This window comes from Gouania willdenowi, chromosome 14 (genome assembly GCF_900634775.1).
Source record: "Gouania willdenowi chromosome 14, fGouWil2.1, whole genome shotgun sequence".
Taxonomy (NCBI): Eukaryota; Metazoa; Chordata; class Actinopteri; order Blenniiformes; family Gobiesocidae; genus Gouania; species Gouania willdenowi.
In genome coordinates, this window is record NC_041057.1 from 8181969 (window position 1) to 8326147 (window position 144179).

At 37.6% G+C, this 144179-nt stretch overlaps 1 protein-coding gene across 1 annotated transcript; it reads left to right on the plus strand.

Moving 5' to 3' along the window:
• Positions 1 to 14310: 14310 nt before the first annotated feature.
• On the plus strand, positions 14311 to 116662 carry rtn4rl1a (reticulon 4 receptor-like 1a). Its single transcript, XM_028467602.1, has 3 exons — positions 14311 to 14718; positions 112326 to 112780; positions 113762 to 116662. Exons 1-3 carry the CDS (start codon positions 14706 to 14708, stop codon positions 114659 to 114661), a joined length of 1368 nt encoding a protein of 455 aa, XP_028323403.1. The 5' UTR covers positions 14311 to 14705; the 3' UTR covers positions 114662 to 116662.
• The last annotated feature ends 27517 nt before the right edge of the window (positions 116663 to 144179 follow it).

Consider the following 144179-nt stretch of genomic DNA (forward strand, 5'->3'; position numbering starts at 1 on the left):
TTTTAGGAATGAATTAATTCTTGTTATTAACACAGTCGGCCTGAAAGTGTGACATTTAACCCAGCTCTGAAACCACTTTCTATTCACACGAGAATGACACAACAACATCTTCATATGTTCATAAGAAAACGAGAGCAGGAATTGGAGGAAAGAACAAAGGCGTCTGTATTCTAAAGGCGTCTATAAGAAGCAAAGGGTAAGTGAACCTGGATTTAGTGAAATGCAGGAGAACGCTCGTACAAATTTGCTGTGGTTAACAACATGGTGGTCGATAAGCCTCATCATGTTACCCTTCAGAAGCAAAAACGGGAGATGGGAGATGGGCTGCGTGAGGTAACGAATTGGATTTCGTGTGTGTGTGTGTGTGTACTGCTGCAAATGAAAGCAGCCAAAAGAACCTGCAATGGGATGAAAAGGGAAAACAGAGCAGAGAACAGACCTTTTCTATGTGAAAAGGTCATCCAAATACTTCCAATTTTTGAACTAATCAGAGAGAGACCGGCGGACGCTAATCAGCTGGTCGGAAGGTTGGGAAAGGTCGCCAAAAGGTCATAAAGGAAGCAAAGCGGTGTAGATTAGCTGTCCGTCAGCTCATTGAGTGATCTATCGGGCACTGCTTCTAAACTTACAAGGGCAAGTTTGGAAAGAGAACAACAAGATGCAGAGGAGTCCCTAAAGTCTATATATTGAGTTTATTTTGCTCAAGTAAGTGTTTCAGTAAATGCTGCGCTACACTTATATTTTACTAGTAGGAATGAGGCGATTTAGAAGCAGCATATGCAATAAAAAGCACTTTAAACACAAGCTTGAGGAGGTCAATATGTTTGATAAACTGTGATCCAGTGATTACTGAAGGAAGCGCGACATTCACAAAACTCCAACTGGTTTGATGAGGTTTTTAGAAAGTAGGATTCCTTAACAGACAAGTTGATCCCAAAGACCAGTAGTAGGTATAACCACTCACTCCTTCCCTCTATTCATGGACACCACCATAATACCTCAGCTGGGTGCTAAGTCACCCGCTTCAATTTCTCCACACTTGTCACCAGACTGGCTGAACTGATTACACAACACAATAAGCACAGTTATAGCACCACATTGCACACCCACCTTATAACAGTCAACTCTTCCCCACTCCTTCCATTTTCCTACCCTGACTCCCTCTTCCCTGTTCCCTTCCCCCTCACCTAAGTATATCACTGTCCTTTATTTTTATATCCTCCCTATAATAAAGTGTTTCTTAGCCTTCCTTAGGGAGGGCTGGTGATGGTCACAATTGTGCAATAAAATAAATTCATTTATTTAATTACAATAACAAAACATGCATTGCCGTCTTTAAATTGCACTTAATGTAGTGTTGACCTTCAACAACATGTGCATAATGCCTTAATTCTGTAAAGCGCTTTGAGTGTCTATGATAAAGCACTATATAAAATCCAATGCATTATTATTATTATTATTATTACAAAGAGTAATCATGACGTGACAAGAACATGATGTGCAAACTCTGATTGGCTGAAATCTACAAAAACACAAGGGATATTACATGTTTTTGAGGCTAAAAGTTGATATCGATGACTCCAAAGTTTTATATTTATCATCTAAATAGTATCCATGTGAAGGGTTGCATGTGTGGATAGAAAGCTGCATTCAGTAAAAGGACAGATACTTGTTCTAAAAGCAGCTATTAGCTAATATAGTAGCTAAGCTAATATACAGCAGGACTAAAATGTGGTCAATGATGACACTATTCACCTCTAAAGGAACATTATCAAAACTCACAGCTGTTGTAACACGCGCACACACGCACAGATATTTACATGTAATTACAAAGGATTTTCTCATTCTCACCCAGCACTCCATTTTAATCATTGAATCCAATCCTCAAACAATGGCTGGTTACCTGCCAGTCTTATCGCTGTGTGGAAAAACCAGATGACTGACTCAACACACAGATGGAGAGTGACCGACACTGACACCAAAATCAGAAAACAGACCTGAGATCAGTGTAACTCATTCTGTTTGTATAGCTGTACAGGTTGAAATAACAGAAACGATTAAATCAACAAGAGGCATGATAGTCAGGGATGAATGGACAACTTCAAAATAAAAGAAAAAAAGTTTTGGTGTGACATGTTTTCATTGATCTTTTAAATAATTTCTTTGATGCATAAAATGTAATTTAGTAGAAGGCTTTTATTACATTTTGGGAGTGCGAGTGTGTTGAAATGTGGGGAGGAGGAACACTTGTTAAATGGCAACCCTGTTAAATTTTACGCTTGTAATTTGTGTGAATGTGATGCCAGGGAGGGACTAAAGCACCGAGCAATGACCAACATGTATGAGTGTATGTGCAGTGAGGAAAGAAGCTTCTAACACCAAACCAAACCAAACTCTAACTTCCCCTGTGATGGTAATGTGGGAATCTCAGCTGCATTTCTCAAAGTGGAGGTTACTGGAAAAGGTGGAGGCAACATTAATGTTTCCAGTAAGTATGAGAACTTTTTTTTTTCACACAATTTACTCATGCACTGAGGAGTTCCTGCTCATATTGTATAAAACAAAGAGTTTAGTCTCTCCGTGCAGTTTTGTTGCCATTTGTGGGTGCAAATGTAAGTGAATGAATGAATGTAAAGCATAAAAAGAGAGTAATATGTTGCTATGGCCTTGGCTGGATGGCCATCTTTTCCAGGATGTAATCTGAGTTGGGATACGCTCCCGCCTTAGCAACCCTGAAAAATGAACGTGGTTATGGAAAGTGAATAAAATGATTGAAGTTCAGTGGTGAAAAATGTGTATTATTTATCTCATAATCATTATACTGTAAAAAAAACTAACTTTGTTTGTTGAGTCTTTGCTTAGCAATACTATAGTCAAACATATTCCATGGTGTAATATTCATCTGATGATGATATTAAACTGGCGAAACACCAGTAAAGATTTAGTCCAACATCTGTTTTAATCAACTTTAATCTAATCGGTTTAATGAAAAGATGTTTTCCCATTTCATTTTAAACATTTCCACGTCAGTTTACACATTTTCATTTTGTTTCTGATTCCTCGGCTTTCCCTAATCATAAATAGATATATTACACTTTATTTTATCCCCCAGTGGGGGAATTAACATGTTACAGCAGCCAAAGACACCAAGAAAAAGCAAGCAAAAAAAATTAAAGGAAAATTAAGGGAAAAAATAAAACAAGTAATAATAAAACAGTCGAGAAACGACAAATTGCATAGAAATACGTAATATTTCGCAAAACATACAGGTAAGAGTATATTTAAAGATGTGTGTATACTCCGTTGGTGTTTTTATTCTATTTTATTCACATTTTATTCTTGTAATGCTAATTAAAAAGAGCTAAACTGTTTTTTGTTGCTAATAATGACAATAAAGATCTATGATATATTCAGAGTCATATTGCAATTGACGCATGATTTTGTTTAAAAACTATATAAATAATTAATTTCAAAAATAATAATGCCATTTCTGTTTCAGGAATCAAATAATGTATTATCAGAGAGCAAAAACACGAAACTGACTAACAGACAATTTGGTTAAGAAAAGAAGCCCTTGTTTTGATTATGTGATGATAATATCTCTATCCTGCTTAATCCTGAGATACCTCTGCCACAGATTTATAACAAATGTCAAACTGTGGCTCAGTAAAGTATTAGATAGGCCAGGCCACAACATTTTCCGTCAATATCCTCTGGATATAATGCACAAACTAATCTCTCTGAGAGAAAATTCTATTTCCAAAGTCGTTTTTTTTCCCCCAGTTTATCAACAGCACAGAACGTAAAGAGCACGCAGTCACTGCTATCTATGACTCAACAAAATCATGTTTATGTTGAATTTTTCCCTGTTTTCTTTGTTATTGCACTTTTTTATTCCATCTACTTTTTGATGAGTTTGAGCTGCCTTTCTTATGATGTTATAAAACTGCTGAGTCACTAATAAACGTGGTAGTTCATAGTGTTATAATGTAACTTATAACTTATAACTAACTTATAATGTAACTTATAATGTAGTGATGTTCCTTTTTACTTCCAACCAACCCAATGGCGTCATTCTGATGCAGACTATAAAATAATCAATCTATAATCTAATTAAACATGGTTTTGTCCATTCCAACATAGTAATGACTGATTATCGCATTATCTCAAAATGAGGATTCATTACTTATTTGATTTTACTCTAATATTACAAGAAGGCAGCATCTCATAATTACTAGCCAACGCTTCCAATCGCTTTGATTTAAATATCTATGGATGACCTCTAACTTCCAGTTATAGCAAGCACTCAACAATTATCCCATGTATTCATTACACTTTTAATGTTCACAAATGAATTTCTACTGAAGATGTTGCCGTATGCTTCCCTTAGTGCAGACATGGGCAACTGGCAGCCCTCGGTCTAATTTTATGCGGCCCCCAAAGTAAATGTACGAAATTACAGAAACATACACAAACATACACCAAATCAAGACTGCAAAGAATTACAACATTGCAGAAAAATACAGTGAAAAACAACATAAACACAGAAATTACTCCAAAAACACACAGAACTACTACAAAAATGAACAAACTGAGGACAGTAATACACAAAATGACTCCAAATAACACAAAACGACATCAAATATTAGTGTTGTGTTCAAGACCACACTATCCGAGAACAGAATGCACCAAGACCAAGACTTCCGGGAGCCGAGACCGAGTCAAGACCAAGACCGAGACAAGCCGAGACTAAGATCATAAACTTTTTTTTTTTTACTTAAAAAAATATATAAATAAATACAATTATGATAAGGTTCAACAGTTAAATAACATTCTCTCTTTAGTTTTAGTTTCTTTTTAATACATTGGACGGACAACAAAGGTGCCTGCAAAAAATTAACTAAAATATTAAACTACTGCTACTGATAAATTCACAATTATTGTAAATATTTGAAAACAAGATTTTTATGTCAGCTGAATGTACAGCAAGTGTTTAAATGTATTTCTGCCAAGAAATAACACGGCTGGTCACCTACACACCGTAGAGTGTTTCCTCTTTGCTGTGCTTTTACAAATATATTCTTTGTGGTTCGTGAAACCAAATTTCATAACCAACAAGTTAGCGGACATGTTTAGCTCCCACCTCTCTCTCCTGCTTGTGTGTATGAGTGTGTGTCACACACATTACTCAGTCACATTAAGGAAGGTTGTGGTCATTATACGGGGTAGATTCAAGAATGAATAAAGGATTGTTTTATCCAGTTCTTCTCCTTGTTATTATCACATTATATATATTTTTTAAAATAGCAGCAATTAGTGCTGGTCTCGAACGATCTTGACGGAAAATTCCGAGTCCGGGCAGCCCGAGTCCGAGACAAGACCGAGTCAAAATGCTTCCAAGTCCGAGACGAGACCGAGACCTTTAGAATTTGGTCTCGAGACCAAGACCGGTCTCGACTACTACAACACTATCAAATATATACAAAACACAGAAAATAACAACAAAAATACTCAAAAAACACAGAAAAGGACTTTGCAAACCCAAACAATTAAAAAGACGACAGAAATACGCAAAAATGACTCCAAAAAAAGCAAAATTACAACTTAAATACACATTGTGACTCCAAAAAACTTACATTTTACAGGAAAAATAGACAAAAGGACAACAGAAATGCACAAAATGCCTCATAATAAGCAAGACATCAAGAAACATACACAGAATGACAGAAAAACACACAAAATTACTATAAAAACTGTTCTTTCCTGTGTTGTCGCTCAGATTGTTGATAATGTGGCCCTTTGATTTGAACAAACACATTTTTGAGGCCCCCGCTGTGATAGAAGTTTCCCATCTGTGCCTTAGTGTTCCTTTGGATGTCTCATCATCCTAAATTTAAAAAAATGTAGATTCATCGTAAAAAGGCCCAGAAGCACAGAACTTTGAAGTATAAAACTGATGTATTAATATGAGCGTCCTGTAGCATACAGATGATTTTCCTCCATTTGATCGTTAGGAGCTTCTGCACATGTCTAACATTATAAGATGGACAGGTAAAAACACAGTTTCACTTTGTCTTTTTAGGACTTACAAAACCTAAAACGATCCCAGGGAGAAATTCTGACCATATCATGTTGTTGTACCACATTTATGATGAATGTATGGTATATATTTGTCTCAGTGTAGCATAATCAAAATTAATGAGCGTTGCAAACCTTTGCCTCATACTGGAACATATTTTATATAGTCGTACTTCCCTGCACACATTAATCAGCAGCTCTGGTCTGAGGTTTATGATAGTTTAAATTAAAAATGTTCAAAGGGACAGAAAATCATCAGCGTTAAAATAAACACAGCCCGGAGCTTAATGAGATTTGAGAATTGACTGCGGCATCAGAGAATTAAACAACACCGGACTAAAAGTGGATGTATTTTCTACTTGTTTTCTAATAAATATCTTTGATTCTGTGATATTTTCAAACACAAACAATAGAAGAAAAAAAAACCCCACAAAGCTCGGCTGACCTGAACTTTAGATTCATGTTCTTCTGAGTTTAATGTTTGTTTTTTCAAATGAGACTATTTGTATTAGATTAGTTGTGCTCATTTTATCAGTATTGTTAGCTTTAATTAACCCTTTTCCTTCATGGTGTATATTTAACTCCTTAGAGTCACACACTCATTGATCTTTCTGTGTAGAGTTTGCATGTTCTCCCTTAGGGTAAACTCATGTGGTCACGACGGTTTTTGAAGAACTATGATTTACAGAAGCCGGGAGGATGATGCTGAAATTTGAAAGGTTTGCTACATTTGTAGACCAGGGGTTCTCAACCTTGGGGTCACCAGATGCCTTCAAGAAACAATTTGAGCCCATTTTGACTTATTTTGATCCTTTTTCTACAACTACACCAAACGTGCCATATCTTAACCTATTTTCATCACTTTCCATTGCCCTATTTTTGCTCCTTTTAATGCATTTTTGCTAAAATTTCTGCCACTTCTCCATCACATTTCAATGCCTTTTCTGCACATTTTTTCCATTTTCGAGATATTTTTTGGTACTTATATGATATTGCCACCAATATTTTTGGCTCCAATATTGATACTTTAAACCTTATTTACCACTTTTTCTGTCTGTTTTTGGCCACTCTAATTTGCAACTTTTAAAATCCCATTTCATCACCATTTTTGACCACTTTAAACCCATTTTATTTCTCAAATCTTTAGCCCTCAATAAGTAGCGCCAAGCAAAACCAAAATCTAAAAAATAAAATAAAATAAATAAAATGAATCCACCTTAAGCATAAAAAAAACTCACTGATAGCAAACTATCTACTTACTACAACTCTAGTCTAGATATATCTAACCACCACTACCACCCCCTTCCCCACCCTAAAATGAATATCGACCAATCACATTTGAGTAACAGTAACCCAAGCCGGCGGCAATTGCTAATATTTCTGAGCCGAACGTGAACGTCACTAAAGAAAAAACGTGGATTTTATTGAAGCTAGCAAACAACTAAACAGGGCCATTGAAGAAAAAACAGAAGGCGTACCATTTCCATCAAGAGTGGGAGACTGAGTATTTCTTCACAAGAGTAAAAGACAAGTGTGTGTGTGCTTGATTTGTGGGACAAACGGTGCAGTCGGGGAGAAAGGCAATGTGGAGCGGCACGTCACCACACTTCATAAGAAGTTTGACCGGGATTTTCTTTCAGCGGTCAGCTAAGGTGAGCGAGCTAAAAGTGGGATTGCAACGGCAGCAGTCGTTCACGAAACCAGTGAAGGGAGCTGAGGCTGCAACTGAAGCGTCATTCAAAGTGGCCCATCATTTCGCAAAGAAAAAAAGCCTTTTACAGATGGGGTTTTTGTCAAGGATGCAATGACTCTCGTGGCCAATTCTTTGTTCAAAGATCACAAAAATGGCCCAGAAATCATGTTTGCTATATCAGAGGTGCAGTTACCAATGGCAAGGAGAGTTTCTGCGCTCTCAGAGGACGCAAAGGGGCAGTTGGAACATGACATAGGTACGTGAAAATGGTTTTCAATTCAATGTGATGAATCAGTGGACTCAAGCGACAATGGTGTTTGATGACTTCTCCGTTAAAGAGGAATTTCTCACATTTCGAGGTCTGGACATTTACAACGTAGTGAAGAACTACTTGAACGAAAACAATGTGCCATTAGAAAAATTGTTGTCAATAACAACTGATGGATTCTGGGCCATGACAGGGAGACATAATGGCTTCACTGCAAACTGCAAAGCAGACCCATATTTCCCTCGTTTTCTGAACTATCATTGCATCATCCACCGACAGCTCATTTGTGCCAAAGTCATGGGGTTTGAACATGTTATGTCACCTGTTATAAAGATAATAAAATTATATCTGCATGAGCAAAGGCCAATTAAACACCAAAGTTTCAAGTTTTTTTTGGAAGAACGTCATCAGAATGTGGCAATCTTTCGCTGCAGACAGAAATCAGATGGCTTAACGTTTTTTAGCACTACTGACAGAGATCAAAGCTTTCATGGAAGCAATAAATGAAAATACAACTCTGCTGTCTGACACTGAAGGGCTCCTGGACCTGGCATTTCTAGCAGATGTGACAGAGAAACTAAACAACCTGAACTGTGAATTGCAAGGCAGGGGGAAGACAATCAATGACATGATTAGTGCTGTCGAGGCTTTTAAGGCAAAACTGGGCCTGTTTCTCCAACTAGTGAAGAATAGGAAGATGCAGCACTTTCCATCTGTGCTCAAAATGCTGGAAGAAAATCATGCTGCATCTGGGGCCATGGACATCCAGAAATACATAGACCTCTTAACCAGGCTGGGTGAGGAGTTTGAGAGCAGATTCACAGACTTTGTGAGGCTGAAGCCCTGTGTCACATTTATTTCAAACCCCTTAATGGATGTGGACATATCTGACAGATAGGTGAGGTGTTCAGTCTCAGTGCTGTTGATTTGGAGATGGAAATTCTCAGTCTGCAAAATGACATCCATGGTGAAGAGTCACATAAATCTGCTGTTGATTTCTGGAAGCTTGTGGATGCAAAGGTAAGCATATAATGTGATTAAAATGTGCTAATATACGCTGCAAAAATAAAACAAAAATAAGGGGATTAGAAGACGCGACTTGTTTTATTTTTTGAAAGCAGCTCACATCCTAAAACAGTTTGGAGACCCCTGCTATATACTATGGTGCAAATAATAATAAACTTCCTGGATAACAGTGGATATTAATCAGATAAATAAATAAATGTGGTTATCACAGATTTATATAACAATAGACCATCATTTCGCTGACTTTTATGGATGGGCCTCAAAATAGCTCCACCATGATATTTCCATTTCATTTTGCATAAAATCCTGCACAGCTGTAATTACGTAAGGCGAGATTTTGATTGAGATTATGGGCAAACTTTGACATATTTGTTCATTGGCTACACTTGATAGACACAGTCACCTGTTTTCTGGGGTAAAATCTGTGTAAATGCAAGATATTGTCCCAAAAACAAAATGCACATGAGGTAATTCTGTGTCGTTTTGGAGCCTGATTTCAAATAAAGAGGAATAAACACGCTGTTCAGATGCTGTTTCAACATTTTATTTACAAAAGCTTCATCTTCAGCTAAGAATTGTACATTAGTGTAGAGGTTACTGCTGTCTCTCAGTTACAAGGTCATAGGTTTGATCTCTATTCTGATGATCTTTATGCTTTCAAACTTGTCCGTAATCCAAGTGCCGCTAGCTTGCCAACAAGGGCTCAGAGACAAAACGATGCTGGTGGTGAGTATCCTCCAATGTTGCCATGTAAACAGGGGCAGACTGGCAGAGAAACAAAAGTGTTTAGTTTAACCACAACAAACAGCTTTATCCGTTCTGTGGGAGGGTTGAAACCAAAAAGCTCAATTTAACAGTGCAGGAAATTAACTTAGAGAATCATCTACCTATTGTGGGAGTTCTTCTAATGCGAAATAATCAAAAATGACTGATAAAAGCTGTTTGATCGAGCAGAATTTTAATGTTGTTAATGCCATTTTAGGTGAAAAACAGTATTTGTAGATTGTTCTACAATAAGTTACATCCGTTTAACTAGTTTTCCAGTTTAATCAGACACGTCAGTGCTATAATGAGATGAGGGATTTGGACAAAATGTAGTCAAACTAATATTTTTACTGGTAAAACTGAGTTTTTCCATGTTACAGTGATTTAGATTTCTCCCCATTTTCTCAGGCAAGTCAGTTTGATATACTGTAGACGACACAGTCGAGAGTTTTGACTCAAGAGCTAAAGTTAACTGATAAACAAAGGACAATTTTACTATATTTACCACAACGCACACCAAAATAAAGTATTAAAAAAAATAAGGAATGTGCTTTTGTTTGTCAAAAAATATATCCATCTCTTTAACGGCCAACACAGTAATGAGCACATGTCCATTCATCTGCTCAGAGTAGATGCACTAAATGACTCATACAAACAAAATGATAGAAAAATACACGAAAAACTGTAGAAATACACGAAAAAACTGCAAAAATATCAAATACACACAATATTCGAAACACCAACAAGAAATGACTCCAAAAACACACACAATGACAGAAAAATACACAAAGAATAATGGAAATAAAAAACAAAAACAGCAAACAACACAAAATGACTCCAAATAATATTCCACGCTACAAAATAAGTAATAAAAGTATGAATGATTCGTGCTGATATTGTATCAGATCAATATCAGTATCAAACTTTACGCAAGGCTGCAATATTGGTAACATATCGGAAGTGAAAAAGTTGTATCAGGACATCCCCTACAGCTGGAGATAGGCACCGGCAGACCTCCGCGATCCTAAAAAGGAGCAAGCGGGTTGGAAAATTGATAAATGGATTGATGGAAGATGACTACAAATGTATAATTGAAACATGCTTAAAAACAACAACATAAATTAAAGATCGACACCAAAACCCCACAAAAAACCCAAGCAAAAACACAAAAATTACTCAAAATACACACAAAAATGACTCATAACACACAAAAATACACAATATGACTCAAAAGAAAACATACAAAATGACAAAAAAAATACACAAAACAGCAAAATTACAGTAAAATACTCAAAGACAACCAAGATACACAAACTTACCCCAGCAACACACAAAATGACCAATAACACACAAAACATACAGAAAAAAACTAAAACATACACATTCCTTTGTTGGTTCCTGTATTAACGCTCAGATCATTATTCTAAATGCTGACATGAATCACATTTCTGTGGCCCTCGCTGTGATAAAAGTCATCCATCTCTGTTGTAGCTTATTTCAGCAAATAATTCCATATAGTGCAGCACCGCATTGTTTCAGCTTCTATAACAGTAACAAATACTGCAGTTTATATAAAACGACCACGTTCAAATGTCCTCTGGTCACATCAAATACCCATAGAGACGGAAAAATGCTCCGTATCGTGGCTGGCCAGAAACAAACAAAAGCCATTTTGAAGAATGCAATTATATATTATCAACAATTACAAGATTTATTCATCAACATTTACTGGTTTGTTGATTTTAATGGCTGTTGTACATGTTGTACACACACACACACACACACATTCAAACATTCAGTCACACGTCAGCATTATTCACATTGGTATTTGCTGTGGGTAATGGATTTTTCTTTACATGTGATCATTAAACTTTCACCGTGGTTTCTACACATCCACAAGCGTGTTTATTATTCTTTATTACACAGAAGGTTACCCACCACAAGTCCTATATTAGGGGTCTGGTAGGGTCGTTTTTAGATAGAGTCAGTCAGCACGGCGATACAATACTGGCAATGTTGGAGTTTGTTCTGTAATTAAAGCGCTGAGCTGGTAAATTACTGCTTCTGCTTTCATATATGTTTGTTGTCTTTTAATTGGATTGGTTTCATCGCAACCAGTTCCATTTTCTGAGTCTTCCCACTTATGATGTAAACCTTTGACCAAAAAAAAAAAAAAAGGCTAGGTTGCACTTCAATTAATCATTCTTTTGATTGAGGATGATCTTTAGGTGGTGATAATAATGGAGGTTTCTGTAAAATGTTAACTGGATGAACATGACTCCAGGAGATAAAGAGTTTCATTGTAGAAAAAAAGTGTACAAGAATAATTTGTAATTTGTGTAAAATGGTCATTTTACGACCATTATTCGTAAAATGTTATATCTCTCCTGTTACTTTAGACCAACAGTCATAAACACTTTAGTTTATTTCTTTACATAGTGTAAATTGCTTTATATTAATCCAGCACCTGAAGTATAATTGGATATTTTTTATTTTTATTTAACCTTTCTATAAGCAACAGAACACATAGCTATGGTAAAAAAAAAAAAAAAGACGTGACAGTTTATTTAACATTTTAACAATAATAATTAGTATTTGTAATGATTTGTTAGTTTAATACAAATGAGGCCAATGTGACCTAATTGAATGGTATTACATCTCCTATTTTAATCTCATCCATTGCAGTGGTTCCTAAACGTTTTGTCCTCCGTGTACCCATCATTTCATATGCAACTTTAATATGATTACTTCAATTGTAAGTGAATACCTACTTGGCAAAATACAGTCGACTAATTGTCTCCTTTTGTCAGAAGTGTAATTAAAAGGTCTCTACAACAGTGGTTCCCAAACTTTTTTGGGCTCAAGTACCCCCCTTTTCTCTTATTTCTGAAGCCAAGTACCCCTTTTGTCCAACTACAACATTTTGCTCAAAAATGATGGAATGAATGAGTGATAACACACATTTTAAAGAATCTCATTATGTGAATAAGACGTGGAATAACACAGTATTTAGTGTCTCCTGAATAGAATTATTTCTATAGTTTTTTTTAATTTTTTCCAGTCATCTTGAATTATCAGTCAAGATCATTTCTATCATCATTATTATGATTATCATTTTTAAATAAAAAAAAATAAACCCTTATTTTTAATGCTTTCAGTTGTTAGTTTCTCTCTCTAGTACCCCCTGTAGTGCCATCGCGTACCCCCATTTGTGAAACACTGCTTTACTACAGCATAAATCAGTGTTTCTCAAATGGGGGTACAGGTACCCCTTGGGGTACGCAATGGCACGATAGGGGGTACTTGAGGGAAAGAGAGAGAGAGAGAGAGAGAGAGTGGAAAATTAAGAAATAAAGAGTCAGACTTGGTCCCATCCCAGGCGTGTTAAGAACTAAATCTATTCAGGAGCCATGAAATCAGTGCTTTTCAACCTTGGGGTTGGGACCCCATATGGGGTCACCTGTAATTTCGAAAAAAATTAATAGCTTTTTGAAATTTTCATTTTTTTTTTTTTTTTTTTTTAAATAAACAACACAATCTTAAACAACTGTATTTTCTGTTTCAATAAATTGCAGGAAAAACAAGTATTTTATTGAACAATAGAACTGTTAGTTTGTGAAAAGTTTATCCAGAAAAAAATAGCCAAAGGTTTTTCTCATGATTTTGAGCCCGACCCCCTGTTTTGTGCTTCTGTACCGCCTGGGGTTCGTGTACCCCTGGTTGGGAATCACTGATTGGAACAGGCAAAGATGAGATTGGCCCTCGAACCAGTGATAGCGATGGTGTTGTGTCTCCCCAGTGTGATGATGTTGATGATGGAAAAGGATCATCGATGAAACTAGCTCGCATAATAATACAAAGTTTATTAAAACAAGCAGAATCAAAAACCAGGGCTGAGACAGAATCCCTGGGAGAACAAAGGAGGTCAAATCATGTTCTCAGGCCAAAAACAGGAGAAAGGCAGAACTCTGGTGAGAGCACTGGTGGCCACATTGTACTCTGAAGAAATCCAGCATGGTGGTCACATATATTGGCTGACGAGAAATTTAAAACCAACAAGTGAAGTCTAAGGCTTTGGCCTCAAGATAAAGAAAGAAAGCCACACATGAAGAACTCCCCTGTTTTTGATATACAGCTGTCAACGGAGGAGAGAAAAGCCTGGGGAGTGGCAACTTTCAAGGTTCACAAGTCAATCTACAATCCAGCAGCAGGGCTGAAAGCACGTGTCCAAACACCATGACAAGGCAATACTGGCGCAGACAATACACCTCAATGGCAATGAAAAGCACCTGGGTCCTGAACTAAACCCTCTAGATGTGTGTGTGTGTGTGTGTGTGTGTGTATGAGAGAGAGAGAGAGAGAGAGAGAGAGAGAGAGAGAGAGAGAGAGAGAGAGAGAGAGAGAGAGAGAGAGAGAGAGAGAGAGAGAGCTCCTCTAACAGAGCTCAGTCTCAGACTCTCAAACACATTTTACTTCCAGCCTTCGGCAGCAACACCGGAGGACGTGACAACTTTTCTTTTCTTACATTTTTTCTAGCGGACCTGCTGTTCTCGAGTCATTATGTCTGGGACGAGCACGAGCTGATGTTTGTGACACGCGGAACGGGTTCATATCCGTCCTATTAAAATAAAGGACAACTTGTTTTTTTTTTTTTTGTTTTTTTTATTGGGATCGTCTGTTTTACACTTCGCTTGCTTCCTTACATCACCACCACCACCACCATCATCATCATCCAACAACCACTTGATCCAACAACAACATCCATCATAGGGAGACACGACAGTCCACCTGAGAGCGGGAATCAAACACAGTATCTGTTAAAGGATGATACTCCAGCACCAGGACTGATATAAGCTCCAAAAAGCCGCTGCCATCATGTTCAGGCGAGGTAAGAATAATTAATTCATATTATCTGCAGCTGGTTTGACTCTGTGACTGTATGTGAGACTTAATTAGTGCGAACTATTCAGGTGTGTGTGTGTGTGTGTGTGTGTGTGGTAACAGTTTACCAGCCTTCATTTGTAATCCTTATCCGCATAGACAGGAGAAAAGAGTAGATTAAATATGTATTACATAGGCCTTATATGTAAAAATTATCTCTAAAAACATCAAACCGCTGCCGCACTGCAGTTTGTACCGAGTCGAAGCGGCGCGTGTGTGTAGAGCGCGTGAGGATGAAATACGGAAGGAAAAGTTAATGTTTTTTTTTTCTTCTTGTAAGCGCGTTTAAGGCGTGTGTTTGTGTTTGTGTTTGTGTTTGTGTTTGGTAGAATTAGAGAGTTATACCTGCAGAGACGGACAGGCACGAGCCCTTCCCGCTGCCCGCGTGCCTTGAGGTTAGTTATCATATAAGTAAATTTCAAACCGGAAACCATTACTAGTCTAAAGTTTTTACCATTCTGACCTTGTCGGGTCACGTGGTGATGAGGTCAAAGGCTCACAACATTTCCCCGTCTTTGATCCATCCACGAGCGCGTAATGAGAGCGTCTGAATGTTAAGGTGTGATTTTTTTTCCCCTCGTTGGCTTTTATTTTGAAAAGAAACAAATGCTTACTTCCTAAACTGGATTAAAAAAAAAACCCAACATCTTCTGTTTGAATCCATCCATGTCCTTATTGCTCCCCCCAAAGCTTCGTCTGCCCCCTGAAAACTGTACTGTTATAACTTATAACTGCTCCATATTCACTTTATTACATGCTACAATGAACAATAGTGACTCAATAAAAGCATTAGGTTTTACATGTTTATAATGGAAGATACCAGTGTGCCAGCAATGTGGGTAAAAGAGAAATATACAAGTACCATTTAGCTACTCATTTGGGGAGAAAAACCAACCAATAAGCAACGCACAATAATTGTGATTATATTCAATTTTTGCTGCCATTGTGCCTTAACTGATGCTTTATCCTGCTTCACTACTACATAGTGAATCTGTGCTGTGTGGACTGTTTATTTATTTATTTATTTTAACATTTTATTGCACACATGTGTGCTTGGAACATGAGTTTGACTTGTTTTGTTGTAAAATTCTGTTGAAGGATAATTCTATATTTCTCTTTACAATCTTTGGTTAAATAACAGTTGAAAAGTTGTCTGTGAGTCTTTTTTTTTTAATCTTTTTTGCTCCATCTCCCTGAGTCTATATGATCCTATGGCCAACATTGACCACATGTGTCACTATCACGTATATGTTATGGTCCCTCAACCTGCAATATTCCACATACTTCCTTCTCAGACCAGTTTTCTCCTTCAGAAAGGATTTGAGAACATATTTTTGAACACGTTTTTACTTCAAACTAATTTTTTCTCTTTTGGTGCAGACCAGATCATCAGGCTAGATCATTTTTTCTTCACACTGACTGATTTTTATCCCCTAATGCAATTGATGAATGTCATTTTTCAACTCTGTCACTCCGCCTAATTTGATGTGGCTTCCGCCTCTCATGTCAAAGATTTTCTGATGATTGCTGCTCTAGGTGTACATGATTTGTTTCTACAATTGCAGTTTTCCACCACTGTAGGCGCTGTACCAACAGTCCGCCTTAACATGCTCCCAAAACAAAGAAAAATAATAGCGTGTGAGTTTTTAGACCCATTAACATGGAAAAAGTGTCAGCTGCAGATTGTAATAATACAAACACTGAATTTTTTTTCTTGTATCCATTCATTCATTCATTCAGGGTCATGCAGATCTGTTGTTTGTGCCCATCGCCAACATTCAAAATACACTAGGAGGGGGGTTCACCCTGAACAGGGCACCAGTCCATCACAGGGCAAACAAGAACTTCTACGAGCAACCTGGAAACTTTACTTACCCTATACATTTCATTCATTTTTTTGGTTGGATGGTAGAAGGAGACCAGAGTACGGAGAAAAACACACATAAACATGGGGAGTACATGCAAACTCCACACAGAAAGGACCAAGAGTCCACCTAGGTCCATCTTGGTGGGAGGCAAATGTGCTTGCTCACCAACACACCACATATACATCTATTACATAGGACATATGTCCATGCAATGCATATTATATATATATATATATATATATATATATATATATATATATATATATATATATATGATTTGCCCCTTGAAATAGAATGTATTTATATTTAATTATAACAGTCTGGAGTCATTAACATGCTAGTTATACAGTAATATATTGAAAACCCGCACGCATATCAATGTCTTGGAGGCATTGATTACCAGCTGTATGTTATTGAGTGGGATAAAATCAATTAAAAAAAGAAAAGAAAACATGCTTAAAATTTTAATTTAATAAAATTTTGTTACATTTTCTCATGAATTAGAATACAGTGAATATTGTGACCGTTTTACGACAGCTGCAATCATGGGAGATAACTTCTGAAATACATTTTGAGCGGTTTTTGACCTCCACATTTGTCTATTTCACATGAGCAAAACATTACATAAATTGACATGCTTGTTTCAGTTCATAACATTCAGTTAAGTTTTATTAACATTTGATTTAGTGGGAAATAAATATGTTGTTAAATACAAAATGACTTGCCTTTAGTGGTTTAAATGTCTACTTCATTTGAAAAATTCATTTAAATTAAAAGGCATTCCCATATTTTCACCGCTAATCAGTTTAATGCGCATGGTGCAACATTTATTATAAACGATGATTAGCTGCATCTTTTATTTTGATTCTCCTTAAATGCTGCCAATTAATTATAATTACACAAACCCTGAAAACCTTGTTTTCTAAATTAGTGTCTGAGGTAGACAACAATCAAGCTTGTGCTCGGAGAGCGAGCGAGAGATTTTAATAGGGAAGTATTTTTGGAGCGCGCTGGTGACTCATCTGTCAGTCCTCCGGAAAAAAAAAAAACAAAACTTTGAGGATCTCCAGTAAAACGCTGCTTGTCAGAGAGATGTTTGGTGATGAGTGCAGTGCACGGCTGACTGAACCCTGTGAACATGGCGGGAAAACATTTTTTAATAGAGACACTCGATGTCTGTCATTTGTTATCACAATGCAGCCCATCACAGAGGACGGAAACGAGACGCGCACGCACGCACACACACGCACACACACGCACACACACACAGTGATCTATTAGCTCACTGTGCTGGCCTGAGTCAGGGCACAAGCTGGCCCATATCCTCAATAAGGGTCAGACCTAATTGTCTTGACAGGGCGCTGATTAGTACTGCCATTGTGCATGTGTGTATGTGTCAGAGATACAGGGAGAGCGCTGTGGCTTCAGAGAGACAAGCTTTAATTTTAATCTTCCTGTAAATTTCAAATGGATAGCACCCACCCACCTGCACATCCACCCGCGTTCACACAAAGCAGAAACACACAGTGGTGACAGCTGATGCTTTTGCTTTGTATCTCCTCCTACAAATATGTAGCTGTCGCAAAAAGTAAAAACCATAGTAATTGTGCAGTCTGCCTGAGATACACTTATCTGCGTCTGTCACCTTTACCCAGTATCTCTGTGAGGCGGGGATGAAACGGGAGAGTGAGGGAGCGAGCAGAGGAGGATAAGTGTTTTTGTGTAATGAAAACTCTCTCCGTCTCTCTGCTTGTGTGTCGCTCCGGTTCTCGTCCTTGCTCTGCCTCTTTGCCTGGGCCAGTTCCTGCTGCCAGCCTCAGTTTGTGGGAAGACAGGCCTGGCAGCCTCACTAGCTGCTCACCGCCTGCTTTGGAAAGCTGCCGAAGCTTTGTTTTCCAGTTCGTTTGAAGCCAGGGTTTGTTTCTCTGTCTTGACTTTGCTGCTTCCCCTTCCTAATTTATCATTTTCATCTTTATTTATCTGTATCCCAATTAAATATAGAACATGCTCAAACAGTGCAAAAACATGCCAAACCTTTCAATTAGGTGCTAAAAGAGAAGTTTGTACAAAAAGATAATGGCTTTGTTATATCTGGGCACTGTTTAGCATTTGGAGTAGCTACTTATCGGACATTTCCTCTGTTAGGAGGATAGAAAAATACTGATGTAGATACCAGTCCAACCTCATTAATCTGTGTATCATTCGTTTTTCATTATGTAACAAAAACATGAAAAATGACCCGGTAGTGTACTCTCATTCGATGCTAACGGCTATGCTAACGGCAGTTCGGCATGACAAGATCGCTGCTTCCAACTGTGCATCAGAAACGTGTCCTTTTCGCTTTAGCTGGTGTTGGGTGCAGAACCTCCTCACGGACATTTCAGAGGATTTAGAGACTCCTAAGTGTTGCAAAGCTAAAGATATCGCAGAATGTGTAACGCTTCACTTCCGGGTCACGTACTTTGGCAAATCGGAAATGGAGAAAATGAATAAAGGTGTTCGTTTTCCATTTTTTGTTTTCTGTACCGAAGCAAAAGAGCTTGAATTTGAAAAACAAGGCGTTTTCCATTTTTTCATTTTGGTTTTGGAAACAAATATCAAATAATGTGAGTGTTTTTTTCATTTTTCATGTTTTTGTTACATAATGAAAAACGAATGAACGAATGATACACGGATTCTCATTCCTTGTGCCTCTGTTCCCCCTTTCTCTCCTATATGCAGTAATTACATTAAAACTAAACTTTAAATTTTAAATTGTTTTGATACAGATATTATTCCAAAACTATACTGCATGTCCTCACAGATCTTATAAACTTTTATCACTTTTTTTTTCTGGTGTGGAATGTTAGGAAATGCTTGACCTATTGATTTTACTCAAACAGAAAACAAAAGTCAGTAACAGTATGAGAAAAACTGCCCCCTTTATTATTAACCAATGGGTTACAGCCTTTTTTTTTAACCTTAAACATGAGAATATTCTCCAATTGAATAAAATTTAAAAAAAAAATAACTTGAAGACCATGAAAAATAACCTCAATAAATACAGTTTATTGAATTTGTTTATTTGATGTGGACATCATTGGTTATGACCAATCTAATCTATAATCTAATACTCTTTTTTTTTTGCTGATATTGGACTGATATCCAATATCAATATTGTAACAGGATAGCCTTTATTAAAACAATTTGACAAACTTAAAATATAATATAATAGAGGAAATATATTTGATGGAGAAACTAGCTCATCATGTGAGATCAATGTCAAGACATTTTGGAAAACACTTTATTACAAAATGAAGGATGAACTTTCACTACGAAGCTACAGGTAAATGGATGCAATTCGGCTGAGTGAGAATGAAATTCTATCATTACATGTTTTTGAAAATTCACCAGAATATTAATGAAAAACACAAAAAAACGGTTGCAGTCCTAACGGTGCATGTGGTTGCGCGAGCTCATTCGACTCAAATATTTTAAAACTTAGCGATGTGAACTTTTTCTCTGAAGGACAGATTCCAGTTTCCACGTCTATTCTTATCACTTCCTAATAGGGTTTTCTGTGCTCTCTCTCTCTCTCTCTCTCTCTCTGTCTCTCTCGTTCGCATTCATTCTGTGAATATCTAGTAATCCTCAAACGTTTTGCAATACATGAATCCCTGAAATGTTCATGATATAACCATCTTCCATGATAATGTATAATGAACTGCAGTCTAGGATTGAGATTTTCTGATCAGTATCAATAGATTATGATGAAATGGCAAGTCTCTGTTAGTTTAGGCTACAGCCCTGATTTTTGCTTGGAGCTAAATCTATTTCCCGGGTCTGTCTGATTATAAAGGTCCTTAACAGTGATAGTGCTGCTCTAAATTCAGCACTTTATTGGGAACTCGACAGAAAAATCAGAAGCTAAGCTATTACACTTAATGATTACAATTTTTTTTTAAATTTAATTAAATTTTTTATTTTGTTTATTTGTTTATTTATTTTTAACTATGCATATATTTCATTTGCTAAATAAAACAAACTTCCACGATTTAGGATATCTACAAAGAAAAAAGCTTGGCACACACAAGAAAAGACTATATCAATACCAATACTAACTTTGAGTTGTTTAATGAGCGCATGAAGCTCCTCTGCCCCGCCCCTTTTTTTATTTGCATTCAAATAGTATATATTTTTTGTTTTTTGCAAAAGTGAACATACTTGATTTTAGTGTTTGAAGAATTGTTTTGTACAAAAATAAATAACTTTTAGATTGGAAAATAATCGTTTGAATAATTGTGATTTCAGTTATGACTAAAATAATTGCGGTTATTTTTTTTTTCTATAACCGAGCAGCCCTACTTCGAGATATGTATTTTGAAGCCTGTTATTAGAATTATATTCTGTGTCTTATAATCATACACGTTCACATTGATTAGAACTGTGTTTTATGATCTTCCAGAATCTACTCCAGGATCCAAAGCTAAGGTAGAAAAACACCTCATGTAACATCATTTATCACATGTAATATCTTTTATTACTCGGACCCGATTGGAGAACTAGTGTTAGCTTTTCTCACGTATACTCAGCTGAGATACCTCCTTAATTTACACTGAATAAATCAAGTCATTATTGCAACTAAGAAAGCATATCTCTCATTTCTCCTTTGTGTGACTTTTTAAGGTACAGCCCTTTAAAAATTCCTGTAACAAAGCCATTTTAGCAAAACTGACAGTTATCCTAAACGTTGCAGTGGACATTTGAATAGAGACACACAGCATGTCACAAATGTCCAAATGGCTGACTGCATTTGTAGACTGTTAGGATTCAATTCATGATTTAGTGGATACTGTACATGTAGTGTGAGACACCTGAGGATCAATAGGAAGCTTACATTAGTAGAACTCACTGCTTGATTGATAAAGATGGATGACAGGTTGTCCTTAATGTCAATCTGTCCTGCTTAGGCCCCAAAACCTGTCACAGATTTGATTATCAGACGTTCAAATGACGTTAAACAAATTTCACATCTAGTTGTCTCTTTGACAGGACACATTTCTTCTACTCCAAGATAAAAACTCACACTGTCTGTGTCATAAGGTGTAACCGATAGCAGAGATACCAAGATAAATGTCATATCTGTACGTTCTCGCTTTGAAATGACACTTCTTATCGTGTGAACACATTTTGCCGGCAAGCCGTCAAGTCAATCAGTGTCAAGCCTATATTCAAAAAATTATGGGCTACTGCTGCTTTTCTGATACGTGTATAAAACTGAGAGAACGCACATGTTCAAGTGCATCTTTAATATCCCTAGAGCCTTATAACATAAGTATTAGTAACAAAATGTTAAATATGTACCAACAACAGATTTCAAACATCAGAAAACAACAACACAGCATTTTGTGCAAAGTCTGTAGATGACTTGTGCTACAGAACTAACTCATAAAGTCATCTCGAGATTTTGGGCACTGGAGTAGAACATACGCGACAATCAATTGGACGTGCGAGTCAAAGTGGAGAACAGGATCAAACGCTTTGCCACACACTCGGCGAACGTCCATTCAGCCGCCGTGCATACCAATGACTGCTGCAACTTCTCACCCTCCCTCATATCAAGGTTAGCCACAGAGTGATCCTTTATGTGGCTGTAACCTGTGTTCACTATGGCCTGCTGAATCCTGCCCATGCCTTGTAGACAGATGAAACAACGGCAATGAGTAAATCTGATTAATCCCTTAAAGCGTGGAATTCTGAAAGTGTTGAACTTTCACAAACACTCACAGAAATACACCAAATCAGCAGGGAATATTTTGATGCTTCAACAGCAAATAGAGTGATACAAATCATGAGTCTGAATAGCCCCTCCTATCTCCTTTTCTATCTACTTTTCCTTAACCCCCCTTGAGCGTTCAAATTCTCTAAAAGCTAAGGAAAGGAGGCTCATTGCTTCCTCTATAACCTCCTTTAGCCTAGGAAACACTGATGCATCCTTTACCAAAGGAGACCAGATAATGCTGCCCCACACTTCGTTGCGGAGACAACATTTAAACGGACACGCTCATTCACGGAAACTCACGAAGACTGAAAAGGGACGCATATCATGTAAGTTACCAATGCAATAACATGCCTTGAACAACAAAACCCATATCTTATGATATGCAAGCCATATTATCAGATAATGACTGACATTAACCAGAGCACTCCATCGTTCAAGAAAAAAGGATCAAAGAAATTTTTGCCACATTGTGTTTTATTCAACATATTTCATTCACTTAGGAGTGCTTTGTTGTATATTTATATGTCTACAACGTTATGTAGGCCTATATCTTACATAAATATAACTATTTCATAAAATTATACTTATTTTGAATTAGTGTTGATTTCTGAGTGGAAGGTGAGTGTGAGCAACCATTCTCAATGACGTTCTTTTAGTTTCACTTTTGTTCCTCGTAGCCTGGTAGCCACTTTTCTTTTGATTTACATTCAAACCTTGTGATATTCAAGATTATATCAGCAGTTAGAGGCACAGGGGAAAGTGTTATAATTGTGCTTTTTGCAGCCCATTTTCAGAATTTTTTTGTTTTTTTAGCACGGCTGACGTCAATAACCTTCGCCGCAGTCAGATTATTATGTCACCTAGTGAAAGTGCTTTGGATTGTCAAAACAACGTCATGGAGTAATTCGACCTTTTAGTGGCATATCTTAACCATTTTGTTCAAGTACAACTTGTTAATTAATTTTGTGTGAATAAAAACCTTCAAAATAGGAACAGCAATGTTTCCTCAACTCTCAAATTAGAGTCTTGCAAACTGTGTTTGTCAGCTGCACTGCAGTGCTGGCAGAGTTGTTGAGAAATACGAAACGCCCGTTTGTTTGTGAATCTCCATGGTTTACCTTGAGAGCGAGCTGCACACACTGCAGGAAAGTCCTTTGTGTATTAAGTGGCCAATCAGATGAGACGCTATTCCCTACAAGGAGTCCCATGAAGGCCTTTGATTGTGAGTTTGCTTGGTAACAGCTGTGACCTGTTCTGCATTTACTGCATTTACATGTGAGAGGGAAAACTGTCATGTGAAACAATGTGTAGCAGTATCTTCATACTGCGTTTCAGTGTGTGGAAATTTGTGCGTTGGAGAGATGCAAATGCTGGTCAAGGAATACACATGGCGTGTGTTATTGTTAATGTCAGTAAAGATGAGCTTCACTGTGGAGCAAGCCAATGTTGATACAGTGGTGGAGATAATGATATACTGGGGAAAATAGAAGAATGAGAGAGAGAAAAAAAGATGTAAATCATGGTTTTCACTTCCCGAAATAAATAGCTATATGACACCATATATACCTATATATCAAGCATTTTTAACACATTCTCCCCAGTAAAACGGTTATTTGAATGTGTAGCAAGTGTTTAGATGAGATAAATTTGTGTATCTGCCATAACGCAAAATTCTGTCCTTTTTTGGCCTATATGGGGTGATTTTAGGATGTTTAGTACACTAGAAATGACATTAAAGTATAACTAAACCCCAGAACCACTTTTTTCTGCTGAATACAAATGTATTTGGGTATGAAATAGTGCTGTCGATTGATCCTCGTCCAACTCTCAACATTTTAAAAAAAATATTTCAATTTGACATATTTTGTTGTAAAATGTCAGTGACTGCCCTTTATCATGGGTTAAAACCTGGCTATCACCATTGATTTTTGCTATTCGCTGAGAACAAGATCATGTGACTCAACAACCGCATTTGATATGCGATACTCGGCAAAGCGTTTATATTGTATTCGGCCGCAAATTTTCATTTCGGTGCATCCCTAAGCTATACTATGAATATGAATGTGCTTGTGTTAGATTTATTATGAATATTAATGTGCACTGATACAAATAAATATATTACCAAAAACAACTACAAGCAAACCACAGAAAAATGATGTTAATCATGCAGATATGTTACAGTGCCAGACAGCATTCTACAGAGGACCACTAAGAGACCAAGCACCCATACTACTGGTATACTACAAGTTGGTACATTTTCAACTGGAAAGAGGTAAACTGATAATGATGCTCAATTTTTTGTCATCACTATCACGAATACCAGATTTTAACCTGTAAATGCATCATGTTTACAAAAACCATGTGAGAAAATACATCATGCTAAGAAAAGTGCTATAAAATAGAAGAAAAGCCACAATTACACTAATATAATGCATCAAAAGCCACCACATAGCTTCCTCCTTCTCGCTGCAATTTTAGCTTTCTACTTTTTTGTTTTTTTAAGCCTTCGGGACATCGCTGTAATTTTATGTGCAGTACTTAGCAATTTTTTTCATCTTTCAAATTTGGCTCAGTGGTCAAGGACACACGTTTCTGTGGTGTGCCAATTCATAACACACATTTATTTCTGCTTTACACGAACTTTAACAGAAGGACGTTTGGTGAATACATTTTCAGCCTCACAGGAAGTAAGAATACTCTATCCTTTCTGTCTATCAACTGTTCTGAACTTGTCTCATCTATCTTACCGCATCCTTTCTGTCTCCCATCCTCCTTTGGAGCTGGTTCATACTGTACCTGTTGAATAATTGATATCTGATTTGGTTTCCGATAAGGCGTATGGGGTCCACAGCTCCCAGCAGAATGAGGTTGCTGCTTTCCTTACAGCATATCACGCTGTTCAGTCCATCTTTTTCACTGCCCCTCCCTCGGCCCCCGCTCGCATGTTTTTCTTATCTCGTCGGCTTCCAGTCTCCACACTGTTTTTCCTGATATGCCGTAGTTGGTTTGCTGGCACGCTGTGTTGTTTTGAAGTTAAAGCTGGGATTTCTTGGTTTTATTCTTGATAAGCTCTTCACATCCATTTTGTGTTAACATTAAAAAAATGTCATGTGTGCTGGATTTCGCCATGGAAACACAAGCTTTATAAAAGTGAATAAAATGGTTCTGATTGGAAGCAGCCTGACCTGCTCAAACTCACTGCGGCACCGCTTCTTAGCTGACCCTGATGTTCATGAGGGGCAACGAAAACAAGAGAAATGCCTTTAATCAAAGACTCTCACTCTGAATAAGAAATGCCTGCATGGAATCGCATGTAATATTACAATAAATTTGGAGTTGCTCTTTTCATTCTGAGAGTTTGAACCTCACACCAAAAAGATGCTGGTCTTAGGCAATGTTCTCAAATCATTTCAATAGGACTCTATGGTTATGCAGTGTTTGTATTGTTACTTCAGGCTCCAGTGAGATAACATTCAGCTGTATACCAATAACGACAGGAGGCGTCATTTTTCTTTACTTTGTTTTTAAAGTGAAAACACTTTCCAAGTAAGAAAATCAAAGGCACAACACAGAAAAGTGAACTGCTATTGATAAATAAAGCAAGCTCAAGAAATAGTTTTAGAAGAAGAAAAGGAGAAGATTACTTTTGTTCTGTATTTATCTCATCCCTGAGGAGCAGTAGGGGATTAAGAGCCTTGCTCATGGGCCCAGAGTAGTTTTAAATCTTCAACCCTTCAGTTACAAATCGGCTTCTTTAACCATTTGGCCATTACTGCCCCAGTAAGAGCCGTTCATTTGTTCTACATGGGCTAAATTAAAAAAGCTAAATATTTTGCACTTGTTGCGTCACCCTAGCTGTGTTTCCAATACCTTGGGAAATGCGCAAAATCTACGTCACATGTACGTCACAGAACGTGACGTACATGGTCACATGACCACTTCTCTCTGAGAAAACATGATGCGGTTTGTGTAGACAGAAGAGGAGACCGGGACATTTCTTAGCGTTATACTTATTACTGCCACATTAGACGTGAAACAACAAAGGAGTACCGAGTGTTATTAGGAGGTTTGGAGCAAAGTCAAAGGAGTTACGAGGCTCCTGCCCAAAACAGCTTGCAATGGAAACATTTTCACACGGCAATTATACTTTGTTTACATTTAGAAATATTGCTTTTATTTTGCAAAAATCTGTAATGGAAACACAGCTCCCGTTTAATCTCTCCACATCTGCCAATGTATTGGTTAAATAGAAGAAACCCCACAACACAATATGCACTACAGTAGCATTACAAAATAGTTGACTATTCCTTCCACTGTCCCACCCTAACTCCCTCTTCCCTGTTTCTTTCCCCCTCACCAAGGTGTAACACTGTCCTTTCTTTTTATATCTTCCCTCTAATAAAGTTTTTCTTACCCTTCCTTTGGGAGGGCTGTTGATGGACACAACTATGCAGTGAAATAAATGTATTTATTTCACTGCAACAATAAAACATGCATAGCTGTCGTAAAAACTTTGCACGACATGCAATTCTGCTCTATGACTTTCCATCTTGTATAAAGCTAATCTAAACTTCCTGAGGATCAGGAGGCTCTACGAGGATTAGGAAATAAAGCATAACCAAAGCTAAATCTAACCTCTCTAAGACAGCGCTGATTAGAAAAAATAAGATGCACAGTTATGCTATAAAACAATTTTGCACTATAGATTCATAAGGGTAATACTATCAGTCATGATGCTCAAATTCCGCACACTACAGTTTACTGCTCTGCCTAATACCATGTAAACCAAACACTAAAACAGGGTTTGGTTTTAAAAGTCTTTTTCTTTTCATTTATAATTCATGTTGTTTTGTCTAGCATCTGCAACACATCTCAGCTACAGTGCTGACAATTCCCAAACACATGTATATCAGTGAACAAAAACCACCCAGTAATGTAAATCCACCTGTTTTCTATACCCACATTATAATGCCTTTCAGGGTCACGTTGGGCAAATTCCAAAAGGTTTTTCTGCAAATCAATCTTCTCTGGCTAGGAGTGCTCTGTAATGTTAGTATGCTTAGGATCAAAGGAGAAAGAAGTAGATTTAACACAAATACACAAGCATGAAACTCATGACCTGTGTTTAAGAGAACATCTCCATCCTCTCTGTGCTGCAGTACAAAGACATAGAAGCCGTCTCTGCTCTTACACAGCTGTAAGGTTGCATTAACTAGCACATCTGCCCTCTGACGAGCCCTCACATTACAGTTGGAGAGTGAGAGCGGCTTAAATCCTATCGCTCCTATAATGCATGTGAAACACACCACTAAATGCTCTTCAGCCAGCCTCCCATGGCTGCACATCACGTGAAAACAGATGACATTAGTCTCATTACTCTAATGGTTATCTCAATTATCTCAATCATACTTAATGTAAGAACAGCTTTTTTTCGCCTCCTGTCACTGTTTCACATCCACCTTAATATCTTATATAATATTTCGCTTTATGTGAACTCACAGCTGTCAGACAAACCAAATGACGTTTAGAATCCATATTGAACCAATTTTGATACTTTGTATTCTGAATATTTGCTTATGAAACAAGTAGTAACTTTTAGCAGTGAGTGGATCTGGGTACACACAATGTCGGTCATTCCCACCTATGAATGAACCCATTGCCAACACTAGCTTTACCAAGGTGCAGACAAAGACAATTGGGCTGTTTTTGTCTCAATTTTTCTTCTTCCCCTCCAAGGACGGCAAAAGCCACTTTATAAGATTAACCTATAAGATTATATTTTGGTCTGAGGTGTTAAGAGTGAATTAATCCCGATAATCAACTCTGAAATGGGTCTGGGGAGACAATCATAGAGATTAAGCCTGTTCAATAGTTCGATCAATGATCTTAATGTGTCGGGAAAGCAGATTAAAGTGCTAAAATCCTTTTTCAAGTATCGTCCCAAGTCCACCATTGCGTGTTGTGTTTACCAGTTGTTGCCAATTTCTTTTTCTTTGTTTTTGCCAGATCATGTTAGATCACACGACATCTGTGGCTTGGGGGAATAGATACTAGATTGTGTGTGGGACATATTTATTACGTGTGTGGTGTGCTATGTTGAGATTACCAAAGCACACCACACACAGTATGACGAAAACTGTTTAATGCCTAGTTTTTTTATTTTCATGTGTAGTGTCTGTAACAGATTTAGAATCAAGGTTGTCCAGACATCAAAATTGGAACCTTTTTCTAATCTTCAGACCTGATTCAACCAACCAGAATCTCAGGAGGTTGACTGGGTCATCTTTGAGCAAGATGCTTTACCCACATTTGGATTTGGTAGTTGTGACATTTGGCCAGACACAATGTAGTTAACCGAGAACCGGTTCCAAATAGGAACCGATTCCGGAACTGTTACGAAGATGTTTGAATTTTTTTCGATTCCTAAATGCCCGCACTAGTTTGTTTCCACGGCTTGTTCTGTTTGTTTACCCGGGGTTAGTATAAGGTGCGACTGCAGTCCATGTGTGTGTGTGTGTGTGTGTCACAGGAACTAATCACCGGTAAAAAGCGAAGTAAAACTCCAGAAAAAAAACACCAGGAATAAATAGTTGCTCCCTGGTAAAGATAGTAGCTCTAACAGGTAAAATAATAAACTTGGTGATATTACAGCTTGTGAATGCAGTACGGAGACGCATTTACTCCAACTCCGGGTCCCAGTGCCTGCTGCTTGTTTCGTTTACCGAGGTCCGTGTGTGTGTTTAATAAGTCAGTGTGTGTCCGTGTGAAAGTCCGCATGTTTATGCTTCTGTCCATCCACGCTTTTTTAAATTATATTCATGTATTTTTTAAGGCTCTTATTAAATAGTGTCGGCTGGAGTCAGTGCCGCCACCATCTTGGATTATGTCATCACCAGCGCGTCATCGCCGCAAGTTGCCCAAGCGCAGAACGACCAAAATGAACTTAATCTTTCTCAACAAGAACTGTTGATTGATTTGTCACATGACTGCTCCAGAGGTTGAGTTTGTTTTATTTTGTTTCACATCTACCTGGGCTGCAGCTCTTTGTTTTTAAGACTGCTGACAACTTGTTTGTAGTGTTATTTCAGCAAGTTTCACTTTTACAGTTACAGTTGGGGACATTTGTTATTGAATACCCTAGTTACAGCACACCAACCAAATTAAACAGTATCAACTAAGTGAATTAATAAAAATTGGCCTGTGTAAAGGCTTTTTCAAATGAAAAAAATATCCTGTGAAATCTTTGACCTGCTGACCTGCACATCTCAAAGAATCGGAATCGAGAATCGTTTAGAACAGGAATCGAAATTGAGAATCAGAATCAGAATTGTTAAAATTCAAACAATGTCCAACCCTAGTTATTATAATGATAAAGCAAATAAATTACTCAGTTTTTTTCTTAAACTAACGCCTTCTGAACTTTAAGCCATGATTTAGGTCCAAATTTAGCTTTTAGAAACTACAATCCAAAAATACACCAAAAAAAACCTAAAACACACACATGAAATGTTGATTTTAGATGCACTACTTTTTGTGAGTCTGTTTGACATGTGCATAAATGGTATGAGAGGAAGTCAAGAATGATGTCAGACAACGAGAGATGAGAGTGCGTGAGATAAGGATGTTTATGTGTTTATGTGCTGCCGGAGCTTGTTTGTGTCTCATTATGGAAACACAAAGAGAGGCTTGGTGTTTGAGCATGTGTATTTACAAGTGTGTGTGTGTGTGTGTGTGTGTGTGTGTGTGTGTGTGTGTGTGTGTGTGTGTGTGTGTGTGTGTGTGTGTGTGTGTGTGTCTTACATAAGAATCAGATGCTCAGCTGTTGGGACTTTGAGGATGAATCCCTTGATGTGCTGAGATTTTCTGGATAACAACAATAAGAAATCAGCAGCAAACACTAATTTTTTTTTTTTTTAGTGTTACTAAAATCTTTATTTTGTTACTTTTAAAAAATATCAAAAAGGCTGATCTTTTCTTGTTAATAATGAAAATGTATGCATTTGTTTGTGTATCTTTTACTGACACACCTGAGCCTATTTTAGTTTCATTTATCTTAAAAAAAAATAAATAAAAAAAGCGAGTGTAAAAATTCTATTGGGGTGTCCAAAAACTTTTCCACTGCTGTACATCAGTGCAGAGGCTTTCCATCAAAACTGCCCCTTTTTATTATTAACTCTGGGAGGTTTCTTCATTATTATTTTATTTTTTTCTAAATAATATATTCTTTTCAAAGATTAAATATTTTGTATATATAATTAAATTAAAATCACTAGATTTGATAACAATTTGGATTCAGGCATAATTGGCCACTACAAGTAGCGGCTTTAACAAACCAGAGCATTTCAGGTTTACATTTGTATTAGTGCTGGGTGATATGGACCATAACTCATAGCTTTCAATTTTTTCTCAAAATGGCAATATGCGATATAACAGTAAATGTCGATATTTTCAATTCAAATAAAGTCTGACCAGAAAGATAATTCTGGGTTAAATTTGCTGATGCAAAATGCCACACAGGCAACATTTATTAACAAAAAGCTGCACAATTTGTGCCACTTTAGGCTTTTTCTTCAATAAGGGACAGCATGTGTGAGTGAGTTCTGTAGGGTGGCTTGTTTAAGGGAAGGTCTGGGTTAGGACGCACTCAGCAATCCATCAAACTGTGCTTTTCATGCTGTTCTGAGAAGTAGTGAAAGCAAATATATACTGTATATATATCGATATAGACGATAGTCATTTTCTATATTGCCAAAATCAAAAACTGGATATATCTTAAATCTCGATATATTGCCCAGCTCTAATGTATGACATGTATTGGTTGTGGATGAGGATTGTTACGCCACAGGCTACTTTATGTGCTGAGGCGGACATTACATGTAGTGGGGTGGGAATAAAAATGTCAGGCTGGTATAGAGTTTCCTGATAGAGCTTTACATCAGTCCTATATAAGTGAGCTTTATGGGTAAAGGGGCTGGGTGGGTGTCAGCACAGTTAAAGGTGGGGGTGAGGGTCCGTTAGAGGCCGACACGTGTTCACTTTGCAGCTCAACGGAGTATTAGAGCAGCGTGAAGAAGGAAGGGTGAACATCCACAGTGCTCCCTGTGAACTCCTTCACTTTAACCAGTCCTGCATTAATCTTCTTAAGCTGTCAACATGACCTAAAACTGATGATGCATGAGCGCATAGAGAAGAGGGGAAAAACTCTTGCCAAGTAGACAACCGCTTGTGACTAATAGTGAGTTTAACACAGCTCACTGTGCTTGTAACTGAACTGTAGTAGCCTAATCTTTGCCCTGTGTAATTACTGCTTTTAGAAAGGTGCCTGCCTCAGTTGTTTCATGTGGTTGTGAGTCAGCAGAGCTTTTTTAAATGTGGTACTTGCCCAATAGCAGAGGCCGTCAGCAGAAAAACTGTTTTACAATGCAAGTTTTTCAGTTTCTTTTCAGTCCCATTTCTGCATCACGTTTTACCAATTCATGCAACATCCTTGATTCCAGGGGTCACCACAACGGTGCCCGTGGGCACCAGGTAGCCCGCATGGACCATGTGAGGTGCCCTCAGGGACTCTAGTCATTAATGAGCTCCATTTAAAATCTAATTTAATTTCTAGGATTTGAACTCACAAAGATAAATAACTATGACAGATGTACAGGGTTCCTGCAGATCCTTAAAAAGTCTTAAAAGGCATTCAATTCATGAATCTTAAAAATAAGGCCTTAATTGTCACTAAAATGTCTTAAATCAAGTCTTACATTTTAACACATAAGTATGATTTTATGATTGTAATCAGTCTCACATTTCAAAATAAATGTTTTTTAAAAAAATGTATAGTGCAATATGACAGCAGAACCAACTACCAAACAGCGTCATGGTTGCGTGTCATGCTTGTAGCAACTTTAACTAAAATTGCCAATATGATGAAGATTTTTCTTATTGGTAATTATTTTTGTTGTCATCTTGTGTGTTTTTGGAGTGATTTTGTTTATGTTAGTCTGTTTTTTGTGTATTTCACTCTCACTTTGTGTATTTTTTTGTGTTTACTTTGGGGGCCGCCACGTCTGCACGAGTCAATGGGAAAAAAAATGTAGCCTAACCATGTAATTGATGTGGTGTTGTACTGTGAAGTTGGTCATAAATTTAATTTCAAATGGCAATAAAAAGTCTTAAAAAGACTTGAATTTAATTTGTTCATATTTAGTTGAGTTAAATACTGCTGCACATGATAAAGTTTTAGCATTAAATTGTCATCTTTAAATGTTTATTTTCACTAAAACATGTTTTTAAGTGTTGCAAATCTGGTGTATGGTCAGTGGTATGTTATTTGTAATATGATATAAGATATATTTTTTTAAAAAAGCAAGGGGGATTCTCATAAAATGACATAATTGTTACATTTTACAACTTTGTTGGATGATAATTTTCTAACAATTGCATAAATTAGGGAAACTAAAGTGTTGCATGTTGAAACCTAATAATTTCCTACCTTTTTAAATTACTGTTAGCCTAACTTATTATCTTACCCTTTAATCAAAGTGAAAAAAGTGTTTTTCAAAGTAATAGCCCTTCGGACTATTCAGTGCCTTTGAAGTAGCTCACAGTTTCAGAAAGGTTGGTGACCCCTGCTTTAATCCCCTTTAAATCATCTCCTGTTTGTACTGTCATAATACCTCTACCTTTAAAGTTTCCCTTTTTTGTTTGCACAACTTTTTGTTCTGACCTTTCTGCTTGTCGCTGCCATTTACGATGTTGCAACCCTTTTTTTGCTTTTGTTTGTCTGCAACATTCAGATCAAAAATAAAAGCTCATCCTTTAGCCTTTTACTCCCGTTCTCTGGTGCTGTGTGTTGGACTCACTTTACTGTGGCTCGCTCGTCACATTAACAGATGGCGCCACTGGCAAAAAAAAAGTTGATGTCAACTCACCCACACAAGAAGTGACAGGCACGTGGATATGCAAGTGTGTGTTAATGGAAGGTGTACATGCTGAAAATATGCAGAATTAACGCTTTGACAAGAAGTGTAGGGTGTAAAAAAAAAAAGGACGGCGGGAGAGAAAGACTTGAGATATTTAAATGACAGGAAAGATAACTTTATTTGCTTAGTTGCACGTTTTCTCTGAAGTAGATTTTTTCGAAATTGAACTTTATTAGTGGTCTTTCACTGTAATTGTGTTGTGACATCTAGGGTTTAGCCTGCTTTACAACCTCAGTAAGAAGGAATATGAAGTTATTGACCATCTCCACCAGTAAACACAATCTACGCTCTGCTAAAATATCCACATCCTAAAGCCTGCACCTCCTTTGTTCGTTACTACTTCTAGTTCTTCGTCCCTCATGACTGGAGTGAGTGTCAGTAAACATTTCACTCTAGATGTATGGCAAAGGAAATTCTTTCTCGACAGTGTATTTGTTTTTGAAGTCCATGCTTGTGAATTTTTTTTTTTGCTGTAATCTATGTGTATATACAGGGTATGTATGTATGCTGATGATTGTGTAATTTTCAGCCTGAGCTTATCCGGTCTTCAACAGCTCCTTAAAAGGCCCATGTTACACTAAATCAACTTTTCTGTGCTTTGAACATCAAAGTGCTACCTGGGCTTCATACACATGTCCAAAGTGTGTTTTTCATTGATTCCCTCAATCGTTAGTTAAAAGGTGATTTGCTCCTTTCTTACTGCAGGGTGAGCATAAACACCTCGCTCCAATTTGATGACGCGTTCCCACTTCGATGATGAATTTGACACAGCACTGAGCTGGAGAAGCCGCGCCTCCAGGAAGCTCTCTGCCGTGATTGACATGTAAACAGACACGCCTACAAAGGCGAGCATTTCAGCGTACTTCGCGCAGTGCTATGTATATATTTTCTACAGTCTATGTATATTCCCGTGAACGCTTCGCCCCCACGCTCTGCGTTGTGTTTATAAAGCAGCATGAGCTCGGCTACGGAGTGGGTGGGAGGAGGGCGGGCCCTCCTCTGGCCCTACGTCACCATGCGGGGTGGAGGAAGTCAGTGTCCCGTCTTTAGACACGCCCACTAATGAATATGCATAAGAAGGCCACAAATCAGCCTGTTTGTGTAGAGTTGCTCAGAAAGTGACTTTTCAGAGGCAGAAACTCTGGAAAACAGGTGAGTTTGGGAAAATAAACCTCAAATACTATGTTTTTGGGGTTCTTAGAACAAATGGAGACGGGTGCAAAATACCATGACATGGGACCTTTAATGTGTGTTCTACTTACGGAAAACAATAAGATGTAAAGTGCAATCATGCAAAAACGTAATTATGATCTGTAGAGCTACGTTGGAATGTGCCACAAACACGTCAGATCATGTCAAAGGCGATACGACGAGGCGATATACGGATACTAAAAATGGTACTGCTCCTTTGCTGCCCACTGCCCACAGTGTTTGTTTTAGCTGTGAGCTAGTTTGAGAGGGAGGAGCTCACATTGTTATTCTTATAGGGTAGGAGGAGCCAGGATTATCAGGAGGAGGAGTTTCTGCTCACTAACGTCAGCGAGCGGGGAAAATCCAACTCGCCCGTTTGGAGCTGACTTTTTATAAAATGTGGAACAACATGGGTGGGAGGAAACAGAACTTTTTCAACTTTGGCCCTATGAATGAGGCTTAAGGGATGTATATCACTGTAGCAAAACCATTATGAAGTGATTTTTTTCATCATACCGCCCCTTTAACGAAATGCAGTTAAAAACAATAATTATTTAATAACAAATATTTAGGCGTCACATCAAGTTTGAAAAACCCATAAGGCGAACAATTGCATCTACATTATGAGAAACATAATTTTTATAATTCTAATAATAATGATGATACAGCAGCTCACACAAAAGTTAATTTGGTCTCAGTGTGATTATTGCAATGCGACTGCATGCGAAGGATGAGGCAACCACACTGCAGCACAGCTGTCATGAAGATGGGCTGCCTGCCCAACTGCACCAGCTGTGCTAGCCCAAACCTTGTTTAATCACCCAGAGTGAGGAGGAGGAGAGAAAAGAGCACCAAAGAAAGGTGATGATGGAATCAGATGGGAAATTGGTAAAAGAAGAAGAGAGGAAATATCTGAGGACAAAAAAAACATTTCTTGAAGCACTAAGTGTAAGAGAAATGAGGCAGGATTTGTCAAAAAAAAAAGCCCCCAAACAGTGCAAGACAGTTGGAAGAAAAAGTGGCTAAAAAAGTGAAAGTGTCAACAAATGAAGGTGAAAACAGTGACGCCGGGTGGAGTGATCCAACACGAAGAGGAAAGGTGTAAGATGTATTTATGAGAGGAAATGAAAAAGTGTGATGAACAAAAATTTCCCTAAAAGGATGAATATCGTGCGAGGTGAAAGAGAACGGAGGAGAAGATGATGTCAAACAGGTTTTAGGTTGGGTTTTTCTTGTGGCGGGGATCAATAAAGCTGCAATCAGTGTTGTGAAAGCAACAGCAGCTAGCAACAACACAAAATGCAGAGTACCATACCATGTTTAGCAGAAAGCAACACTTAGAAAAAATTTCATCAAACAAACGCTAAAATCCACCCAAAATCGAGTGATTGAACTTCAGCAAATAACTGTGGGCATGAAAACATGGACTAATCACTGTGATCTTTTAAATAAAACACACATTGTTAACTGAACAAACAACTGGCACATTGCAACTTCAATTTGAGATTTATTTATTTTTGTTTTTGTTGATAAGAGAACATCTGCAAACTAGGGCTGGGCATAAAAAAAAATCGATTTAATCGATTAATCGAATTTGTAGATAAAAAGGATTTTTTTTTGCCAATTCGAGTTTCAATTTTTTTATTTTTCTTATTTTACATTTACTTTTTTATTTTGGGATTGTTCTATGCATTTTAACTCTTGCGGAAAATCACAGCAATAAAGTTGCACTATTGACAATATATCTGATGTCTGCAGTCATTTTTAAGTGAACTGAAAAAATAAATAAATAAAAAATGAAATCGAAACTCGAATTTTTCTTTAAAAAAAAAAAAATCGGATTTTTTTTTTCAGGCAAAATCGCCCAGCCCTACTGCAAATTTGTTAAAAGTATTCTTGAAATAAAAGATGGTTGTCTTGCTGTATTTCAAAGTATAGCTGCTGTTCTATGTTTGAACCTTCTTGGTCTCTCTAAGCAAATGAATGATATATAGTTAGCTTCATCAACATTTGGACAATCTTTGTATTTTATTTTTGAAGGGAAAAAAACCACAGTCTGCCATAAATTGTCACTTTGTATGACATGCACATTCAATCTTATATTTATGCCAGCAAAGAATATTTTTCTAGTAGTAATGGAATCCCTGACTCAGTGACATTGATGGTGTTTTATTCTAATAAGCGAAATAATCCCTTTTTATGCCATTTGAAGACCTTTCATTTCATGTCATTGAGATTAGAAGTTATAGTTGAAGTGTTCAAAGCGTTTAGAGCTCTTCCACATTTCCAACTCCTGTCCTGTGCTTTAGTATTAGCTTTAGCATTAGCTTGTCAAACCTAGCTGAGAACAACAATCAAAGCATTCTGTCACCGACCTTTACATTTAACTAACCTAAAGATGTTTAGATTATGATATTACTACTATTTCTATTTGATGTAGAGCAAAGTTATGCTTTCTTTCCCATTGTGAAAAATTCCCTGATGAGAAAATCCATCGTGATCAATGCCTCAAACCAAGGAACGGCCACAGTAGTCCCTTGATTTAATTATTTATTTCCATGTTTGCGTCACTTTTAGATGATTTCCACAAGTAAAAAATCTCCCCTAAAATTATACCACAGCCTCGTAGGGTTCGGCGATATGGACCAAAACTCATATCTCAATCATATCTCAATATTTTTTCTCAAAATGACGATGTATGAAACAGTATATGATATTTTTTATTCAATAAACTCTTACCAGATAGACAATTCTGGGTTAAATTTGCTGATGCAAAATGCCACACAGACACATTTATTAACAAATAGCTGCACAATATTTGCCGCTTTTGGCTTTTTGTCCTCGAAGGGACAGCACGTGTGAGTGAGTTCTGTAGTCTGGCTTTTTTAGGGGCAAGTCTGTATTAGGATGCACTCAGTAATCCATCTTACTGTGCTTTTCATGTTGTTCTGAGAAGTAGCAAAAGCAGCAACTTCTAAAGTGAGCATTTTGTTATAAAAATATCAAATTTGTATATTTGTATTATTATTGGTAATATCTATCTTACTTCATTTTTTACTACTGTAATGTCTGTGTAGCTAATCCTTATTTTTAACAGTGTTTTACCTAATTATACACGTAGTTAAAGTTTATTCTTTCTTTTGTCTTTGTTTAACGTTTATTTTTTCTTTTGTCTTTGTTTAACGTTTATTCTTTTATTTCTGATACTTTCTTGAGTGGCTGTAACAAAAGCAATTTCACCCTGGCTTAAATAAAGGAATTCTGATTCTGATATTGATATTGATATTTTCTATATCGCAAAATAGAAAACTTGATATAACTTCAATCTCAATATATTGCCCAGCACTTGTATGGACTACACAGTGGCTCTGATTCTGATCATTTCATAGAAGATGAATTAATGAATGGATGAATTACACGAAATATAAAAAAAAAAAGAAAGATATTTTTCTGCACAGGTGTTCCAGCCTCCCCCTCACAGAATCTGTTTTGAGCCCCAGTCTTCCTCCTCTGCTCCTTCCTCTTCCTTTTCTTCCCATCCATACCCTCTGCCAATTGGAGGAATTGTGCATGCTCTGTTCGGCAACAGATTAAGGCGGCAACATCCCCTAAAAATGCCATTTAACAAGCATCTCCCCTGACAGTCGTGCAAAAGGTTTTTCATGTCATAGCATGTGCATGTTACTGCTGCTGGTGTGACGTGTGGGAGTCGCGCCTGCTTCCAGAGATGCCATGCTTTGTCTTGATCCGCCAGTGTAATAACCAATTACACGTCAAGTGTATGTCATCAGTGTGGCTAATAGAGTTCATGTGTCTCTATGCAGAGGAGAGGGGATTGGATGGGAGGTGCATTGTTGGGTGCATTCTGAGATGGATGGTTTTAATCCCTGCTTAATCATTCGGAGATGTCATCAGTAAAGAGGGTAATAACATGTAATCCACTTGCTCAATCCCCTCCCATAGCTGCCAGTTGTTTGGATCCCTGTTTGGTGTTTTAATAATGACAAGGGCACGTCATAAATAGTGTCTAAATGGAATCGCATTTTGCATGCTATTGCACAAAAAACAGAAGTGTACTAAAATATCTTGGCAGATTTATTGTATTTTTTGATGTAGCCTGAACCCCCACCTTACTTGCTGCACCTACATCTCCGTTTTCCTTTCACAATCTCTTCATGTTAACCCAGAAGCTCCCCAAGGACCAGAGGAAACGGAGCATCGGCTACCTTAAAGTGTTAGGATAGTAATACCTTTGTGAATCAGTCAGTCTGCCAGGCCAGAGAGGAGTTAAGCCTCTGCTCTGCCCTCATCAAAAGGTACGGAACGTCCACAGCAATCACCCAGAGAGAGAGAGAGAGAGAGAGAGAGAGAGCCACTGTCATATATTCCCTTTGTTACAAAAAATGTCACCGTTCAGACCAGTAATTTAAAGAGGAAATTTTATGGTCCGACCAAAGAAGTGCAACTTCCATTCCGACGTAAAGCTTTATCTTCACTTTCAAAGGTGTGTCTTTAGTTTCAATAGCTTATCATGACCTGACATCTTATTGTTTATTCATGGCACTTTGGACAAGCAATGTCCACTCAGACTTTCACTTTATTAAATGCTTCTCCCCGAGGGCAGGAAGAAATAAATCCATAATCCATACTTTCTTGGAGACAAAGTTGTTTTATCAATTTTAACGGTAAACACATTATTTTTCTATGTTTTATGTTGTGTAAACATGAACTATATTGTATTTGTTGAGAAGGTTGTTTTAGGACACGTGTCAAACTCAAGGCTCGGGAGCCAAATCCGGCCCTTTATAGCATCCAATTCGGCCCACAGCAGAAAGCAAAAAAGTCAGAGAAACTATGAATCCTTGTGTAAATTAATAACTAATTCAATTGTCGACATTTCCAAATTAATACACAATTTCAATAAAACTTCACTATATTAGCAGGGCTCACGTTTTCTCTACACTTTGATCACATGATGGTAGTTATTTTTAATCTCAAATTGTTTAAAGTACAATTTTTTTTTTTTTTAATCCTGCAATTTTCTTCAAATTGTCTCACAAAATGTCCCCAAATTACATCAAAATGGGTCACAAAATCAAATAAATTGAAAGTGAAGCGACTGGGATTGATATCTGTCACTTTGATATTAGTTATATCAGGAGTAAATTATTGCACAATAATGATAAAATTACTAATTTTGAATTTTCCCGCCCACTTATAAGTAAATGCTCCTTATTTGGCCCAGGAACTAAAATGAGTTTGACACCGCTGTTTTAAGGGATGATCTTGCGGCAGTAAATGTGTCATTACATGTCAGCGACGTGTTTGGATATTTGCATCTCAGACGCCCTGATCAGTGACACGCCCATATTCACCACCTGTTGCTGTCATTTGTTAATTTTCAAGCACAGTTTTATGCAAACACATCACACTTTGTTCTCACTGAGTTGAAAAGGGTACACCAAAAGTAAGTATGTAAGCATATGCTAAGTTAAAGTCAAATAAAAGCATGGTTATTTCTTCAACAGCTATTTTGTTTTGCCTGATTTCATTTACACAAATATTGTATCGTTATCGTGAGGCCACTATCGCCTATTGTATCTTTAACTCAGTGTATGGTCCCACCTCTATCATTTATGCTCAAATGGGGGTTTCTCCTTTTGAAATCTAACATTTTTGCTTTTAAATTCCTTTCCTGGACTGTGTTGTATTTGTGAATGCATTTTAAATAAAAAACCCCCACCAATCGTCTTTTAAACCTGTTCCATTGTCCCATGGACTTATTAGCTTATTATAGCATGCTCTAGTCTATATACTGTAGAAAAAGGTGAAAATTGTCTGCAGTATTTTTCAAAACTGTCTTGGTTTCACGTTGAGGGTTTTTTTTTTTTTCCTTCTTCCAAGCACAAAGGTTTTAGCCCAATTTTCTAATGATTTGAATAATATTTGCTGCAGTAAATTGGTTTGGAATGGCCAATTTTACTAGTGAACCAAACTAGTCCAACGTGGACACAAAAAACACAAGCTGTAGTCTAACATGCCTACTCATTGCAACTGCAAAACAGTTCCTTTCATAACGTTGTGTGTAAGCTATATACCCAATGGTATTGCGGTACATAAGAAACTTATTTCATAAAAAAATGAATAACGGTATTTGTTGTGAGCCGGTCTAGTGCTCAGCACTAATTGCTCCCAGTGTAAAACCGATGTCATGTAATATGTTACTGCAAGTGATTTTTAATCCCATAATACAAAGAAGTAAAGATTTCTGCTTCAAAGGTTTTCAAATATAACATCTCATTGTGTTGTCCTTACATTGTATAGCAATGATTTGACTGCTGATGAAACTATTGTATATTTTACACAATGTGTGCGCGGAGCTTAATGTAACACCATGCTGTGAAATGACATAATTACAATAGTGGATTTAAAGAGAAGGGCAGTAAAGGAGCTCACTGATGGCTTTCTTACAGGCGCTGGAGGTCATTTTATCTCCAGGGAGTCAAAAATGAAGGCAACGCTCATGTAGTCAACTTGTAATCACAGCAGCACATTTGGTTTTGTAACAAGTTACCAGAAAAGCTGCATGACCCTAATGCTAACTGTTAAATATTAAAGCATTAGCTCCGTTAATATTACATGTGCTGACGTATCCAGTGAGGAGAGCAGTCCACTGCGCTTGCTTTAATTATAAAACAGACGAGACCCAAAAGGCACAGCGTTATTTTTATACCTGAGAACTGTCTGTAAGTCCCACAGTCATAACAGACAAATGTTCTGTGTGCGTCATATTTTTACTCAATAGATCACTTTACGTACCAGGAGGTTAGTCTTTGTATGAGTCGCGCATTATGTATTATAAATATACCAATAAAGGAAACTAGGGCAGAACTTCAGATTGAATGGAAACTCAAAGTGAGACTGGACTCTAAACAGAAACACAAATGGAGATGGAATAATATGACTGGATCAAGACAGACAGAACCAATCAACCAAAGAGGGAAAAGATCAATGCAAATGAACTAGGATAGGAAAGAATGTATTAGAGCAGAAAGCATGTTTTTATATTGATATATGCTCGGCCCAATAACCATCACTGCCTCAGCTGGATAGAAGGAGGTGCAATGCTCAGCACAGCTGTCTCCACGAGCTAAAGCAGAACGATTACAGCTTAACTCAGTAACATCTGCTGCTCTGTTCACAGAGAGAGCCTCACAACGCACCATAGAGAATGTCCATCTGTGTCACCTATGTATATTTCTTTGAAGCTTTAAATCCATAGGTATATTCATGTCTCACTCTTTAGCCAGACTAGTGAAAAAAAATAACGACAGATGGAGATTGTGGACCTGGACCACTAAGGTGGAGAAAATCAACTTGTGAACTGATTAGGGCAGACAAATGCATCCTTACAAGGCTGTGTGTGTGTGTGTGTGTGTGTGTGTGTGTGTGTGTGTGTGTGTGTGTGTGTGTGTGTGTGTGTGTGTGTGTGTGTGTGTGTGTGTGTGTGTGTGTGTGTGTGTGATTACCAAGGTTTGCTCTAATTAGAAGCCTGTATGTGTTGGACAAAGCAATATCACCATGGGAGGAGGGATCAAGTGGGAGCAAAGAGAAGGCTTGGCTACGGCAGTGGATTGAAGTTAGACTGAAAGCTAGTTTCCAGAAAAAAAAAAAACACTGCAGAGACTTCAAAGACACATATAAAGTTAACGGGGTCACTCCAATGTGAAGGGCCACTCAGTTGTTTTGCCAGTTTCAGCAATAAGTGAAATGAAAAAACAAACAAGAACTCTTTGAGATGTAAAAATTCATTTTTTTACTTTACATTTTAGTTTTTACAAAATTAACTATGTGTTTAATGTCATAAATACACTTATAGCAGATGAGCAGTAATAGTCAGCAGCTGTTAACGTGTAAAGGCAGATTTTAAACAGCTGTCAAAAGTTCAGTTATGAAGACAAAATCTGAAAAATACCCATATTGCATCTAGATGGCTCGGAGATGTTGGTTATCTGTTGTTAACAATGATTTACTGGCTCCATAATTGGAAAAAAATGATGTTTAAAAACATTTCTTGCATTGACTCCAATTGTTCGCATGAGAGCGAAAATTAAAAATGCTGTAAAAATAATTCAGTTTGAAGTAAAAATCTGATATTTTCCAAACATCAAGTATCACAACTACAAAATGTTGTCATTTGTTTAAATAAACATTGAAAATGTATTTAAGAAGCTTAGCCAGCCTGGCCCCTAAATAAAGATGATGAAAATAATTGTTTTTTATATACCACAATAGATATGTAAATTTAACATCAACAAACCCTCCATTGATTTTAGGAATTTTTATTTAATTATTTAGGTTTTGGTAGTTTAAACCCTGCAATGATCTCCTAAAAAAAAAATGTAAATTTTCAAATGATTAACATTCCTAAATGCAGAATAAGCAGCTTTTTTATTACCCGGCTCTTTCAGGCACGTGTCATAAAGTCACTGGTTATATCCCAGGCAACCAACCATGCTGCACTTCAAGTCAGTCCTGATGGTCTCCTAAAACCCAAACTGTGATATTTAATAGTATTGTTGTTCCAGTCAGCCTTAAAAAGGAATGTAAAGGCAGATTAAAGACATACTAAAACAAGTCTTACTATAGTGTAACCATTGCCCCAGTGAAAATACTTGTCATTATTACACTTAAGTAATGAAAGTATTTTGAGTATGTGATTGTGTTGTGATCAAACTCAAGTCTGGTCGTCTTTGCCACAGAGGTCAAGGAGACAGTGAATTATAAACCAGCACCAGACAGGAGAAGAAAAAAAGGAATTTCAGCAGAATTGATGAGGTTTACAAAGAAAATGGGACAACGGAGCCTTTGATGTTTTTTTACACAGTATTCCTGACAGCTGTGCTGCATTATGGGACTACTGTTCCTTATAGGGATAAAAGCTTAAGATTTGTATGTGAATATAAAGTGTCAAAGAAACTGGGAAAAACATTTGCTGAGCATTAAAAACCAATATATTTGCATAGTTTGTGTCACCGTCCTATTGCATCAATTACAATTCTGTCCACAATACTGTGTTTTGAAAAGTATTTCTTTTTGCATGTCTATTCACTTTATAATTTAAGGCTACTTCAAATGTAGAAATAATGTTCAATAACATCCAATGTAGCATTTTAAGGTGGCCTTTGTAATTCATCATAATTGAGAAAAAGGGATTAGATTAACAAATGGCCACAGGCTGTAAGTGCTCTTTTCCTTGCTTTAGAAAATCCAGACCAACCATAAATTAAGATATTTAAAAAATTGGCTCCTGTATTTGTTTTGTGGGACAGTCTTTGCCATCATCTCTGAGGGCCTGACTTCGGTTCCAAGGTCTTCATCTGCCATTTATGCGCCATTTCAAATGCTCTCATTTAACGCTTTGAAATGTCTCTTTCTTAGCATATCTTGATGTATGAGATGCCAAATTACTTGGCTAGTTCTTCAGAATTAGCAAGTGATTGCCTTCAACATTTGATTGCGGCACTGACAGCAATGACTCATTGGTCGACTTTGGAACATTTGGCCTGAAGTTCCTGCACTTGAGAAGAAAATAACGATCATTTAAGCTTGTTTCAGTGATGAGGTCAAAAGGCTTTGGAACAATATCTGGATTGTAGAAAGTTTCTTGAAACTAAAGCAAGGTACAAACAAAGATTCTCTCAATATGAAGAGATGTTTTATCTGTTACAGACTCAGATCGTACTGTCCCACTACTGATGCTCCTTCATTCCAGAAATCTTGCATGATCAAACAAGATCTAATAACTTTACCTGGAGCTGCGCTCCAAAAAACTCGGAACTCTAGATTTTCCAACCTCCTACTTGAAAAAAGTGACTTGAAACGCTGCCTGAAGTCAGAGCGCCTACTCTGAAAAGTCTGCAAAAAAGTTATATTATGTCTGTCTCACTCATTCACTTTCCTTCCTTCTGTCTCTTAACTTTAAGGCTTTGACGCAGGTATAGTCCCACACTCTGGTCGAATGAGCAAAGAACAGATGATAATTTGGTTCAGTTTGTGTTCACAGCGCATCTTTTGATCTGCCATAAACAGCTTCTGATGTAGTTGCATGAGATAGTTGCTTGGGGTGTAATTGGAGTAAAGAGTTCTCTGGGTAGGCAAACAGAAAGAAAATTCTTTCTTTTCTGTCTATTCTTTGACAACATTTAACAAAGGAGCAGCACCAAATCTCCATGTTTTTGGTGGTTTTGATACTTTGTTCATCATAGCCGGTTTCCTACCACCCCTCAATGCCGTGTGCTCTAGGTCCACACTTCCTGTCTTTGGCTCGAACCGAGAGTGTTTGTGTTCACGGCGCAGCTGAATCGCTCTAGAATTTGATGGAAAAGCTCCTAGTCTGGCCAAAACAACCATTGTAGAAGTCTGCTCTAGATTTTGTTTGCATGTTCACACCATCCAAACGAGGTAGACTATCCGGGCAAATGAATCCGAGAGCATTTTAACCACTTTAGGATTCATTACTGTGAACTTACCCTTAGATACCTGGGCTTTTCTCGATAAAGGCCATCACAGTCAGGAATGATGGAGAGTTTCACTGTTTTAATGATGCAGCTTTAAACACTTACCAACGAACTTATCTTCCCGTCACACCTTGTTAAACCAGTCAGTAAATGTTACCCTAAAGGATTGTTCCTTTAAGGACTGGTTGTATCCTTTTTTTTTTTTATTGTTGACCATCATTTGATTTGAATGAATGGCCACTAGTTTTACAGATGCTTTCCTTTAACTTCTAATATAATTAAAAAGTTTTCTATGGGCCATTCTTTATTGAACGTGAAGAAAGTTACATTTATTTAACTAAAGAGTGCAGTTAGGTACGTCATAGGTCCATTGTAGGGTGACAGTTCTGTAAAAGTGGACACTGAGGGAAGATTGTGATTATCAACCTTTTAGTGTCCATATTTTAGTGTTAGTGGCAGCTGTTGTTGTGGTGAAAGTGAATCTTTGCTCGACTTGAGGAGCTGCCAGAATAGTTGGTCTCCGCTGCAGTGCAGAGTGCATGAATGTGCACTCGTGTGTTTGGGAGAGCGTTCTCGTGTACACGATACTTATCTCGGCCCAGCTCTCTTCTGCTGAGTGAATCGTCTTTATGTAACTCTCTTTCATATTTCATACGCTTCTATTTCAGCTCCTGCAGCAAAACGGCGAGATGCTTCATAGATAGAAGGATGCAGAAATGCTAGAGCAGTGACAGACATGTTGGAGAAATAAGAGTGATGGGAGTAAGATGAGGACAGAGGGGGAGGCAGACAGCAGACATGGTAGTGTGCTATAGTCACTCAATGAAATATTCAAGCAAACACACACAGACCTGGGTCAGACCATATTTTACTAACTTTTTATAGTTCTGCACGACTTTTTGAGGAGCCGAATTGAGATACTTTTCACTCAGGGAAAAGGAATGACTACATTTGAGGACAGTGAAGGCTGCGACGGCTCACCTGATTTAACCAGACAGTTGATACCTCGCACATCTGGTGAGGTTGAACAGAATTAAAATATTCAAATGCAAATCTAATTTTCTTCTTAGTTTACGGCTGTGAATGAAAAATTACCTGTGTTGTGGCGTTATGACTAACATTCAAACTCTGACACAAAATCGTGTCCCCCCCTTACAATCTGATCACATTTGCATTTCACCAGGGGAAGAAAGTTCTGTTCTCAAACCCATATAATGTTGTGATTGATTTAGAAGTTTTGGTTTTGTTTGTTGTGTGATATTAAAACTAAATGTCCTCATTTTTAATGTCCCACGAGTCCCAATCGAAAGCCACGGGCTGAAATACTGTAATATAGGCTATTTATCATTCTTATGCAAGATCATCATCTTTTAGTCTCCATTGCCTGGAGTTTTACATCGAGTCGTAGGAAGCAATCTAAAACTTTATAGTCCCAATTCACATTTCTTTTTAGAGGGTCTTAGACGAAAAGAATTTTTCCACTTGATACAATCTTACTAAGTTTTCCCAGACCCCATCACAATCTTATTGCATTTAAACTTGTCGAAAATGATTGGATTTGTGTTGAAAAATAACTCCCGTACTTATTCCCATTTTTTTTTAGCCACAATCATGCATGTTTTAGCCCACTGGCACGTCATAGCAGCCAAACTTTGAGCGGTAGCAGCAATAAAATTCTGTCCAAACTGGAAACGCTACAACAGCTGTGGCAGCACATCACAGCACCGCTGCACACTCATTTCTAAGTAGCCTGCAGAGATACAAGGAAGTGTGTGAAGTCTGCGTGAATGGAATGAATATGCAAGTGCACAGGTGCGTTGCGGGCCTGGAGAGGAGACAAATATTCGGAGATGAACATTTATTACAGGATTGGATGGAAGTTACATCGTTGAAAAAAAAGTCGTTTGGTTGAAGGGGGAAATCAAACATTTGTTGATTGAACATATATCAGTAATACAACATATTCATCACCCTGAAACACAACTCACTACAACTTTAATGAGAAGCGTGAGGTTGAGAGGATGCACATCACTCTGCAATGTTTGGCTGAATTTAAGAGTTAGTTTTAAACCTTAAAATAAAATAAAAAATAATTCTGGTTTTTTTTTTTGTTTTTTTAGAAATATTAGTTTTTAACTCCTGTGAGGAAACAAAATCAAAAGAAAATTATCATTAAACAAAATAGTATGTCAAAAATAAAAAATAAATCATTTAAAATAAGTAAAAAGTACATATATATATACATATATCATTGATTATTCTCACTTATAAAGATGTATGAGAGCAGAATTAATGTCACCCAATTTCCCCTCAGGGATCAATGGTTTACTGAATCTGAGTAGGTTTATATATATTGAGTTTTGATCAACTTAATTTAACCTAATTTAAATTATCCTGATGACATCATTCCAGACCATAATAAGACAAAAACTAATTGACTCAAGGATGCATCAGTTATTTCACCGCTAGGGGCCAGAATATTTGGCAGTATCAGAAGTTATGCTGACTGTGTTTAACACGTCCACAACAACAGATCAACTTTTTTCAACTTTTTCCACAGATCTTCTGTAGCACTGTTGAGATGTTGTTTAAACGCTTTGAGCAGGTTCATGTTTTCGTGGAGCGCCCCAGCGCTTGACGAGAAATGGACGGAGTTTCACAGACAGTAAAGTTAAACGGGAACTGGTGGCTCCGTATTTAGGAGTGAGTGATGAGTTGAGTTTTTTTGGCAGTTTAGACAGTGTTTTGGGTGGTTTAGACCCTGTTTGAAGCGGCCAGGATGGGAGGGGGCGAGTGGTGCACCTAATGAGCAGTCCCCGAAAACATTTCCCCATAAAACAACATTTTTTTCCTCACGGTCGAAGCGTTTCACCCCAATTCTGTCCAATTCCTTGTCCAACAGTAAATTCCATTTTCATTGGTTGATTCCGTGTGCGATTCCGTTGACGTGGATTTTATAGATCCCTATGTGTTTGTTAAGTTAGTGCTTAAGAGAATAAAACCTTTAAAATTAGTTTTTCTCTCAAAGGTTTCTGTTTAGCTAGTTTATCATCGTTGATCACCTTGTGTCTGTTATAACTTTGTGGTTACAATATGTAAATATTAAGCAATATTAATAAATATTTTGTACTTTTTGCCTTTTATTTCCAATGTCTGTATTTTTCCTTAGTGTCCTTAAGATCTTACTGTGTTTTTGAGGATGCAAAAGATAAGGAATTGTCAAAGGTCAAAGGCTGAATATAATTAAAGGCTTCACAAAACATCAGTACGCTTCATCATAATCTGGCCGGGGTTTAGCCACAACGTGTGCGATGCCACCTGCAAGGATTCCCTCAGCTGAACACAGCTATGCACATTACTCCCCGAAAGTTGTCCTTGTTGCAACTGACAAGTTGCACATTTCCCTCACCTTCCTGTCGGACTGCACCTCGGTGACAACCCTCTCCTGTTCTCACATCTGTGAAACTTCAAGCCCCGGCCATGACAGACTGGTTGCAATTGAACGTGAGAAGATGCCAAATGCCGTCGCGACCTCGACTACCGGAGTCTGAGTGCTTCTTCCAGCTCTGCTCCAAGCTAAAAACAAACCCTTAAACTTGAAATTCTGCTCCGAGGAATATGTAGTTGGGTTTAAATCTTCCCTTCCAGCTTCTGGGCATGTTACTCCTTCAGAGCTGAAAAAATTAGCCAGACCGCACGCACGCACGCACACACGCACACACACACGCTGACGCACAATAATGGCTATGTGCTATTTTTAAAATAATGGCTCATTTCACTGGCTTGTCTGCTGTGTGGCAGAATGTTTAAGATTGTTCAGGCCTTTGCTAAAAGACTAGGGCTGACCAGGGCTGTTGTTCTTTTAATTTTCTTCTCTTGACTGGTTTTAAAACAGCACAGTATCCCCCAGAGTAGTCTGGAGGAGAAAGCCAGAGATCGTGCCTGTCTATCTTTTACACAGACATCATGAGTCCATGGTGTTACCAAAGCAGAATGATGAATTAACTGAGTCTCCAGTAAAAACAGCATTAGTAAACAATCTTCTTTTGTATTAAACTTAGCTTGGACTACAAAGCAGCAGCTGTGTTGGCCAAGGGTTGAATGTGTGGGTAGTGTACACTGCAAGCAATTATTGTTTCTATGAGAACATTTTTTGGAGATTAGAAACTACCAAAAAAAACTAAAAATCAAGTCCTTAATAATTAGTTACATAGAGGTCACAGACAGGGCATGCTGATTATAATGCATTTACTTTATATTGAGTATCAGATTTTTTATAGTATTCAAAAGAACAAGTTGTTTAGGTCAATATATAAGAATCTTATCCTGCGAACATGTAACATGTCGTTAACGTCAACAATACTTTGAAGGTGTAAAAGAAGATGATTGTGTTTTAGGGAGTTAAGGTTCATAATTTCAGCAACTTCTTTTTGTCATCTTTTTGAATAATATATTGAAGTCTCATTTATTCAAAATGTTAACATCAAAGTGATCAGCAGATGCCTCTGAAGAAGACTGGCAGTTGACAGTCAAATCATGTCAGGAGATCAAAGTAAATTTCCTGAAAAACACTTGTCTCAATAAGTGCAATTTTAATATATTATCAAAAAAGGAGACAAAAAGAACTTGCTGGAATTATTACGCGGAAGTCAACGCCACGTCGAAGCGATCAGCAGATGCCTCTGAGGAAGACTGGCAGTTGACAGTCAAAACATGTCAGGAGATCAAAGTAAATTTCCTGAACAACAGTTAACTGAAAAAATGAAAGCTTAATATTTATAATATAGGACTCAAGGTTTACAAAGTCAAACACACCTGTCTTAGTGTCGTGTTCATTTTCCACAGTGACCTCATGGTGCACCAAAGAAACGACAATCATCTTGTGTAAACAGCATTTCCAAGACGTGATGTAAATATTTCAGGTTTTATGAAATGTATGATTTGGCCAAGCTGTTAAAAAGTCTGATGTCCTGCAGATTTTTTATTCTCATCATGCTCAGACTTCCTAAGCTTCCAGGGCCGAACGTTTCCGCTGAACTTGCTCAATTTATTCATGTTGTGCAGCAAAAAAGTGCTTCTTTTTCATATTTTTTTGGTCTGTCATCTCACCTCAGAGAACAACCACTCATTTACAACAGGTTGTCAAAGACTGATGTAATTTCTGTAAAAAACGGCATAAACAAAGTGACACTGTGTAGAAATATGACAGACAGAGTGTAACCACAAGGCAAAGGTGTGACCTGGATGAGGATGTCAAAAAACATGGGATAAAATGTACATTTTCAAATTTTTTGCTGTTGTTCCAATGAGTAATGACTCACATAAGCCAACAACTTTATTAGTATATTTCTATGCAGCAAATGTATTCCCCTAGAGTTTGATCATTTATCAACTTATCCTCTGTATTTGCTGATTATTAAAACGATCGTAGGCTATTGTATTACATTACAGGCTTCAAAATGGCTACCAAAAATGTTGTTTACCCATGTTCATGTCCATGTTTTCATTTTATTTGCTTTCCCTTAGTCAATGTCATTACTGGCTTTTAAACTTAACAAAATTGTGCCATTTGACCATTTGCTAAAGCTGCTATACATCAAGCCTCCAGTTTTTTGGTGGAAAATTGCATTTAAATGCATGATGTCCCAAAATATGTCAGTAAGGGTTTAATCCGTGTCATATAGATATTTCCATTCCAGGAGAAAGTAAATTCCGCATATTCCGTTCGTTCATTCCGCAATCATGGAAAATATGAACCCTCTTTGTGCTTAACTTTCTTTATTTCTGCTTTCAATTTCAACAGCAGTTTTTAAAAGAAGTTGAAATTCAGAATACTTGATTTGTTCTCGAGGGCAAGTAAACAGCATAAACAAGAAGAGAAAATAATTAACAAAAACTTTTTATTTAGTTTAGCACGTCCGCCCCATAGCAAGAAGGTCCTGGGTTCAAGCCCTGGGGTGGACTTGGGTCCTTTCTGTGTGGAGTTTGCATGTTCTCCCCGTGCTGCGTGGGTTTCCTCCGGGTACTTCAGCTTCCTCCCACAATCCAAAAACATGACTGTAAGGTTGATTGGAGTCTCTAACTTGCCCATAGGAGTGAATGAGAGTGTGAATGGTTGTCTGTGTCTGTGTTGCCCTGTGATGGACTGGCGCCCTGTCCAGGGTGTACCCCCGCCCAGCGCCCTATGAGAGCCGGACATTGGCACCGGCAGACCCCCGCGACCCTGTTAAACGGGAATAAGCGGGTATGAAAATGGATGGATGGATGGATTTTATTTAGTAGCGCCTTTCAACTTACCCAAAGTCACCATGCAAACTTCAACAAGACTATTCAATGAATATATATAAATATAAAAAAGTATATCAATGGTACGGTCTGAGCCGTGTCTTAGTTTTACTTTGAGTCGGCAAAGTAAACTGTTTGAAAGTAACTGAAATAACAGTGATATTTAGCTTTTATAAATGAGCCTCTGTAGCCTCACAATGAGCACGCCTGGTTCAAACCCTTCATAATAAAGCAGCGAGTGCAGCAGTCGTTCACAAAAATCTACTCCACTTTTAACAATAAATCAACAAATATAATTTGAATAATTAAAAAAAGACCGTTCTTTAATTAAAGCTGAGACACACGTTGAATTCAATATTTGATTACTTTGAATGTTTGAATACAAAACGAGGCCAGGTACTGACTTCTTCATTTGATTTGATTGCAGGAAGCAGCAGTTGAATGTATGCATTTAGCATAGAGATTATACTTCCTGGTTGTTTCATCAAATAACTATAATAGTTCTAGATCATTTAAATGCAATGTATTTCAACATTGCAAGTCATGAAAACAAATATTCTCTGCCTAGCTCTGTATTCGAGCTACAATCTATCAAGTTTCCCTGTCATTCAAGTTTGATGGATTGTTTGTAGCCCCACAAACAATCCCACCTTCATTTATATCAACTAGATGCAGGTTAGGGTCAAAAGGTGCACTTTAGGTAACTCGATAATCATCTCCTGAAGTCTGGACTACAATAAATGACCCTGTAATCCCTCTGTAACTATCTAAAACTTTTTAAACCAGCACAACAGTTGATGTTCAAACAACAACAGTAGAGCCTTGGGAACCATATGGCATTATTGGCTTTTTTTTGGGAACGATTTTTGTTCTTCAAAAGTTCCTTTCAGATTCATTTTAAAGTTTTGTGCCAGCTGCAGGCAAAAGTAACTGAATTACTTATTAAGCAGGAGATATTGAAGTAATCAGAATAAGAAATACTTTATCCCAGCGAGAAATAGCTTAACGTAATGTCAGAAGTGGTAATCTGTAATCTACACCATCAGCTTCATTTAGAGCCATGGGAAAGGCTAGCACTACTCATATATATGAGCGCTATAGCAGCAGGCACCCCGTGTACATTCCTTTAGGCCAGAACTACAGGGGTTTCTTTGTTGTGGAGCAGCAGAAACAAACATTTGTTACACAAAGTGTATTGTAGTGTAGGAAAAATAGCACTAAAATAAGCCTACTGGGGTACTTTTCCAAAGAAAGATGAAGCTGCTTTCTTTGTGTAAATGCCATCTTTCTCTTAAACATGCTGGGTAGACCATCATAATGACCACAAGCTTTAGTTCCCCTTTAATTCAAAATAAAAGTTGAATCCTCTTTAAACTGACTTTGTAAACACTTAATTTCGAATGAAAATGTAATTCCAAATTAAACTTTAATCCAAAATAGTTGGCTGGTTAATTCTGAATTAAATAATTCCTCAAACTTGTAAATGCTTAATTCCACTTTAAATTAATTCTGGTCGTTCTGTGCATGCTTTTCCTGTCGTGATTTATTTATTTATTTATTTATTCAGTTTATTTCCGACATGGTTGCATTCACAGAAGTTTTGTTATTCTTTTTTTTTTTTTTTTTTATACATGCCGAAAAAGGAGACGAGAGAAGCAGTTTGCTTATCCAAGTCCCGTCCCCTGTTTTGAACACAGAAAATTTACATCAGAGCTTGTCTCTCTGGTCAAACAGTCTTTCATTTTTTTTTTTTTTTATTCCTCCTCCTCTCCATCATCGTCGTCCTTCTGCCCCGTAGATTTCATTCCCAGACGTTGTTTGCATTCCTCCAGTTCAAAAGAAAAGTTCATCTTCTTTTTAAGTTCCTTGTTATCTTCAGAAAGATGTGTTAGCATACGAAGGATTACAAAGGTACATAACCCCATCATTAGCAGGCCAATGATCATGACCCCTAATAGGTAGAGGTCCTCCACATCTTCCACTGACTATTTATTTAATAAGAGCCATAGATATGGGCGATGTGCACCTATTCAAATTGGTTGCAACTAGAGTCGACCAATATGGGATTTTCAAAGGCAGATGCCGAAAGCGATTTAAAAAAAAAATTAAAAATTCAGCCGATGGACAATATCTGAAGCTGATGTACTTTTTTTTTTAAAACACATTGATTATGAAAGACAATTGAAACACTCATGATATATGTAAATGTATATATTACAAATTACATTAAATACACCAATGGAACTCTCGACATCAATTGAACGTTAAATATACTCGTACACAACCAATTAAAAAGTACAGGACGGGTAAGTAGCAGTAAATCACAACAACAATATACAATGTGTAATGTGCAAGTAGTTGGTTTAAGCTAAATACCTGTTTTAGGTATAACCACTCACTCCTTCCCTTTGTACACAGCCACCACCATTAAACATAAGCATCACATCATATCACCATATGCACAACTACATCACCACATCTCACTCTCACTTTAAAATAATCAACTCTTACCCACCCTTTCTATTTCCTACTTTGAGTTTCTCCTCCCTGTTCCCTTCCCCCTCACTTAGGTGTAACACTGTCCTCTCTTTTTAGATCCTCCCTATAATAAAGTGTTTCTTACCCTTCCTTATGGATGGGCTGGTGATGGTCGACCTCTAGTTGCAACACGCCAATAACCAAGAAGACATGGCTATAATGAAAAGGTTGGATGGACGGAAGCATAAACATGCGGACATTCACACGGACTTATTACACACACTTTGACATCGGCAAACGAAACAGGCCAATTATCAGTAGTACTAGCTGTGATTTTATACAAATATGGAATGACAGGTTCTCCTCCACCAACGCCATCAGGGAAAAGTTGATTGAGAGAGCTGCTCTGATGTTTGCATCTGTCAGACATTTCCTTTGATCCTGTGATCTCTCTGTTGAATACCAAACAAGTTGGTATAGGTTCCACCGAACTCTTAAGTGTTAATTTGCTTCACAGCATGGACAAAGCTCAACAAGCACAAAACCCTTTTGCAGTTTGTATAATTACAAACTACAAACACTGTGCATTAGTTTGCAGTGTTTCCTGCTGTGCTCTGTGGTGGAACAGGGAATGAGAGGTCTGAACATCCCGATGAGCTGCATGGAGGCAACATGCTGAGTCATGGAATGGTTTTCCAGCCACCTACACGTTCAGTATTCATTACAATCATGTCCTTTGATGCAATTTGAAAAGGCTAGGCATGTCTTTCTTCCCCCACATTTGATGCATTTGCACTTCCAGTTTCATTCGTCCGTTAACAAGAGTCGAGTCATTGGCAATTATTTCTGTGTGAATCAGCTTTCTGATGAAACTGTCGCAATTGTTATTCATGTAGAAAGGAAAGTTTGCTCTGTTTGCAGAAACTATTCAGTGTAGTCGCTCTGAATCTGTTACTGGTTTGTGGAGGGGTGTTAGAGTACAACATAATTAATGTCCTTTGCTGACAACTATTGTGTGTTCTCCTTTATTCTAAAGAGCGTTCAGGGATTTTCTGTGATCGCAGAAAACAATTCACATTCTAACACAGAAAAATACGAATTTTTCTCTTCATTTAAAATCAGTCCCAACATGACACGGACATGCCCCACATGCATGTATTGGGACAATATCTCCATTTACCAGTATATGTTATTTTTTACTGGAAAAACACGTGATTGAATGTTTAAAAACTGTGACAAACAAACAAATATATCCAATTCTGCAAATAATCACGTTTATAATTTTGCATTACGCGTTAAGTTCTATCTAGTTATGTTAATCTCTGATTTAAAATGAATGCAGAGTTTTATCTGAAGTGTGTTGTGAATGTGAATAAAAAGCGGCTCAGATCATTATGACCCAATTCAAATGTGAAAAGGCACTGGTACAAAAACAGCTTTTGCCAATGGTGAATTAGTTGAACTAGAGATCATTTTACCTGCAGATTCTGGGAAGTTTATTGGCCAGTAAAGTAATCTAAACAGTGAAAGATGATGAAATGGCAACAAAACAGAAAAGTGCGAGGACGTAACTAGGGGTGTGAAAAAAAATCGATTTCACGATATATCGCAATTTTTTGGGTGCAGATTTAAAATCTATTTTTTTTTCATTTAAAAAAATATTTTTTTTTCTTTTTTTTTAAATCAATATTTTTGTGTCAATGCTTTCAATGTGTTGCAATGGTTACTTGTGTGATGCCTGCAATATTTATGTATGCACAGGCATTTTATTTTCATATAATTTGTTCTAATCAGTGTTTAAAATGACAATAGGAGAAATTTTTTCTCAAGGTGCTTTATCCTTAATGGTCTCACTTATATCTTCATTATGTTGTCATGGTTACTTTGAGTTACTTTTTAGTTAAAATGTGCAAAAACACTAATAAATCATAAATAGGATGTTTTGAAACAAATAGTTTTGACTCAATTTCTCCTCTGAATGATCAATATCTTCTGATGAACATATACAGCAACTTCATTTTTCATCTCTACGTTTAATTTTGATATTAACTGGGTAGAATATATTATCACGATATATCGCGATAATATTGTATCGCTACCCAAGTATTGTGATATGTATCGTATTGCAACATGCTTGCCAATACTCACCCCTAGACGTAACACAAAAATGGGTCAACCCTTAAACGGAATTTGAGTAATTTTGAAATGGAAAATCGGAGGCTCAAGTTGTTGTTGTTAGTTTGCTGATACTTTAAGTAGCTTGAAATTCATTGGTTTATTAATTTTTTAATTTGCTATCAATAATGGCCTAATGGTGAATGAATGCTTAGGTGCAGATTTCATCCACATAGGGCGGTTTCATTATAGAATCCACTATTCTACTACCAATGCAGAGTAGTAGTCGTTTCTTTAAAACGACCTTAAAGAATTTTTGCTATAATACGTTTTGCTCTGACCTTCCAGTCAGAGAACAGGAAAACAGTGACATCACTGACCTGTTTTCTTAGATTGTGCAGTTTCACGTCCTATTTTTGTCTTCATCTTGCTTTTGTCGGTTACTAACACATTTATTTTCAAACGTTAATACTAACATTCTGATGGACATGTCCCCTTGCTTACAATATTCTCAACATTTGGCTCTCATGTGCCTTTAGTTAGCTTACCAACAGTAGCCTTTACAGCGTTATCAATGACCACATCATATATTGCAATATCGATCATAATTATTACCTTTTTTATATTTAACATTACCATCAGTACTCTAATTCTTATTAACAGTGTATATGATATTGTTGTTATTCTTAATTTCACTGTGAGAGTATGCTTATTAAATGTAACTGTACCGAGCTGAGCTATAACTACTGATTAACAGACTTTTAATCTGATCTGTGCTGTAAATCTCAGTGTTTTGTATAGTAATATAATCAGTCTTTTTATGCAGAATAAGCACCACTGCCTTGGCTCTCTCGGACTCCACACTTGGCATTCCAAATTCAATTAATTAAAAGTAGGTAATTAAGTTACTTTATTCACTGAGTAACCTAAAATAGTGCAGAACAGCACGTGGTGGTGGTCCATGAGTGCTGTTCTGGCTCTGGAGGTTTTGTTCAGCACGTGAGTCTGACTTTCACTGCTCAGCCTGCTGACCTGCTCTCAGTTTGTTTCTTCAAGAAGAAGAAATCTTAGTTATCACCATTTAGAATGCTAGTGATTCATAGCACAAAACACAGTGGGTTTTGGGGTCCTTCTCATCCCCCGTCCAAAATAATCCAAAAACATTGATGTAGTGGCCCCTCAGTGAACAGATTAAATTGACCCTGGCAACACATGGAGGCTGAAATCTGATTGGACAATTTTTTTTACAATAGATAGATGGGAAAGTAATTACTACGGTTCCATGCGACAAATCGTATTATGTAGATTATAAATGTAGATTAGCTATTTCATTGTGCTGAGGCCAGCAGACCGCCCACCATTGGTACCACTACTACAGTGCTAGGTCAGGGCTTAGAGTTGATGTTTCAGTGAGAATAAAAAAAAAAATGATTCTGCGTAGGTTGCAGACTATATCTGCACGAAAATAAACTGGAAGTTGTTTTGCATATTGTGACTATGAAAGCAGGACCAACTGGTGGATCTGGACCCAAGGTGGATCACAGACCTATACTGGGTGGGTCGCGGACAATTGATAAAAAATAAATACTTAATGTGTGTCTTATGTTTGACGTGTCTTTTCTTTAGAAATAAATGTATTTTGACAGGCATACAGTGAAATGCATGTTACATATATTTACATAAATGCATATATTTTCCTATGCGTGTTCTCAACAGCTATTTTTAAAAAACTAAATTTGGTTGGTTGATTTTTAAAAAAGTGGGTCACAATTTAATGATTTTGGAAAAATGTGGGTCCCAGGTTGAGACCAGTTGAGAACCCCTGCTCTACAGTATTAACTAATGATTACATCAGGGTTTTTTAAAATATTTTTTTAATAGTAGGAAGAGAAACAGCATCTTTATACACACACATATATTTGTATATATTAAATAATTTTCTGTGAATTAAAATGTTCTCCATTCTTATTAAAGAAATAGGTGGAATGAGGGTAAAAGCTTTGGCTTCTGATTTTGTTTTGTCAAGTACTGGATATTCAATTTGTGTCACAGTAATTCATTCAATTCTGTTAAAGTCGACCCCCTTCTCATCATTTTAATTTATTTTCATTTAATTGATTTCACCTAATTCCATTTTTATTGTGCTTAATTCATAACAGGAGTTTATAATTAATTGAAATTCCATTAAACCACTTCAGAAATTAGTTAAAACTTTGGCACTGTAACTTTGTGAGTGATAATTCACCCGTTTTATTAATCAGTTTCCAGTATGACTTTATTTCCCCGCTACACCATCTCAGGCACTGGGATCTTCAGTTTGGAAAAATATCCTGGAGCTAAATATCAAATGTTTTATTAAAATATGGAGTGCCTCACTCGTGTATTCAGGACACACTGTGAAAATATGCAAACTGCAGCATAGTTAAGTGTCATTCTTTTTTTTATATTTAAACTGTTTATTGTCAAGTGTGTGACACACAGTCCTCAGGGCGTCCTGCTGGCGTCCTCTTATCTTCTAATACTGATATCTTGGTTTGTCTGCACACAGTGACACATGTCGCATGCAGCGCTCGTACAAAAATCTTATTTTTTAAACATTTCCAGAATGTCTTTCTGTATTTAGAGTTATTGTTTTCTTGGCTACATTCAGACAAAATAACACTAACCAAATCATTAAACGCAGCCTTAAAATAACAATTTAGTCATTTTGATAAATATATATTTACTGTTAATAATTAAAACAGTGAACTTTGTGTGTGTGGCTAATGCATCCATCGATACCTTTGAAAAAAAACAACAAATATTTCAGTCGTTGTATATATTTTACAACTCCGAACAACTGCATGAAACGTTCTTCCTTTGTTTAGAATTGTTAAAAAAGAAAAAAAAACTAAAATCAATAAAAGATAACCATCTGTAAATTTGTAACAATCTCATTTGTTTTACAAACTACCAAGGTATTATTAGTTTTTATCCTGACAGAGCATTAATTACACAATGACTCCAAACAGCCAAACTCACCAATTACGTCAGGTGATCAGCTGTTTCCTGAGACAAATATTATGCCTCAAAACCATTGTTTTTTAATTTATTTAAATTGAAAATTTAGGATTGAGTCAAACTGGTGGAAAATGTAATAAGACAACAAAAGTGTTCATTTTTGCTGTTTTTAATGCTCTGTAATACAGACTTTGCAGTTTGACGGTTAGGTGTCTGTTGTCTTCAGACACATTTATTTATGGTTACTTTAATTATTCTCTTTAAAGAACCCACGTGCAGGTTTACCACGACAACTGTGTCAGGGATTGAGATTAAAATCACCATCCATCACACAGGCTTTAAATACATTTGCTCGTCCATAACTGCTCCATATTTTTGAGAAGGAAAGAACTATTATAACTTTGCTGGTCCAATGATTCCCTCTCTAGACTTTGAGTTTGTTTTCTAATTAATATCAACTAATTTTGTTCAACTAATGGGGTTCTGGTGAGGTTGTTGTTGATTTTTAATTATAAAAATAGACATTTTCTTGCTACTACAGGGATGTCAGTTTAGTCAACACACCCCAACACATCCAGCATCAGCGCTGTGAAATGCTGGCTCAGACACATTAGTGTTGACATTTTGCCGAAAGAACAAACATTCCCAAGAGACGGTTTCTTTCCTTACTTTAGTTATTTATTTTTAATTATAATCCAAATAATTAGAATTTACTTCAATGAAGATTTATTATTATTAACATCATTTCACAAAAACAGTTGATAATGCACAAATTGAACCTTTTTTGGCAGCAACGCACTATTCCACAGTATTTATGCCTGTATCAGACCATGTTCTAATGCATGAGTGGACAGCGTTTGAAATACAGACAAATCTGATCAATACTACAGGTAAGAACAAAGGGTTTTGTTTGTTTCTGCTGTAGATTTATGGGTTTTTGGATCGATTTGTGCATTTTTTGTTGTTGTGTGTGTTTTTTTTATTTTTATTTTTTTTTAAGAGTGTTTTTGGAGTCCTTTTTTGTATTTTTTAATCCTGTATTTTTGTCATTTTGTGTATTTTTGTCGTCATTTAATGCATTTTCCTTAGTTTTTGTTCTTATTTTGCATTTTTTATGATGTTTTGCATGTTTTTTGTGTGAAGGTTTCTTGTCATTTTTATTTCATTCTCTGTTTTTCTGTCATGTGCCAAATTGTAATTATTGGGGAATTTGGGGGCAGCACAAACTTAAATATAGTGCCGCATGTGTCCCGCGGGCCTCCAGTTGCTCATGTCTGTTCTAAACCTCATTTGTGACACCTGTTAATCACACACTGTTATCATTCATACCTATCAGTCTTATTCTACGTGTCCTGCTTGGCCCTCAGCACTAAGGTAGACTCATTAATTCCACAGCCAGCTGGTAATTAGTGGTGTTTTAACAAGATTGTGAATTGCTCCCAGCCCCGCCCCTCTTCACCTCTTTTTTTTCCCCTCCCTTCATCTCACATCCCTCAGCCTTCAGCGATCATCCTTTGCCCAGCCTCTCCTCTTCGTCCCAATTTCACATTCCAGCCTCAATCTGATAAACAGTGCGGATGGAGAGGTTTTAGTGGATGAGGCTCAGCGACTCTCTATTCCTCCTCTGATTTGTCCCATTAATATGCCACCTTTGTTCACCGACAATTAAAAGCAGGGGAGGGAAATTTCATCCCATCAGCAGTATCATGTCTTTTTGCATTTTTTGTGTTTGCCTCATCCGCCCTGATCTTTTGATAGCCTGTCATCTTTCTTGTCCAATCTGATCCAAGTTAATCACCCTGCGCTGTTGGAGTGTTTGGCTGCGTCTCGTCTCCCCTGACTAATTCTCATGCCTTCACCATCTTATAGCACCTCCATCATTCTGCTTGCTATGCGAGTCACACAGAGCTGTCTAATTACTGTGGAACAAAAAAAATGTATATGGAACAAGAAAGAACAAGACACATCCCTCTCTCCGTCTCCACCCCCCAAGCCTACCCTTGTACACACACACACACACGCCCACACACACAGACGCGCACACAGACGCGCACACGCTTAGTTTCTAACACAATGTGCTCATATTGTCCAGATGGGTGAAAAGGCTGAAGATGTGAGCTGTTGTCAGCTGCAGCAGATTTACGTATTAAAAAACAAGATAAGAAAGAATGAGAAGTTCACCCTGCATGTGTGTGTGTCGGTGCGTGCATGCTTCTGTGCATGTGCATGTGTGTGTCACAGAAGATGCCTCCCTGCAAACTTCACGCAAACTGACATCTAAGAAAATACAAGATATTCCTTTTAAAGTGACACACACACATTTGTTCTATGTCTCTCTCCCTGACACACAGTTTCTCTCACTCACACACTAAACAGTAATTTCCTTTGACTCCAGGTATCTTTTTTTTCCTGATGTTTCCACTATATAAGTCAAGATTTATTCGACTACCGACGCCAAGTCTTGCGTTTGTCCTTTCTATTTATCTGAGCTTTTGGGAGCTCAACAGACCGAATCTTAGTTCTTTGATTAGCTTGACCTTTGTCTCACACAGGAGACCCCAATTATTTTGGGCTGTTTAGCTCCCTCACACAGGCCAGGTTTCCATGCCAATTGCTGATCAAGTCATGGAGCGATACGCTACATTTACCCCTGTTGCCATGTGGTATTGTGTGTCTTGGCCTGTGGTTTCTTTGATGACAGGCACCATGCCTGAACATGAACACAAGCAAACCCCATAGAAACATATTTTGATATTTAAATAATATTTCAAATGTATTGAAAAAATAGATATACATATATATAGGTACCCAAGAGGTTGGGAATAACCATGTTGAGAACATTGGCTGTTTGTGAAATGGCACACTATCGTACTATACACTACAAATTCAATGAATGTATACTATTTACTTTATACTAAAAGTATGATTAGGATGATGACCGATGATGACCGTTCCCACTGAAGTATACTTCCAAGTTTCCCAAGATGCATTTCAAACCTACAAAAGCAAAAACCGGAAGCACACTGAGGTTGATTCTCCTCCTTTGAAAATTCATTCAAACATTTAAGCGAGAAAATGACCAAGTAGAACAACAACATTCAATTCAACTTTATTTATATAGCGAAAAACACAACAATAGTTATCCTGAAGCAAAATAGGGTAGGCACGTTGAAAATCGAGACCACCAAGGACAATTTCATATGTTTCTGCTGGCAAGCGTTAATTCAATTCAACTTTATTTATATAAAGCAATTTACAACAAAGTCATCTCAATGCGCTTATCAAAATATAAAATTCCTAATAAGAAAGAAAAAAACCCAACAAGATCCACATGAACAAGCATTTTATCCATCTAACAAAATCACCATTGTAAAACACCATTAAAGAAACAATTATTTAATAAAGCCTCCATACTCTCCCAACAAGATATATCTCATGACACGGCAGCGCATCCGTTGTTTGTGTTGGAAACACAGAAACATGGAGAAAATGACGACAACAACTCAACAGCCTCAGTGAGGAGCATCCACAAAGTCAATCCTTCCTTTTGTTCCATTCACTGGGGAAAAATACGAACAATTTTCTGACCTTACCTTTGCTGAAGGTCTGGTAGCTCAGGTGTTGGTCTCCCATCTTTTAAAAGCTGTTGTTTTTCCTTAAAAGAAAGTTTATTTATCGTCTCTAGCGCTGTCATCCTGACTGTAGTGTTATCCCGCCGACTACCTAGAGCGAGAGAGAACGTAGTGGCAACAGCCTTGTGGGATCAATTCACTAATGCACTGTGAACTTACGTTATTTGCATTTAGCATAGCACGGTTGCGTCCAAAGGCAGCTCTCTACGCTGCTTTTGGACGTAAATGGTTTTCATCTTAGGGAACTGACTGCACATGCGCAAACACATAAAAACACGCTATGGGAACAGAGGCAGAGCAGCAATGTGCTTTTGGGAGGGGATGTGGCCTCCTGCCTTACAGCGGAGTGATGTTTAGTAATTTGGTTTATGAAACGCACACAAAATGCGGACACTTTCAAACTTATAGGTACTGTAGGCTATCGGAAATTGAAAAATAAATAATTTATAATTGTATTATAATTAAAACAAATAATCAAAATGTCAATTCACTCTTGGGTAGGCACTGCCTACCTTGCCTACCCTGACTGCACGTCACTGACATCCGGGTATATCTCAATCTTTTCATACTATCTCATGTGAATGCACTACGCTCTAATTATCAGACTTAGTATAGTAGCACGTTACTGTGCCATTTTGAACAGTCCAAAAAAAACTATGATTGTATCAAATATGCTTGAAAGTAAAAAAAAGAGGCATTTTTGCTATAAATGGCTTAAATTAAAATTCTTGATATATCACCCAGGTTTATGTTGTGTTGTTAATAAAGGGCTCAAATCTGGTGTGCTATGTTTATTATTACCCAAGCCTGAACTGAGTTACTCGCCTGTAAGGCAAAAAGAGCTGGTTCATCATATTGTCTGTTAAGTACTAAAGTTTGCAAAACAAGGGTGTTAGATTTTCCTTTCTATTGCTGTGTGTTCATGCGTGAGCGTGTGCATCTGTTTTGGGTTTTGGTTGATATGGCAGAGGTGCTAAAGATGAAGGTTAAGGTTGAGCTAATAGTTGTTAAAGGTTTCAGTGTTTATCTTGTCCTTGTCAACATGAAATATAACCCCTCCCGCTCCCTCTGTGGCTTTCTGCATGGCTGCATGTGGGTTTGTTGCTGTGGGTCTCAGTCGTCCGCTCACCTCTGAAAGCTGGATCAGTGTTTAGCCAGCGCAGCGGATCATTGGGAAATTTAATTACCCCTCTGAAAGCTCTTTCAATCAGACAGATTACCCGCTTTGTATGTGCGCCCTTGTGCTTAGGCAAGTGTGTTTTTAGCGTGTGCACAAGGTCGCTGAGGGAAGCAATTTTTCAAACACCGGCTTCTTTTTCACAGAAATGCAAAGGAACATAAATGGATGGTGGATGTGATCGATTCCCATTAGGCAGAAATAGATTTCAAGCATGGAAATCAAAGGAAAATTTTACTTTTGTTATTCCGACCACAGACTTTGATTTAATATCAGAGCATGATGCTAAACAGCTTTCAAAAAGAAAAGATTGCTCACCTTTGCTTGCAAATATAACGCATGTATGGTTTTATAATACACAGACAGGCTGAAAATAAAGCACAAATCTGTTTCCCATTTAGGCATTTGGTATTTGGTTTATTCATATTGCTCTTTATGACTGGTCTCTGAGTTGCTTTAAGGATTTTGTTGAGGGCTAATCCCGTAGTCATGTAATATTTGCTAATACAAAAACAAACATTTTCTTTGAAATATGCAAAAACACGATACAGCCAAAGCATTTGATTCCAGTTCAAAACTGCCGATACTGAGGCACACAAAAAGCATTTGTCACTTTTCTTACATTCAATGCCAGAGATTTAGTAGCAGTACTTATAGTAATATTGACACAAACCTCACAGCCTATAGTTTCTTACAGGTGTTTGTAATATAATGAATACATTGCGTGATGAATAGCTACAGTGAGGCTTATTGACAGCTGCGTTGGCACCGTTAACGCTGATGAAACACTCTGAGTTTTTTTGTTTTCCACATTTCTAAGTCCGTCAATAAGTGTCCGTTTGCACCACCAAGCTGTTTTATACATTGTATTTTACGTTGTGAACTAATAAAATAATTTGGCCTTAGAGGTCAGTCATTGTAAAACAAAAAGATGACAAATAAAGGTTGAATTTACCAGAATGGTTCAAATTTTATATAGTGCCCTAGTCAAAAGATCAACTGTTTGTGAAACTTGAGAGTTAGAAGCTTGGAGTTTTGCAAAACATTTAAAAACTTTCACTCAATTGATGTTTAGTGCCTTGCATTGTAGCTGTCTTATAGTAGTCTGGTCTGTTTGGTGAAGAATTGTGCAAATTTGTCTACAAGCATGAAATTTGGCATACTTGCAGTTTTTGACCTACTGAACTAAAATCTGGCAGGAGCCAATTCTCAATAGGGTCGCCATATTGGACAATTCAAAATGGCGGCCACATGAAAAAAGATTTTCCTGTTAACCAACCAATAGCCACGTAATTAAAAAATAAATACATATTTCTAAGGTTCTGGACCTCAGGGATTCTAAATATGATGCCTATTTGACAGTAACCTTGACTGGCATCGCCATACTGGAAAATATAACATAGCCACCTATTGAACATTTATGACCAGAAATGTCTTTATTTTACAACATTGAAGTCTGACATGTGACATCCCAGATCAAGGTATCCTTAATTGATCAAACAAATCAACTGTTTGCTAATAAATGTGTCTGTGTGAAATTTTGCATCAGCAAATGTAAATCTGAATTGTCTTTTTTGTCAGACTTCATTTGAATTAAAATTATTGAGATTTATATCTTATATCGCCATTTCGAGAAAAAAAATATTGAGATATGAATTTTGGTATATCGCCCATCCGTAGTTGAGGCTAATCAAGTGGTGATAAAACACTAATTTCAAAATCCCACCTTATGATGTCAAACGGATTTAGGGTGAACTATAGCTTTTAGTAGGCAGGGCTATCTTGCAAGTCATTTCAATGAGATACTGAGTCAACCTAGACAACAAAACGTTAGCTCATTTGAGCGCAGACAGAGATGAACATGTCTGCACCATCATTCCCTGGATTACCAGCAGACGGATTTTCGGAATATGAAATCTCCTCACCGTGGCTGGCAGATCTACTGTTTGCCTGCTGCTTTGCAACCCTCTGCTGCTTTAGACACACACAGAAACAGTGCAGATCAAAGAGGGAGCTAATCTGCTACATTGCAGATAGATTTTAAATTAGATCATTCACAACTGCTCATTTGTCAAAATGCCATCATCTCATAACTGCAACCTAGTATGAGTTGCACTCGAGTTAATTGTTATTTGTACAAGTTAAAAACAAGTCAAAACAGGTACATTGGAAATCCTGTGTATTTCCCTGAGTCAGTAGAAGCAAACCGATAAATCTGAACAACAAACAAACAAAAAAGTGCCTACAAGACAAAAGTGCAAGTGGCCAAAGGTAAAATATAATTCATATAATACATACATAAGCAATATAAAAGCACTAGTTTTAGGGGATGAGTGAATAAAAATACTTAATTCATTTTTCTTTTTTTTTTGGTAATGAAAGGTTACAAAGCATGATATGAATGATGATTGTCTTTCCTTCCTCTTTTTCTTTTTCCTAATGACATTTTCTCAACTATTTACTTTGCTCCTCCAGTTAATCATCGATAGGGACTAAAATTGTTTCATTCGAGATGTGTCCGATAAAAAAAAAACCTAAATTTAATTCATATTTGTTTTTCTACAAATGGAGAGATGGTTTTACAAGAAAAATAATACCAGGTCAAAGTCACTGGAGAAAAATGACACAAAGGCCTTTTTATCAATCACCAGCACAATATCTACATTTTATGCCACTTTTTGCTTTTTCTCTCATTATTTAGTAAAATCTGAAGCGTGGCTTCTTTCAGGGCAAGTATGAATTACTCAATACCGTTTTTAAAACACATTCAGCTATCCAGTGCTTGGCCCCTTTAAGACAGTGACAGGAAGGCTCATTTCTGGTGTTAAAACAGAGAGAAAGAGAGATAAATAAATGCATCGTTTCCTCCACCTCCGTCACTGCTTCCAACACTGATAACTAAGAGTTAAACCATGTTTCACTTTTGCTTAAAAATACTTTGGTGACTTTCATCCGTCTTGTGTTTGGAATCTTCACCTCTTTGATTAGTTTTGGAAAAACAACAAAAGCTGTTAAGGGACTGTAAAGTGGTAGATTTTTTATATTTCAAGCTAAATTTTTAACACCAACTGTTAAGCCATACCCAGAGAGCTCCAATACGCTTAGAGGTCCTCTGGAGGCCTTCATTGTATTAGTTTTCTCATTTAAATGTCTTGCCCCTAATGCATCATTAATGCTTTAGTACATGCTGTTTCGGAATCATTTTGCAATAAAGTCATATACTTTCCATATTTATTATTACATACAGTATATATTCTAGCAAAACATTTACACTAATAAATACTGCACATCACTATCAGGATATGTTTCTGCATGCTCCACGTTCATCACCATCATTCTTTTTACACCTTGTTGACATGTGCCTCAAGGAACAAAATAATATAAAACATGACCATATAAAAGCACATATCGCTCTCAAACAATGCGGAATTATTTGGTTTTCACATTACAATAAACATGACAATATTACTTCCCAGCTGCCACTTCTGGAGCCCATTTGGATCTAATAAATGTTGTCACTCTTCATTATGATTTCAAAGTCTTTGATTTAATCATTCATTTCCACACCCAGCTAGGAAACAATGTGTTACACATGAAAATACACTTTAAAAAAACTATAAGAGAAGGAATCTTAGTTATGCAACAACTTGGTTCCAGTCCTACTAAGTCCTCCAAAACTTTCAAACTAGTAAATAATAAAGTTGGGAGATTTTCCAAATTTGGGGGTATTTTTCTCAACATACGAAAAGTTCTCCCTTTAAATGGCCTCCCACTGAGCTGTCGAGGCTGCAGCCTGATTAATTCCCACATGGATGGCAAAAGAGAAATAGAATAGTCTAGTAGCTTTAGGTTCATGCTGCATGCCTGCACACACTGCCACAAAGCTGCAAAACATCTTTCAGCAGAATGCAGACATTAAAGACAAGGATAAAACATTACTCATTCATTCAGATTATACATTCACTTTCTTAGCCAAGATATTCTCATGGATGGATTCAAACTAAAAGGCATTTCTTTTTTCAGAAACGGTTTTATTGTAATCCTCCTGCGCACTTTAAGGATGAAAAATACATTCCATGAGGAAGGATCTGATGGTTTGACAGTGTCACAGTGAAGGGACTATAGGAGAATTAAGGCCGAGCATGTGCATTTGAAATCTGAGAAATACGAGGCAAAAAACAGAGTGGGGAATTGTTAAGAATGTGCCATTATGGAATTATTATTGATGGGGACATGTACTGTTGCATAATGCAAAACTCAAGGCTTTCATTCTCTAAACTGTCCTTGTGCCTTAACTTCCAGTTGTACAGATGCTGTCTTTCAGTCTAAACCAGTATGCAAATGTTCTGCTGGGAATTCAGTGCTTTTCCCAGCATTAAAACATGCTTATTATGTCCAGCCCTGTCTTCGTTTTTCCACTTGTATTTGAATTATTTTCCCCCATAACCATCTTCAGCAGCATCGAAGCGATTTTTCCACTTTGCCTTTATACCATGACACATTTGCATTGTTCTCGCAATTATTTCCATATTCATGTCACCAGTTCTTGTTTTCATAATTATGAAAATAAAGCCTGCCTCTGCTCTCGTCAATATTCATGCAGCTGCCATCTGCTTGCATGCATACAGCCCCGTTAGTCAGAGGAAAGTTGGATTGAAAAGCTTAACAGAAGCCGCGTATTTGTGTTTGTGTGCACGGATTGTGATAGCTGTGTGTGCCGTATTTACACACATGCTCCACCACTTTTGTTCCTGTGCATCTCATACCGGGTTTGGCTCACAGCAGCCCGTTCACATTTATATCTGTGCTCCTTGTTGCTGAAGTGGTCAGGACCAGTCAGAGTTCAGCAGTGCAGCGTGGTGTTGGCTATAAATGAGTCATAGCGCTGCTGCTTGTCTCACCTGACCGCTCAAGCCATTACTTCAAAATAATCATCTTTTTTTTTTTTAATGCAACCTGCACAATTAGCTCAACAAATACAACTTCCATTACTTTTTTTTTAGCCACTAACTTTTATCACCCAAACTAACGATGGGTGATGTTAAAGATACACAAAATGTAATTTTATTATCATCTTTCCATTATTTGTAATACATTTAAGGCACTATTTCCCACTTTCCTTTTATGTGATTTAGTAAATGTGGGTCAATCATCCCAATTTCCCCCGAATTGATTATATTATTGAAGTCTAAATTCGATCACAAACCAATTTTTGATTATTAGATATAGAAGCTTTATTGTCATTGAACTGAAAACAATACAACAACATCTTGTTGGCAGTAGTCAATCATCATACAGCAGAAATATTATAATAAGTGGTCATAAATAGAAGTAAATAGTAATAAATAAAAACAATTCAGGAGTTCAGTGTTAAAAGTAGAGGTGAGTAACGATTATCAATTTGATATTTAACTATTGCTGATTATTGATCCAAATTAGCTGGAATCTAGTCTTTATAACACTTTGAAAAATGTAATAACCAATTTTTTGAGAATTTAAGACTGGATTCATTATCATCAGTAATAAAATCGCGATAAATCGCTAATCACGTTTTGTCACCTCCCTTTTTACTAAGGGTTTGTTAATGTTCCTGTTAAAAAAAAAAAAAGTTGCTATATGTCAGAATTCAGATTTTTTAGATGTGCTTCATTAAATTTGAGTCATTTACAACGAATGTCGACAAAGTCTTTGCTCCTGGATATAATGTATATAATGTACACTTATAACAATTAACTTAAAGTAGTGTTTGTATCGTCACCTTAAAAATGCAAACTTTTCATCAGACTGCTCCACGCTCGCCATCTCTGCTGCTTCATCAAATCTGTAGTGGTTGTGTGTGTGTGGCGCGTGTGCTGTCACATGTGTAAAAACACTGGCTCTGATTGGCTACCATGAAACATAACGCCGCCTTAACCAATCATAATCGCTCACCTTGTTTTACACCCACCTCCTCACCAGAGCTGCGTATGAAGCCAGGGGGGCTTAGTTTATTCAATCAATGCATGTAACGCACCGCATTTAACGTTCAGTAACGTTAACGGCTTAACAGCGTAAAATGTAATTAGTTAGATTACCCCATTACTGAAAAAAAAAACCCTGTTATTTTAAACACCTTTATTCCAAATACTGGTTAATGAAGGCAAAGTTTTGGTTTCAGTGAAACGCGCTGCTTAAATGTGTTGGTTTTTTTTATTGTTAAATGTTATCCAAAGTGCAGGTTGTTTATTTTACAGATTTATATTTGTTGAAAATATAAATGCTTTACTTTTGTTTTTGTTGCTGTTGACCTTTCCAGGATCTTGAAAACCATTTCCCATAAGCTGTGATGTGTGATCCCAGCTAAACACATGGTATTTGTTTAGAGAAAAGCTCCTAAAATGAAGATAAAACACTTTGATTCTCCCTGAAATGTGCTGTGTTGGCTGAAGAGGCGCCGACTAAACATTAGCAATAATGAAAGAAAATAAGAGTTTTGAAGAGCGTATTAAACACTGGAATGTGTTCAGTTGTAGATATTAAACACTGGATTAACAAAGTAGAGAGCATCTGTTTATTATTAGTGTAGGTTTTTCACTTTTAATTTATGTTATACCTAAATGTGTCTGAAGGAAGAGTTAATGCATGACGTTGCCCGTTTTTGCTTGTGTGCACATGGCGTTTTTCTTGGCTACGTTTCATGGTGTGTGTCAGCTTAGGTTTAAATGTGATCAGATGTGACCCATTAAAACTGGACATTTGTTCAGGGACTAAAGCTTAGTTTGTCATTGCATTAGGCAGAACCAGACCGGCCTCGATGTTCTACAACTAGTTACCCCCAATTTCCACTGGATGGGGGTCCGCTGCGTTACGTCATCGCCACACCACCGGAACTCCTTCACACTTTAGTCTGTGTTCATTTCCACCGGGTTCGGTGCGCTGCGTATCTGCTCCGTCCCAGCTGCGACAGTCCGTAGCCCTCCGGTGGAGACACGCAGGACTTCTATTTCTGGCGAATGCCGAAGCACGATGCAACAACTCTGCACAGAGCAAATACAGTGAAACAGGAAGTTAAGCACATACTAAACATTAAAACATCCGGTTACTTTTCAAAATAAAACACTTCAGATCATATTTAATCACATCTCTTCTCTGTTGGCTGTTGCTAAAAAATGTGGCTCGGACAACAACAACAAAGGGTAAACTTTATATTTTAACACCTTAAAACATGTAACAAACAAAAAAGCTGTGAAACTAAATAATGTAATATATACATATATGTCTGAAAAGTGTTAATTTGTTTCCCTCTCACCCCTTTATCGTTATTTATCTTTATTAATTTATGTTTCATCTCTCTTTTCGCTCTTTATTTTTTTTCTAATTATATATGTCATTCAATCTATTTCTGTGGCTCTATTCACCACATAAATGCCCATCTGTATCTGTACTTGTTTGTGAATATTGCTGCACTTTATTATTGTATATGTCATTGTAATTCACTATTTAGAAAAAAAAGAAAAAAGTTTATAACGCTTCCTTTAACTGCGTTATCGCGCAATTATGTAAATATCTCGTGACGTCAACCGGACTGCACCGTGGCGCACGCAAAACGCAAACGGTGGGGATTGCTGGACGGCGGACAGTGGAGCAAAACCGTATCGGAGTGGAGACGTATCCAGTGGAAACCCTGGGTTAGACTAGCATAAGAACATTTCTAAATGTTTCCAAATGTTGGTTCCAAATCTTTCCTAAACACTGACCATAAGGTTCTTATTCATGCATTGAGCTCTGAGTGAAGCAGTTCCATTAAGGAACACATGTATTCCAATGCGGAGCTCTCTTTCCATGTCATCAGATGTAGGTTAACGCCTAAACATGTTGGTCATTCTATGTTGCAGGTCAGTGCTTCACGTGTAATTCCTGAAATGCTCAATGAAGCAAATATTAAGTCGTAACATGTTAAACACTAAACGCTATTGATACCATTTTCATTCTTTTTTCCAGACATTAAGACTCTTACTTTTCCACACACAGTTTCACCTCTTTACTTATTAAATAAATGACTACCAGAGTTGCTTCTTGTGCCCCCATCGTTGGATTCTGCATCACAATGAAGGAAATGTTTCATGTTTGATTATTTCTGTAATTTCCATGAGATTATCACACACGTCAGTTTTAGTCAAAGGACACATTTTTGTGTGTTTCGGGCCCGATCGTGTTTTTTTTTTGCATTTCTATTTTTAGCCTAAAAACAACAGTGTGCACTGCACCAAGCTTCTCTTGTCTGGTCAGCAGGTTGTGCAAAGTGTCATGTTTCATGTGGCAAAAAAAGTGGCAAATTGGCAATGCCTGAGAATTAGAAACCTCTCATAGAAATCAGACGATTGGAGATAAATGTAAATTCATAAGCACTCAGAGAGGGCAAACCTCCTCTTTGTCGGATATTGACAGTTATCTGCATCAGTGATCCTGATTATAGTACCATGATCATTAACATGTCAAATCCTTGGAATAAATTATATATCTGCTGTTGTATGATCAAAACAGAAAGAAGCTGTGTTTCCGTTACATTTCTAAAATGTTGACTAATTATAATTGCGCTCTAAAAGTGTTTCCATTGAAGGTTTTTTTTAGGGAGGAGCCTCCTGCGAGACTTCGCTGCAGGAAGATGGATGCTCAAAACCTGCTTATAACACTCCTTATTCCTTTGCTGTTTGCTGTCTAATGTGGCAATGGTATAATGCTAAGAAATGTCTCGGTTTCCTCTTCTGTCTGCACGTACCTCGCCATATTTTCTCGGAGACAAATGATATATGGCCAGGAACTTGATGTGTAATTGCAGAAAAAGTGTTTCCATTGCACTTTTGTGATACATTTTAATAGCAAAAAGTCTGAAAAACCTCCTCATGAAAGCGTAAAAACCTTTTAGTGATATCCGGTGTTTCAATTACCATTGCACTATTTAGATTTTGCGCATTTCCAAGGGTAAATTAAAACATAACTCATGACTAGAACTTGTAATGCGTTACGTCACCAGCAGGAATTGTTGTAGAACCAGCTCAAAGAGCTGAACATAGGGATTTATCCATTCTATCTAAGATGAAGCAGAATCAGTATATTGGTCAGGATCATCCCCAAAATATAATCACTTGTTCACTATTTCATTTCGAATATTTCCTGAAAAGTTCTTTAAAAAAATCTGTCCATTAGTTTGTGAGCCAGACTGTTCAAAGTCAAACAAATAAATAAAATAACGCAGGTCAAAACTAACTCTCCTCTTAGAATAATCACATTCTATGACAAATAATTATTTGGTGTTTTATCCACAAAATATTACTAAACATAATTATTCATCTTTTTCCCTCTAGTCCTGATGATGTACAGTATAATCCCTGTGAAGATCGATAAATGAGGGCAGAGTTATTTAAGACCTTTTCACAGATTCTTGCACACGACAAGTTACATTACAAGGACTGTCTTCCACACCCGAGTGACTGCAAGACTGACCATTTAACTCCAAGATGACACTGTGACCCTGAAGTTCAGTGTTTACACTTTCACAAAGCCCCCTATATTGATCTCCATCTTTGTGTGGTGTCTTAGATAATGAACGGGGTGAAGAAGGGATCATTCCTGGGGGAACTGTTATTCTGAGAGGAAATGGATGGTGTGCCACATAGTGCTGTGCTTGGCAGAGGCAAAGCAGTTTTAGTAACAGCTCACTGACCTTTACATTAAATTCTCAGTCACCTTCTGCTCAGCTTGGCGTCACTTTTTGCTGCGGACTTTATTTCATGTCAGTTACTTGTACAGACAGACCGTTTGGACACATGCGTTTTGTTTGGGAGAGCTGCTGTTCCTGCGTTTCATGTTTCTATTAATAAATGTCTGCTTTCAGGCAGCAAAGATGTCATCAATAATAGAACAAATGCATATTAAATCCTACTCCTCCTTCAAAGCGTATGACAGATGAAAATCTTTAATTAGAGTTATTTAAACCTGTTTACATGCGATTAAAGAGCTACACGTCACTAATCCAGCACTGATTCCAAAATTAAAGAAGTATCTGACAGAGCGCCATGAGGCAGTGAAACCAACATTTAGATGTTTGCTGTAAAACGAACATATCTTAGCTTAGTTTGGGCACAAACGTGTCTACGAGGGTGACATGGAAGGTCATGTGAGACCATTCTGTCACAGAATTGACACACAGGACATTTCAATTACAGACATTAGAACAAACCTATTTATGCAGTTGATTAGGTTGGATTATTAGGATTTATAAAATGTTTGCAGTTTTAGCGCTAATGAGCTAAAGAGCACTAGATTTTAACCCAGCGTAACAATACAGATGAAAGTCTTGATTTGGTTCTTTTGATGTATGCGAGCGTTCATGCAGACAAAAATAACATTGTCATACTTGGAAAAAGAAAGAATTGACACATCTGAGCTCGTGAGTAACATTTGCCCCAAAGTGGCATGTGTTTGATCATTGTGGATATTCTGTCAATTGTCTTTGTTCTTGAAGAAAAAAAGAAAAGTTCTCCTTACATGAACTCCAAGGTCGTTTTTGATCTTTCAACGCTTTCTGAAGCGCTCTCCTTTTTGCCAATAGCTGGAGCGCTGTTGGGTTAATAATTAACTTTGAGTGAGAAACAGTCTCTTATGGGATTTACAGGTATTCAAATGCTAAAGCGCCAAGAGGAATCCTCTGGCATTGTTAGGAATAATCGAAGTTGAAGAGAAAAACTAAGCATTTGTGTTTTTTTTCCAAATACATAAGGTTTGCTGTCCAACATGTTTTAGGTGTGAAAATCCCATTTTGTAATTGCTATAATATAAAGCAGGTTTAAGATGCATCCCTGTTTAACAGAGACCTGTGGTCATAGTGAGCACTGGCACAACACATCAAACTCTCACCGTATACGCGTTTATGTTGAGTCTTCAGACAAACTCCGCTTCTGGTTCTGTGATTGATTCGCTACTTGTGCAGGATGTTTGTGCTTTCTGCCTGGATACAGCATCAAACTCAACGCTGTACAACATAAAGTGGGATTGGTGGTTGTCTTATAAAGTTAGTCTTGCCTTTGCTAAGAACTTTGATGTTCTGTGATCACGAGAAAACCAATGTACAGCACCAAATTCATGTTTTTAAATGGGAAAAGCAATCTGAACCATTTTAATTTATATATATACAGTATATTTTATATTTTCTTAAAATAAGTCCCCAAAATGACACGAAAATACTTCACATGCATGATTTGGGAAAATATCACACATTTACACGCTAACTGAATGTCGAGCAAGTGTACTAAATGAAAAAATATGTCAACTTTTGCTAATAATCTTGTTTAGTCTCAATATAATCACAGCTGTGTATGGTTTCGTTATAAATGAAATGGAAATAGCTTCATGACACGGACTAAAGCTGCATTTGTGTTTTTGGACCAGATTATGTATTTCCATGGTTTCTTTTTATCCCGTAAAACAAGTTGCTGAGTGTATAGCCGTGGAGCTAACGGACATTCTTACGATCTAATCTCATGTGATTTCAGCGTGACTCATCATGGCTTCGGTAAGTCATTTTTAGCCTATCAATATAAAATTACAAACAGTAGTTAACTTTATTAACCCTATTCTATGTAGCATGTGTGGATTTTAGGAAATTTAAATAGTACGCAGCAAAGCACCTACATAGGGAAAGACGACGAAACCATAACAAAACCGAAAATGGTAAACTGACGCGCAAATGGGTAAACTCGGAAACTGAAAATCCCGACAGTGGCTACATTGTTTACACACGAGACGTTATGTATGGTGAGAATTTACCAGAAGAAAGACCAACAGAAAGAAACTCAGACTTCCATTTAAAGCAACAATCTAGTGAAATTAGAGGTAAACACTGAAAAAATGTCTCTGCATCTGAGACAATGTGTCACTGCTTGTCAAACACGATGCGTTTTATTGCCTCGATGCCATAACCATTAAAGAACTGCCCAAATGTTATCACAAAGAAAGCAAACATTGCTTCGGAGTAATCATCACAAAAGGAAAATCACTGTAATCTTGTTAGAGTGCTCATTTGACATGTTTGATTTTCTTAGCAGAAAAATCACAGATGGAGTAAGTGTCTGCTTTATTCAAACCAGTTTTTTTTCGTCCTTGTCCCCCTTTTTCCTCCTCCTGCCTTCAGCAGCATGTCGAATAGATAATCAATGACCTCCCGTGCCTTTGTTCCCCAGCAGGGCAGATAATGGCTGGAGTTGCCAACGTGCTGAACACACCTCATTAAGCGCTGGTTGCAGGAGGTTGGCTTTTCCAGTGCTGCTCCAGCTCCTGGTCACCACCAAGACAAATGCACCTGGCAGTCATGACAATGACACTCATACTTCATCCTGACTGTCATAACATGGGTGATGATGAAAATTCTCATCATCGCACCACTTAGTCAACACATTGCTATTTTCTAACACGTCCTTTCTATGTATTGAAACCAGAACAGGACTGTCCTAACTTCCTTTGTGTGTGTGTGTGTGTGTGTGTGTGTGTGTGTGTGTGTGTGTGTGTGTGTGTTTATATGATCAAGACTAAGGGAGACAAAAAAAAAAAAAAGATTCATTGACTACATTTCTTTAAGTGACAACGAGACTTCCGTTAACTAATAAAAATGAAACTAAAGTTCCAATGAGACGAAATCAAGTTTCTTTTGTGGAAGTTATCCAATCAAAACTACTTTTATTGCGTGGAAGGCGGGACAAGCCAGTAAGTGATCCAATGGGAAGTAAGCCGATTGTGTTTGTGGATGTAAGACTGTTCATATGGTTTTATAAATTATGTGTATTTACAAACATTGATACCATCCCATATCGGATTGATTAATGATAACCGAATCTTTAAATAATTCGTAAACTCTTTGCTTTATGTTATACTCGACTGTATCTGTAACAGAGTTAGTCGACTAAATATTCGACTAAAATCTTAATGTCATTTAGTTGAATAAACATACAACTGAAATAATCCTGATGACAAAATTTTGGTGAGAGTCAATATTTTATCTTCATTTTTTGTTTTTGTTACCTTAAAATTTAATTTGAACTACTAAGTTTGAGTAATCACTCTTTGATGTATGTTAAGGTTTTGTTTTTTCAGACAAGGTTTTTCAGGAAATTTTATCTCCTCGTCTGAGTCATAGATTACTAAAAGAATGGACGGGACAAGCTCCCACAAAGTGAAGCTTTTATTGTTAGAGCTCCCCCTGCTGACTGGCTGCAGTATAGGTCATAAACCCCGCCTCCTCAGTGATAACAGATGGGCTATGGGTCAAACTGTTAAGTTAAAATACTCGTCACATAATTTCTTTCCAAACCAAAACTCTGCTGTGATCATTAGTTATTGTCACCCTACATTGTGTTCAAGTGCTCATTTTTTTGTGAAGTTTGTTTTAAATAAGATATTTGAGGTTGAAAAACGGGATTTATTACGATGATTGACAGCCGGATGCGGATCATGCGTAGCTCTCTTTGTGAATAGCAGTTACGTCGTGAAGGGAAGCCGACGCGCCATTTAACTAGATATCTGAGTTGAAATATATTGTGGTTTTGTACTAACCTCTATGATCTGAACAAGAAAAGATAGTTATGTTCTTGGCGTAACTCATCAGGGCAGTATGCTAAATGGGCGGGGCGTGTTACCAGGGCTCCTCTCGCCAAACCTTACCCCACAGACTTTGGCTCCAAATGACGTCAAATTTGCAATATGCCGTCGTATTTTGGCTTCAAGAACGTTGAGAGGGAACAGCTACACTACACGCTCACTGGTTTGAATATACAAAACCTTAAAATATTTTTTTTTTAAAAAGACAAAATAAACTTGCTGGAATTATTACACTCAATGATGGCCTGTTGGCAAATGGGTTGCCAAGGCTCACTATTAAAGGCATTCTGCCCATGTTCATAAGTGTTCAGGATATAGTGTATCATAGTTAGTTGAGCAGTAAGAGGACCTGCAGATTACCTGGCAGGAGTCACTAATCCCCATTTGTTCAGGCAGTTATCTTATTTATAAATGTGATTTCATCTGTGGTTAAGTAGGGAAAGTAACTTCATAGGGTTTCTCTAAGCCCCACATTTTTCAGACAAATGAAATCCGTCTCCCCTCTGAACTAAATAAATAAGGTAAGTTTTCCAAACTCATTACAATACACAGCTAAGAGCATCAAGACTTCTTATACAAATGACTTGATGAAGTGCATCATCTGCTTCCTGTTGGAGCTCTGGCTCACTCTTGTCTTTTATATTGAGCTTTATGATGGAGTTCAGGAAGGAGTTGCCAGTGCCTGGAAAGACAGAATGGAGGATGTAACATCTGACACTGCTTTGTCTTATCCTCCTTATTGTTTCCTCTGATTTGTTTCCCACTTGAAGCTGAGTGTGAAACCAATCTTCTCCACCTCACAGCGTGTTTATAAAAAAAAGAGACATCCTCACATTTTGTGCACCAAACTGAATTCCAACACACATCACTGAATCCCTAAACCAAAAAAGACTTTTGACCTTGTGTCACTTATGGTGATGGGATTTATATTGCCGTTTAAGCTGATTCATTACTTCCTCATCATACTTCCTATTTATCAAAAGCTAGACATTCAGTATTTTCTTACCTTGTGATAAATTGGTGTATTGATTTGTCAGCAGTGAGAGTGATGTGAGGCTGAGCAGAGCCCGTCTCACTCCACTGTATGTCAGATAACCAACTAACAAAGCTCCTCAAAGTCCATCCATTTCATAATCCCCTTTTGACCCTTTACTTTAAATACCTCGAGCGTAGCGGCTACGCGGCCTAAACCCACAGATTATCGAAGCAGAGTTGATGGGAAGAAATGATGACAGGTGAAAGACAAAAGACATCAGACATGAAAAGTAGGATGAAGGGATTGATTGAGAGAATTGTGATGGGACGTTTGGGGGGAGGAAGGAGACAAATTCCTGTCAATTGAAGGAGGACAGAAGGAAGGGAACAAAAGTGAAGCTATGACTGAGAGCAATGAATTATTTCATCTAGCATGAAGACCTGAGAGAAAGGAGAAGTGTTCCAGTTGTTTGTTGTTTGTGAAGTCTATTTTTGAACACTGATAAGGCTTTTAAACACATCAAAGGTTATTTATTATGTGTGATTCGCTACTGCAAAACCAGAACAAGTTGGCCAACAAGAAACCATGATAATGCAGAAAAAGAAAACATCATTTTCTGAGAAAATGGCAAATTTAGCTGTTTTTTTTGCAAAATATGCTAGTTGAAGTGATGAAGAAACCACTCCATGATTTAAATAACAGTGTATGAAGTTTTGAAAAAGTAAAACTTTGTGTTTGAATTTGGAATGTTTTTAGAGGAAAATCCCAGCAGAGCCGTTTCCATAGTCCGGGGTGGGGACAGCTGATTAACATATCAGCTTCCTTTGGATACTTAAACGCTTTTGTTATTGTTTTGGCTGGTAAGATGCACGTTGAAGTGGAAATTCGACCGCATACTGATTGTGGGTGACTTTAATATCCATGTATGCTGCACTGAGAAACCTATGGTGAAAGACTTTTTAGATCTTATTGAAAGTTTTAACTTTGTGCAGTCTGTTTCTGGACCATCACAGGAGCATGGACATGCATTAGACCTTGTTTTAACATGCCTTCTTTCAGTGTGTAATTTGGAGGTGTGTGATGCAGTGTTTTCAGACCATTTGCCGATTCTTTTTGACGTATTTTGTGCAATGTTAACCTGTGCGCTCCGGTGCGCCACTGTCGTGTAATTAACTCTTCCACCGCTGCTCAGTTCTCCTCTGCTTTTGACCAGTCACTATTGGCAAATGATCGTTCTTGTCTTGATTATGATATTGATGAGTTTTCCACACGTTTTGACTCAACTTGTCTATCAATTTTGGACAATTTGGCTCCGTTAAAAGCAAGGCGTGCCAAACCTATATCCACTCGCGCTGCTCGAAGTGAGTGCAGGAGAGCTGAGCAAAGGTGGAAAAGGAATGAGTTGCAGGTTTCCTTTCAAATGTTAAAGGACAGTTTGCATAACTACCAGAAAAGTGTGAAATCTCCTAAGGCTATATATTTTGCTGATATGGTTACATCCAAAAGGAACAATCCTTGGGTTATCTTTAATATGGTGAATACTGCTCTTAATGTTCCTCAATATCAACAGCCTTGAAGCGACACCTGCAGTGTGTGAAAACATCTTGAACTTTTTTTATAAATAAAGTTGTGACCACTAGAGCCCTTATCAGCCCTCCTTCTGTTGGCGTGTCTGACTATGTCAAGCACAGCCTTGTTCTGTCAGTTGGAGCCTGTGACACACTCATTTAGAAAAGGTGGTCAGTCAAATGAAGCCCGCTGGTTCACCCTTTGATCCCATTTCCCCACCCCTGTTCAAAGATATTTTTTCCACAATAGCACCCTGTGTTTTTCATTGTATTAATGGATGCTTGGTGAATGGGGCGGTGCCTGCAAGTTTCAAACATGCTGTGGTTCAGCCATTAACTAAAAAAGCCAGGCCTCGATTCTAACGATCCCTCTAACGCTTGCCCAATTTCCAAGCTCCCATTTTTGTCCAAAATTTTGGAGAAAATAGTTTAAAATCAGATGAAGACATTTTTGGATGAGCATGGGATCCCTGAGGTTTTTCAGTGTAGTTTTAAGAACCTCCACAGTACTGAGTCAGCTTTAAGGGTTTTTAATTATATTTTGATATTTAATGATTTTGACCACACTGGCTTTGGTGCTGTTGGACCTGACCGCTGCGTTTGATACAGTGGATCATGAAATCCTCCTGTGTCTTCTTGAAAATTTGGTTGGCATTCGGGGACGTGCTTTGAAATGGTTCTGATCTTACCTAACAGAGAGGAGTTTTTGCGTCAATGTTGGGACTGTGTTTCCTCCACAGCCCCCGTCGTATAGCGTACCGCAAGGATCCATCCTCGGGCCACTCCTGTTTTCATTGTATTTGCTACCACTAGGATCTGTTCTCTCTAGATTTGGGATGTCATTTCACTTTTATGCTGATGACAGCCAAATCTATGTGCCCATTAAGCGTGAGAATGCATTCGGTACCACTCAACTTTTGGAGTGCATTGATTAACTCAAATCCTGGATGTTTGCTAACTTTTTGCATTTTAATGATAGAAAGACTGAAGTCCTCCTAGTTGGGCCGAGTAATTCTGCTAGCGCCGTCTCGGTAAACCTAGAATCGATGTCACATTTTGTCAAGCCCACAGTTTCAAATCTTGGAGTGAAAATTGATAAAAATTTTAAATTTGACAAACAAATTAGTACTGTGGTGTTACTTTGCATTACAAAGCATTACTTTGAAATACTGATTCATGCTTTTGTCATGAATCAGCCTGCAGCTGGTTCAGAACGCTGCTGCACGCCTTCTAACTGGTTCACGAAAACATGTCCATATTTCACCTGTTCGGCTTTCCCTTCACTGGCTCCAAGTCCAATACAGAATTGATTTTAAAATTCTGTTATTTGTTTTTAAATGCCTCAATGGCCTTGGCCCGTGTTATCTGTCTGACCTGCTTGTGTCCTACTCCCCAGCACATTCACTCAGGTCAGCCGATAATTTGGAGGAGAGCGAGCGTTTTCTGTTGTTGGTCCTAAAGTGTGGAATGAGCTGCCTCTACATTCAACACGCTGACTCCCTTCCTGTTTTTAAATCACACCTTAAGACACGCATGTTCTGTTTAGCGTTTAACCAGTGTTGAAGGTGACTTTTACTGTTCCAATTGTATTTTGTGATGCCACTGTATTGTTGTATTTATAATTGTATTTTTTTTGCCCTGTTGTACAGTACTTTGGTCAACTGAGTTGTTTTTAATAGTGCTTTATAAATACATTGGATTTGAACATGTTACTACATAGGAAGCAGTAGTAAGTAAAACCACAACAGTGGCTTCTCTGACTTTGACTGTAGTCTGAAGCCGTGTGCAGAGTAGACTGGTGAAGTGGTGAAAGCATTGGAACAATTCCCAGACAATCCTATTAACAAACATTGTTGGGGAGTTGGGTTAAATCTCAATAATGCAAATCAGAGCGTTTGATACTGCCGCCCACCTGGCTCCTCTCCTCTGGTCGGCGGCAAACCTTAGAAAACTTGGGGACTTGGGGAGGCGTCCTAATCAGACGCCCAAGCCATCTTATCCGCCTCTTCTCAATGCAGAGGAGCAGCGGCTCTACTCTGAGCCCCTCTCGGATGATTGAGCTTCTCACCCAATCTCTAAGGGAGAGCCCTGACACCCTACGAAGGAAGCTCATTTCTGCTTTTTGAACCCCCGATCTCGTCCCAAAGCTCATGACCATAGGTTAGGGTAGGAACCAAGATCAACCGGTAATTTGAAAGCTTTGCCTTTCGGCTCAGCTCCTTCTTCACCTCGACACATCAGTGCAGACTTCCCATCACTGCAGATGCCACACCAATCCAAATGTCAATCCGTTGCGCCATCCTTCCTTTACTTGTGAACAAGACCTCAAGGTACTTGGGGTCCTCATCTTGGAGCAGGATCTCACCTCCAACCCAGAGAAGGCCCTACACCTTTTTCCGGTCAAGGACCATGAACTTGGATTTGGAAGTGCTGATTCTCATCCCGACCCCTTTCACACTCAGCTGTGAATCGATCCAGTGAGGGATGAAGATTTATGGTCTGATGGAGCCAACAGGACCACATAATCTACAAAAAGCAGCGACTTAATCCTGAGGCCACCAAACCGCTACCCTCAACTTGGGTGCACCTAGAAGTTCTGTCCATAAATTACTGAACAGAATCGGTGTCGAACCCTCACTGGAAACCAGTTTGACTTACTGCCAGCGATGCGGATCAAGCTCTGACTCCAGTCGTACAGGGAACAAAGTCCACAAAGCACATGTAGACTGGTTTGGCAAACTCCCTTATCCCCTCAATGACTGGTAATAATGTATATTGTATTAATCACCGTAGTGAACTTCTTCTGAAATTCTCTGCATTTTATTCATTTTTCGTGAGGGGTACCAGCTGCCAATTGCCCAGGGAGCTGTTGTGTTAAGGGATTTGCTCATCATCCCACAGTGATGGCCCAGGTGAGATTCGAAGGTGATCTTCCAATTACAAGCCTGCTTTTTTTAACCACTGGACCACCACAGCCCCAATCCGGCCCATGTTTTCTTTTCCATCTCACTCACCCACGCGAAGCATTTACGTGTCTTTTATAGCTCTGAAGCTTTAAATATTTCCCTCCCTAGCCTCGCTGGTTTATTTTAGTTCTACTCATGTATGTGCTTATTCAACCTTCTCTTGTGGTCCCTTCTTAGCTCAGCGTGTCATTCAAAGCCGACACATCTGTAGCAGGGAAAATGTACCGTACATCTTGGATTTAGCTTGTTTGCAGCGGTTCATCAGTGCATGAGTGCAAGGACTCTGCCTGAGAGGTTGAAACAGAGGTTACTGCCACTATGGATCTATAATTAGCTTAGCTGTCAATCAAACAGCAAAGGTGCCTCACAAGCACGACACACACACACACAGCTGGCAATCACATAGGACTGCAGGTGAACATTTGGATCCTATTTTTTGCTCAATGTGTAAAGTTATTGTACAAAGTACGCTGAGAGTCTGAGAGTTATCTATTGTGTAGTTGGTAAATCTCTACTTGATTTAGAAGTTGTTATTGCTTATTTTTTTCTGCCAAGTTGTTTTCAGTTACTGAGGTATTTCTTCTAAAAGCAATGCCTTTCCTACAACGTTGTGTTACGGGAAACATTTCTACATCAAGGAAATTCGAGGTAATTAGTTTGGAGTTTGAAGAAATCACCTTCCATGGGGACAGCTGTGAGCACGCTGCAGCAGAAAGTGCAGAGGATTTGGTAAAACACTAAATGGGGTTCAGGATTTTACAAAGCGAGGTATATTTGGAGCACTGCGAGAATAAATGGAGGAAGATAAGAATAAATAAAAACCCTACGTGTTCAGAACAGATTGTGGAAAATAATCCATCAGTCATTAGACACCTCCCTACCACTGAGCAATAAATTGTTAAAATGACAAAATGAAATGTTGGCATGAAAAATAAATGTATGGTGCCAAGCTCTACAATCACAGAAAGAACAAATAAACAGGTGTTTTTCATCCAGCATCAGTCCCAAGCTGTGACAAAAGCCTAATTTTTACCTAACAACGTCACACTTTCACTGCAATATATTTATCTGTAATGCCCCCCCGTGTGGCTGATGGCTAGTATTTTACTTTGGCCTCAGCTCATTCAATCAAAGCACAATTGGAAATCTGAATTTTAATATAAAGGTTGCAAAACAAATTGTATAGTGATGACTTTTCTTTGCTACACTTTTTTTTCCTATATAAGAACATTTTTTACCATCTGATTCTGCCTTTGGCCTATTACGGTACCTTCAGTGACTCTTTGTGGGGCTGAAGGAGGTTGGGGCTTCTTGTGGTGCAGAATTTCATTATTCAGGATCAGACCTGCTTTACTCATTATTGGCCTTGTTTTGTGTGTAAATATATATTTTGTTGCTCTACTTCTAACATCGAAAATATTATTGTTTTACTACATTTAATCAAACTCTGTTTAAATATATAGTGCCATCTTAGTGTCAGGGTATATTAATATCGGTCAGATATCAACCACAAAACGAGTATCAGATTACATCGTTCTGCATCTAAAATCTCTGATATAATAAAGTGTTTTTGTTAGATTTATTGAGCCTATTTTTCATTGTCTTTTAATTTTTTTCATTATTAATTTTATTCACTTACAGTTTAAGATTACAATTCATGCAACGCATTGATAAAGTAATAAATGGGTCAGGTTTTTCTTTTTCTTTATACTGTTGCTGACTATTGTTCTCTATTTGAGTAATATCCTGTTTTTTTTGTTTTTTTTTTAACTTTTCACTCCAACATAAGTGTTAAAAGTATGTATGATCCATGTTGACATTTTATTCGATAGATATCGATTTCAAAATATAACCAAGTCTGTAATATCGGTTAGAGGTCGACCGATACATCGGTATTGTGGTAGAAGTGAAAAGCTTGTACAGTGAAACCCTTATGTCATCTAAATAATATTTAATTGTTTTTCACATCCAGCCTGTGATTTCACAACAATTCCATCCATGCATTATTATTATGAACCAACTCTCACTTGATGTAGTGAATATTACCAATGTTTCACTAACTGACAGCATTGTATAGTAAATCATACATTTCATATTATAGAAATTATAATGTAATTCTGCATATTTTTTTGCTGATGTGAAAAATGGCACAACATATGATTTAGTTTTGCACAATAGTTTTTAAAATAATATCACAGGGTTCTGCAATGGACTTAATGTTTCTTCCATGATGCTACAGGGTAAATATGTGAACAAAGACAGAGAGAGAAAGTTAGTGCAGATAATGGTGGATTTCTGGATGAGGATGTGTGAAACTATACTGAACAAAGTTAGAATCTTTGTTGTTTATTGTGTGATTTACTTGCAGATAAAGTAAGGATGGAAAAGCTCAGAGGATGAGGAGAAAAGTAGGGTGATGGAAACGAGCTGAAAGATGTTGACATGAAAAAGAAATGATCTCAGCTTGTGTTTGCTCTTCTTTCAAACACCACGTTTCATAATAAATGTCTTTGTCGTCTTTTTTTACAACATTGTTTGAACTCATCCTTTCTGTCAGAGTGTTTGTTCAAAGCTGGGATTTTAAATCTAATAAAAAAAACGCCCAAGTCTGGTCTGCCTTTTCCACCTCCAGCTATTTAGTCTCAGTTTATAAGAAAAGGTAAATTCAGCCTCATATACTGACACAAGAAAGAAGGGCCGGGATATTGTTTTCCCATCTTTCAACGTGCTAATGGGATCTGTGTGGGTAATGCCATTACACCTAGCTGTGGCTCCCTGTGGGAGGTCTGAGCTGCTCTGTGATTGGAGCAGGTGAGCTTCTGCACAACAAACACAGCTGCATGCGATGAAACATCACATGGATCAACCACTGTGTGCTTTACACCCTGCACAGCAAGTCCACAGTGCTGCATTCATATTACTACCAGCAAACGTTAATATGTTGCAATGAAGGGTAAAGTTAAACATTGTAAATATGAGTTTCTCAGCTTTATCAGAGGTTATTTTAACTCTTTTTACTCTGTGTTGTGTCATCCTTTACAGTAGCGGTCTCCAACCTTTCTTTGCCCCACGGACCGGTTTAATGTCACGCAATGTTTTCACGGATTGACCTTTAAGATGTGGCAAAAAAAACAAACAAAATAACTGTCATTTTCTAAATATGGTGCTAAACGTGAATCCGCTGTATACAAATTTATTAGCAGGGTCAAGGTTAAACATGCTTTCAATATAAGATACGCCACAAAAACAAATATAAAGTGCATGAAAAAGAAAAATAACACACCACAACATGGGAGCCCTGAGCTTGTTTCTCTGCACTGAGACGGTTAGACAGATGTAGCAAAGAGAATCTGGTGATTTTCCAAAATAAAACATTGTTCTCGGATAATAAAGAAAAAGGAAATAATGTCAGTCGTATATTCTTTCTGTGCGACCCGGTACTAATTGACCCACGGACTGGTACCGGTCCACGACCCTGGGGTTGGGGACCTCTGCTTTACAGCAGTTGTCAAACTCATGGCCCGGGGGCCAAATCCGGCCCTTTGGAGCTTCCAATTTGGCCAGAAGACAAAAGTAAAAATGAAAGAGAAAACATGAATCGTGTAAATAAAACTTAACACCATCAGTGCTTACATCACATTATTGCAGTTATTTTTAGTGTTAAAATGTTTAGTTTTTTTCAACAGTTTTACGAAATCCTTAATTTTTCCCTTAATTAAATTGATCAAAAAAACTAAAAAATTGAAAGTGAATATCCTGCTTGGACTAATATGTCACTTGTTGCTTGATCGTGTCAGTTTTACATATTTTGTATTTTATTTACAGTTGACCGAGTCAAATTCCTCGTGTGTACAACATACACTTGGCCAATAAAGATGATTCTGATTCTGATTCTGACGTAGAAGTGCAAAACTTTTTTTTTTGAGTCTCTGATTTATGTGCTAAGGTCATATTAACACATCTTGGTTTCTGACAGTTTCTTGGTCATAAAATTTTAAAATATAGCCAAACTCACAACTATAATTCATTATGAGGGATTTTATTAGCCTGTACATTGAAGGAAAACATCAGGTGTATCCTTTTCTTTTATTGTCGTAATAACACCCAAAAGATTGTTCCTGCCAAAGCTTTAGGTCAATGCTAATCTACAGTGAGATTCCTCCCACTCATAAAATAAATGTGACTAAAGGCCAAAATACTAATGAAATGTGTTTGCTTGGCAGATCTATGCATAAGAACTACACATGGACGCATAAAGAAAAGAAAGCCTGAAGGTGTTGCTCACTGAGTGGTTCAACATGGTCAGTGGATTGTATTATTTTAAAACAGATTGCAGCATAAACAAAAGCCAAATATTGCGCCTTTTACGTGTCGTCCTGCTCGTAGTCGCTCCATTATTTCTTTTATTATTGTAGAGATAAATCCTGCTCTGCTGTCACCTCATTCCACCAACCTTTCCTTTCCCTGTTCTACATCACTTCTCCTTTAATCACAATTTTTTTTTTTTTTTTGAGAAGAGAGACGAGAGCATCTCCAGGAGATTTGAGAATCCATAAAGTAAAGCGGCTCTCCTCCAAAGGCAGCTAAGAGGCTCAGGGGAGGATGGCAGTCGCCGTCAGAACATGCGCCTCAAAGCTGTGACATGGTGTCACGGTGAGAGAGATGAAGAAGCGAGGGATGAGTGAGCACGTGAAACAGCTAAAGTGAAGGAGGAAAAGAAAGACGGGCAGAGAAAGAACTTGGTCAACTTGACATCCATTATAGATCAAGCCATTATTCATTCAGGCCCAACTCGCCTTGTGCTGTGCTCTTTCATCTCTCCAACTCAATCTGTGTGTGTGTCTGTATTTGTCTCTAGGCAGAAAACCCACTGTGCAGTATTTTAGGATCTTCATAAGAGGAGCTCCACCACGTGCAGTCATGTCTGTGCACTTCTTTTAATACTCACTCACACAGCTATTACACTGAAGAGCGATCCTAAAGCGAGAAACCGAAGAAGAGACAATGCACCAAGTGAACATGAAGCCGCAATGTTTCTACTCTTGATCAGAGTGCACACAAGAAGACCTTGACTGGTCTTTTTTATATAAACTGAGCTTTGTCAGTTTATATAAAAAAAGGTTTGCAACAGTAATGAAATACGTCTGACCGTGGTTCCGAACAGGGGTACAGGAGAACATTAAAGGGGGTACTCAGAAATATATATATATATATATATATATATATATATATATTTTTTTTTTTTTTTTTTTAATTTAAAAATAATTGGAAAATGTTTCTAGTTCCTTTTTAGGCAATTTTTTTTGGACAAATTCACACTAAACTTAACAGTACTATTGCTTAATAAAATACTATGTTTTTTTTTGTAATTTATTGAAACAGGATTATTTTTTGCTGTAGAAGCCATTTGATCACTTTAAAAAATTGGAGAAAACATTTAACTACATTTTACAAAGGAAACCAAATGTTCTTACTTTTGAAGTAATCACAAACGTTTTTAAATTTATAGATTAAGCCTTAGGGAACCAATGTTCCAAACAAAGTTAGGGGCTGTTCCACAAATAAAAAACATGACATTTTGGAGGGGGTACTTATGATAATAAGAGGGGGTACACATGATTTGGCAAAAATGCAAATGGGTTACACGGGACAAAAAAGATTGTGAACCACTAGTAGTTAATGAGATTTGCCACTTTATTTGTGACTTCAAATTTGCATTTCTAGGTTTTAATTTGCTCAAACACAAGTTTTAAATACATTGAAGAAAAATCTACAGATTTGGAAACCAAGTGTAAATTATTTAGGGAAAAGTGTGTTTTTATTTTCCAATATCCAAAACATGTTTGCACCCGTTCTGCAGCACCAACAGCGACTGAAAATATGTCTAACTTTCTGCTGCTGCTTCTGCTACGTAATAACTTGTGGCTCAGTAGAATAGTTCACAAAGCAGAGCAAACAAACCATCCGAGGTGCTCTCCTGCTGCCTAATTCTGAGGGTGAGATGTTTTGTGCCATTTTATTTTCATACACAAACATTTTTTTCTACCCTCAGTGTATGTATTCAGATTGAGTTCAGGCTGCACCGTGAAGGAGAGAAAGTTTGTGTAGTTCTGAATAGATGCACTGTTTGAAGAGCTCCACTGGGGATGCCATCTCTCTACGCCAATCGTTTTCTTCTCTCACTTTTTTGCTCCCTTGAAGTAAAACCCGAAAAAAAAGTATTGGTCCCGTCTTCATAGATGTGAAAGTAGGGGGTGACGTAGTGGGAGGGTAGTACGACCCAGATGTAGAGTTAAGACTCGGGAAGGTTTTTGCAGGAATTTAATTTTAAAGTTCAAATGTCCAAACAAATGAAGGGGAACAAAAATGAATCTCTATCTGTTAAATATACAGTATGCAACTGAAATAACTAGTTACAGACTTGGTCACTTTCAATGGTTTAAAAAAGGTCTGGAGGTTGAGAGTCTCTAAGTCAACCAAACAAAACTAAGCATAAACTAAGACGATGCAAGAGCACTTGGAACGCAAACCTCCACCAAGCGCCAAATATCCATTTACCAGATTTTGGCAGTTATTTGGATCAGTGATCCTGATCATGGTACCATGATCATGCACACTTTAAAAGCTTGGAAGAAATTTCTATCCCCATTAATAGCCATAAAGTAGGTCCAAATGTATGGGCACCCCCATTTTTTTTTTCTAAAAATCACAATCCGCAATCCAATTCCATTTCCTCAATTACCCCACTAGGTTTCAATTTTTGTAACTGATCCAGATTCAGTATATCGATCCTGGTCCCCTTCAAAGTTTAATGGATTCTTCCGTGGCGTAAGGTCTGTCTTGGTTAAATTCCTGTCATTCTTGTCATATTCTGCCAACAGACAAACATGCAAATGAAAAAAAAAAAACAGTAAAAATATGACCTCGTTGGTGGAGGTATTAATAAGAGCAATATGCCTCAGTAGAGCTAAATCAAATACAAGAGTTACAGAAGAATTGGTTATTTTGAGTGCATGCTGATATTGTGAGGTAAAACCTTGAGCGTTCTCCTTGACTCAGAGCTTCATGGTGTCAGTTTTAAATACACGCCATACGGAATTCTCTGAATCCTTTTATTTAACATCTCACTTCTGTTAGAAGTGTTTCTCTTAAGACTTCACATTAAAGTCGTATTTAAACCTGAGATAAAAGGTGACTGCAGGTAATTACATGTAAGACAGAAGTGAACTGCACTTCAACCCAGACTCAGCTTTTCCTCCATTCTCTTACGTCTTTACACGACGATCTAAATGCGACTTAAGCCCAACAAATTCTTTAACAATAAGAGATCGAAGGAAAAGCAAGAGAAAACACTTCACCCTGCTTCTAAACTCTTGTCACGCCTCGTTTCATCACACCAAATGTTGCAGAAAAGGTGTCTTTAGTTTTTGCTTGTCGGGATGTCATTCAGGTCGCCTTATACAGGGGTTGTTTGCATATTGTAGTTTAGTCCTGACATTTTTAAGTCTGGTCTTTATCTTGTTTGTTTGTTTTTTTGCCATGTGTTGTTTCTTGCAGCAGTAACTGCCGGCTGAAATAAGATTTTCTTGTAATTTGGTCGTCATGGGATGCCTAAGCCTGTTTTATTTGGCTGAGGGCGCTAAGCAGAGCAAGACAGATCTATGGCAGTGTTATACAATCACAGACACACATTCACACCTACTGTTGGTTAGAGCAACAAACTTTACATACACGCTTCTATACAGTCGTAGAAGTAGGTGGTAGACATTTTTAAGCAGCCCTTTTACAGTCTGCTCAGAAAAAAAGGGCTCCGGGGTATTTGAGTCCCAGTCTTTCTTACTGAGGTTCAACATCACTAAGCTCCACTCGTCTGCGTTTATTGCTGAATGTCTACAGCAGTCTCATTCATGAACCCCGTTTTCTAACCTGTTGTTTTCAATGCTAAGCACTTCCTCTTGTGTCCATTAATGCACACCAAGACAAAAGTCAATGTTCACTTATGTATAGTGGTTGCAATTTGGTTCTGGGGTTTTTGTTGAGACTGTTTTTGACTGACATCCATAATTCCATTAGTTTTATTAAAATAGCTGTTTTTTGTTAAATGGAACCTAGGGCCTCAGATTTTCAAATTCAAATTTTCCCAAATTCTTTTTGCGTTTTGTTTCCGTTTCATAATTTTTCCCTGTTTAGATTACTGTACTGATGTTACACTTTCTGAAATCATTTCAAACAACATAAATAAGGTTAACTGAGTCAACTAATGGTGGGTTCACTGAAATCACGCAAGATTATGTTGATGCTCAGCCACCAGTTTAACAGGAAAAATACACTAGAAATGTACCATATGCTTCCAAAACATTATTTGTGAAACCTTTAATTACCACCAAAGGACGAATCACCCTCACATTTTACATGAAATCACGTGTAGCCATGTGATTGGAGGTGCACTGCTTCTGCCTTGTTGCTTCATCAAACGTATCCCCTTTTCTACCAATGCACCATTAGCTAAACCTATCTTAGTACCAGGGCCTTTTTCAGATTTGAATGCAGTTAATAATTTGAACCACTTGTTTATCATCAATCCATCTTCTCCAATTTATCTGTGGTTGGGTCGTGGGGGCAGCATCCTTAGCAGGGTGGCCCAGACTTGTTCATCACAGCACATTAAAAACACAGTTCAGATGAAGTTCTCCATGTATTTTCCATCACAGGATAATATTCTAGACATTCACTCATCCTTTTTCTGGTGAAAAGTGTATTCTGTGAATGCGTGATATTGTCCAAAAACATCCATGCGAGGCCTTTTTGGTGTCACATTGGGACACGATTTTAAATTAGAGTGAAAGAACAAAACGGGTAAGATTGCTTTCTCCATTTCAGAACATGATTTTTAATATATTCAATTCCACGATCACGGAAAATCAGAGGCCCTCGGAGCCCCAATTTTATGATATACAGAAAAAAAAACAATCATTTTAGGGAGTTGGAAATGTTATATGGGTGATACTCAAGGATTCAACATGAGAGATTTGTGGTAAAAGTCACCTTTTGTGTGCCACGGAACCACTTTCATACTGGCCTAGTTCTGTTGGCCGTGTGTGTGTGTGTCACGTTTGTGCAGAATGTAATCATCATTCCTTTCAGGCTCAAACTGAATAAGTAGAGAGAGAGCTCAGCTTCAACATCCAATTTTTAAAACCCATCTCTAAATTTAGAATGGACCATTTCTTCCTGAATGCAACAAGTAATAAGTTAAATTATTTTTTAAAAGGATATCGGTGAGGCCAGTCTTTTTACTATTTCTTCAATTTCACCTTTTTTGAGCTTCACACTTTTTGTATATGATGTATCATGAACAGTAAATGTGTTTTCTATGTATATTAATCTGTCTTTTATGCTCCTAGACTTTACACGTCATAAAATAATGGCATTATATGTGATTCTTCCATTTAAAGCGGCTAATTTAATGGTTTTTAAATCATTTATTTTTTTCTCGGTGTACTTCACTTCAAAGGGGCATGAAGAGCCCTGGGCATTTTTTTTGTTCAAAATTAAGGAAAAACAGAGATAAAGAATGATGTGCCTGAGTGTTGCAAGGTAATACCTGATATTTTTGACCCAGATTACTCATTATAATCTTTTTACCAACCGTGGAATTTGAAATTTAAGTTCATCGTTAGCTTTAATCATGTCCGTCTCGAATGTTTGATGGTAAATACAGCCTGCAGAAACAAACAGGAAGTAGTTTCTATCACTGAATAATTGTTGGCTGAAACAAATGTTGCTTAGCACTGATTGGCTGCTTTGGGTCGGGTGAGTGGGTTGATTATGTAACTGTTGTAATTTGTCACCAGCAGTGTTTATTTTTTCATCAAATTTTATTTCCATTTGTCATCCTGCTTCTGTTTTCTCCATTTGGTTTAGTTATAGTGTGGTAGGTGCCAGTGGTAGAAAATTATATATACAAACTGACAAAAATTGTGATTACAATAATACTTTGCTCTCATACAACGTTTTGTTTGTTAGTTTTTTGCTCTTATCCATGATTATTTGGATGTTGATGATAGGTGGGGGACTGGGGTGTTGGGGTGTGATTTTATAGAAAATGCTTTTGGCATTAAAGCTGATATCCAGAGTTTCTGAGAAATATATGTTTATGTACGATTCTTCTGAAATGCGAAAAAATACCTAACTAGTCTTTTACTATGGTCTACTGCCGGTGGTCATTCATATACATTAATGTATATAAGTCCCTCCTTCATCCTATAGATCCCTATACAAATGGAGAAAATCACCGTGATTGCCCAGACAATAGGCTTCAACTTCCTGTTTATGAGACTGTCAATCAAAGTGAATGTGGAACTGTGCACGGAAACAAGGCCGCGTGTCACAACAGCAAACAGGTAAATATAATTTTGGCTCTTACCTGACCCATAGACCTATATCAATGCAACCCAATGTGACCTTTTTATGTTCTGCAATACACGTGCAGAAAAGCAGAGGCGTGGCTTCTGGTAAATTGGCAGAGGCAGTGGGAGGAAGTGAAGCCGTTTAGGGCGGGGCAACGAGATGTTTCTCAGAATCTCTGGATATCAGCTTTAAGAAAACAAGAGCCCTTTCCACTGCATTGGGGTAATGCGTTTGTGAAGTAATAAATTAGAGGCATTAATGGTTCATCATCTGATGAAATAAGATTGGATTTAAAGGGGACATATGTTTTAAATCCTTCCTTTTTACATATAAATCATACAGTTGTGGTCTATATAAAGCAAAACTGCAATGCAACTCGTTTTGGTGATGTCTCTTTAAATGCAAATGAGACACTCCATACCCCGCCCCTCTTCAGGTGACACTCGGTTCAACTCCACCCTGCTCGGCCATTTTTGTAGTTTGATAGAAGAGATACGGCTATGTAGCGGCGCATAAACTTTTTATTCAGAGGTTATTTACAAAATGTCAACAACAGAAGACTTGTCCATCCAGCCTTACATGTTCCAGCCAGAGTCTGACCCGGCGGAGCGAGATGAAAATGAAGATGATGAACCTGCAGAACCCTAACAAGTGAGCTAACACAAGCACCGAGCTAACGCTAGCGCCAAGCTAACGTCACGAAATGCATTTTAATACAGTCTTTTCAAAGACAAAAACGGCAAAATGAAATGACTAATGAAAACTTTAGACTTAAATTAAATCACGTAGGCCATATCATCAAGGATCTAAAACGAGCACAGCGCAAACATATGAAGACGGTGCATCTGCTAATGCTAACAAAACAATGACAGGGACGTCTCATCATCACACTTTTTAGCGTTATTTACAGCTTACCGAAGTGCTCTGTTCGTCGTCTCCAAAGATAGAAGGAATTGAACCCTCAATCAGACAAAGTCTTTCTGTAAATCCTTCTTTATACTGGTGGAGGTTGCAGAAGCAGTCATCCTTGAAGTGCTTCACGCACACAAAAATGACCTTATCCACAGATGTGGGTACATTTCCGTGAAAAATAAAACTCAACCAGGCACTTTGAAAAGGTTCTGATGCTGGGAGATGGTGTAATGAAGCGTGTGGGTTTCTACATCCAACAACCGAACATTTTGACTTATCCTCTCGTAACTTCAGCATCCTTGAGCGTGGACTACAAAATAAAAGCGAGAAATAAAAATGGCGGATTGCTCGAAGTGTTGGACCTGGAGTCGATGTCTTAATTTGGCAGTTCCGCTGCAAATACTGTGACGTTTTTGTTCAAAAAACGTAATAGAGAATAAAAAAATCGAAACAGATTGAAAAATATGAGCAAAACAGAATATGAAGATATCTACGGAGCACCTGAAGAAACTAATTTGATTTTTTCTGTACTTCTAAGCACTCTAAATATACAACAAAATGCATTTAAGGGCTAAAAAAGTGGATTTAGCATGATATGTCCCCTTTAAGGCTAAGAAATAGACAAAAAGTTCATGAATGGGTTCAAGGATTATGCTTTTAAATAGAATATGGGATCAAGTATTTTCAGTGTAAATTCATTGTTCTATTTTAACTGTAGCTAACAGTAATAGTAATGCTGTCCTGATTTGCTACAACACTTCCCTGTCTTGTCTGGAAGTGTGTGTGCGCGGAGCTCCCTCCTGTTTTCACTCAGGTGTGCTTCATTACCTGATTGCCTTCCCTCACTATCTGTGCATTGTTTTCATGTCTCTGGATTGTCTGTGAGTTTGTAGAGTTCTGTTCCTGTTAGTTTTTTCATCTTTTTTTTATACTTATGATAAAAATAGACATGCTAATGAAACGCTATATCCGTCTCCTTCCTTCAATAATTTACAATAAAATGTAAGGTTTAGATTGTAAGTAAACATGGACGTTGGTGTCTTAAACAAAATATAATTTTAAAGTCCAGGAATTGTAAAAACTTTAAAAAGGCAATGAGTGACTGAAGGTTTGCTGAGGCAGTTTAGCGTTGTCAAGCTATTTAATTACCTTCAATCACAGATTCTTTAAACAACAAGCTAACCACCTGAGTACATTATTTTTTCCTATTTATTATGATTTAGTTTCCTTTTCTTTTCCAAACACTGAAAAGCAAATAATGAAGTTTATTTAGAACTCTTTACATAGGTCTCAAAAAAAAGAGGGAATGGAAAGGTTTTTGCTATTCTTCCACTTTATGGGTTGATGTGCTATGATTGCACTTTAAAAAAAAGTGCTTTTCCCCCAGTTTTATGATTGAAAGTGTAATTACAGTTAAAATATAGAAGCTGTGAAACATTTCCATGTTTTCCCTCATGCATCTCTTTTCTATTTGCTGCCCTTCTCATATTCCCTGAATGATGTCCTTTCTGTGCCATTTCTCCATCATTCCAATTGAATGCATTTTCCGCGAGCGGCACTGGTGTCAAAAATGTCAACTAGTAAAGTGAGCTCAAGGGGAATTGTAGCCTTTTATGACGCTAATGTCCTGCTAATGGTTGTGTGCAACTCATATTCAGAAATGGCATCAAGCTGTAATTTTAGGCAGAATGGTGGTTGATCAAACAATATCACTCCCAGTGTAGCATATTACATATGTGGCTGTGCGCTCTCATCATTAATCATTGTGTTTCTGCAGTCGTAGCAACCAGATGATGCAACCAAAATGATCAAACCAACTGTTGCCATTTCCACAGTGGCTTAAATAAGGCTCAATGTTGATGCTAATCTACACATTATGTTTGATTAACTCTGGCTTTCTTTTTTCTTTTGTCCTGAAAAATCCTGCCAAAGTGACTTCCCAACACATTTCTGGTGTTTTTGCAGAATGAAAGTTGCGGTAAAACAATTGCCCACAATGCAATAGGGCTGCTCGATTATAGAAAAAATAATAATCACGATTATTTCATTCATAATTGAAATCACGATTATTCAAATGAATATTTGTCAACGAAAAAGTTATTTTTGTACAAAAAAAAAACATAAAATATATTCTTTAAAGATAAATAAAATCCTTTAAACACTAAAATCAAGTATGTTCACTTTTCTCCTTCCATGTTTCAAAACCACTAGCAACAACTTCCCTCATGTTAGCCTAACTTTAGCTTTGAGAGGGGCAGGGTGGAGGGGAAGAGCTTGTATGGGCATTGATTAAACAACTCAAAATTTGTATTAATAACGTGCGTGCCAAGCTTTATTATTTGTAGATGTCCGAAATAGTGGGTTTGCTTTATTATGCAAATAAAACATATGTAAAAAAAAAAAACTATATATATTTATTGTTATTTTTTTTAAATAATTGTTTTTTCTTGATTATGTTATTTTGTAATCGTTGGGTGTAATAAACAAAATCGTAATAGAATTTTGATTAATTGAGCAGCCCTACAATGCAATGCGCAAAACTTGTCAATAAGCGAGTGTTTCGGCAATTTCAACATTTTACATTTGTTTGTAAGTCAAATATCTTGACCTCCCGAAAAGTTGTAACAATGCATTTCAGTGATTACAGGTTGAACGTTCACAGCTACGTTGCAATGCTTTTCTCCCGTTGTGCATTAAAAAAAGAAAACATTTCTCTGCCAGTTTTCTTCAAACTTGTTTTCTTCCTTAGAATTCCTAAGAGGTCTGAAATGTAAATACTGTCAACACCATTTAAATGAGCACTAATAGTCATTTCCGTGAAAGATTAAAGCAATAACAAGTCCTGCTGTACTTTTTACAGTCTTTGTAATGGAGACAGATGGGAAACAAATGAACAATAGGGTGGAGTGCGGGGGAGGGTGACAAAGGGTGATTCATACCTGCAGAGTGGAGCACAGAGCTGGGGAAAGGATATGTCATCAGAAGAGAAAAAAGGTTTTCTTTGTGTTTGGGGAATTGAACACACAACTGTAAGAGGAACCACTTCACCTCCAAGTAGCATCTTTTCCAAATCTTTTTTTTTTTCTGTTGTTGTTGTTGATGTTGTTGGGACAGACACGTGACGTTTCCTGAGTATTTCTGCCAAAGGCCATTCCTCGTTCAGTGATGGAAGGACACCGCTAAGGCTGTAATCAAATTTTAATTGTGATTATGATTTTGGCCGCCACGATTAAATTAACCTGATCGTCAGTGATTTTTATATTTAAAATGTGGGCTCTGCTGCATATCTTTTTTTTCCTTCTTTTTTTTTTTTTACATATTTTTTTATTTTACTTTGCAATGTACGTACAAGACAATAATGAAGACAGTGTAAAATCCCAAAACAACATTGACAAATCCTTCGCTTTACTTGTTTAAAGCTTTTCTTTTGCATTCTAATCTGTTCGCATATTGTTTGTTAAAAAGTAGTCAAATAAAGGACGAATAATCGTGATTAAAATATTGATCAAATCAATCATAATGATCATTAGGGACATAATCGTGCAGGCCAAGACACAGCATTAAATATTTTTAAGTCTGAGGGAAGAAAGTGTACACTTTTTGAATTTCTTTAATATTAATCACCTTTACAGGGTTTGTTGTTAGTACAGTAGTTAGGATTCAGTTTTGCTCATCTAAATTACCATCTTTAATATATGTGTATGTACGTAAACTAATCCTATTGAATCCTGGTTCCATTAAAACCAGTCCGTAGTGAAAATAGTCAATTTAATGAATTTCCACCTGTAACGTTTCTGGCACCTTTGGTAGTTAATTGCTATTTGCAAAGTTTGCTGAACATTGTGCTTCTTTGTTGATCGGCAGTGCGTGGGCATCCGCTCATTGTGTGTCCGTGCGTTCTGTGAAGTGCATTTATTTTCGAAGCCACTTTAAATCAAAATGTGCGGCTGCTGCTTGTTTAGCTCTGACACGTGTCACCCCGCTGGTGTGCGTTACCTTCGCTGTGTCAGAGAGGGAAGGATGAAGCCGAGAGCGGCGATGAAAGGAGAAAGAAAAGCTGTGGCCTGCATTATCTAACTGTGTGTGTGTGTGTGTGTGTGTGTGTGTAATAGTGGGCTGGGCAAAGTTTGTCTGAGTATAATTAGGACTTGATTAGTGTTGAGATGAGCTTAGCCTTTCAAACGACCCAATTACAGCAAGCAAACAGGGTAGAGGTTGTTTTATGCATTTTTTACTCTCCTCTCTTCTTACCACACACACACACAGACATGAATATGCTCTCTCCGTAGGTTAGAGTGTGTGTTTTAATGGGTCAGCATGTGTAAGACAGATGTCACTATGATGCACTGAGGGGCCGAGAAGGCTAAAGCAGGCCCGAGTGAAGAATCAGCCCACTGAGACCGTCAGTCGTTGGAAAATAGACGAAATAAGACCGGCTGAAATTGAAGGATATCAAGGTGGAGATGTGTGAGCAAAGAAAAGCACAGCAGAGCAAGTTTTATGCTAATGATGAATGATTTCCTTTAATGCTCAGTTTGTTTGTACAACACCCAACTGAAAACATACGAAAAGTAGTTTGAGACTTACAGTAGTTATTGCCCTTTTCAGTCTTTTCAGGGCGTCACTGATTAACAAGTTTATTACCCGTCATGGAGGTCATATTTTTAACCAGCGTTCATTAATTTGTTTGATTTTGTCTGCTGCAGAATTATGTCAAAGCTACTAAGCATATTTTGACATTATGACTACAAATAGACCTTACACCATAGATTCTGTAACATTTTGGAGGGGATCCAGATCAATATACTGATTCTGGATCAGTTTCAAATATCGAAAAATCACAATCTCTCATCGTTTGCGAAATTTCAAATACTCATCTTTGTTCATAATTGACAGATCTTTATGAAATTTGACTAAATTATTTCGGGCTGGTTTCTCAAAAGCCTCACAAAGTTTCATCCAAATCAGAATCAGATTCACAATGCGAAATGTGTCCAGATTTTTGTCAAAATGGCTGTGCTAATACATTTGGAACAACTGCATTGTTATTAATGGTGATAGATGATTCTTAGAAAGTGTGAATGATCATGGTACCATGATCAGGATCATTGATCCAGATAACTATCTGGCAAAGAGGGTATTTGGTGGTTGGATGCGATTTGTGCTCTTGTTGTTAAAATGTATTTTCCTTGAAATAATCAGAGTTTAAATGTTATTTTTGACACAAGCAACAATAAATAGACATGTTAGTAATTGTGTGTCCAAGGCCTATAGAACAGGGAAGCACAACATGTGTCTGTGAGGAAGGGGCCGTCTCTCACTAATTTTCTATTTGGGAGGTCACAGCTGGCTTGTAATAATTAGGCACACTACTGGTACTAATTTTAAAGCAAATATTCACTGTATTGGATCACTAATGGCATGAGGAACTGAATTCAAATTAAACGTTAAGTGAGATTAATATAATAGTTAATTGACAATGACACATCTTCAAATTGCTTTTCTGTCGAACACTCATGAATAAAAGATGAATTGAGTTTCTGAAATAATGAAAGCTTCAGTTCCGCAATTGTATTTGTCAATTATCAATGAAATTACACACACTTCAATTCCATAAACCTAAAATATAGTATCTAGGCCAACTAAATAAACGATAGCGTTGCAATGCATGCTGGGATCCAGCACCAGAAAGGATACTACAATAAAACGACTCCTCGGCTGCTGTGGACATACCAACACATAAATAATCACAAACACAATGTGTTTCCAGGGTTTCTCGCTTCTAGTTTTGATAGTTAGATTTCATAGAGATGTACCTCTGGATGTTGAGATAAATTTGATGAGTATGTTCACCAATGTTTTTCTGTTGAGATGTGTCCTAAATATAGAACTACCATTATGCTTTTCACCATCGTGGATCACAATGAGAGTGATTGTAATCTATACCCATCTCTCGCTGTGTGTGTTCATCCAGTGGTCTTTTAAAACGCTCTGCAACAAAACTTTCTTTCAGACCTCGAAAACAGTCATTCTCAAGCAATTGAGAACTATTAGTGCAGAGCCAACAATATTGACCCAATTTGTCTGTAATATCAAGATAAATGTGATGGTTATGTGGCGTATCACATGAGAGGGGAGGATTATATATTGCAGAAATATATCATCCGTGTCTTTGAGGCAACAATGCCATTTAAACCTCCCATTAACTATGCCAGAGATTGCTCACCGTTTGAATGAGCAATGCTAAATGATCTTTGGGAGAGAGAGACGCAGAATCTGCACAGAGTGATGGAGTCACTGTAGTTTCTTTGGTATTAACTCATAGCTGACATATCTACTCATGTAAGTTTCCTTTATCACCATTTTCACTTGTCTTTAGGGTCATTCCATGTCATTTTAACAAATGGCCCACACATTTCCGTCTCAAAAAATTCTGAAATGTCTACCAATTTCTCAACAGGCACAATGTAAATTTTTAGTTTGATTGGATAAATCCTTTTTGAGTTATGGCCAATTTAGTGAGGGGGATGTGTGTTGATTTTTGCTTGTCCTTATTTATTTTCCCATTTTCAGCTTTCAATATTTCAGGAACTACATCATATAGGAAAGTGAAATTTGGTATAGTAATACAGCTCCATCTACTCTCTCAGAATATATAAGACGATTTGCTATACATTCTATCTGGTGGACATGCCAGGCCCTTGACTTTGGGAAAAAGTTTGCTGGGGTTTAAGACTCCAGCACTTCACGGTTTGGGTCTTCAGTAAACAACTACGTATATGTCTCAGCTCCCTGTAATTTGATCAGCTTTGAGCTATGTACATAGACTGTTCAAATCACTAATGATTAGTCAGATATATGTATTGGTTCTTGGGTGACAGTCTCTTGACATTTTTACTGTTTTCATTGGCCCATAACTGCCTGCAGGAATGGAAGAATATGTTTTAATTGATAGTATAAAGGTTACTCTTTCTTGGGATATAAAACTGTGTTGATTAGTTTTTCACTCGTAACACTGAGTCTTTTTGTTTATTCTGAGAAAGTAGGTGGAACTGTATTACTATACAAAATTTCAGATTCCTATATGGTGTAATTCTTGAGATATTGGAAGCTAAAAATGCAAGAAAAATAAGGACGTGCAAAAATTGACACAAATACCCTTCACTAATATGTTCATATCTCTGAAAGTATTGATTCAATCAAAATAAAAATATACATCATGCCAATTGAATTATTAAAGGCACACCACAGAGCTTTTGACCTAAAGAGTTGACCCACGAGTTATTTTAAATGGTTCTTTAGGACAATATACAGGGCTTGACAGTGTCAATGCTGTGAGCGAAGCTTCCCTCTTCAAATGCTGACCATGTAAGTTTGGAGAGGCGGACCGTCTTTGGCAAGGTCATGTGACCTGGAGAGCGTTTCACTTTACGGCAGTCAGGTGACCACAGGCTCAGGTATATAAAGTTCCCACATGACGTCACAGCATACAGGCATTTCCCACCATTGCTGTGGGCAGCTGAAACGAGTTTAGCCTCTGTTTACAGCCTGGTCACCTCGCCGCATCGGTGGCGCTTCCCGTGGCCCACTCCCTGGCCTCGCTGCCGTTGTTGGCCCCCTTTGCTTGGGACGGAGCAGACTGGCAACCTGGCGTGCGTGGGGCGGTGTCTTTGGCTGGGTCTCGGCGGCGACTCTGGACGTGCACCGGGCCCTTCTCATGGATATTCCGCCGGGGTCCCCCGTCCGCCGTGCCGACCCACGGCGAAGTCGACGGCGACATGGCCTGGGAGTAGGGGGGGACCACCACCGACACGGCGAGGAGGGCTGAGCACCAGACCTCCGGCGCAGGGAGAGGAGGGGGGCGGCAGCAGCTGCTCCTCCACCCTTGGCACGAGCCCAGCTTCACACACCAGCCCGACCGGCCCAGCCCTTAGAGCCAATCCTTATCTCAAAGTTACAGGTCTAGCGCCCCTAGTGGCCAAAAGTTACACATTGTGTCTTTAAGTAACAATTGGTAAAAAAATTTAGACCAAAGTGCATGGGATGTCCTGAAAAATTGTTGAAATGACATAGAATCACCCTTTAGTAATTATTGACAAATTGTGTCATTTAGGTTGTGGTTCAATGAGAAAACCTGTGTGAGAGCCAAATTTAGTATCCAAAGGATGCATGTGTCATGATTTATTAAGAGGAAATACTGTTCACTTTTGTCTGACTCACCATGCAGAAGTTGAGAAAATTAGCTGAGTCGATCACAAGCCATAGGTTTGAACTTTTCTTGAGAAGACAGCATAGCTCGCTTTTTGCTCCAGTCTCCTACATCACCACACTGTTCCCCTGCTTTTATGTTGTACAAGCTGCCCCCACCCCTCTGAGCATTTGTGTTATTATCTTCCCTCCCAGGCACCATTTTCACTCCTATCCTCTGTGTTCCCTTATATTCCCCTTTGTGTTACCTTCACCTTGTGTCTGCCAGAATGAGTGGCAGGTGTTTTCCCACAATGCCAAGCTGTTGGGCGGAAGTTGTAACGATGGTCTGACAAGTAGCATTTTTTCTGCTATTTATTTCTATATTTTCCCCAAGGTGAGTTTTGTTTTGTGTGCTTTATGATGGTGGAATTAAAATGAGACGGAGTGAGAAAAAGAGAAAAAAAAAAAAATGAGGGGAAATTGGGCGGAGGCAGAGCTTGTAATTGAACTCTGGTTGTGCTTGATGAAGCTTTCAACAAATATCCAACTAGGATTGCTGGGATGAGAATTTAGACAAAATACCAGCGGGAAATGGACACTGACACAAAGAGGGCAACGCACACACAAATACACACACACAGTGTTGATTAAACAGCCAAAACATTCTGAAATAGACAATTACTGCAGCAAAGTGAGAGACACACATTCAAAATGCCAGAGGAACAAAGGACATCAGTACCTGCACGAGGATGAATTTTAAAGACCTACGCAAAGTGGGAAACTATTGAAAGTATGCACAGAGTTGACAAATCACACGTCTGAAGCTATAATCATCAAAAGTTTTCATGCTACACTATATATAATTATAATTTTTGTTAAAGTTTATGTTTGAAATTAGCATATTTCATATGATATTACATACCATCCACAGAAAAAAAAAAAACAGAGAAAAGAGCAATAGCATTGGTTGCAGATAGATTAGTGTTCAAATAATCTATCCCTGAGTAAGAATTAGTTATTAGGGTTGGGGTCAATTGCATTACAATTACGATTTCAATTACCCATGTTCAATTACAGTTTGATTACGTTTACAGTGGCAGCATTTTTTATCCTCAGAAAGTCAATTACATTCTCAAAATATAATTACAATTAGTCACAAATATTGAGTCTGAAATAAATAACCTAATAAAAGTTAACCTTCCTCTTGTGTTAGCTTTCTGTTAGCATCTCTTATAATAACAGGTCCTGTAAATCAGCGGTTCTCGGTGGGTTGGGACCCAAAAGTGGGTCACGGTCCTGTACTGGGTGGGTTACAGACAGTTGTCTCACGTTGGACTTTTATTTTGAAAGGCATGCTGTGGAATGCATGTTGCATAGGAAAATATATAGATTTACATTTTAAAAAACATTGTGTAAGTGCTACACTATCAGCTATTTTTGAAAAACTAACTTTGGTTGGTAAAATCCTACAAAAAAAAAAAAATGTGAGTCGCGATTTAATGACCGTGGCAAAAAGTGGATCCCAGTGAGAGACCAGTTGAGAACCCCTGATGTAAAACACACTAAAAACAAATATTTATTATCTAATTTCTTTCTTATCTATCGGTTACCTTGTTAGGCTTCTTAATCAATGACAATATAGGTTTTAATATTTTTTGTGTGGGCGTTTATATCTTATTTATGTCAGTATACCCTTTGATTTATTCATAAAATGTGGGAAAGCTTGATATGAAACATATTTTAATAATTGTTAACTACATACTGTATGTATAAAACTGTACATAGAACTATACCATGGTCTCCAGTTTAGTATTAAATTATAATTGACAATTTTTATAGAATTTTCATGTCAATTACAATTACAAAGTCAATTATCTAAAATAAATTGCAATTTAATTACAATTACGACAGCAAACAGATTTTTAAAATTACAATTACATTTACGCCATAACTGTAATTCATTCTCAGTTATGCGACAACCATGCTTGTTATACTGTGGTATTTCAAGTACTACAAGTTACTGTTTCTGTGTTTTTATCTCTGATATTTTATAACTGGAGCAGCTCAATGAGTGCTTATCTAATGCAAATCACAGTCAGTAATATAAAAAGTTGGTCTTTGCAGACGGGAGGAACAGCTAGTTTTATTACCATCAGCACCCCAGCTGGTTTACAACTCATTGGCCATTTTAATTATAGCCAATAAAAATCAAACACCCACCTTATCTTTTGGAAGCACAAACGCAGATATAATTGTGAACACATGTTTCTGTTTAATAGAACAAGCACCAATTTGTAAGAAGACAACGTGTCTTTCTGTTCATAAGTGTAAATTATTATATGTTATTGAAGCAAACAATAAGAATAAGGTTGATGGTTATTGATTAGGATAATGTTTACGGTGTAGAGGTGAATAGTCTTCTCAAATACTAAATATTTTTCTCAGCTTCAGTATTTATTGTAGCCACACAATCTCCACAACAATGTTTACCTAAAAAGCTAATGTAATCCTCCTTTAATGGAGGATTATATGTTAATAATTGTTGATGGTTTTTCTTAGGAAAACCACCACAAAGGTCTTACACAGCAGATGCTCTGGTTCACCTGAGCTACAGGGCAGCAGCTACAAATTAATGCCTGTGGTTTGGTCACGACAAGATCAGCGAGTGTGAGCTTCTCCTGTGTGTGTTTTCGCTCTGTTTTTATTCGGATGAGCAACATTAATTTATACAGCCATTCAAATTCTACCTCCCTTTTCTACCTTTTCCTCATGGTCGAGTAATAAAATGTGTTGTAGGACAAGTAAACACCAGGCAATTACGCTGCTGTCCACCGTGTCATTTATTGGCCAAAAGAGCAGTTGTTTTAAAACTACACGGCTACTGAAAAATGTTTTGGTCTTAAAACAAGAGTATAAAATGAGCTTTTAAACATTACACCCCTCAGAGGAAGATTAACAGCAGGCACATATGGCGTTAATGGAATCTACCCCGGCTTCATTCTTCTATTAAACTACAACGCTTTATCAAACATGTCATAAACAATTACGAGTAAAAGTGATTTTTATGTAGCTCGACGCGACTCGCTGGAAGCTCTTACACTTTTGAAGCTTGGTGTGATGCCACCCTGATCCTTTTGTTCTGCATTAGTCTACCAGTTAAATGTTATATAGTGAGGGTTACTGGTGTGATGGCAAATTACAATCTTCAACTGGAGTAATCACATTTAAAACTGGTTTGGTTGCATGTTATATAAAGAGTGTTAGCTTCAACAAGCTACTTTTAAAGATGACTGTTGAAGAGAGTTTGGCTGTACTAACGTTCTACTCATACTACACGTCAAAATGAGTATGTAGTGCGTTCACATTAGATAGTATGAAAATATTGAGTATGTGAGAAATACCCAGATGTACTATGTACTATGTCGGGATATTTTATAAGTACGCATGGTGGGCACATTAGTCATACGTAAAATGGTCCTGGGATCGGCTTCAACATAAAGGTCAAACATACACTTTTCAAAACAAAAGCGTCTCTTCTTTTCTTTTATTAGTTTAACGCTTTTGTAAATAGTAGGGATGTCCCAATAATACTTTTTCATTTGCGATATGATACCAATATTACAGCCTTGCGTAATAGCCGATACCGATATTGGTCCGATATCAGCATCAATCATACATACTTTTTTTAATTTAGATTTTTTTCTTTAATGAAAAAATGATAATTACTTGTTTTGTAGTGTGGAATGTTAGAAAAGGCTTGATCAAGTGATGTTACTCAAACAGAACAATAGTCAACAACAGTAGGTATGAGAAAAACTGACCCATTTATTATTAACCAGTTGGTTGCATACATTTTAACTTTCAACGTAATATCTACAGTATTCTACAATTGAATAAAATAAATAAAAAAATGAATTGGGGGGGGGGAAAAAAAAATTGGCAATTTCGGAAATTTGAATCCGATATTCGTTTTCAGGCTGATATCGGACCGATATCGGATCGGGACACCCCTAGTAAATAGGGCTCATCTTTTGAAGTTTACAAGAAGTTTTGTCAGTAGTACAATGGCAGGTCTCCAAAAATCTCCAAAATGTCGGTATGAAATGTGTTAGCGTAAGTTTTACGAATCAAATGAGCACATGCTGATATTCTACTTGGTCACTTTCTCACTTAAAATGTTTTCAGAACTTTCAAAAGTGGAGAATTAACGGAGATATTTAGCCTCAGTGTGTTTTAGGTTTTTGTTGTAGTAGGTTCGAAATGCATCTTTGGAAACTATATACTTCAGTGGGAACGGTCATAATAATAATAATAATAATAATACACTCAAAGACACTTTACAGCATTAAAAACAACAAGAGCAAAGAAGTGAGTGGGTGGGTGGTTTAAACATTAAAAGGTGAGTTTTGAGTAGTGATTTGAAGGATTGGAGGTCAGTGCAGTTGCGGATGTGGCTTGGTAGGGAATTCCACAGGGTGGGGGCAGCTCCAGACAAAGCTCTGTCATCCTATCATACTTATAGACAGTATATAGTCATTCAGTGTGTAGTGTATAGTACGTTAGTATGGGATTTCCAACACAGCCTTTTTATGATATCTGAACCTGTACAGGGTGTATCATGTCTTTCTCCTAAAAAAAAAAAAATCAATTCAGGCTCAGATCACTGTTGTATAAAATTACCTCATTTTCAAGACAAGTTGTCACTTTTTTTTTTAAATTGCCTCCAGTTTTAGTTGTGAACTATTTCCTTGCGCACAAACCATATTTTTACAGTGTAATTGAAATTAAAGCAGCTTTTGAGAGTGTCTTACACCATTTTTGATTGATCTTATTATATACAGTATACTGTAGCACACATTTTAAAGAATCTCATTTTGTAAATTAGTGAAGTGAAACAATATTTAGTGCCTCATGAATAGAATTATTCCTACAGTTTTGATCATTTTCCACCACACCCCTTGTATTGTATTCATTTTCCAATCAAAAACATTTCCATCATTATTAAGATTATTATTTTTAACTAAAATAAACATTATATAAAACCTCATTCTTAATGCTTTTATTTGATAATTTTCCACTCTCTCAAGTACCCCCTGTAGTGCCATTGCGTACCCCTAGGGGTACACGTACCCCCATTTGGGAAACATTGGTCTAAAAGATGTGGTGTCTTACTGTGAGAGAAGTTCACAGATGTTTGACAGCACTGCAACCAAAGACATCCATTAAAATGAAGACGATAGTAGCATCACACTGAGTCCATGAGCAGAGCTTTAACTTCTCCTCATCCATTGACTAAACCAGGAGTTCCCAATGTTCCAAATGTCTGTTTAGTCAATGTCAACTCAAAGCATCTGAATAAACTAAAGAGCAGAAGGGGGATAAGCTGCTTTCCAAGCTCAAACAACGCTTTTCAGTCAGGAGCTTTAATATGAAGCTAAGCATCATCACATTAAATCCCAAGAACACGAGGCCACAGATATATGAAGATTTCCCAACACACCCCGTTACATGAAGTTGCAAAGAGTAGCTGTGAATCTAATTAGCAGTAGGTTGGGCAGAGGCGTGTATGAAACTACAGTCTATCTGTGGTGGAAGAGAGACACGCAGATACAACCAGAGAGCAGGAAAACCACAGGGAGACAAAAATCCCATATACAGCCTCCAGGAGCGGATACACGATAAACCAAACATGTGACCAATACCGCCAATAGGCAGAGTGTGAGAGATGCTGAGAGTCAGATTTACTGAATAAATGAAGGATGAGGAAAAAGAGAGAACACTGGGAAACATGTGTGCGAGTGTGAGCGCAGCACATGTGAAAGTGTTAGCATCAATAAGAGATGGAGATTGATCAGAGTAATATCTATTATTCAACCTACTTCTTATCTCACTGGAGGTTTGTCAATACATCACATGACTGAACTAAAAGGCTTGTTGAGTGCATTTCAATATTTGAAAACAGCACTTCTTTGATTTATTGAGTAAACCTGCAGAAATGTTATTAAAGATGCAGATAATGAAGTTATCATCCACAAGGTGTTTATCTGAAATGAGCTGTGATTCCTTTCAAACAGATACATTCAAGCTTAAATACCCATCTGTCATTTAATGAAAGTGTCTATTTGTACGGACAACCCCTGGTACTATTGGTACGGTTACCAAAGTACACGTACGTAGCGTTTTAGGGTTAGGATTAGGTTTAGGGTTAGGATTAGGTTTAGGGTTAGGGCAGGGGTCTGCAACCTGCGGCTATGGAGCCTCATGTGGCTCTTTGACTCTTTTGCAATGGTTCCCTATAGCTTTAAAAGAATTAATAAAATAATTGTTCTTTCTTACAGAGGGTATTGATGATTAATGATATTAACTTAAAATACAATTATGATAAAACAACTTGTTAACCAAAAAATAAATCACATTGTGCAATAACTCAGCCACCTTCCTACTTCACCTCCTACAACATCTACAGATCATCAACGTTTCTTTCACCTGTGGCTAATCTTAAATTTTAAATCCCTTGTAAGATAACTAAACTAACAAAAAGACTATTCTGGAAGAAAATAGAGATTGTGTTTGTGTGGGGAAATGTATTTAATTTCCAACATAACGGCTTAATATCATGCTTGATATGTGGCAAGAAATTAGCATGTGTTGAATGACATGATCATGCAATAAATTCAAGTTATTTTTTGTAGCCCTTCAAATCCATTAATTCAAAATTATTCAATATCATTTTAACTGTATAGAATTTAATTCACTGTATTGTCTTTATTGAGAAGGTATTTTTTTAGGCTACGGAAGGACTTTAATCCAGGTGAGATTAGGCAAAATGGCTCCTTTGAGAGTAAAGGTTTCAGACCCCTGGGTTAGGGTTCGGTTATAACCTAATATCACAACAATTTTTAGGGTTAGGGTTAGATTTAGGGTAAGGTTTAGTCTTAGTCACGTGACCTAAAGTGACCAAATGGGGCGCTGCGTACGGATAGTTGTTGGTATATTGATACGGCAACGATACGGATACAAATAAACTCTTCTTTTAAAGTATTATTATTAAATGAAGAATAATTGTTTGCAATGCAAGAATTAAAAAAAAAGTATATATAAATTAGTGGAGACACTAATGACAAGCCTTTGACTGTTTAATTTCACACAGATTATATATATTATAGGAAAAAAGTGTTTTTCACACAATATTGGATCAGTTTTAAACATACTTCTGTGTGCGTAGGCCCTGACACTCTGCTGCCCTAGTTACATGCTGGTTCCAACACTCACACGTTGTGCACCGTTTTTACATAACCTCAAGGTCATGAAATCACGTTTGTACGAGCCTCCGCTTTGTACGGTACAGGGGTCCATCCCAGCCCAGATGAGATCCGTTTTCTCCTTTCACTTTTTAACACACACACTTCCTCCTGCTAGCCACCTGTGTGAGCTGTGTTTCAGGAACAAACAGGTGTGTTAAATACTTTACTAACTAAAATGAACCACGTTGAAATAGAACTACTGTTGTCATCTGACCTAAAGTTGTTCAGGAAGAAGTTTGGTCATCAGTTCTCCATTCCCGGCGATTTAAACCACACAACATTGGATCTAAAACTTTTTCCGAATTTCCCTTGATGCAAAGCATTTAGTGAACTTACACACTTTGCATCGCTCATTATTCGAGGTTCACCCACACAGGCATGTGACTAGCATAATGCGATAACAGTAGGTGGATTTACAGCAAAAAAAGTTAATTAAAACCTGGGCTTGTCTTGTTTCTCGCTCTGCGAGGCCTCACTTTCCTCATTCCTCACAGTCTGATCAAATGCAGTCGAGTGGAGATGTGAGCTTTTAAGTTACTTTTTAAACAGAATTATCAGAACAAAAACAAATTAAATGTTTAAAAAATGTTTTTTTTGTTCGGCCCGGTACCAAATATTCTACAGACCAGTACCAGTCTGCGGCCCGGTGGTTGGGGACCATTACTACTGAGCATGAAATAGAGTACCTTCTTTAAATTTATATTAAAATGGTTATGTCTTATTAATCAGCAATAAATAATTAAATGTTTGCAATTAGGCCCAATAACAAAATTCTCAAATAATACAGTATTGTTGGCCTAGCTATTAATATTTCACATTAGTTGAGTACAGAAGACCACTGAAATGGTTGGAGTCTTTTTTTTTAATTTTATTTTTTTAATATATTATTGCTTTTTCTCTTTAGACAAGAATGTGACACGAGTCAATACAATTGAAACCAAACTTGCTTCACAGCTCAAATGGATGACAACATCTATCGAGACCCTGCTGACAGTCACACCTGCATGATACACTTTGTTCCCAACAGCACACTGAGCTGCACGTGGACACATGAGCAGCACGCACGATAATAACACATCCTCCGCTGACATTTCAGAACAGCCTGTCCTTTACAGAGCAGTGGCGTCCACGTCAACCTGACATCTGTCCATCACATCTGTCTGCACCACCCTCTCAGCTGTTCACCTTAGAGCTCATATTTATGTCCAGGCACACACATCATTGCCTTTCATTGATCATATAGAACACTGTCCCATTTTAAAAGATTGTTCCTTAAATTACATCTGATCTTTCTTTTCTTTACAGTGTTTTTGTTCCCTCGCAGTGACACAACAAACAGTAAAAATGGCGCAATGTTGGAAAAAAAAAAAAGCCCAACAAATAAACAGATATGAGAAAGATGATGAGGATCTGAAAACGAAAGAAACATCACTTCAAGGGCGTGCAGCAGATTCCTGCTTGATCGCCCACTCCCTCCCTCCCTTCCTCCCCCGCTCTATTTCCCTTCTTGGTTTTCCTTACTGTGGGAATGTATCATAGGTTTGCTGCATGTTCTCATATAAGTAGGAGACGCATCGATTTTGTGTTTGCTTTAGAGGATAAACAAACATATCCCACTGCGTGATAGGATGCTGTACACTGCATCATAAAGACTTTGGCAAGGAATAGAACATAAAGAGATGAGGATGCTCAATATCTCCATCAGAAAAAGAAAATAGCAAATATGAAGGTTTGAGTACGAGTAAAATGTCAAAAAGGTTAAGAGTAAACACTTCAGAGTTGTTGTAAACATCTCTAAAACAGCAAATGAGTGTTTGTGTGGGTGTGAAGGATTTTCTTCTCTGCTCTGAGATGTGCTGATTGCTCTCTGTAAACACAACACCAGTGTTTCATTTGAGATGTGTCCGATAAGAAAACCTAGATTTAATTAAAGGTCCAGTATTATACTATTTTTCGCCTATCTCCAATTATTCTAAGGACTACAACTACATAGTATGAGAGGTTTATTTTCCCAAACTCGCCTGTTTTCTGGAGTTTTAACCCTCTCAACAGCCACTTTTAGACCGTTCCTAAAAACAGTCTTTTTTTTTTTTAACCACAGAAATTGTTCATTTCAGTTGATAGGCCATTGTTTTTTAGTCACAAACACATCAGATAATCCCATAAAGGTGATACGAGGCGATATAACGGCTACTAAAAATGAAACTGATTGTGAGCGCTCACGCTGCGCTTCAGATTATCTTTAAAATGAACGTAAAGATATTAACTGTGATATTAATTGTAATATCAATATTCGCTATGTTTGTTTTACCTGTGAGGTAGTTTCAGAGGGAGGAGCTCACATTCTTATGTAGGGTAGGAGGAGCCAGGAGTGCCAGGAGGAGGAGTTTCCCCATTATGACACATGAGGGGTGAAAAATCCAACTTGCCCGTTTGGAGCTGACATTTACAAAATGTGGAATAGCAAGAGAGGAGCAAACAGAACTTTTTCAACTTTGGTTTTGCTACAGTGATATATATCTCTTTAGCATCATTCAAAGTGAAGTTTTCATAATACTGCCTCTTTAACTCAGCTCCTTGCCCTGTTTCCCTCTGTCAGGTTACGGTGGGGTGGAGTTACTGCTGGTGCTGTGCGGCCTGGATTTCACTCTGCCGTGCCCTCGCCACTGCATCTGCTACACCTCGCCTAGCACCGTCTCCTGCCAAGCACACAACTTCCACGCCGTACCCGAGGGCATCCCTGCTCAGAGCGAGCGTGTCTTTCTGCAAAACAACAAGATCCAGCGGCTGCTCCGTGGCCACTTCTCGCCGACCACCACCATGTTGTGGCTTTACTCCAACAACATCTCCTACATACAGCCTTCCACCTTCCACGGCTTTGATCGCCTGGAGGAGCTCGATCTGGGAGACAACCGGCACCTGAAAGTCGTGGCTTCGGACACCTTCCTGGGCCTGGGTCGGCTGCATGCCCTGCATCTGTACCACTGTGGTCTGATAAGCCTGCCTACAGGGATCTTTGCAGGCCTTAATAACCTTCAGTATCTCTACCTACAGGTGCATGGATAACACCTCTTATCTATACTGCATAGCACCTGCATGCACAATCGCATTATGGAGTAATCTGTCCATCAGCCCACTTCAGCACTCGCAGCTTATGACTTAGAACCTGATCAAATGTCAATATATTATCCTGATATTTACCCCACATCCTAACTCACTTTAATACTCACACAGTAAAGGGACTGCGGTAAAACATAGGTCATAAATATATTACACGACACCATTGACGATGGAACCACAAATTACTGGACAAGTTAGTGAAAGGGTAAAACAATAAAAGTAGCTCAATAATTTAATATTGCCGCAAATCCACACTTTAATGCAAACTCACCCTTTCTGTCACTTTCCTGTTCTCATGTGGTTTTTCAGCACTTTTTGTACCCATTTTTGTTTTGTGATAGTAGATTACTGATAAAAGTGACTTAACTCCAAGGAATCTGGCTTTCCAACTACATTTACAGTTAGGCAAGATGTTGAAAACTTTGTTAAATTATTATTGACTGGATTATTATTCAAAATATATCATTTGAATCATTAGAATGGTTTGTAGTTTTAGCTAGTTTCATTTAAAAAATTCTAAAATTAAAAATGATCATTACATTATTTAACATGTATTGGTCATGACTTTCCTAATAAATAATTTCAATTCATGCCTGTCCTACTCTTTTACAGTAACCTGTCCCTACAGAATCATGTCCAAGTAGAACTTTGAGACAGTTTTAATAAATGTCGACACTGGTTAAATTGATGGCTTTCTTATTTGATACAAAAGATGTGCAGCGTTGTAGTTATAACAGTAAGGTGTTAACTTGTAATAGTAATCAGTAACTTTGCTGAGTAGGTCTAAAAAGTCATCAATTTACAGAGAATAAGTCTTTTCTGGTCTTATTAAATGGTAATTCTTTATTGTTAAATGGTTTTGGTGATAACACCATTACGATCAACAATGAATCAATGAATGTTGTGTTTTTACAGGACAACCAATTGGAGTTCCTAGAAGATGATCTCTTCATCGACCTGCTGAACCTCAGTCATCTTTTCCTACATGGAAATCGGTTGTGGAGTCTTCGGCAGAACACTTTTCGTGGTCTGGGTGTCTTGGACCGACTCCTAATCCATCAGAACCGAATACAGTGGGTTGACCGTCAGGCTTTCCACGACTTGCGTCGCCTCACCACTCTGTACCTGTTCAACAACTCTCTGACGGAGCTTTCTGGTGCCAGCCTCACTCTGCTGCCAGCTCTGGAGTACCTGCGACTCAACGACAACCCGTGGGAGTGTGACTGCAAAGCTCTTTCTTTGTGGGATTGGCTACGCAGGTTCAGAGGCTCCACTTCTTCTTTGATGTGTGTTTCACCTCCGGAGCTCATGGGCAAGGACTTGAAAACACTGAAGAAGGAGGAGTTACCTAGCTGCTTAGCAGATGAGGGTCACGCTCGTGGTGGTCCAGGTCGGGAGGTGGAGCACGGAGAATCTTTGAACCACCTGAATCGTCACAGGAACCATCACAACAACCATCAGCGGCCATATTTGCCCCACGGAGACCAGTACAACCTGCCCTCTCCTTCACCCCTGCCTCGGCCCCCTAAGGGAGCTCGCAGAAACTGCACCCGACGGGGACGTAAGGCTAAAGGGGGAATCAATGAGGTGCAGGTACTTCGGGAGGGGGGTGAGAAAGACTATGGTCCGGATGGAGGTAAACATGACCTATCTGGATCTTCAAGAAGAAAAAACAAGTGTATCCCTAGAACTTCTATGGACTCACCCATCGGGGTCCAGAGAGCTAATAACGAGGCAGGGTTACATCCCACATATTTTCTTTCTTGCCTCTCACCAGCTCTGCTGCTGTCACTCTACTGCGTGTTCCTACGCTGACTCAGCAAAGGGACCCTGGAGCGGTGAGAAAAATACAAGGACTCACTGTCCTGAACTCTAAGACTCCGGCTCTTTAAATGTGTGCATAACTATGTGCGTACATGATTGTGTAAAGCAAACTCTTTCCAGCTTCCCTGCAGTATCTAGACAGGGATCTTTATGAGCCAGAACCGATATGTGGAAGTCAGGGAAGACAGATTAGCCCAGTGCTTTGACGATGTCACCGAGGAAAACTACAGGAAAACTTTGCTTTCACCTCTGTGGGGCAAATGATGCATCATTGAATTAATGTCCTGGACTGCCACAATCCACATGAGCCAATAAAGCAAGTTTTAAACAATAGCCAGAAGCACGTAGGGTAAATGTCTAAATGTCCCGCTTAAAAGAATAGTTCCTTTTGTACAGTTTCCACTTGTCACTCATAGTTTTTATCGCTACTCTTCGGCTCACCCTAAAGCACTTTAAGTTCAAGAAGCACAATACTGCAAACAAAAGGTTTTACTGAAGATCACTTTGTGTCTATTAGTAATGTGGTTTCCAAGACTCACAACATGGACATCTTTATCTTCAGCCTTTTATATCTTTTTTTTTTTTTAAAAACAGCAACATTTCTGACACAGACTTGTTTACTTGTTTAAAGCAAACATTTGTGTTGCTGTATTCCACCTCAAAAGCCATTCAAACCCATACCCCCCAATTTTAGAGCCAACTGGGGTGACTGAACGGTTGATAATGTACATCACATTTTGAGTGACTGATCACTAAAGCCATCCAGGTAAAATGAAGCTAGACTGCAAGAGTGCCTAACGCGAGTTCAATATTCAAGGAAATAGAAAGCAAGAAACAGCATGAGTTTTTTTTTTTTTTACTTTTTCCCCTCAATGGCTGCACAAAAAAAAAATGAGCCCCAACTCTGTTAAAATTTCTTCCAGAAACAGACAAATTCAAGGCCACAATGAGGTTTAGTCAGTTGACAACATACTGTTTTGATTTTTTTTCAACTAATGGCCACCATAAATGACACTTTACATGCAAAGCCGTGATTGACGGTGAAAATGGATTTTCATTTGATCACCAGAGGCCATCAGTCTGCATCTCCTCTGTTATATAAAGTGGGTTCCAACACAGACAGACTTGAAGATTCACGAGCTCTGCTTTGAAATACTCATTTTTACGCTGCTACGTTGGAGAACCGAAAATCTCAGAGTGGATTTTAATTCTCTTGACTATTTGGAGAATAACTTTGTGGGACATGGCGTCATTTGACGACTGGAGTATGACCAACCACAACCTGCGACTCTGGAAACGTTTCACCAGTGTCCAGCACAGAACACCACCACTCACATGGATCAGGCTCCGAGCGCAGAGCTGAAGCTCCTCAGTAATACACACATGCTGGAGATAAACAGACACAACCTGTACACTCACACAGGCCATCTGGTATGTTAACACAGGGGTCCCCAACTATTTTCTCACCACGGACTGATTTCAAAATAAAAGAAGTCCCTTAACTTGCTAACTTGTACACGTACATCACACATTGCTAACAATCTTTTTCCTACTGAGTCACAGCTACAATGGAAACTGTAAAAACGTTCCCTTTACACCAAGGGTAGACTGGCCATCTGGCATACCGGGCAATGGCATTAAACCCGAAGTGGGCCAGTCCGCTACGAGTTTTTTCGGAGGTGGGTTTGATGAGCGAGTAGAGGCAGACATGGTAACAGGTGGCCAAAAATGGTCCAAACGTGGCAAGAAAAGAGTGAAAAGAGACTAAAATGGGCCAAAAGCAGTCGGAGTGGCCAAAAAAGTGGACAAATTAAGACAAACCAGGTGGTATGTTATGGCAAAGGATTGCTTAAATGGGAAATATGTGTCAAACAATAGTGAAAAAGGGCAGAAATATGGAGCAAAAAGAGGGAAAATGAAGGGAAAAAAGAAAACAAGTGGTATTTAAGAGACAAAAGGTAGCTTATTGGGATGAAAAGTGGGCAAAACAATTAAAAAAAAAAAAAAGACAAAATGGATAAAAGTGTCAAAAGGAAGATATTTATTGGCACAGTTCAAAGTTAAAGTTTTGAAAAGGGGCAAAAATGGGATAAAGGAAGTTGCAAAATGCTGATAATGTGTGGGCTGGTCTGAACAGAAAATACCAGAGCTGAATTTTGTTCCCATTCCACCCCTGCTTTACACACATTCATGGTTTCCATTAAATCCTGTACAAAACTCTCAAAAGACAGATCCAGTGGCCAGGTTGGGGACCCTCGTCTTAACACACACCTGTGATGATTACCTCTACCGGGGTTAATTGTTTCAACCAATGATTAACCAAGCTACCATTGTATGCAGAAAATGACTATTATTATAAAAACTCACAACGACCAACAAAAAAGCACAAAACAACCTGCAGCTGAAAAGAAGGGGGTCTGAAAACAGGGTCCACGTCTTGTTTTTGTGTTTCCTGCTGAGGACTTTCCAGTCTTCTACATCAACGTGGAGGACATACAGCGGTGTCGTCCATGTGACCTGTAGGATTAGAGATCCCTACTGGTGAACTTTGTACTGCTGTCAAACCAGAGGTGACGTAAATCTTGTGTCTTTCTGTGAGAATGACGTTTGTATAAAATGGATAAAAAGACAAGAAAAAAAAGAAAATCCAGAAAAAAAAGTCTCTGTTGTGTCTCAGTAACAAAACTAACAAACTGTGAGCTCGAGGCTGAGACCTTAATATTTTTTTAAGTACGATTATTACCATTGTTTCATTATTTTTCTGACTAAAATAAAATAAAAAAAACAGTACACTGCACACATCCCACCTCTTTCTTTATCCTTCTATTCATCCCTCTGTTTCCCTCCAACCTCTTTTCCTCTTCCTCCTCCAGCCATCGCCCTCCTCCGTTTACACTTGCTTCTTTTTTTTTGTGCAACCCAAATGTTTTTTTGTATGTGGTTATCAAACAATGCCAGACTGGGAAGCCGTTTATAAATAACAATAAACAGAAAGTGTCCTCAAATGGCTGAGGTGATGTGTGTTTGCCTTTTTTGTGTACGCCTGTGTGTGTGTGTGTGTGTGGCTAATGGGCATACTATAACCCTAAAACAAGGCCCGAGGCTTAATGATGAGCCAACGGAAAGAGAAATGGTTCCAACGTGAAACAAACAGAACGGTAGGTAATTGAGTACGCATTAGTTCATCACACACAGACACACACACAACAAGATGCGCCTTGGCCTTCTTCTTCATGTCCTAGTTTTACTGATGCACTCAGCATCCTGGTATAAAATATGCATCAGAGTGACTGTACGCACACAGACACACCTGTCGAGCCGGATTAGCTGTGAGAGTCTGAGGGAGGTGTCTGGTGTCAGGTCAAGGTAGGGTGAGATGGCATGTGCTGGTATGGGTTACATCAACCCCCATCACTCGCTCAGGGTTCATATTCATGTACTGTGCATGTGATGCATGCACTGAATAGTGTGTGTGCGCCAGAGTCGGGTCAATTATGTATGCGTAATTGATAATTACAATTATGACATAATTATAAATAAATTTGTAATTGCTGTTGTAATCATAATTGAACTGTAATTGACTTTAGATAATTGACTTTATTCTATGGAATTTCATAGAACTTCTACAAAACCTTCATTAAAATTTTATTAAATGCAACCCCCCCTTTCTTTTTCTCTTTCTCATAGCCCGGTGTCCCCTTACACCAGTCTTCCCATGCCTACCATTAACGAAATGTCTACTGCAAACATACGACCACTTTGATTTTTGGCTCCATGGAGTTCATTCGTCATTCATTCGCCTCAGTGCTTGGATCCATAATGTCTTTTTCTGTAGGTATTCTGTAAAATTGTGTCTTTAAGTAAATGTGCGTTTGTTACAAAAGAAACTGACTCGGATGAGAAAATTACAGAAGGAAGGAGTAAAAACTCTACCAACCAATCACAGTAATGCACTTTAGATGATTGGTCTAATTTCTGCTCCCATATAATGTCTATAGTAACAGAGCATTTATACGTGACGTTTTAGCGCTTAGTTCTTTGAACATTATTCCTAAAGAACGGGAACATTATCCTACAGATCCACATGTGACTTCCAATTGAAGAAGACAGACATCTTCTTCAAAGCCACAATGGGACCATCAGATGCCTTTGATCTCATCAAAGCAGTCGGAGCACTTCCCTGAGTAATCACTACGTCACAGTTTGTCAAACATGTCGACGTTTAAAGTTCTTTTTATTGCATCTGCAGCGTCTAAATGGCCTCTCATTCAATAGTCTTTTCAGTTAAGCTCTCCGTCATTTGGGTTGAGTATCTCTTTAAAGAAGAGGAAAACCAGCAGGGAGAGAGAAATCACCCAGAGACGCATGTATGCAGGCCTCGTGATCAAACAGAAGAACTGCTCATTCACTAGTTCAGTCCTTAAGCTGGGGATCTGAAATAGCCACATGTGAATATTTATACTTGCCCATGTTCCCTTCCAAAGGCAAAGAGGCTGGCAAAATTGATTTCTCTGTATGAATCCCTCCAGAGCTGAAACTCAAAAAAAGAAAAAGCAGACGAGAGGAAGGAAAGAAGAGTAAGAATTAAAGCTGAAAAATGAGACTCCTTGTGGGATGTTTCCACTAAACTAGGTTATAAAACTTATTTTTTTCATCAGCTCTCTTCTGAGAAAATGTAAGCGGACACCTCTCGCTACGGTTAAGATATCAATCCCATTCTACCACACATCAGCCCTCTATATGCATCATTTAACACCAGCCGTATCTGCACTGCTTTATCTCCATCAGGCTACATTACACACATTATGGACAAATATCAGAGCTCTATCAGAGAAAAGAAGAATAAAATCTAATCCGTTTCTTATATTACAGTGAAGTCAGTGTTCCACAAATAGTCATAAAGGCAAATCTAGTGTGAAGACACACTGTGAGGGTGTCACTTTTTTGGTCAGTTTAATGCATCAATCACTTCATCTCACAACTGATTGGATTTTAAGTAAAAATTCAAACTTTATTCAAAGCCGTGAAAAGAAATCCCTGAATGAAATTGAAATAAGTCTGATTAATAAGGTGGGATTGTCTCTTCTTTACATCAGGACTCGAGTGTCCTCCACAGCAGTGATTCTCAACCCCCAATATAAAAGTTCCAGAGACCAGGGAACCCCACTGTACCTGAAGGTGGTTGAACACAGACATGAACATTGAAGAACAGTCATATGGAGACAGGACCATCTATAAGGGGGAATAAAGGGGAGAGATTTCTGGGGCCCATCCATAATGTCAGCAAAATGATAATCCATTGTTTTATGAATCTGTGATAACCACATTTATTTATTTATCTAAATAATACCCACTGTTATCAGGAAGTTTATTATTGGTGCCATAGTACATAGTCACCTTAAAGATGTAAATCCTTGTTTTAATCAGAAATAAAATTGGTTAAAAGTGGCCAAAGTGGTGGAAAAGGTGATGAAATGGGAATTTAAAAACCACAGAAATTGGTTAAAAGTTGCAAATTAGAGTGGTCAAAAACGGACAGAAAACGTGGACCCAGACTATAGTCGGGGAGGCGTTAGCCATCCACCTCTACCAAGTGAGGCATTGGGAAGGTGTGGAGTAACAAAAGCAACAACCCACTCACAAGAGAAAGAGGTGTCGGATCAGCCCAAGTCCCAAAGATCGTAAAGTCAACAATAGGTGTGGCAAATGTAATGTGTGCAATGATCACAGCCAGAAGCAGATTGTGTGTGTGTGTGTGTGTGTGTGTCCCTCACTGCATACAGTTGTCACAAACTCACAAATTGCCATTTTCTGTGCAATCAATTTTCTTTGTTTTCAATTATTATTGTTCAAAGTCTTTGAGTTATTTTTATTTTTCACATTTTAACACATATTCAAACATGAAATCATTCTTGTGTGTACAATACAAAACATAACAAATGATAAGTTTTAACAAAAATGCATTGCTTCTAATACGGGTCATTTTTGACCCACTTATGGAAGAGTGTATATGGTCCAGTCACCATAGCAACATAATGTGTTTTCTTAGAGACTACATTTGTGTTTCTCACTAAAATTTTAATAATCCACTGTTACCCAGACTACATAATCTATTCTCCACACAGACGTCTTTATTCCAGCACAGCAGCGTCTTCTTTCCTGCAGAACTGTCAGCAGTGGAAACTCAAACCAGACTCTAGAAACACTGTAGCCTTTTTTTTTTTAAAAAAATAAATAAATAAAGGAATAGATAAGTCTCTGTGCATGAATTATAAATGAGGAGAAGAGCAAAAATAAAGTAAGACTTAACCAAAATGGATTCTGGAACAAACATTTCTTATTCACAGTGCACAGCTCCAGATGGTGTATGATTTTCTTTACTAAAGTGCTTCATGTTTGCTAACAAGGAGCAAAAACCAAATATAAATTGAAATATGAACTCATTCTCACCAAGAATTGTGTAAAAGCGAGAGCAGAGGTTAAAGCGTTTCAGGCTCTCAGGGAAGGAAATCTAATCTTGTGTAGTTCCTCCCTTTTAGTGAACATAAGCATGTTCAATAGGTTCTTTTGGAGTGTTGGATTATTGAATATTTGGGTTTTGTACATTAAAAAAATATATATACATACATGCCCCCTCATAACAGATTGTAAACTTGGAAAATGGCACTTAAGTTAGTATCATTTTTTTTTCTACCTTGTGAACCAGTTGAAAAGGCAGACATGACCCACTCCATCATCACGACAAGAAGCTCCAGCTTTCATGCTGTAATTTCCTTGTTTAGTGAGCCTCCTTTATGACAGTTAAAAAAAGAAAATGATTCTGTTGTCTTTTAGGAACATGATTATGAGTGGCTTAAGCTATTGTTTTTTAATGCTGCATTGTGCAGAATGAATGTAAAAACATCTGGTCATGCGGTAATAATGCTAGTGAAGAAATTTAAATATGTTACACGTTTTCTTACTTTTTCTAAAACTCACTTCATTCTTTTTAAAACTTCTTTCCACTAAAAACTTTAAGGAAAATGGAATCAATTATTGCACTGGTTCTTAAACCCTTCAAACTTCATCAGTGCATTGATCACAGAATCCTTCACAATGCAACTCAAATACTACGACGGCTGGTGGTACCGAGTCACTGGCACATACCAATATATAAATGGGGCCCATTACCCCGTACGTGTCACGGGGGTGCCAGGGGGACCCCAGGTGCCCCATTTTTCAAATGACTACTCCATTAATTCTTGTATGAATATCCACCACCCATTTCCTGTCATTTCCAAATTTATGGCAACATATTAGTGACATATCGTTTTAAAAGTAATTCAACGTAGATTACGATTATGCCTTGCATAATTCACAAAGGGGCCCACCCCCTTTTTTCGGTAATTTCCAATTGCATTATTTATTTATTGAGTAATTTCTAAATTTATTGGAACATAGTCGTGTGATATATCGTTTCAAAGCCAATTCAACATAGATTACGATTTTACGTCGCACAATTTCATTTGTTTTTACTCGGTAGAACCGAGTCATTTCACTGAATCTTCGAGGAACGTGGTACGTGCTATTTGGCGCGGGCCAAGGGCCGAAGTTCAGCAGAACTTGTTTTCTAAATGTTGAATTTGGTTTAAAAAGAGTGAGTCAAAGTTGAGGCTTGTCATTTTTCTCAATACCTGTATTATGCTCTATGGACAACTGAGTTTTGTCCTATTTTTGCTCACATGGAATTGATTGCAGTGTTTTTGTTCATTTGTTGGCAAATTTGAGTTTTACACAGAAGTAAGAATGCCTTTGTAACTGCACAAAATGATACAGTTATTAGGTTTTCTAGCACCGGTGAATACCGAAGTAAAAAAAAAAAAGGCTTTTCAAAACACAAACCATATGTATTTGCTGTGTTGTGCTAAAATACTGAATAAATGGCCTGTTGGGAGCCAGAGAGCAGTGTCAAAAGAGCAGTTTCTCAGAGCAGAGCCAAACTTTCCATCACTACAGTGCAATAGTCTGGCCTGTGATCAAACAGCATTGCTCTAAAGCACACTTGTCAAACTCAAGGCCCGGGGGCCAAATCCAGCCCTTTAGAGTGTCCAATTCGGCCCGCAGCAGCAAGCAAAAAAAGTCAGAGAAGCCATGAATCATAGTGTAAATTGCCAACTACTTCAGTTGGACATATCACCATATTAAAACACAAATTCAATGAAACTCCACAATATCAGCAGAGCTCACATTTTCCTCATGTTTATATGACATGATGGCAGTAATCTCAAATTATTAAAAGTATAAAAATGTTCCAAAATCCTGCAATTTTCTTCAAATTGTTCCACTACTTTTCTTCAAATTACACAAAAATGGTCACAAAATCAAAAAAAAAATGTAAAGTGAAGAACCTGAAGGGACTGATATGTGTCACTTATTGCTTTAATATTATCAGTGCCGTACATATTTTATGGTTTATTTATACGTGGAAGTGCAAACTAGAGCAAAATAAGAATTATTGCCCCACTTCAGATATACTGCTCCGTATTTGGCCCCTGCTCTAAAGGTTGTGATGGGACGTAGTGCAGCAGGAACACAGACCAACACATAGTTGTGCAATATGTTCATCGAGTCATGTTGACTCTGGTATATTATTTGTAGGCACTTGAACTATTTCACCTCTCATCTGAGAGGCTTTTTTCACTTTCTGAAGAACCCTCGAAATAATTTCTCATGCATAAAACATTACAGGACACACATGTACACATATGAGCATCATGCATTATTCAAAGCAGGCAGAACACATGCAGAGATACAACCTAATCATATTATTCTATACTGGCTAGCATCAAGCTCTGTTCAGCAGAGATTACACTGATTGTACAATTCCACTCTCACATTAGATACTGAGACCAACCTGCACTGGTTATTGCAGCCACTTTCTACCTGTGTAGCAACTTTAGTTTTTACTGTATTAATAATAGAAAATACATCAAAAAACAACAATTTAGGCGCATTTTTGCCATTCTAGTGCAACTACTGTAATTTTGTTTTTATAAATATATTGAATAAGTGCTAAAAACTCAAATTGGGTCAGATTAAAACCTACTGAAGTTTACTGCATTCACTGAAGGAAAAAAAACTCAGTTTTTGTGAATTGATGAGATAAAAATAATTCTGCCCTGTTTTTCTTTTTAATAGTAAATATTTTTTTGTTTTTTCTAAATTGATGAGATGTATATTTAAAGGATATTCAGGGAAAAAAAAAAACGCAAAAAATTTCCTATAAAAACTTCTCATTAATTCAGAAAAACTGAAAAATGTTTCCGATAAAAACATAAAAACACGGCAACATTTTTTATTTACTTATTTTTATCTCATAATTTCAGAAAGAATAAAAAGTGTTTCCGTTAATAAATGTCCTGTGTTCAGAAAAACCCAAACTTTTTTTTTTAAATTCAGTGAATGCAATAAGTTTCTGTAGAAACCAGATGATCAATAAACTAAATCAGTTCTAAAATAGCACAGAGCAACATAAGCTCAGAATAACTCATAAAATGAAAGATTGGAACCAAATATGTCACGTACAGTAGGCTAATGTGACTATTAACATGAAGCTTAATGTTGACGGCAGTGATAGGAATAGAAATCTTTCCGACCTGCTGATAAAACATCAGGCTTCACCAAATGTTGACAAGATTAAAACAAACACAGCTAAAACAAGGTCAGCCATGAGACGTATAAAAGCTTTGAAAGGGTGAATATAGTGTCTGGTAAACATGAAGCTAAAAGCAGCCACTGCCTCTGACACGTCAGTCAGACTGATGTCGCGTTACTGAGCCAGACTTGTCCATCAATGTTTAATGAGCGAAGACGAAGAAAAAAACGTCAACACTGCACCTTATCATTGAAACTAAAATACATTATTATTGACTAATATTTATAAAAAAAAGATTATTTTAAGTGGCCAACCCAGATTATTTCAAGAAAAGATCAAATACTCCCATCATTTCCACTCGTACAATACTCAACTTGCTTCAAACACCAACTTAGTCGCCAATCGTCTGAATACCAACTATTTGCAAATGTCTGTCTTTTTTAATTTTTTTTTTTAAAGCGTTTAACTTGTGGGGAAAAAAAAATCATATTTTCACCAGTGTTAAAGCTGACATCCGGAATGTCCCGCCCTCAACAGCTCCACTACCTCCCACTGCCTCTGCCAATCCACCAGAAGCCACGCCTCTACTTTTCTGCACGCTCATCACGGAACATAACAAGGTCACTGCAAAGGCAAAATCTTAGCTTTCCTCTGATTCAGACCTAGAACAGTTGCTCTGCATTGATGAAGTCCACGCTGAGACAGGAATGTATCAAATTAAAACATATTTAATAAATAAAAGAGAAATGATAAATACAATGACCCTCCTCCAGTGGAGGGGTGACTCGCTGAACCCTGAAATAGTAAAGCAACATATTTTATAGTTGATGAAGAGGAAGAGGAGGGAGGTGCTTATCAGAGCTTTGTAGAGACCTTGAGTAGAGACTGGGTTTTTGCTGGTGAATACAGCACAATCTGTCTGTATTGCCGTCAGTACGTAATCTAATCTGACATGACAGCAAGGGAACAATGTTTCTGTTCAAAAGTACAATGAATAATGCAGTCATGGTGTAGTAAACACAAGAAAAATGATACACATGAACACTCCTTTGATGATTAATATAATAATCAGTCGCATTGATACAGGTCTATGGGACAGGTTTGCTGTTGTGACGCGCGGCCTCGTTTCCGTGCATAATTCCGCATTCACTTTGATTGACAGTCTCAAAAACAGGAAGTCAAAGCCTATTGGCTAGACGATCGTTTCCATTTGTATAGGGGTCTATAGGACGAAGGCAGGACTTACATACATTAATGTATATGAATGACCACCAGCAGTAGATCATAGTAAAAGACTAGTTTGATATTTTTTCGCATTTCAAAAGAATCATACATAAACATAGATTTCATAATATCAGCTTTATTGTATACGTCGTGTGTTTTTTTATGTCTTTGTTGGTGTAATGTGATGTACCTTTTAACTGTCTTTAATTGTTCTGTTCTTCACTAGAATCTTTTTTTATGGACCCCAGGAAGATGGAAGCTAATGTGGATCCAAATAACAAACTAAAAACTGTGGATACATTTATTTTCTACAAATGATAAGAAAGCATAAAAATACACAACATTGAACTATTTAATTGACTCTTTTCAAAGAAATGTAGGACGATTCTGTAAGTCATGTTTATAAGTGTGTCAGTAAAGAGTGACAAACCCAGCAGGAATCAGCCATTTCTTTCTAAGCTGACACAAACAATGTGATGATAAACTGTTTCTTTATGCAGCCAGCCGTTTAAAAACTAAAAGTATTGTTTGAGTGGTGTTTATGTTAGAAAGATCCTTATTTAGCCACATATGAGCCAAATGCTCCACATGTTCAGCAGCTTCCTGATGTGCTACACGCTGGGCAGCGAGAGAGTGTTTTATTACTGCTCACATAGAGAGAAGTAGCTGCTGTCATTCAAAATACAGTTAAAAGAGAGCAGTGGGAGTGAAAAATACATGTGATGTAAAGCTATAGAAAGTTCTAGAGCTTTGTAACTTAAGTGGCTCTTATTGTGTTATTCAGGTCAGGATGTACAGGGTCTGTACACCATGAATAAAATAAATACAATACCAGTGCATTACAAGGGTCGAAAACACAGAAAGACACACAAACATGGATAATAAAGCTACAGGAGTTTTCTGCACTGCGTAATGGTGGGGAACCTTTTTTTTTTTTTTTTTATAAATGTTTTATACAATATCGTCACCTTTATTAACAAATGTGCCAAAGTCATTTCTTGGACATTTTGAGATTTTATGTCTAATTTGTGGATTTTTATATTATAAGAAAATATAATTTCAAATTTTTTTTGTAATTTAATTTTAAAATATATTTAAAATGTAATTTTTCAAATTAAAAATATTGTTTTAAACATACTGTACTCAGAGCACACATTTCCACCAAGGGCCAGTTCAGAGTTATTCCAGAGGAATCTCGTTGCAGTAATTTAGGAAGCAACCAGACATAACACAGTCAAATTTCATAAACATCAACCAATTACAAACTGAAATATGAATTTTTGCCAATAATGAGAAATAAGGATTTTGAGAGTTTTAAAACTGATTCATTATCAGTGTTTTGATCCAGATTCACACTAAAATGTAAAATAATCTTCCATGGCCTAAAGTCTATTTTTGGTTTTAAAAAGTAGTTTTGACGTAATCCTGCTAAGAAAACAAACAAAGGAACAAATCCATAATTAGCATAAGATTTCAAAATGGCCACAAAATGAAAAGGCACTTTAGTTTTAAGGGTGATCACGTGGCAAACAAAAATCTTTTATTGCACAAAGAAGAAATCTTAATAGTAATTTATTATATTTTTGTATCACAAATTTCTGGCGAGCCCATTTTTCTCTAAAATAATTATTTGACTGTTTGTTATACTGCGTTACAAATACAGAGTAGCCAGTATTAGTGCACAGAGTGACAATATGTGCCTGCTCAGATATTTTTATACAAAATAAAAACATTTATTAGATTTGAGAAAGTGAAAGTATAGAATACAGTCGTGGTGTTTTCATTTGAAAAATATATAATCATTTAAGCTCTTGATATTATGTATTCTGTTTAATAATTGTGCAAAAAAGATTAAAAAAAAAAATATAAATAAATAATACAAATATTTAATCTGTCATTTTTTTTTATTACTAAACATTTCCAGGCGATCCCACATGGGGTTACACTGTTCTACCGTCTGTGTGTTGTTGTGTGAACTTTAGCCCTTTTAAAGGGAATAAAAAGCATAAGATCAAGTGGTCACAACGACTGGCCTGGACCTGCGTCCTGTAAAAGTTGGTCCTGATTATGAATTGTATGCAGCGCACATTGTGTTCTGTTTTAATCCTCTTAGCTCTGTGTGTAAGTTTCATTGCTGTAATTGCACGGCTCATACATGAACACAGCAGCAGCAGAAACCCAGAGATAACACACACACACACACACACACACACACACACACACACACACAGATAGTGACTTGAACAAACAGCAGCGTAGCAGTCATTTACATGAACAGCTGCTAACAGTTGGGTAGCTGCCTGCCAGGACCTTAAAGTACAGAAGGCTTGATGAACAATAGAGCCAATCAGAGTGCACGACATTGGCACTGTCCTTCTTAAAGTCAAGAGTGACTTGGGCCTGGCTGTGTACAGCAGATGATGTTGGGCTGTAATCCTCTTAGCCTGAGTGCAGCTCCATTTTCATCAGCTGCCTGAGGAACTGAACGATGTCACTGATTCTCTCCTAAACTCAAATTTCACATTTGCATCACCATGCCTTTTAAACAGTAAATCATCTACGGAGAAGACTCAGAGTAGTTTAAGAAACATTTTGTAAATCTTGACCTTCTTGCACAAATGCACCATTGTGCCAAATGTAATACCAGAGTGTCCATGTGAGTGGGAAAGAGATGTCCCACAGGATTATTCCTTCAGTAATATTATTAAATCTGCTGAATTGGGCCCACAGCATGTTGAAACATCATTTTCCAACATCATACGGTGTGATATTCCTCTGGTGTGAGGGTTCTGTGAACCAATAGCGTGAGAAAATTAATGCTTTGCTTGGCCATTGTGCTGTTCAGTAAAATAAAAAAATTAAAAAATGGGCCAGTTCTCAAGAGTAGGAGGTGATATTCTAAGGAATGTTTTCAATTAAAAGCGTCTGTTTCCCCTATTAATTAAACCCCAAATAGTTGGAAAATTAGACAGACGGAGCACAATAGCTTTAGGTGGAACTGGAGTTTTTGTGTTTGTTACTGTGTGCGAGGAAACGCTTCAAGTGTTCAACCTTGGCAGGGAACCAATGAGACAGAGGGAGAGACAAGGAAAAAACAACACAGCTTGTTGCCATTCTATTGCTTATCTTCAGCTCTTCTTTGTAACAGCGCTCTGCTTATCCAACTGCTGCTTTTTACTCCCTGATCCGTCGTTGTTTGTTGTTTTTTTATGAGTCTGTCTTTCAATGTGTGTCTGCGATTCTCTGTATACACAAAGGATGATGTGTGTGTGTGTGTGTGTGTGTGTTTCCTAGTCAGAAGATGCCAGTGTGCTGCTTCTGTTGGAGGATAATTAATAAAATATTGTTTATTGCCATGAGTTAGGGTCAGCTTGAATTGGCTGACAGAGTCTTACAGGCCTGGTGACTATATAAACATTACATTTGTAAAGTTTATTACATATTAAGTTAACTATGGCTGAACTGAGAGCAGGGAAAGTTTAGCTATACATTGTTGATGCGTCTAAAGTGAATCTGACGGACGGTCAGAGGTGTAAAGACTACAGATATATCCTACTCAAGTACAAGTAAAAAGTAGCTCAATCGAATAGTACATAAAGTAAAAGTTACTAGTTCATCCTCCATGTTTAGTTTTGGTAATAAGGTAAAAGGAAGAAACCAAATCTTGCACAATTGGAACTTAGTTTATTTTCCACAAATGTATCTGTATAAAATAAGAGGTTTGTCAAAATGTACAGTTCTTTTTTTAAATAAAATAATCAAAATAATAAAAAAGGAATATCAGGCTCCAAGTATAACTCAACATATGAACAGTGCCATGTGTTTAACAATAATAAACCCCAACCTGACCTGAAGGAAGTGGCTGAGCGTTGACCAGAAATGACACGACTAAGAACATATGAATTCTGTTCAATGTTAATGAAATGTAAATCGAAAAATAATAATTTCCTCACTAACGATTGGGTGTGGAAATGTAACAAACAACTTCTTTTAAAAGTTTAAAAGGTACAAGTACCCATAAAAACATCTCAATTACAGTAACGCGAGTACTTTCACCTCTGCGGACGATTAAACTTTTTCTGCTATTATTCTGAAGATGTGACACATGATGTGCATGTGCTTTTGAATTATGTTCATAAAAGGGAAACGTGAACTTTTTCACTCATTGATGTTACCTTATCTTTGATGTCTTTTAGCAGGGTTATATTATTCACTCCTGAGGGTCAGTGCAATCCCCAAGTTATCAATTAAATCTTGTACCTGTGGGATGTCTAGTTAAAAATAAAAGAATCACTTTCATTACATGTCGAAAGGAAATAAACTGCTGCTGTGAGGTGTTTTAGACAGATTTGTCCTGAAATAATCACAAGTGACAATCCTACGTTATTCATTAAATGCTACCTTGTTGCTCTGTCACAATAAAAAAAATTATCAACAACCTGAGGATGAGATGCGTGTTCCCCATAGTAATGTTTTACTCATGATAGACTCAAACTATTTTCATACTTTATCTTAAAAAAAAGAACGAAAAAAACAATTTTAAGGGGGGGGGGGGGGGGGGGGGTTCATTTATGCATTTTTGTTGTCTTTTGTGTTTTTTTTCAGTCATTTTCTGTACTTTTTGTTAATTTAGTGTGTTTTTGTGTGTGTTTTAGTATTCATTGTATGCATTTCTTTTGGGAACATCACACATTTAGATCAAGAACCTCAGTTGTCTGATATATAATGTGAAACTGTTTCCAGAAGAGGAATGTTATTCTTTTATAATAAAATAAATTGATGTAAGACATAAGGTCCTCAATGATGACATTTCTTTTAGTTAAACTAAAGAAAGTGATATCAAATGCAAACTTTAGGCTGATTTGCAGTCAACACAGCAAACAGCTCAGTTCTCTACATTTACATTGGCATTACCTACAAGAACGACAAGGTTTTCTTTCTTTAAATGTTAAACTGGCAACATTTACTCAATTATTTGACGGTCCATCCTAATAGATAGTCGACAGCTCGCTCTGAGACATTTTTATTTGACTTCTGCCTGTAAACGGTTTCTCAGAGACAGCTGGTGGCATGACTGACCTCGTTTTACTTTGTCCAATCATCTGTTTCACCAACAACATTAAAAGGCAAACATCCTCTTTCTGTGGATTAGCACGAGGGGACGTTCTAAAATTACTGCACATTCGGGGTAAATCTAATCCAAGACCCAGATCCAAACTTTTTATTCATTTTTTACTTTTGCAAATCAACAACCATCAATTCACACTCACTTTTGAATGAACCATCTTTCTATGGTTGAGGCACATTTTGACTGGAAAAATGTTCTGATCCAGTCATGGTCTAACTTTATGCTGAGAAGAAACATTATTCTTTTGCTTCCAAGCAACACAAGTAGTATAACAGTGATATGGAAACTAGAGATACATTTTCTGAAAATTGAAAGTATCAGAGTAGTTAGAGAAGTAATCACCGTGTGTATATATATATATATGCGTTGGATGATAAAGCTACATGAGAATGAACTCTTTCTGCACTACATAGTGGTGGGTACATTTTTTTCTAAAAATATTCTATATAATATTGTCACCCTTATAACAAAAGTGCCCAAGTCCTTTTCAGATTTTTATCTCTAACTTGTGTATATTTATATTATAAGAAAATAACATTTTTGAAATATTAAAAAAAAAAAAAAAAAAAAAACAATTATAAACATACAGAGAGCGCACACCTCCCCCAAGGGCCAATTTAAACTGATTGAGAATCAATGTATTGATCCAGATTCCCTCTAAAAATTAATGGAGTCTTCCATGGCCTAAAGTATCTTTCATTGAAATCTTTGTCAAAATCCATACTTTTGATGTAATCCTGCCAAGAAAAAACAAACTAACAAACAGCCGTGAGATTAAAATGTCAAAGAGGCCAAAAAATTCTGACATTTTAGTTATGAAGGTGATAATATATCAAACAAACCTTTTTTTTCCAAGCAAAGAACAGATCTGAATAGTTAATTGCAATATTTCACTGGGTCTCTGTGTATATGCATATATATGTACAGTATATGCTTTAAAATGTTGTGATCCAGTGACATTGTGCTATAAGTCCTTGTATCTCTGCTGATTGGTTTTCACGTCATATTGTGTTTTGTTAGCGAGCAGATCAAATACTAGCTCTAGTTCCTGAAACCCATTCAGCAATGCTTCTGTGTTGTTTAATGTGACGCATGAACATGCTCCACTTCCTGTCTCCTGAGAGTAGCTAATATGAAAAGGAACAGCACACCTTCTTTGGTCAGAGATAAACACAAAGGCTTTTTTTGTGGCATGAAGTGGCTTTGAACACTCAGTGTCATTCACAGTGATGGAAATGATTTTCTTTTTCTTCAAACAGACAGAGAAGCTGTCAGCAGATTTTGTGGGAGGACAGTGAGCTGACAAGATTTGTCAGTTTTCGCTCTCTTCCTCCATCGTCATCATCATCATCATCAATCTCCCACCATTTTCCTCTCACACACACACACGAGGTTTGTAACCTTTCACCCTGACAAACTCTATCCAAATAAATGAGAAAGTGTTAATCAGGTAAATGAGGATAAACAAAAGCATCTCCACCTAAGATGCATCTTATTTGTCTCCTCCATCAAAGCCTCAGCTCCTCATTTTCTTCATCATTCTGTCAACTTTCGTATCACCCTCTCTCTCTCTCTCTCTGTCACCTCTCCTTATGTCACATCTCATCTCTGTCTCCTCTTCTCCTACCAGGTGCCTATGATTCACATTGCAAGTGTTTATATCTCTGCTGTTCCTCTCCTTCCTCCCACCCTCACACTCTTACCTCATCTTCACAGTTTCTCCTCCTCTCCCAGCCCAACTCCTGCATTTCTCTCACTCTTTCCTCTTCGTGCCTTCGTCTTCCTCTCCCACTGCTTTCTGCCTCCCTCTGTGCCTCTAAAAACCTGTCTTTGCCTCGGAAACTTTGATCACACGAACGCTAAGAAGAATTAAAATGCTTCTAACAGCCATCTACGCCACTTTGTCACTCCGTCTTCTTCCTCTTTATCATATTTAATCATTATTTATGAGATCCCTCGATGCCCCTGTCAACCAAATCACTCCCTTCATGCTTTGCTTTCACCCTGTAGCGCTCAGACAATGTTTTTTCATCATGTTGGCATGGCGTGTCATAGACAAATGGTATACCGTAGCTTTCTAAAAGCAGTTGAGCCGACACAGGATTACCAAGACAAATTTAAAAGATTTTTTATTTCTAAAGCTGAATTTCAAGCCTTTTTTGATCACGAACCACACTCACACATAAATGAGATGTTTTAATGACATGTGCTGTAAAGCTAAGATCTCATAATCTAATGTCAGGGTATAGGGATTAGACAATGATCCAGAAACCACTCTAGGTCCAAATCCTCATTTAAATAGAGAGGGAAGGTAATTAGGGGATGAGGAAAACCTGAGTGCAATCAGGAAGTATGGGGGAAGCAACCCAATCAGCAGAGACGGGAGCTGTGTTCGAAATCACATACTGACCTACTACTCATACTAAGTATGACATCAAAAATGAGTGTAGGACGTTCACACTAGATAGTATGAAAAGATTGAGTAAGTGAGAAATACCCAGGTATATACTATATTAAGACATTTTTTAAGTATGTTTGGTAGGCACACTAGTCATACTCAACCGCCCCATGATTCATTGATAGCGCAATGAAAAATTGTCCTGGGACAGGCTTTAAGCTAAAAAAAAAAATCTAACAAAACAAAAGCATCTCTTCTTGTCTTCAATCAGTTTAACACGTTTGTAAATAGGGCTCTTGTTTTGAAGTTAACCAGAAGTTTTGTCAGTTGTACAATGGAGTGTCTCCGAGAATCTCTGAAATGTCTGCATGAAATGTGTTTCTGCGTGTTTTAGCGCATGTTGATATTCTACTTACTTTCTCGCTTAAAATGTTTTCAGAACTTTCAAAGGTGGAGAATCAACGGAGATATTTAACCTCAGTGTGATTCAGGTTTTTGTCATTGTAGGTTCAAAATACATCTTGGGAAACATACTTAGACAGTATATACTCATTAAGGTTGCAGTGTATAGGATGTGTACAAAAAGGGACTAAAACCCACACAGAAAAGGAAACTGAACACATGCCAACTGACTAAATAAATTAAAAAATATCAAAACATAACCATCTATGCAAATACAAGTTTATCTGAAAAATAACTCAACCGTCCATCTGTAAACCTGTGAACAAAGTGGTGTGCAACAAACAACTACATGGTTTTAAGAAGCCTTTAACACTGCATTTCATTGTAAGCGCCAACAATGATGATGTAAATGTAAACTACTGTATTTCCTGGTGTATAAGCAGCTTTTTATCCAGTGTAGAGACTTTTAGTGCTTCAGTCACATTTTCTTTTTCAGTAGTTTCTCCAAACCACTTTGTGCCTTTTTTGGTTTAAAGTAGGTTCAGATGCTCTTTAGTCTCTGTATTGTTCATTGGTATCAATGATAGTTATATGAATTTTTATTTATTTTTTTACACAGATTTTAGCATTAATTTTCCCCTATAAAGTGTTTTTATCTCTAAGAATTATTTGTTGGTAAAGCACTTTATTGTGGTGTAATATATGATCATCTTGCAGTCATGTTACACCATCCACCAACCATATTTAAGGCACTTCCTCTTTGACTGACACACACGGGTGACTTGGAGCATGTGCTCCGTGTTGGGGTGCTATAACTGGGCTGAAGAACTCTCCACTACCGATTCATCACATGACGTGAAACTCCATTGGAATCCATCTTCAGTCCTCATTACGCTGACCTGTCCATGAGTCCAGTGCTGCCAAAGCAACTGTAAACTCAACAGCAAACTTACTGTGGTGTCATGTTTTCCCATGTTTTATCAGTATCACCACTACTGAGGGACCTTTTCTGAACAATCTAAGGAACTTAAAGAAGTGCTACATCTAAGAGATCTAAATTTGACGATAACACAAAAATAATGATCAGCTCCTCCAAAGTCCCATTTACAGGTTTTAGTCACTGTACTATATTCTTAACAAAAGCTCCCCATTCAATCTAGTTTTTGCCATCACATACTTAAATATTTATTTTGGGCATTTTATTAAATTCCTTCCCATCACATCTTTGCATGAACTGTAATTGCGCTGCTGTTTAACTTCTCCCTTTTGATGACTTTTATTATAAATCAGCATCCTTTGAAGTTGATTTAGTTTCCTTTTTAAAACTTTATGCAGCAGAAATAAACTTGGCCAGCACTGCTGTGAAATGTGGATGCTCAACATTTCATAACTGACATCTTTAATGTTACTATACCTTCACGCCGTTCCTGCTTTTTTTTTTTTTTTTTTTTTTTAGCTGTAAATACGCCTACATGTGATCCACATTTTTTCAAAGGCTGCAGTGTTAATCACAGAACTTAAATTTAGCCGATGCTGTGACGGAACAAACTCACCTGGAAGCCTGTCATTGATTTAATTCCTAATCTCGGTTTCTTCATGGAGTTTAGATGATAATCCTAAAGTGTAATAGGCCACATTGGTCAATAAATCAAATGTGCTTAAAAAAAAGATGTAAAAGGTAGAATTTGTTGCTCAATTTTGTTTTGATCTCAAGCATTGCATTGTGGGATGTGGCGACGCGGGGATGGATGAATCAAGAAGAAAGATTTCTATCCATCCACCTACGGGACTCCTCATCCCACAATGCAATGCGTGAATATGTCAAACGGAGTGTAAATACGGTAAAGATTAAAACACACTTTTGAGTGGAATTTTTTTCTTTCTTTTCAAGCAAATGCTTTTTCATTTATTGATCTTTTAGGCATATTATATCATTTATTTGATAACATTCAGACATATATTGGCAATAAAACACATCTGAAACATATAGAAAACAATATTCATCAGAATATGGTGAGATATCAAATATAAGAATGAAGATGTGATTTGAGCCTGTTTAAATATGCAATCCAAAAACCATTGTAAGATAAATAGCTACTGGAACAACAACCATAAGGCTCAACAGAAAGGATTCCATGTTACATCCTGGGCTACATCTTATTTTGCTGCTTTCCAAAGTTTCATAGAAGGAAATGAAAGATGGAACAGTGTCATTTGTTCCAAAGGTCCTCTAAAGTCTTAGGACACACAATACATGTCTATTCCCCAAAACACATTAATACAGGGCTTTGCGTAATGAAATCTGTTATTATTCCAGCTCGTCTTTCACTGCTTGATAACCTTCTCTCCAATTATGTTCAGACACGAGCATTGGAGTAATCTGTGACTTTCAATGAGCACAAAGAGAGCAGCGGTTTTTTTTTTTTTTTTCAAGGAAAAGACAGAAAAATGAGCATATTTAGAATATCAAAAGTCCTTGTGAAGTTTCCAACATTTTATTATTTCTAAGTGAAATGGAGAGTCTGATCAGGCCAAAGTCATTAGCACAAGGTATGAAATAAATGGGAACCAAAGAAAAGAGGAACTATAATTGGACTGAAGACTAAATGAGCAGAGACGATCGACCATGATGTTACAAAGAGGAATTAGGTCAAAGAATTTAAAAAAAAAAAAAAAAAAAAAGAGGCGTAATTTTGGAAGATTAAAAGGCAGATGTTAGAGGATTAACATTTCCATTAAAGCAACGTTTGATGGAGGGCACGGGTAGGAATATGGACAGGCTTCTCTCTGACACTTTTCAGCCACGATGAACACAAACAAACTTCAGAGACATGATTCAACTGTTTCTTGGCTGAACACTGGTGTCAGGGGCCAAAGCGTTCAATGGTTTGGCTCTGATTTGCCACAGACTGTCCCTGAGCTCACAGCTGTCCCCACTTCCTGGGTTTTTAAAGTGATTTATAAATAAAGTTCAATTGGAGAAAAACAGGGAATAAGTCTTTCCACATTTTCTTTTCAGGGTTTTTTTTCAGTGTTTTCACAAAACATCCACAAAATTTAAAACCAATTATTTAATCCAGCACCACAAAATATATGACCACTTCTACAACATCATCCTCCTGGGGACAATGGTGACTGGCAATCCTGCCCAGAGGCTAAATAAATGTGTGCCCTAAAGTAACACTCAGGCTTTTCTGAGCGGGATCTTCTTTCTGGGTGTTCATGTCTTTCCCAGAAAACCTACAACTCAACAAACTCGTCTATTTCTTCCAAACAAATACAGGTACAACTGCAACGTACTGAGAGCAGCTTTGGCAGATACTGCTGGTGACTTCCTGCTCTGAAAAAAAAACCTGTCGAAAAACATGCACGGTAGTATTGTTTTTGTTTCTAAAGTGATAACCATGTCTTACTGTACTTATTCGCTCACAAAAAAAATTGCACACTATCCAACCTGGCAACTCTGAGGGCACATGTTAAACAGTAATAAATGTATCATATTTTTAAACCTATTCCTCTCTGATTATCTTCAACTGTATCACTTGGATTCAGTTTAATGATTTAAAAAAAAAAAAAAAAAAAAAAAATTTGGTGCTGGTTATGCAAAACATTCTGCAAAATGAAGGACTTATTACCCAGAATGCCTCTATAGACATTTGAATCTCAGCTACATTTATCATATTCATGAAAATTGCGAGAAGTGTTGTTTAATGTTGTAAATTCATGATGAATTTAAAACATTAAACAACACTTCTCGCAATTTTTTGTAGTCGATATTAGTAATTATGTTACTCATCATTTTTGCATTATTGTATATGTTACACATATTGTGTTTGGCGTGAATCTCGAGATGGTCTATATATTGAATTCGGCAAAAATCTCAAACTCTGCCTATGGTCAGCAGTAATATTGGGGTTTAGTTTGCTCAGGCTGCATTGTTGTGTTCACAACGTCACTAAAATGCAGGAGAGTAGGCTGGTGTTTTTATTTACAGGTGGGCCAAAAATCTGTTAAAACGTTATAACACACATACACAAGGTTAAAGTGACTGTATAGCGTGTCATATCTGGCACCCATGACGTGAAATGACTCTCATAGAAACGTGGTTTGTCCTTCAGGTGAGCAGCTTTGACAACACAGGGACATTCACCATGATGGAGTGAAAACAGTGGGCGTGATCACAGATAAATGCTCAACACTTCCCTTCTGCCCTTTACTTTGTCTCTCTGTAAGAGTCACACAGTAAGTTAATGGAACCAGCTTTCACTGGAGTGCTGAAGCTTGTTTTCGTTGCATACACAGTCAAACAATGACTGCAATATATCAACTTTTCATATTTTCTGTTTGTTCAGTCACTTGAAATTTCTATTTTCAAACATGTCTATTTATGACATTCATAAACGCAAAAAGTGAGAAATGATAGCTTTCAAAAGAGACCAGAAATAATCACAAGCATGTGTGTGTGATATGATGAATGACTGAATGCGTGTGCGTGCGTAAATCAAGCATTGCATGATACACCAGTGAGACTAGATTGAATAGATTTCTGCTATCTCATATGCAGGAAGCCAAAGATCATTTTTACTCATTAACATGTCCCTGACTGACGTTTCCGTCCAATTGTCTGTCTAATATTAGCTTTCCCTATTTTCTTGTGAAAATCAGATTTGAGCTCCCATTTCCCTCCAGCAGTTATGCGTTTTAGATTTAGATCCACGGCATTGTAGTCGGGAACCTCCTGTGAGGATAATCTGGCTAAATAACTGAGCCCCAGACATGTGGTGCGTCTGTGATTATCCACTCCCCTCTGGGAAAAGGAGCTTCATGTGCTTCAAGCTGTATTCGTCGATTTATTGTATTTCAAGACCCATTGTGGATACAAAAAGCTTAGAATCACGGCAGAGATATGCATCTTTTTCCAATAATTTCAGTTCTACTGTGTCTATGAAAGCCTCATTAATCATTAAACGTTTCCCTAAACTCTAGAAAGGTTCTCGTGTTTGACCTCCACATAAACAACAAGTCATCCCAAACTGCAGAGTAGCTTCTAATGGCTTGGAACTGCTTTTACAGAATAAAACTGGGTAATTAGCCATATTTCCAAACAGGCAAAAGCGCAACAAAAAAAAAAAGAAAAAAGCGGCGGATAATGTGATTCGCAAACAAATCATTACTGAGCTCATGTTAGTAAAATGAAACATCCTGCATATGCTCCGTTTTCTCAAACTAACAACACAAACTCATTTGGTGTTCCCACCCACATGCATATGCATATAATAATGAGCTTTTATGTTTTACAGATTGCTGTTTGGCTTCACTTAGTCATCTATGCACTTGTTTATCGTCCCAATTTCCTTTTTCTTCTTCTACAGATTATTTCCTTTACACACAAACTGATTTTAATCAGGATTAAAACTCTTTTTTTCCTTCTTGACAGAAACAGCTTCTCACAACTTTACTAAACCAACCAATTAGCAACCATTCAAGCTTAATATGTAAATGATTTGCGGGGCAGTTAGCGTTCAGTAATGCAATTAAGTTTATCTATGCTGCAAGGTGTTGTTTTCTACATCCAACGAGCAGATTGGTTCATGTGCTGCATCAAGAATCTCCAAGAACCCTGTCCCTAAAGTTGACGTTAAGTGCACGAGTTAGCTGACACACAGAAAAAACGGCAGCGAGATTCCTGCCGACTCACTGGAAACGCTGTGGACTTGAATCAGTTGTTTATTTAAAGGCCTCCCTGGGAAACTCTGCAGACTCGCCACAAATATCCTGATGATTCTTTTCACCCCGTTCACCGATGTGGGTTAGCACACTCAACAGAAACCAGATGATTCATTTAAGTGCTGCCTCGAGAGACTCAGGTAAACTCACGGTTCATAAACAGCGGCCCACAGCTCGTTAACAGGACACGGGACAGGTGGTAGTAGGCCACAAGGATCTTTATAAAGCTAAATCTGCTTCACAGGCTTTTATTTTGAAAGTGGAGGTGGATTATTACTATCAGTAGTAAAAGCATGATGCTGTAGCTTGTTAGGAGGGGGATTAAAATGATCTTTTCAGTGTTTTTGCTGTATTTTAAGTTCTCACAGAGGTTTAAACAATCACAATCCCACAAATGATTCCCTTAAACGGACGCTCGTCGTGACGATGCGGAACTTACCTTTCATTCACAGATTTCTTTATCACGGTAATGGCAGTCCATATAGCGTATGTGACCCTTCCCATTGTGTCATTTTCTTCCTGAAAATAGAAAATTCAAAATAAATGTAGCTTTCTCATTGGGTGCATGTAATCCTACAGATTAGCCATCAAAATAGACAGATCACATTTACATCTCATCTTCTCATTTGTCCTGAGACACAAATGTTATCAGATAAACTAAAGTAGTCTGACCTCCTGGATGGGGCATTAAAAAATAATTAGTATTATAGCTGCTGCACAGAAATGATCGGAGCCAGGCAATATTAGGCAAAACAAGACAGATTTAATATGTGTTGTCAAAAGTTCAGTTATTATGACTAACAAGGTCTGATGAACTACGGCCAGGCCTGCGGAACGTCTCCAAATAGCACACACCACATTCCTGAGAACTCAGTGAAATGACTCAGTTCCATCGAGTAAAACAAATGGAATTGTGCGACGTGAATCTACGTTGAATTTCCTTTGAAATGATATATCACACGACTATGTTTCGATAAATTTAGAAATGACTGGAAAATGATCAGATGAGTAGTCATTTGAAGAATGGGCCCCCAGGGTACCCCATGACATGCAAGGGGTAATGGGCCCCATTTCTATATTGGTATGTGCCAATAATTTAGTACCACCAACCGTAGTAATTTTTGACTTGCAAATAAATGAGAAATTGACTTTCTTTTTTTCGAAATCGAAAATCAGGCTCCGAATGTCGATGCGTACACATCCATAGATTATAGCTACCAAATTTCAGCCAAATCCGTTGACTAATAACAGAGAAGTAGTGATTTTAACTAGTGTACACAAGACGAAGAACAACAGCGAGTGGCATTTTGAGTCTGGTAGCTGAGCCTAAAAATAAATAAAAAGTACACATATTGCATCTAAACAGCATGAACATGTTTTTTTTTTAAGCCAATGAATCATTGTTTAAAAATAAATTACCAACTCCAATTGTTCACATGAGAGTGAAATTCAAAATCCTGTATAATAAATAAATAAATACATTCTGATATGCTGCAAGGATATGATTACAGTCAAACATCTTGATTCACTGTAGACCCATTTTTATGTATATATATATATATATATACAGTATATATATATATATATCATCTGTGGGGATAGTGATGTCGGCAACAAATTGTGGGAGCTTTAATAAGTTTGTCTTGGACATTATATTTTCCAATAGTTTTACGTGCGCAAAATTCATTTTTGTATTGGTGCATTTTTGTATTTTGGTGAAAGTTGAAAATATGGTTGATTTTTTGGGAACTTTCAAAATGTTGAACTTCAGAGGCTTACTGTAGCAGCAGCTTTAGGATGATCGGCCTGTTTTTGGGACTAGATCTTAGAAGTAGTAGCAGTTTATTCTGTAGGAGGGAAAAATCGAGGTGTTTGTGTGTTTTTTTTTTTTTTTTTTTTTTTTTTTACATCCATGCCTAGTTTTTGGGAGTTTGGACTTGCATGTTCTGTCCGAGGTTAGTGGAGTGAGTGTGCAATAATAAATGAATAACAAATCTGGAGACACCAGCTCAGGTGTTTGTTTCCCATAAAGAGGCATAAAGCAAAGTGAAGGGAAGCACAGAGAATTAAATAGTGCTTTCAGTTAGTGATGATTCACCGTGTGGGGGCGTTCTAGGCTCCTAACCATCTAAAATGTGTTGATGGCAGTTACAGTCTTCATCTCACACACACATCAGAGCTTCTAGTGTTTGCGTAAAATGTTAAAAGTGCCAGTCTTGTAGAGGTTGGTACTTGTCTGCATGGTGTCGTCAGGTAGATTGACAACATCCTATAATACAAAAGGCTGTAATGCTATTGTTAATTCTCAAGAATTTCATAAACAAGCAAATCCAAGTCACGTAAAAATACTGCATACAACTCTGTTATCTGAAACAATTAGATTTGTCATGGCCTTTTGCATATTTCACTAAGGGATGAATGGCTTAAAGTAATACATCACTCAAACAATATTGATATTTATTTCTCAGTCATCAGCACAAATCAAAATAACTGTATTTGAAGCCATTTCATCATCACCCTTGTACCCAAAAAGAAATCATGTTTCTCCATCAAACATGGTAAGATTGACATTCATGATACGGGTGGTGGCCATCTTGGATCTTCCTCTGAGCACAATTTACAGTATTTTAAGACGTATTATTAAATCCCTGAAAACCTGTAATTTGCCACTGAGATCATGTTTCTTTGTCAAATTGAATAAAAGTTATGACAAAAAAAAATGTCCAAATTGGCAATACAGATGGTGGCCATTTTGGATTTCTTGATTTTGAGAGGGAATCGTTTGTTTGCCAGCGTGGATCCCATTAAAAATAGATTCAGCATACTCAAAAACCCTAATTTACAAATTTTAGCCTAATAGATCTGCCAGGCCAATAAAATTAAGCTGGTTTGCTAAAGATTTCCAAACATGGTACTGGTTTGTCAAATGTCAAAGTTCTATTACAGTGAAGGGTTCTGACAAGATGATTTAGTGAGTAGAAGAGATTTGGCATGTAGACACTGATGTTTATGTCTGATTTATGTCCCAAAAGAAAATCTGCTTCTTCCATAGTTGTGTGGCTCAGATATGATCAGACTGTGTTTAAAAGGGGTCATAAACTCATTAAAAAAAACATTAAGTTTCCCATTAAGAGAGTATTTTGTATCAAATCTACCCAAAACTTAGCCCTTTGACCTCATGTTTTAAAGTTACACAATAAAAATCCATAATTAATAAATACACATCCATCGACAGACACTATAGGTGCAGCTTTAGCTCTAAAACATTCCTGACCTGTTAAAGCATTGCTTCCTTTAAAGCTCAACGTGCGTGCTGTGGTATCTGCTGTCCAGTCCTGCCTATGAGGCTTGTGTTTGTGCAGTGCCTGGTTCACCTTCTCACCTGCAGCTAATGAGAGCGTGGCATCATTTCTGATTGGGAGCACCTGTGTCAGCGCTCCTGGAGCGTTAAAAAGCAGCTCCAGCCAACATTCACACATTCATTCAGTTAAATCTGCTGGAGATTATTTTTATTTTCCTTTTTTAACAGATATAGACATAGTGAAGGCCTCATAGATCAATACATTGAAGTTAATGTGCTAAAAAAAAAAAAAACATAAAAGGTTCAAGCATTGCATTGTGGGATATGGAGTCCTGTTGACAGTTACATAGAAGTGTTTTTACTTCATTCTTATCGGGATTTCTTGTGTTTGCCCCCATAAACTCTGTTAAAGTGACTTCATGACACATTTCTGGTGATTTCACTGAACGTTGCAGCAAAACAATGGCAGATGTTTATTTTGGAGCTTACAGGAAAAGATTTGAATCCGAACCCAAAGGTGGTGATATCACAGGGAATACTGGGAACGAAATGTGAATCAGACGAAGAAACACAGGAAATCACTTTAATAATGATGCAAAAAACACTTCTACACATCCTCCTGCAGGACTCCACATCCCACAATGCAATGCGCAAAACTTTCACCACAACATCAATAAAGAGCGTCTTTACGGTGAAGAGCAAAACAATGTTTCAAGCAGCAAAATCCACCTTTTACATCTTTTTCCAAGCAAACCATATTTGATTTATTGCGGTGTTTTTCAACCTTGGGGTTGGGACCCCAAGTGGGGTCACCTGGAATTTAAACGGGGTGGCCTGAAGTACAGTGAAGAGCAAAACAATCTTTCGAGCAGCAAAATCCACCTTTTACATCTTTTTTTCCAAGCAAATGATATTTGATTCATTGATCTATGAGGTCTACACTGTCTTTATCTGATAAAAAAATAAATAAAAAATAAAAAAACTGTCTCCAGCATCTTAAAATGAGGAGAAACCACATTTTAGTGCAGAGCTGTAGCCACTCTTATACCATTTCACTCTTAGCAACCAAACCTATAACACTTACTTCTACTTATTTGAGACACTGTTGCTTTAATCATCTGTATTGAACTGTAGCACCTTATTTCATGTCTTCATGTAATCAAAGCACCTGTTTTTCTTTGTTATCAGTGACACTTTCAATGGTGCATCAGGCCTCCAGCCATGAAATATTCAAAAGCCAGCCTCCAGCCTCAGTGAGAGCTCAGCACTCTCGGGAAAACACATTTTTTTGAAATGTTCAGAAACACCGATATGTATTCTGTGTGAGAAAGAATCCCAAAGAAGAATAAAACCCATGGAGCAGCATCCTGTGAGGGCAGGAGAACACAGCCATGGAGGGATGGGTGGGTGAGCTGAGACCTTTGGTCCTTTTGAGGTGTTAGTCTTTGTATAAATGTGTGATAGGAGAAGCAGTGATCTTCTCTGCAGCAGAACACCTATAGATCAGGACAGCAATATAGTCACTCAGGATGCTAGTTGTGTTTAATATTGCCTGAAAATGCAAAAAAATAAATCACATTCATGGATTTGTTGGTTTTTTGATCGCGCTTCGAGATGACTTTTGTTGTAATTTGTGCTCTATAAATAAAGTTGAATTGAATGATTTCACCAATAGATGGCCATAATGTAGGTTAG

Excerpts from the sequence above, each read along its gene's own strand:
- rtn4rl1a (XM_028467602.1), top strand. Across the intron at positions 112,781-113,761 it reads TTCAGTATCTCTACCTACAG|GACAACCAATTGGAGTTCCT; the intron begins GTGCATGGATAA and ends GTGTTTTTACAG.